Source organism: Nuphar pumila, chromosome 12 (genome assembly GCF_984573655.1).
Source record: "Nuphar pumila chromosome 12, dmNupPumi1.hap1.1, whole genome shotgun sequence".
NCBI classification, from domain to species: Eukaryota; Viridiplantae; Streptophyta; class Magnoliopsida; order Nymphaeales; family Nymphaeaceae; genus Nuphar; species Nuphar pumila.
In genome coordinates this window covers 97,656,807-97,800,985 of record NC_143260.1, presented here as the reverse complement: position 1 = coordinate 97,800,985, position 144,179 = coordinate 97,656,807, and the positions used below count along the sequence as shown (strand labels likewise).

General features: G+C 37.1%; 3 protein-coding genes, 1 long non-coding RNA gene and 2 pseudogenes across 7 annotated transcripts; 4 read left to right on the top strand and 2 right to left on the bottom strand.

Moving 5' to 3' along the window:
* The first annotated feature begins 12,458 nt into the window (after nucleotides 1-12,458).
* LOC149821265 (protein SENSITIVE TO PROTON RHIZOTOXICITY 2 pseudogene) lies at nucleotides 12,459-13,442 on the top strand (annotated as a pseudogene).
* A 34,597-nt stretch (nucleotides 13,443-48,039) lies between these two features.
* LOC149821264 (zinc finger protein ZAT9-like) lies at nucleotides 48,040-50,385 on the top strand. Its single transcript, XM_089981923.1, has 2 exons — nucleotides 48,040-48,102; nucleotides 49,846-50,385. Exons 1-2 carry the CDS (start codon nucleotides 48,040-48,042, stop codon nucleotides 50,383-50,385), a joined length of 603 nt encoding a protein of 200 aa, XP_089838049.1.
* A 10,969-nt stretch (nucleotides 50,386-61,354) lies between these two features.
* Nucleotides 61,355-108,963, top strand: LOC149821261 (uncharacterized). 4 transcript variants are annotated; one of them, XM_089981689.1, is made up of 11 exons: nucleotides 61,355-61,534; nucleotides 63,469-63,553; nucleotides 63,872-64,065; nucleotides 64,898-64,980; nucleotides 106,223-106,268; nucleotides 106,546-106,602; nucleotides 106,740-106,794; nucleotides 106,877-106,977; nucleotides 107,077-107,140; nucleotides 107,293-107,426; nucleotides 108,641-108,963. In XM_089981689.1, the coding sequence occupies exons 1-11, from the start codon at nucleotides 61,457-61,459 to the stop codon at nucleotides 108,812-108,814; spliced, it is 1,071 nt and encodes a 356-aa protein (XP_089837815.1). In that variant the 5' UTR covers nucleotides 61,355-61,456; the 3' UTR covers nucleotides 108,815-108,963. The 4 variants fall into 4 exon arrangements, with proteins under 4 accessions (XP_089837815.1, XP_089837814.1, XP_089837817.1 ...); XM_089981688.1 differs by having other exon boundaries at nucleotides 61,358-61,534; nucleotides 63,872-64,061; nucleotides 64,873-64,980; XM_089981691.1 differs by lacking the exon at nucleotides 106,546-106,602 and having other exon boundaries at nucleotides 61,358-61,534; nucleotides 63,872-64,061; nucleotides 106,740-106,771.
* On the bottom strand, nucleotides 74,756-76,181 carry LOC149821263 (inositol-tetrakisphosphate 1-kinase 1 pseudogene; annotated as a pseudogene).
* On the top strand, nucleotides 96,050-101,722 carry LOC149821262 (uncharacterized). The gene is made up of 2 exons (XR_016426718.1): nucleotides 96,050-96,393; nucleotides 101,026-101,722. It is a non-coding gene; the product is annotated as an uncharacterized LOC149821262 (long non-coding RNA).
* Nucleotides 108,964-115,758: 6,795 nt separating the features above from the next.
* LOC149821260 (THO complex subunit 4B-like) lies at nucleotides 115,759-128,050 on the bottom strand. Its single transcript, XM_089983046.1, has 5 exons — nucleotides 127,728-128,050; nucleotides 127,382-127,540; nucleotides 120,285-120,353; nucleotides 120,024-120,208; nucleotides 115,759-116,159 (listed from the first exon to the last, which is right to left on the bottom strand). Exons 1-5 carry the CDS (start codon nucleotides 127,899-127,901, stop codon nucleotides 115,982-115,984), a joined length of 765 nt encoding a protein of 254 aa, XP_089839172.1. The 5' UTR covers nucleotides 127,902-128,050; the 3' UTR covers nucleotides 115,759-115,981.
* Nucleotides 128,051-144,179: the final 16,129 nt, after the last annotated feature.

Below are 144,179 nucleotides of genomic sequence, written 5' to 3'. Positions count from 1 at the left end.
AACTCGCTGCACTTGATGCCGATAATTTAATAGAGGATGTCATAGGTGCGGAATAGGCTTCACATCAACCATATTAGACTTTCTCCATAATGTATTTCTTTAATGTATCTGCCAAATCTTTTAAAGAAATCTAACCTCTAATAGATTCTATAAGAGTTATCATCCACATAGACCAAAATAGAGAACAAATAAGGATGAGTCAGTTTTTTAAACTTTCAAAGCCATGCTTGATGAGAGAATTACTCAACTCTTACTTCTAGGCTAGACGAGCATTCTTCAAACTATACAATTAAAGCTTGATTCAATTTGCATACATAACTAAGAAACCAAGGATTTGGAAACCCAGGAGGTTGAACCATGTAAACATTTTATTCTAAAGTGCCATTTAAGACGACATTGTTTAACCTGTCTAACATTTCAACCTTGATTTAAGGCAACAAATAAGACAATCCAAATAGTTGCTGGTTTGGCAACTTGATTAAATGTTTAAAAGAAATCAACACCTTCTTCTTCATGAAATCCTTTGGGAACCAACCAAGCCTTACATCGCTCTAGAGTTCTATCTGATTTTTGTTTGATTTTGTACACTCACTTGTTGTCCACAATATCCTGATTAGGTCTAGATAGAATAGGACTCTAGGGGTGATTTTTTAATAGGATTTCTTGCTCTTCATTCATGGATTGTCTCCATTTAGGGCCCAGAAGCTTTACTAAAGTTAGCTAGTTATTAATCTTGGTTTAGCTCATGTATGAAGGTGTTCTTTGAACAACAGGTGGATCAAGACTAGAAACAAGAGATTGATGTGATCAGGAGCCCAGGTTAACAACAAGATTAATTCCAGATTGAACTGATTGAGGAGATGTGTTCAAGTGGTGATATGATTGGGATGAATTAGTCTCACTATAGGACATGTCTGGACTATTAGGATCAGTTCTTAGGTTTGGAGTTGGAGGTATTGAGAGAGCAGGTAAGGAAACATGAAAATTTCATCAAGCAGGTCCCTTAACTGTTTTTCTTCACTAACACGCAATGAGAAAAAAAATTCATCAAAACTAACATCTCTAGAAATCACAAGTTTTTTGAAAATATCATCAAGACATATGTATCCATGATGAGAATTGCTATACCCAAACTTGGAGCCGAAATCCAACTTATGAGATCTATATGGTCTTAAACTAGGAAAGTAGGCACACCCAAAAGTTTTTAAAAAGGCATAGTTTGGTTTCTTGTAAAAGAACCTCCAAGGGACTTCTATGGTTCGAAGCAGATGTAGACAATCAGTAAATAAGGTAAAGTAAATAAGGTAAACAATTGTAGAGTGCATAAGTCCAAAATTTTTGAGGAACACTAGCTTGAACCATCATAGTGAGCTCGATGTCAACAACACTTCTGCTCTCAGGAATGTCATTTTTGCTCTTGAGTATGTTGATATGACATGATGTCCTATTCTACAATGACTCAAGAATGAATCAAGGTCCCTCAACTCTCCTAAAAATTTAATTTAATTTTCAATAACATTTTCAACAAAAGCTTTGAATCTTTGAAAAATACTTGACACTTCTAATTTATTATTCAAGATATAAAACCACGTATACCTGGAGAGCATAGACAAAAATAACATAATATTTGGATCTATCACAACCTGTCACAAGAGACGACCCCCACACATCTGAAAACTATCTCTAGAGGGTTGAGTTTATGATAAGACACTCTAGAGAAGGGCAACCCACACTACAACAAAGCAGTGGATTAGCGACGACCTCATTTCGTCGCTATTCTGTTGCTAATCCGTCGCTAACCGGCTTAGCGACGAAGAGGCGACGGACAACCTACGTCGCGAATTTTTCGACGCTAACTGGCAACAGAATAAATCTGTCGCCAGTTTCGTCGCTAATTGCGACGGAATAACGAATGACGGATTCCATCACAAATCCGCTGGTACTAAACGACAACCTTGGCTTGACGACAGATTTACATCTGTCGCTAAATTATATGTATAGTGACAGATATATCCGTCGCTAATCCTTCACAAACAAGAAAAAAAATTATTTGAAAATTAAATATCGAGAACGCTACAATTTATATTTCCTGTACAATTTATATTTCCTGTAAATAAAAAACAAAGTACACATAAAATTTCATATAAAAGGAATCTAAAACAATTAATAGTTCCACTTTAAAATTAACAAGTTTAATTATTTATAATTCAACAATTACATTTTCGAAACAAAAAAAAAATAGAACTTCTTCAACACATTAATCTAATCATCGCCAAGATTTTGTGCGTCTTCTTGTTCATTGCCTTGATCTGTCCCTTCAGCTCCGCTATGCTGATTATCGCTAGCAACCTACACAAGAAAAGAACAGTCAGTATTGATAAACAAAATATATTGAAATAAATTATACACTATATGTGATTCTATCATGTGCTCATATGTGTTCTAAGGCAATAAAAAAACTCTATATGTGATTCTATCATGCTCATATGTGCTCTAAGGCAGGCAAAAAACTCTATATGTGATTCTATCATGAATGATATATGTTCTAAGGCAGTAAAAAAACTCTATATGTGATTATATCATGCTCATATGTGTTCTAAGGCAGCCAGAAAAAACTCTATATGTGATTCTACCATGCTCATATATGCTCTAAGGCAAACAAAAAACTATATATGTGATTCGATCATGCTCATATGTGTTCTAAGGCAGTCAAAAAATTGAATATGTGATTATAGCATGCACATATTTGTTCTAAGGCAGTCAGAAAAACTCTATATGTGATTCTATCATGCTCATATGTGCTCTAAGGCAGGCAAAGCAAAAAACTTTATATGTGATTCTATCATGAATGATATGTGTTCTAAGGCAGTAAAAAAACTCTATATGTGATTCTAGCATGCTCATATATGTTTTAAGGCAGTCAAAAAACTGAATATGTGATTATAGCATGCTCATATGTGTTCTAAGGCAATTAAAAAACTGAATACGTGATTATAGCATGCTCATATGTGTTCTAAGGCAGTCAAAAAAACTTTATATGTGATTCTATCATGCTCATATGTGCTCTAAGGCAGACAAAAAATTCTATATGTGATTCTACTATGCTCATATGTGCTCTAAGGCAGGCAAAAAGTTATATATGTGATTCGATCATGCTCATATGTGTTCTAAGGCAGTCAAAAAACTGAATATGTGATTATAGCATGCTCATATGTGTTCTAAGGCAGTCAGAAAAACTCTATATGTGATTCTACCATGCTCATATGTGCTCTAAGGCAGTTAAAAATCTGTATATGTGATTCTAGCATGCTCATATGTGTTCTACGATAGTCAAAAAACTGAATATGTGATTATAGCATGCTCATATGTGTTCTAAGGCAATCAAAAAAACTGAATATGTTAAGGCAATCAAAGTTACATGAAATCTAACGACATGAAATATATTGCATGAAACTTTCATACTTGAGAAGGACCTGCAATCGAAGTTCCCCTGTTTAGCAAAAAACTGTTGAACTCAGCTCGAAGAACGTCGACGACGGTTTCATGGAAGTAGTCACGCATTGTGTCCTTAACAATCTGGCATACATCTTCATCCGAAAGAATAGGCTACTGCTTGAAGCTTATGTCGACGGAAGAAGTCTGTGAGCCATAACTAGAAGAAGCAATAACAGGTGAAGTGTTCATATTACTCCCAAACTCGAACACACGACCCTTTTTGTGTTCACCTGTTGCAGTCACCCATGCTGCAGGATCAAATGATGGATGCTGAGTAGCGTCATCGCCATATCTCTCTACCATATGTTGCTCATATGCCTCCTACAAAATAATGTTTAAAGTATGCATTAATAATTAATGATAACATTATGATAACTTGCATATTGCAATGATTATTAATAGAATAAATACATACCGTTGTCGTTCTTGCCTTCTCTGATACGAAGTCTCCCGTGGTCTTCCATTTATGTGTTTCAACAAACACATCCTTGTATGGTATAATGCCTCCTTTTTCTGCTTCCTGCGAAGTTAAATGATAAAAGATTTAGTTAACAAGTTTGCAACAATACTTATAAAATTAATATTATATATTAATGAGTTACCATTTTCTTCAGGTGACTCCCAAATGTCTTAGATCCACCTGTGTGTTGATGGGCTTCGGGCATTTTTGCTCGATTTTCTGTAGCCTTTGCAGAGCGATTTTGAAATGCATCCTCCACCCACTTATCGCACATTCCATCCCAATAATCTCTCCTGATAGTAATAGGGTCATGGCCCTTCCATTGTAGTGGATCATCTATTCCGCCAGATGTTTTTTTTGTTGCAGTCTTCATATTATGCAGCATGTGTGCAAATCGATTGGCAGCCACCTTCTGCCACACCTTCCTTGCATCATTTTCCTCCACCGTAGTTGCGAAGTGATTCGAAGCCTGCAAATATTTTCAGAAAGTTAGTAGACATGACTAAAAAAAATTAAATATGAAACACATTAACTATGAGAAACAACTGTATACCGTGAATGAGGACCACAATCTATCTATCACCTCTTTTGGATACTCTTTCCATTGAGCGACTGGTCCTGGTAGATGTTGAAGAAGTGAATTCCTAATCTCGCGTACTACTTCTTGTGGCTCAAACCTCGTGTTGCACATGAATTGGTATACAGTAAATATCAATATAAAATATTTCTAAGATATGCAATAATTGAAAATGAAATACTTACGGTTGATTATCGATATACACTATTCAAATGAGTCTTCTTGTGCCAGACTGAGAAGACCCTGCATCCTGTGTTGGCTCCTGACTTGTGTGATCAACTGGTGTAGGTGGGTCGTGTACAGGCGAAACATCATCTATAAAAAAATACGTTAGAAATTCTCAGAATGTGCATTTCAACTAATCAAGCATTCAATTAGTTAAATGATATACCTATCACAGGAGCCCGTGAAGATGAAGGTTGGGCCTGGCTACTACTGGATGAACGACCACTGTAACCTCCACGGACCATATTCTAACAAATAACATATGTCATACAATACATTCAAATAATTCGCATCAAGTATTACAATACATTCAAATCATTCGCATCAAGTATTGCAATACATTCAAATAATTTGCAACAAGTATTACACTACATTCAAATCATTCACATCAAGTACAATACAACCCATTCATTCACATCAAGTATTACAATATATTCAAGTCATTCACATCAAGTATTACAATAATTCAAGTCATTCACATCAAGTATTACAATACATTCAAGTCATTCATATCAAGTATTGCAATGCATTCAAATCATTCACATCAGGTACTGTAATGCATTCAAATAATTCACATCAGGTATTGCAATGCATTTAAATCATTCACATTAGGTATTGCAATTCATTCAAATAATTCAAATCATTCACATCAAGTATTGCAATACAACCCATTCATTCGCATCAAGTATTACAATACATTCAAGTCATTCACATCTAGTATTACAATGCATTCAAGTCATTCACATCAAGTATTACAATGCATTAAAGTCATTCACATCAAGTATTGCAATGCATTCAAATCATTCGCATCAAGTATTACAATACATTCAACTAATTCAAATCATTCACATCAAGTATTACAATACATTCAAATAATTCACATCAAGTATTGTAATGCATTCAAATAATTCGTATCAAGTATTACAATACATTCAAATAATTCAAATCATTCACATCAAGTATTGCAATATAACTCATTCATTCACATCAAGTATTATAATACATTCAAATAATTCACATCAAGTATTGCAATGCATTCAAATAGAGGTTTGTATTACAAGATTTTGCTCACTAGCTTGAGAATTCTTCCTCGTCACTTGTTTGACTTTCATATTCTTCTTCTTCATTGTTTACCCATCCACTTGGTATATCATTTGGATCACATTCTTCTATGAATGTTTCATCGGCCAATGGAGATATGACATGCATATCATGCGCAACATCGTGACCATAAGCGAAGTCATAGATATCATCTGATTGATAGTAATCACTGTCTTCAACTAACTTGTTTTCCTGTAACTGATCATACTCAGGATATAGTTTGAACTTCACCTTGCAAACTGCTCACCATTCATTTCTATCTGACTTTTTTATACTCGGATATGAAGTATAATAAACCTGTTGAGCTTGTGAGGCTAATATGAATGGTTCATATGTTCCAAACCTTGATTTATGATTCACCTCCACAATGCCTGAAGCTTTGTCGAGTCTTGTTGCAGTTGGATCAAACCAATGACACTTGAATAAAGTTACCCTATTATTTATGCCTAAGTAAGTCAACTTCATTATTTCCTCTATAACACCGTAGTAACCATGTTCATTTTCACCGTAGCTGCTACCCTTGACACACAAGCCACTATTCATCATTGATTTGTTTATACCGTAATCTTTTGTATGGAATCGATAACCATTTACGATGTACCCGTTGTAGCATTGCACAACTTTGGTTGGACCATTTTCTAAATCACATATTCTGTGATCTTTAACATCACCATGGCGGACCTACGCACAGACATAAACAATGATTGTGATCACGACCAATTAAGTAACTTAGTGTTGTTTACAAGTACAAAATTTATGTTAGCATCCTTACCAGCTGTTTCAACTACTCCACAAACTTAGTTTCACGTTCTTTTTGTACTTCTGCATTAGTGAGATGTGAAACTTCTCTTTGCAACTCTAGATCAAATCGTCTGCAAACCACAAATACTTATATTACCGAACCATGTATGCACGTATAGAACATAAAACGATTTATAATTGTGTTGTGTCTACATATACTTACTTGATGTATGGGTCGATTGCTGAGCAATTAAAAAGAATATAGATGTGTGTTGCATCTTGCTCTCGATCTGTCAAGAGCCTTGATCGGCAACTACCAAATGCATGCCCAAGTGGTTGAAATATCGACAGCTTGTCAGCTACAGTTACTTGTTCTCCATCATCGTTACGGGGCGGGCATGTGTAACGTGTTGGAATGTGAGGTTCAAAGTACATAGATGAGAAATTTGAAATCTCTTCTAAAGTGTACGCCTCACAAATAGAGACTTCTACTCTTGCTTTATTACGGACCTTTTTTTGAGGTCAAACATGCATCTGGCAAAAATATACATTTCAAAATACATTTTAAATTTGAAATATCTGTCATTAAAGAGACAAATATAAAAAAACATATACCTTTCAAATGGGTACATTCATCGATATTGCACAGGGCTACCAACCCTTAGTTCATATGGCAAATGTATGATCAAATGTTCCATAACATCTAAAAATGCTGGCGGAAATATCTTTTCTAGCAGACAAACAGTGGTGATGACAGAGTTCTCGAGATTCTTTACATCAGATACTACGACTTCCGATGCACACAATGTTCTAAAAAATCCACTCAACTCAGACAATACCCCCCATATAGGTTTGTCTAACATATCATGGAATGCTAAGGGTATCAATCGTTGCATAAAGATATGACAATCATGGCTCTTCAACCCATATAACTGTCTATCGTCAATCTTCACAGCCCGAGCAATGTTAGAGACATATCCATCTGAAAATCTCAATTGTCTCAACCATTGACATACATGCTTTATTTGATCAGGTCTAAGCACGTACTTTGCCTTTGGTTTCAGTACTTTGCCATTATCCTCTTTGAGTTCCAATTCTGGTCTTTTATATATTACTTTTAAATCCATACGGGCCTTCGGATTATCCTTCGTTTTCTCTTTAACATTCATTATTGTATTGAACACATTATCAGACACATTTTTCTCCACATGCATCATATCCAAATTATGTCGTATCAATAGGGTCGGCCAATACGGTAATTCCCAAAAAATAGATTTCTTCATCCAATTGTGATCCTTCCCAAATCCACGGAAGGGTGTAGGACTGCGGGCATCTGTTAATACATCTGGAAAGTATCACAATCTTCTAAAAATCTCTATGCCAGACAATCTTGTGGATGGACCTTCCATTTCAGTTGTGTCTGCTTTAAACGCATTCTTTTATCGTCGGAACAGATGGTCGCTGGGTTGAAATCGACGATGGCACTCAAACCAGAAAGGCTTCCTTCCATGCGTCAATCTAAAAGCTTTGGAATCTTCCATGCAGTATGAACATGCCAACCTCCCATGTGTGCTCCAACCAGATAGCATATCATATGCAGGGAAGTCACTGATTGTTCATAGAACAACGACCATGTTGAAATTTTATTTTTTGTGGGCATCATACGTGGTAACACCATCATCCCACAGTACTTTTAGTTCATCAATCAATGGCCTTAAATATACATCAAGATTTTGGCCAGGTGAGGTCGAACCAGGGATCAACAGAGACAAGAAAAGATTTGGACGTTTCATACACAAGCTTGGTGGAAGGTTGTATGAAGTTACAAATACTGGCCAGCATGAGTATGGAGTTGATCTACCCCCAAATGGATTAAATCCATCTGTACATAGACCGAGTCAAACATTTCGCACTTCCATTGCGAAGTTCTGATGTGTACGATCAAAGTGCTTCCAAGCTTCAACGTCAACAGGATGCGTGATCTTGTTTTTATCGTGTCGAACTTTATTTGCATGTCATCTCATGTGTTTAGCTGTCCTTGAAGACATATACAATCGTTGCAATCTAGGAGTGATAGGAAAGTAGCAGATCGACTTGTGTGAAACTTCCTTTGATCTCATGCTACCATTACCTCTTGTCTTTGGCTTGAACCGAGGATGCTCATATGACGGGCATGATATGTTGTTTTCCTGCTTCTTGAAATACAACATGCAGTGATTTGGACAAGCATCAATCTTTTTGTACCTCATACCTAGAGCGTTGACCATAACTTTCGCACGATAGAAATTTTGTGGCAATTTCTCATCTTTGGGCAACATACTCTTCATAATCATGCACAAACAGTCAAAACATGATTGACTTAAATTATACTCGGACTTCAAATTCATTAGTTGAAGAACTGCAGACAAGATAGCGTGACTCTCACAACCATTCCAAAGTGGCTCATCAACATCTCTAAGTAAATCATAAAATCTACTAGCTGCATCGTTTGGTGATTCTTCATCTACAACAGTTCTTACATCACTAGGACTGATAGCAGAACCCAGTTCTGTTCCTGCGGCATCAAATATCAAATTCATATATGGATTATTGTGCATCACATTCACTCGTGCATTAAAATTGTTTCTAACTTCTTCCCCGTGAAACGTCCAATTCTGATAATCACTCACAAAGCCCTTCTTGTATAGGTGATGTCTAACGCCATGAGGTTCTATAAATCGATTATTTTTACAAATCTTGCAGGGACACCTAATCTGACCTGTGGGATCCACTGTACTGACACTTGCCATTGCAAATTCAATAAAACTTTCAACACCATCCATATATTCATGCGATAACTCATTGTCCACTATCCTACGGTACATTCATTCACGGTTTGCAGTCATTTTCTTATGATGTTACAAATAATAACCTAACCAGTTAAAAGAGAACCATCAGAATGGTATGATGAAGAAAATATCAAATTTATCATGCAATATATGATGTCATACAATAACAAGAATTATGATGCATGCATTGATAACTTAATATTTTCATGTACAAACTATTAATGACACGATACAATCATTTGAAACATGCTTTCATTATACAATTTCACATGGAAGCCATAATAAAATTGAAAGTAACTACATGCTAGCATGAATACAATTACATCAATAATTGCAATACATCGTAATCATTCATATCAAACAAATGACAAACATGTACCCGCAGCAAACACACTTCAATATTCCACTAGCTACTACCATGCCTAGCATGGAATTCGTACTCCAAAAATAAGAACACTTTTATATTCATACATTAAAATCATGCTCAACATGATCTCCGAACTCCAACAAAGCAACCCTAGATATCAACAACTAAGTGAGTGTGTGAACAATAAAGTGTTACATCTAATAAATTAAATAACATGTGATACGCTTGCATCACTTACTCACCACGGGTATTTACTCGATTTACATTATTTTTGTCACTTACTTACCACGGGTGGCTGAGCACAAGCGGGTTCTGTTGAGAAATCTGCAAAAAACATTGTTTTAAAATGAAGTCACCACAAAAAAAAAAAACTGAGGCAAATGAAAACATCTTGCATAGGCCTTGAGAAGCCCAGTACCCAATGACCTACCGAAACCGCAGGGGGTAGACCCCCTGTAGGAACACAAGGGGTCGACCTCCTGCCGGAAACCGCAGGGGGTCGACCCCCTGCCGAAACGTAGGGGGTTGACCCCCTGCATTTTGGCAGGGGGGTCGACCCCAAACTGTTCCGGCAGGGGGTCGACTCCATGTTGTTCTGGCAGGGGGTCGACCCCTTGTCGGAACATAGGGGGTTAACCCCCTGCCAGAACAGGCAGGGGGTCGACCCTCTGCCTGTTCTGGCAGGGGGTCGACCCCCTGCCGAAAAATGCGGGGGGGGGGGGGGGGGGGGGGGCGACCCCTTAAGGTATTTTAGAATATCTGTCTCCGGGCGGGAACGGTGGGGCCGGCGGACGATGGGCCGGTGAACGGCGAACAACGGAAGGCTGGCGGGAGCGAGAGCAGCGAAAAAAAAAGAGGGTTGGGATTAGAGTTATTCGACAATTCGCGATGGCTTAGCGATGAATTAATTCTGTCGCTAAGCCGTCGTAAATCAAATGTACGAAAATAGCGACGGAATATATTCCGTCGTCAATTCCGTCGCTAATTAGCGACGGAAAATCTTTCGTCGCAAACGACGTCGCTAAATGTTGCGTCCGTTACAACAAAATATTTCGTCGCTAATTAGCGGCGGATTTTACGACGGGATATATTATGTCGCTATTTTCGTAAATTTCATTGATTATAGCGACGGATGTGTTTTGCTCGTTAATCTGTCGCTAACTAGCGACAGAATTATTCCGTAGCGAAATTCCGGCGCTAATAACCTATTTTCTTGTAGTGCCACTTGACATGCATAACACATATTCAAAGATTTAATAACATCAAAAGGCAACCCAAAATGGTCTATAAGTCTGACTAATTTTAGACTTGCATGACCAAGTTTATTGTGCCAAAACTGAGCAACTTTATTTTTAATACTACCAAAAGAGTCAATTAAATAAAGACCATCTTTGATGCACCCCCGAACTAGGTCCTTTCTAGATCTCGTATCTTTGATCATTCCGTCCTCAAGTTGAAACCCCAAAACTACTTAGTTGTCATTGGAGAATCTTTGCACAGAATGAAGCTTTTTAGTCATGACACATATAAAATATCATTAATCATAAATTAAGTTTTTTAAGAGCTTAAAATAGAATCACCAATATGAAAATTTTTCAAACCTATACCATTTTCAACTCACACCGAGTCATTCCCTTGATTGTCCAAATAAACTAATAAGGAGTTTAGATCAAAAAAAATATGGCAGGGTGTTCTGAAATCTAGACATCCTCTCCTATGACGATAGGGCAGCAAGATATGAGGAGTCGAATCTTGACTCTCACAGAGGATGTCTCTGCATGTTTTAGTGATGTGCCCCATCATCAGCTCAACGCCTTCACAACACCCTTTGGCCATGCGGGCAACCCCCGCCGTGGTCTCTCTCTCTCTCTCTCTCACATACATGTGTGGTGTGTGAAAATCATATCTCATGTCATTTAAACGAGAGAGATGAAGAAAGACACCACTGACCATCAAATTAGGACCGAGTCCTTGAGCATTTCACTGCATGTAAGAATAATAATCTGCGTTACTCCTTCATATGGCCTAACCCTAAGAATGAGGAAAACGGTTCCCATCATTTGATTTATGATGGGTTCCATCATATATTCGATCCTAGCCATCCAATCAATGGCTAAATGGTTCTGATGGATGGCTAGGATTGAATGTATGATGAAGAAACCCATCCTATTTTAAATGATGGGATCCGTTTCCAAGAATGAATCTATATATATGCAACAAAAGCTTACTGATAAGAGGCTTCAACCAATTTCCTGATAAGAGGAGGATAGTCAAAACCCGGTGAGTCCTATTTGGTGAAGGCTCCTTTGGACATGCCCCCCCAGGCCTTCAACATATATAGGCAGTGATGACCAATGCGGTTGATGATATGATGCATAAATGACATGAGAATATTGGTAACACTGTTCATGAATAAATATATCAATAATAATTATATGTGATGTTATCCTAGCACGTAAGATTGTGACACTATGAGACACTCAAAATATTATATTATATATTATGAGACAATGGCAAATTCTTTTAGTACTTAGCGTGCTTGTTTTTGTCGATGATTTTAACTAGGCCGCACGTTATGGGGAAGGTTTATCGAGGGTCCAGTATTTGACTTATATGTACCAGTCTTGGGAATCATTTCCACATATGAGAGAGAGAGAGAGAGCCATGGAGAAGCAAGAGTTCTTCTACAACCTTTCTCTTCTCCATGACAAAATTCAACAAGTGCAGGCATTGTGTCAGCTCTTGCTATCACCTCAAGCACCAATACACCACCAAGGATCAATTTCTTCAAAGGTTGGGAGCATCATGCAAGAGGTTGTCTTTACAGCATCATCCATGATGACCATCTGCCAGAACAATTTTGGCTTGAATCCCACAAAATTTCAGGGTGTTACAAGGCTAGCTGAAGGGTTGCCAGGGGGACTTGGTCATGCTGGAGCCCCTAATAATGGCGGCCCTCTTGAAGGTGATGAGTGTGCCTTGATGGAGGATAGTGTTCATTTAGATGGTCCCTTAAATGAGTTGAGCTTAGATATCTTTAATGATCTTCCTCAAGTAAACCATGGTGATCATACTGACTTGAGATTCCATGGGGAGAAGAATGGATCTCTTGCGAAAACCTCATGTGAAATTATTGAGCTGAGCCCAGCTGACCTGTTGGCTGAGTTCACCCACTACTGCCACATATGTGGCAAGGGCTTCAAAAGGGGTGCAAACCTAAGAATGCATATGAGAGCCCATGGGGATGAATACAAGACCAATGCTGCGTTGGTAAGGCCTATGTCCAACACCAATGGCCTAGACAAGGATCAAGACTCACCCATGCCTATAAAGTACTCTTGCCCACATCAAGGGTGCAGGTGGAACAAGAACCATGCAAAATTCCAACCTCTGAAATCAATGATATGTATGAAGAACCACTACAAGAGAAGTCACTGTCCTAAGCTCTATATGTGCAAGAGGTGCAATAGTAAGAAGTTCTCTGTGCTGGCTGATCTGAGAACTCACGAGAAACACTGTGGGGATCTAAAGTGGCAGTGCTCCTGTGGGACAAGCTTCTCTAGAAAGGATAAGCTTCTAGGGCATGTGGCCTTGTTCAAGGATCACACTCCCTTTGTTAGGTGCTCTACATTGGGAAGGAAAGCTTGACAACAAGGTAGCAATCACCACTTAAGTGCTTAACTTGTACATATTTGCAGATTGGTTATCCTATTGATAAGCTGAATCAATCAATTAAACATGAGGTCAGTCTTTAGGATACTATCAGCATATAGAAGAAAGTTTACATTTTCAAGAGGTATCTTTGTAAAGTATGATTATGAATTTAGGTGTGGCTATGTCAATATTATATGTTGATAACAATGGAAAATAGAAAGTTGATGAATTTTTACATGGTGCATATATGAAACCCCTCATGTTTACTTCCATTTGTGGTGAATACGGAACCGCTATTAGTTAAAGATTTCAGGAGTTTGGGATGATAAATTTCTTCTTAGCAACAAGAATTTAAGCATCACCATCTTTTGCATAAAGTCAAATAAGGGATTGGATGTTTCATTTCTAATAACAGCACAAACATTATTAGGTATTCACATGACCATTAGGGGTGTCAATGGGTTGAGTTTGATCCGGACCTGACCATTAAAGGGTCAGGGTTTGGTGATAAATAAGAAGTTTCAGATAGAATCCGGGTCAGACCCGAAGGGTCTGATTAATATATGGAGCTGGGTATGGTTTGTGCACTTTCATACCAGACGCGGGCCCCACCTGAGTTGTGACTAAGATCCACATTTTTTCAATATAAAAAGGATAACAAATAAAAATTTGCCTGGTATGGTCCGGGTCTGGTTCGTGTAATCCTTATAGGATCCGGGTTTGGTTTCTCTTATGGTGGATCCCATTGGACCTGAATCTGGACCTGGCACCAGCATTTCAAATCAGGTCTGGGTCTGGTTCCACCTGGGTCCGAACCAAACCCGACCAGTTGACACCCGTAATGACCATAGATTATAGAGGAATTAACGAATTGGACCCCTTTTCAGGCATTAAATTTAATATAATATGTCATAAATCATCAATTCTTGAAACGCCATTCGTTGATAATGGAACGATTGGAAGATATTAGTTCTTTTCCATAGGTTTCTTTACTTGAAAAAAAAGAAGAAGAAGAAGAAAGGGCTTGGGAAAAATGAATCCCAGTCCCTCAAGTTTGACAACTGGTTATCTTCTCCATGTTAACTGAATATTGATTCTTTTTACGATTTGGTATACAACTCTTTTTTCTTAAGATTTTTTTTTTTGAAAGAGGTATACAATGCTCTTACTAGACCTCTTTCTGTTTTCCATTTTTTTTTCTTGAACATGACATGAAATTTATGACTTTATGATGCTAATGAGTAATGTTGAACTGCTTCGTCAGATTCCTCAGTCTCAATAGCCGTTTCCTTTGCATACAGTAGGAAACTTAAGCCGATTTGAAGAAAGACAGACTTAGATAGTGGCCTTTTCTATTATTATGCAGATTAATTTGCTCCTACTAGGGATACATTAGTCAAAGTTTTTTAGAATGACATCAAATTACATGACTAAATTTATCAGTCCATAACCTAAACTCAACTGTTTTCATGTGGAAATGAGAAGAATGAAGCTCTAGATAAAGACAAGTCATTGCTTCACTGCATGAGTGCAGACCAACATTTGTTTGGATGGCTATGTCACAATGACACGCCATTTAGAGCAGAGTGCAGTCATTGGTTGAACGAGTCCGACACGCTATGACAAGATGACATGAACAAACATTATCTTAATATTTTTAAAGTTCTCATTTATGTTTAAATAAAAATATATATCTTTATGTACTAAAACATCAAGAAATATTTGTTTTTATTATTAAAATAAAAAGAAATTCATGTCCTCATGTTCTATTTTTCAAAATTTTTATGAATTCACAACTCGGGTCGAACCTGTGTCATTGTGATGTAGGTGGATGGGTTCCTTGGGAACTTCCAAAAGGCTGCTGGATCACAAACCAAAGTTGCTAAAAGTATATGCTACACAAAGCATGCACTCCATATCATAAATTTCACTGTCTTGCACTTGCCAAGCTGAATACTAGGAGCATGAAACTAGTGTGCTCAGAACGAGAAATAACTGAAGTGACTAACATTTGCAGGAACATGAGATTCAATACTCCTCAAAGTACTTGGCCGAGTGAGTAGATGCCAGGCATCTCTCTTAGCCAGGAGGACCTCAACCATGAGTTGGGATCTAAGGAGTGCTTAAGTGACCCGCTATGTGACACTAGCGAATCACATGACAGCATTGCTTGAGATCCATAGCAACATATTTCCAGCTCTACACGTAAGCCTTAGATATTTATGAAAATTTTAGACCGTTGACTTGTAAATCTTATAAAAAACTACGTGTGTGTCGGACCAGTGGATTTGAATACACGCCATCAAAAAAATAAAAGTTGAAATTAAAAACCAATTCCTAACAGCACTGTTCTGCCACATAAAACTATATGAAACTTTTCTCCGGAAAAGTAATACCTGTTTTTTCACACGCAGCACCATGACTAGCTGGAATTCCTGGTTCAATTCTTAGGATGCAACTCCACCGGTTGGAAGATCATGACTTCCCCTCTTAAGCGAATGGGTGATAACCAGAGATTTCTCGTAAGCAAAGGTAAAAGAACTTACCCTTAATGATTTTTCTAGGAGTTTGGAGTTTATAATTTTAGTTTTATCTTTCTCTTGTTAAAAATGGCCGTGCTACATTTAAGAATAATGATATTTCACATAATAACTGCAAGATATCGCACTATTATCTGCCTCTTTGAGCTCCCCAATTTAGACCTAAAGAACCTAAATAAATTGAATCAAGTACTTAATTTAGCTCCAGCACAGTTGATACTTTGAATCGTTTGTTGTCTCCTTAAGGAGGTTTCTGCTTCTGGACAAATGAAGCAGAAACTTACGGGGCCATCAGTGTCTATATTTTGCTCACAGCTACTGAAATAGTTTGGCAATGGTCTGCAAAACCTCAGCATTGCCCATTGAAAGAAAAGGGTACAAACCACATGACCTCTTGACCTGATAATTTGTTGCTTGTTTTCAGGGGTGGCATTTCCACACTTCCATGTATGTCCCATGATTTCTAATTGTAATAGCTTAATTCCCTGTACTTTCTCAGAGAGCAGATTTGTAGCCATGGTTTCATGATTGATCATTATGTCATTAGTCAGCTGCTATCAGAATCTTCAAACAGTTCATTCAATCTGATTGCACTTTGAATTATTTCTCTATTACTAGAAGGTTCAACTTCTGCCTGCCGTAAGAATCTTCCATACGGCCTTCTATGCCCATCTCATGCCCTTTTGAGTTCTACATATCCTATAGCAGACCATATAGAAATCTATGACATCGTTATCTTATGCTCTATCTTGGAGAGCTTTTTTGAAAGGTGGTGTCATTATGGATTCATCCTCAAATCCTATATTTTTCTGTTGCCTTAACATTAAAACCAATCTTAGAAGTTAGACCTTGATTCGAGAAAAACAGTAAAGATGCAGCCATCATATAGCTATTAGATGTAGCTTGTGTGGGAAATGCACTTCGATGCTCTTGTGCATATGTTTCTGCAATATGTTCTTGCCCATGAGCGTTCTGATCATGTGTTAAGGTGACTTGTGAACATCATTATGTTGAAAGGACGTCATAAGTTCTAAACCCATGAGCATGCATCTCGTGCTGTGAGGCCAAAGTTAGGTGTTACTCCTTAGTGGGCAAGGAGGACTCAGGGTTTTGGCTCCAATCAGCTTGCGAGTGAGGTGGTTTTCCCCAGTCGTCCAAAAAAATGTTTGGGGAACAAGTTCACACATTACATCATTTTTAATCAGATGCATGTTCTCTTAGACTATCAAACAGACTTACAAACAAATCTAGATAGTTGCACGAGGATTAACCATTCAAAACAGTGACGTTCCAAATGTGGGAGCCAAAACCTCTGTGCATGAATTCATAAACTAACACTTGGGCAGCAGAAATGCTTTTGAACAAAATGCTGAGAGAAAAAATAGTGTCTACATCTTTTTGTAAATCTTAAACACCAGATTTAAGCTTGTATCAATTGGATACTAAATCAATATATACATATAATCAATTGTTAGTTGGATTTAACCCACGAGGGCTCCAGTCATTTGGTAGGGAAACTCATAAATGTCACCGAGTTGACAGGACATCACGAGTTCAAACTTCAAAACACGGGCGTGTGCATCCTTTATCTTGATGCTGAAGCTGAGTGTACTCCTTAGTGAGCAAAGGGAGACCTGTGTTCTGCACTAATGAACTTGTGAGCGGGGAAAACAAAATTTGTTTGCTAGATTTACCTTCAAACCATAATAGAGCCTTTTCGCATTTTGAAACACCTTTTTATTAGAAAACAACTAAAGAGACACGTAGCAGGCAACAATCTCTAAGGTTCTGTTTGGGAGCTCATACTATGTGAGTGTTGGAGGGGATTCCATGAATCTCCAATGCAGTATTGTTTGGGAGCTTGGATATGGCAAATCCTAAGAGATGGGATGGGATTTTGCAGCCTCAAATCCCTCCCATTTCCCAATCCCAGCTATAAGCTCATGCTGGTTGTAATTGGCAAGACCAATGTTGGAGATCCTTATCTCCCTTTTCAACTCTCTTTCGGGCTCCATTTGGGAACTGGTAGCTGGGATGGGAGTTTATGCATTCGGTAGAAACTTGGTCAAATTAATTTGATGGTGGATGTTTGAAAAATAGTTGGAACGAGAGTTTATGCATTAGAGAAAGGAATCGAGACCCTCGCTTCATTTGCATTTGCATTTGCATCAAATCTTGGATTTGAGAGCTGCCACATTTCCAAATGCATAAACTCCCTCCAACTACCAGTTTCCAAACAGAGCCTTAGTTTTACTCTTTGGCTACAATTTGCTGTTTGGAACTAGCTGTCATGGTAAGGAACTTTGTCACTTTGGCATAGTCATATGTTAAGGAAAATGTCAAAGATTGAAAGATCACATAGATTTAAGCTTTGTTTGGGAGCCTTCCCATGTAAAAGCTTTCATAGGGGGGTGGTATGAAAGGATTTACACATAAAAAGTAGTAGGTGATCGAAAAAACTGGGGCCTACTTGTGCCAGCATGACACTTTCCTACTATAGTGATTCGATGTTTGTTTCATTAGTGGTGGGAATGAATTACAAAAAATGACTATACTGTACGACAAAAATAATGTGTTTCAAAAAATGACCCACAATTTATCAAATCCACCGAGTAGACAATATGGCAAGTTTCCAAATTCTTCTTATCTCCTTTACCCCTCGCAGGTGCGAATTTTTGAGTTTCGCACGTCATGACGCTAAAATAATACACCTATGATACTCCTCAACAAAATCACATGTGTGGTTGCGAAATTTCAAAAAAGATTGTGAAATTTCAAATAATTTGTGAAACTCATGATAAGTTTCGCAATGCACGTTGCAAAAAACCTTTTTAGTGTTGCGAAAATTCGTATCTTATGAAATCCAGAACAATTGTCACACTGGTATTGCGATTTTTTTTTTTTTGCAATTTTTTTTACAAATAGTATAAAAGCAAAGCTAGGGTTTCATAGAAACTAAGTTTTTTGTGTTATCCAACTAGTGAGAAATTATGGTCATTTTTTCATGGCCAAACATCAATGGTGAGAAGATTGGCAGTGTTTCATCTGTGAAAAATCATCAACAATGAGTTTTTTCAATAAGAGCATATTATGATATGAGTGGAATAGAAAATAAAATCTGTAGTTAGCGTTCAATCACGTGTTATGGGTGAGATATCCAACATTCTTGAGACCGCTCTAAAGAACTATGATAGCTGAATAGATGTGTTTTCCCCTTATCAGTACAAAGTCAACGTATCTCACACTTAATATTCGATCATGTGGTTTGAGTGAGATACTCTGTCAAAGATGCGGTGAGAACCAACATTCTTATGAAAGAATGAAATGAATGCAATGTATAAGCGACTTTATTTTATAAAAAAATAAAATGAATGTAAAATGTATGAGCAACTTCATTTTGTAAAAGAATAAAATGAATGCAATGTATGAGCGATTTCATTTTGTAAAAGAGTAGAATGAATGCAAAATATATGAGTGACTTCATTTTGTGAAAGAATGGAATGAATGCAATGTATGAGCAACTTTTTTTTGTGAAAGAATGAAATGAATGCAATGTATGAGCAACTTCATTTTTTGAAATAATAAAATGAATGCAAAATGTATGAGCGACTTCATTTTGTGAAATAATGAAATAAATAAAATGTATGAAAGACTTCATTTTGTGAAATAATGGAATGAATGCAATGTATGAGCGGCTTCATTTTGTTAAAGTGCATGCTTTCTTTCATTACTCTTTTTTTGCATCCTGATGCCCCATTTTTTAAAACTCTGAATTTTGGCCCCTTTCATCTAGTTTTTTTGGTGAATCTTCTGCAAAAAGAATTTTGAGATTTTGGAAGAAAAATAATTTTTGCAATACCGGTGCGATGCGATTAAGAAACTTCGCAATACCAGAGCCAAATTCTTTTTTTATCTTAAAAAAGAAAACTGAAATTCATATGTACCTTATAAAATTTCTTTCTGATTTTTAAAAAACAAACTGAAATTTGCATGTACCTTATGAAATTCATTCCTGATGCAAAAATCACCAGTTATATTACATGTTCATTCTCGATTATATACATATTATACACAATTGATTCTAATAAACAAATCAATCACCTGTTGCATAAACAACACATATCAAATAAAAAACAAAATCAAACAACCCCATTCCCTGTTACATACACAATTCATTTTCCTTTTATATAAATCATTTATTCTACTAAAAAATAAAAATCAAACAACTTCATTTTCTGTTATATATATATACACAATTTATTCTCCTTAAAAATAAAAATCAAATAACTTCAACTTTCATTGCCGCAAGCGCACTGATCATCTTCATTAGCTTTCATCCATAGCACAAGTGCATCCTACAACTTTGACTCTTTATTGCCACAAACTACCTCTAACACAACATTAAACTGAATGCGTACTTGAACAAAAGAAGCACAATAATGAAAAACAATATGTAAACTACAAAAAAGCATGTCATAGACTACTTTTAAAATGCATCGAATACACACACATTATTTCCTAATCTTATTTTTGCCTATTGTGGCCAAGCTGGTGGCATACAATGCACTTATATGGCACCACCTCCTTGTATTCCGTTCTTCATCTCTTCACTTTAGGTTACCCTACTTTCTTAATTGGCGCTGGTGGTAGGAATAAGGGTCAAAGAAGTGACGTGTAGGATATTATCGATCATCAAATGAAATAAATAAGTGCCATATGCAGCTTGATATAATCCAATTGTATAGAACTTGTCGTTATCATCTGATTCTGCACTATGTCTGTCATTGTTTCTAGCATAAAATGACTGATTGGTTGTATAAAGTAAATCAAAACTTGTTGTATTGATGACTCTCTTTGCTTAAAAAACTGCAACATTCCTGTATTCCCAACTTTTAACCAAAAAAAAATAATACCTTCAGTTCAAGCATAATTTAGAAAGAGCTTCAACCTTTACCTAGATTTGTCATCTACATTGGAAGGTTGGGTGTCATACAATATCTTATGATGAAGATCGCTGACACTAGTTTGTCCAAGTGATTTCACATTGTTTGTAATGATCCTCTCATCATTAATTGTTGGGAATAGTGGGATGTTCGCTAGAGAAGTGAGCTCAATAGTTGGTGGCTGAGATAGATGCACATTATCCACAAGATTTTTATCATTTCATTCTTATACATCACTCTGGACTCCCACTTGATGCTTAATTATGCATCCTCCAACTTGTTTAACTTCGCAAACATTGCCAATTCATGTAGCTTTACTAGTAACTAAGTAAATGTTGCCCCTATGTAACATTGTCTAAACATTATCATCATCATCCAAGAGATATATCCATATATTTTCACCTTCTAATTTTGGAGTGCACTTATACTGAATGACCATTAACGCTTCCATATATCTGGTTTTATGAGACATTAATGCTATAAATTCTTTATAGTTGTTGTTTTTAGAAATTATTATAGATCTCCAAAGGAGTTGCACAGTGTTACAGTAATTTACAAATATCATTTCAGCAACTATCATAATTGCCTACACCAACCACACAACATATCACTCAGTTAACAACTTTGAAAACCAACAACCCACAATAAACACAACACCCCACACAACCAACCCCTATTCAATGTTTGTGCACAATCAACCCTAGCCTCAATCAAATAGAGATAAATATTGACAAAAGAATCAAATATTGATAAGCAACATACAAAAATAAGTAACTATATGCCCATTTATATAGGACAAAAACCCCAAAAAACTGAAAATAATTGAGAAAACTAACAGACAATGTTTTACACACAAAAAAAAACAAAAAACAGTCGATGAACCATCGTCGATGAGATGAGAGATTTTTGCAAAGTCATTGTCCGCCGTAATATTCGTCTATCGAAAGATCATCAAAAGGATTAGGGGACCACCAGTTGGAGACCATAATAACTCTAGGTGTTGCAAAAATAAAGCATCCAAAAGAAAAAGGAGGTTGCAAAACAAAACATCATTTATATGGGACAAAATTTTGCAAGAAAAGGTAATTTCACAATATAGGTGTGATTTAACTAAGAGATTTCACAATATCGAACTTTCAAAAATATTTTAGAATTTCTCAATACTTCATGCGATACTCGACAACAATTTCGCAATTATCAGACTCACAAATTTTATGATTTTTGTAGGTGTGCATTGCGAAAGTCATCACGAGTTTCACAAATTATTTAAAATTTTGCAATCTTTTTTGGAATTTCGCAACCACAAATGTGATTTTGTTGATAAGTTTCGTGGGTGTATTATTTTAGCGTCATGAAGTGCAAAAATTAAAATTTTGCACCTGCAAGGGGTATAAGCAACAAGAAAAAATTAGAAACCTACGATATTGATCGTTCGGTGAATTTGGTAAATTATGGGGTATTTTAAAAAATGCATTAGTTTTGTCATGCAATACGATCATTTTCCTAAAGAATTACATCATGCTTGCCAGCTCAACACTTTCTCATGAAAGTTGCATAATACAAACAAGGTCTTACTAGGCAATATAAACCTGTGAAAGTGGAATATGTGATTGTCACCTGCTAGGTCATGCACTTTTAATTTATAAAAAATTATCATGATTTGAATGCTTGGAGAGGTTGGAGAATCACAACTGTGAAAAAAAAAGGGTGTCTTGACTTTGAGAATCCAAAAATGTGATTAGTGGTCACCAACTCAGTTCAGTCATGTAACCAACTTTTACAGGATTCAAAGGAGAAGCATTCTCAAGTGAGAATCACAATTAAAACTTACACTTTCTTATTTTTCACTAAATTTGAGAAAGTATTGTGATTGTGATTAGAAAGTAGGCATTTTTTTTCTACCAAGGGTGAAATGAACACTCAAATTGTTGGTCCCACAGTTTTCATGAGAATGTATACTTTCATAGGTATTCCTACACAAACACCTTTGCAACTCTCACCTTGTGAAACTGCTTTCCCACCTAACCATTGGAGCTTTTTGATGAATGTGATTTTCATATGAAAGCCAGCACACTCTATGAAACAAACATTCCGCGGGTTGGAGCAGGCTTCAGCTGTCATATAGACAGTTGAGGTTCAATTTCCATGGGTGCTACCCCTCTGTGTATGCTGGGTCTTGAGGGTGAGGGTCCTAGCCCTAGTGTTTTATGCTGCCAGGATGGCGACATTGTCTCTAGACCCAAACACGATTTCCCCAAGCAAGATATAAAAAACGGAAAAGGTTTTCTAGCTTTTCGTAAGATTACTTTTGTTAAAACAAAAGCAACTTTTATTACCAAATTTGGCTTACAAACTATGAACTTATGTGCAAGGATAATCCTCTCAACTAGTTGGAACTTGATAGCCATACCAACAAATATGAATATGTTTGGAGGCTTATTAGAAAAAAAGGATGGATTGACAACCCATTTGTTTGTACCGTTGGAGGTGGGCGACGCAAGGCAAGGTGGGTTATGAGGCCCCACCTAGGGTTTTTTTTGCTTAGGCAAGGGTTCCTCATCATAAAAAAGACAACCCATTTGTTTTGTTATCATAGAAGGGAATACTTTTTCTCATGAAAAGACATGACTTTCTAAAATGAGATGTTTGTGTACATTTCTCATGAAGATCCTTTTACATGAGACAAGATGTGATTTTTTCCTACATGTATTATATCTTTTTTTTAAAGGCAAACTAGGGTTAAGGGTCTACCAGATATCATTAGAAAATAAAAACAATTATAGTAAAGGCTATATGTCCCTTCTATTGAAGAACCAGTCAAGGGGGTGGTCCATTTAGGACTTGACAATATGCCCCTTAATAATCTTTTCTAACAATTCTGCTATACATTTAGAATTGTATTTCAAAATTTGTAAATTGAAACTACAAAACATATAAAAAAAAGTTTGGCATATTGAGGGACTTGACTGTGGTGACCCCTCCCTTCCAGTTCATCTCTCATTTTAGCCACAATGTCAAACCTATATGATTCTATAATGACTTGTGCCTTAGGATCAATTAAGCTTAAGACCTTTGGCCGGCCACACCATTCCATAGTTTCCTTACCTTAATTGACTGAGAAATAGCCATCTCTCAAAAAGTGACCCACATGGTTCTTGTAAAGTCGTGGCCATAAGAGGACTGTTGGAAGGCCACCTCAATGGTCACTCTCTTCCAATAGTCGTGTCTCTTAGGGATGAAAGGATTTCTACTAGGGACATGTCCCCATTCCAACCCCTTACAGTTTTATAAGAAGGGTTCTATGGAGCCATAATTAAGTGTGAGAAATGCATGCTAAGGAAATGAGAGCAGATGCATACCTTTTTCTAGGTTTACAGAGAACTACCGCAAGTAACAGGGTTATGATAAAGTCAGACTATCCTTGGCCATTATGATCGTAATTGTGCATGCTTTAGCCCACCAAATCCGCACTTTCGCATAGTCAATTCCTTGCTCTTCGTTATCTTCTATAATTTACAGAAAGAAGTCTTGTTTTCTGAAAAATCTAGAAACAATCTATGTTCTGTTAAAAAATCAAAAAAGTTGTTTTATTTATCAGAAATAATGAAACAATGCTTATATTATTTTTGAATTACAAAATAGTGATGAACTTTTTATAAATTATAGAAAAGTAGTTATTCTTTTCTGTTTAATTTGAAAAGTCTCAGACATGGTTTTAGTTTAATGATTATTACATATTATGGACTCTTAACTTTTTTTAATATTATAGAAAAGTAGTTCTGCTTTGTAGAAAACCCCTTAAGTGTGTTATTTGCTTTAATTTTTCTAAGCATTGCCTAAACTAGAATAGAAACATAAAAAGTTTAAAGTTATTTATTTTGTAGAATAAATTATTATAAATTTCCAGTTGATAAATAATCACTAGTATTTCTCTATTTTTAGGCAAATGGCAAACAAAATAAACTTGGTTTTAGTAAGGCCATCATATTGATCTGGATTAATTTGTTATGGGTATAGATCTGGTTATATATGGATTCATATATATGATTAAACTCAAAACAATTAACGAGATCTATTATAATCCGTATTATGTTATGCAGCATGGGTCAGTTCACTATTTTGACAGGTTTAATTTATGGGTGCTTACACAAGATTATGTGTTGAAAGTTCTTTTATATCATGCTATGATGATGAGATTATTTAAGTATCTTAATGAATTATGGTGCAAGTGAGTTATAAGATACATGATTTGCATGGCATTAAAAGAAAAACTTTCATATGCTCAAGTTTCATATCCTAAAAAGAAGATAAATGAGTTGTATGACTAACTCAATTTGAATGAGGCTCGATCATGCTTATTATGCTTAGATCATAATCATGGCAAGTTTACTTCAACCCCTTCTGATGATCCAATCAGAATGAGCCTTAATGGATTGCTCAATGTTGTATGAACTGGATCAGGTACAATTAAATTGGATTAGATTTGAATAAACCTAGTTGAGCCAATTTGATTTAGTTGGACCAGTTTGATCAAGTTGGACCATATAGAATCCATTCCTTAAATGTTAGATTTTCTTGGCTTAAACCAGATGAACCAAAGTACAGGTCAATTCCCTATTAACCATACATATTGGTTGGTTCAAATCAATTATAATTAATCTTGATTATACTGGTTGGCTCAAGTCAATGATAATTAATCTTGAGTGAATGGGTTAGATCTCATGTGTTTATCCATATAAATTGAAAACTAAATATTTGATTCAAACTCATGCAATATATTTTTAAAAATCCATGTTGGAGATGGATTCAGATAAGCATAATAAAATTATGGAATGTTTGAATTTCCTATATACTTTGGATAGCTTTGGTCTAAATTTTATATTGGATCAAAGGAATATTGTGTTGAATGGGAATCCATATTAACAATATGAAATTCATGATTATTTTATGACATTGCATGTTTTGTTGGACACAGTATTGGTAATTCATGTTTTGTTTTGAGCATATTTATTATGATTTGAACTACAGTCGAATCATAGTTACTCATGTTTAAGTATATAAATGAACTTGATATATAATCAGTTTGGATCCTTATAGAATTGCTTAACTCTATGCTTGTATCAAGCCTATTTTGAATGTCTTGATGATGATATTTCAAGTTGATGCGGATATGTAAAATTCATAATAGCATAATAAGATTCAAAATTATCTTGAGGGTTATATTTTATGATTAATTCATGATTTGTTACAAGAATCATGTAATGGGTCTAAATAGTTGAGTGTTGAATATTTCTATATCCACGAATATAATGGATTTGGACTATAGTCAAAATCTATATAACCCATAGTTTTAATTGAGCTTTCTAGCCTTGCATGAAGTTCAAATTTTAACTTGACGATAACATCTCAAGTAAATTTCATGACCCATGTGAATCTATTGGAATGGGTATACTAATAACATGGGTTTGGATTATAGTCAAATCCTGCATGACTCATAATCAAATGCATAACCAAGTGGATATGATCTATATCTGGATATGGTATTATATTCATTCAACTTAGATGGTAATCATATGAATTTAGACGATAGTCAAATTCTAAATGATATGGTTGTTTGGCTTGATGTGAATATCTCAAATCAGATTTGGATATGAATTGAATCCAATAAACTTATTTTTAGATCTATATATGAATATAAATGTTCATTTGATATGTCAAGATTCATAAAAATGAGTTTATAGCTTTTGACATAATCATTGTGATGAGATAGTAGAAGAATCTCTCATCGAGTTTAGATATAATTCATATCAAATTGACTAAAGGACTTGTGTTTTGTCCTAAGAAATAATACATGTGTTTGACATGTGATGTTTTTGCTTTGATAAAGTGATATGCAAAAAAAAGTGAGAGCACAATTATTTTTTGCTTTTTCATGTGAATAATGTTAATAAATAATCATCATGGATTAAGCTCCTTAAATAGTTTGTGTAAAGTTAGTTGAATATCATAAGGCAAATGCATTGTGTACAGTATGAATTTGATAGAATTCATGATGATTTGGATTTGGATATATATCAATTCAAAATAATTAAAAAGTGATACAGCCTGATAAGAATATATTTTTATGTGGTGAATACAATATTGATTTTCTTTGTTGTTTTTTAATGATGCGCATGGATAGTGGGAGTTTAGTTTACAAGTAAAATGGTAAGTGTATTTATCATGAATCCATGTAAGATATGAATGTTTTTCACTAATATGCATGTAACTGCTATTTGTAAGTGAGAATATTTTATACTTGACTTGATATAGATTATGTGCAATATTGGTTAATTATATCTTGAGGTCATGGAAGAGTCATAAGAGAACTCAGTTGACCAAGTTATATGAGCTCATAAGGATTTCATTATATGAGATAAGACAACATTGTCGATATGTATTATATGAGCAAAAGCATGTTGATAATTCACCATGGTGGTACTCTAGATAAGTGTATATGCTTGATTTCTCTACTAAGATTTTTAATGCATAAGTTTGATACATTATTTGTACTATGGGTTATGATAAAAGGATGATTGAAAATTCTATATATCTGCATGAGATAGGCATGACTTAAATCATGATGATGAAATGCTAACAAAAAGATCTCATGATGTCATGAAAAATCTATAGTGTATGTAAATAAGTCTCAATCCTTAATATACATGTTAACATGAAAACTCATATATCTTGAAGATAGGTATTCTCAAGATATTATGAAAAGTCTCTTTTATGCATATGATGATAAGTTTTTTAATAAATATAAAATTTCACGTGTCCATGAGAAGTACAATGATGATTAGTGTAACAACTAATATCATAATTTCATGGCATGTGAGTTATGTCCCACAATTAGATAATTAACCTTTTGTTTAGTGCATAATATGAAAATGATAGTAGTGAATTATTTGATTTCATGTGATATAGAAGTTGATTGAAAACAAATAGCCTTTTAAGGCATGAGAGTCGGAGAAGACTCAAATATTTATAAAAGCCTTATGAAAAATGAAATAACAATTGAATATGTTCATTCAAGTGACATGGTAGCAGATATGTTAACCAAGGTAGTCACGAGAAAGTTTTTACTAGACATATGAGTCAGATGCAACTCAAGTATGTCTAAGTGGTGAGTGTATAAATTTACATAAACTGTGTAAATAAAATATCGCTCAAATGTGTGTATGCAAAGTTCACGTTAAGAACAAACATGGAAATATAAGATATCCCTTATGGCCAAGTAGGAGATGTAAGGTCGTGGCCATAAGAGGACTGTTGGATCCAATAGTCATGTCTCTTAGGGCTGAAGGGATTTATCCCAAGGACATGTCCCTATTCCTACCCCTTTCAGTTTTATGAGAATGGCTCTATGAAGCCAGAATTGAGTGTGAGAAATGCATGTTAAGGAAATGAGAGCAGATGCATACCGTTTTCTGGGTTTACAGAGAACTACCGCAAGCAAGAGGGTTGTGAGAAAGTTAGACCATCCTTGGCAATTTCGAGCGTAACTACGCATGCTTCAGCCCACCAAATTTGCACTTTCGCATAGTCAATTCCCAACAGTTCTTAATTGTGTATTCGAAATGTCATTGTGTGTAAAATATGCTGCAAAAATTAACTATAGTCAGCCCTTGGTAGGAGGGAACCAGTAGGCAAGACGGTGCCACCTTATAGCAATAGTCTCTTCCGAATTATGAAGGATTTACCAATGTGAACCTTTCTCGTACAAAGTGGTAAGTCCACATTGCTTGACTTATATTGAGAAAGCCCTTACCAGCGTGGACCTTTCTCATACAAAGGGTTGTTTTTGCAACAAAAAGGCCCCATCTATTTTCATTGCTTCACTTTTTTTCTTTTGATATTTACACGAAGAAACCAGGCCCTATATCAGACCTAGCTATGCTGGCTCTGCTTGGCGTACTTACTATCATTGTTCTAACAGTGTAAACTCTTTAGGCTTACCCCTTGCCCTCAAGGAGTTGCCACACTTTTTCATTGTTCACATGCAACTATATAACTATAAAAAAATGAGTGTCCACTAGGACTCCACACACTTGACTAGGTGGGTCGACTTAAAGTGCTCAAGTTGAAGGGTGTTGTGAGTTTAATACCAAAGGTATACATCTCTTGCCGTAATGTCGAAGCAAACAAGAAACTATTCTTGGTAGGCAGGGGGTAATACTTGTGGAGTTTTACATCTTGAACACCGAAACAAGACCACAACCAACGTGGCACCTCTAGGCCTGTATTGCGATGTCCAAACCATGATGGTAGGTTTTTCACGTTAAAAAGAAAAAAAATAGAAAGCTTAAAAAAATATAAAACAAAATAAAAACATATATTTCTTGAGCAACTTGCTGAATGTTTGAGAAAAAGCTAAGCACATGCTACCGTATGCGTGGACGACTTTTTCACACAAAATTCTAGGAAAACTTTTGTCAATTACTGAAACAGAAACTTCTTTCAATGTAGGGCATGTTTGGAAGAGAGAAAGATGTAAGAAAAGTGATGCAAAATGGAAAAATCCATACCAATTTTTTGACCCTTCCAAATGAGAGAGAGAGTTTTTCTAAAAACTACACTTTTTAATAGGAAACATTTCTCCATTGGGGTGGTGGAGGAATGTTTCCTATCAAGAGAAAATTTATTTTTACATTCCCCACCACCCATCTTACTACATCTCACCACCACCACCCTCCTTCTCTCTCTCACATTTTTTCATATTTTTCACTTTATTTTTTTTTCATAACTCTGCCTGTGTATAACTGTTTAGTTATACACTGCCGATCCCAAGCTCGGATAAAGGAGGAGGGTTGTGGTAGGCCTGTGACAGCCAGCATAAAAACTTAGTCATACCCTATGAATATGAACCAATATGAGAATTTCGTTAGGGCGTTCCCTACTGAGCGACGCGTTATACTCTATAGGCCAGGAGGCAGTGATAAATGGGCAAGGGTTGCTAGGTCGTCGCCCGGAAGCGACGCGTCACACCAGCGCCCGGGTGTGGTGTCAAATAGGCAAGGGTTCCCTCACTTTGTTGGACGGGTGGGGGTAAAGAAGTTAGTCCAAGACCATAAAATTAGGTTAGCCACTTGAAACATAGGATCTTTAACTGGTAAGTTGGTAGAGTTAGTAGATGTTATGTGTAGGAGAAAGATTGATATTTTATGTCTACAAGAGACCAAATGGGTAGGTGAGAAAGCAAAAGTGATAGAACCTTGGGGATATAAGATTTGGTATACAGGAATAAATAGGAATAAGAATGGAGTAGGGATTGTTATGAGTCATGAGTTTATAGATAATGTAGTTGAGGTCCGTAGGAAGGGTGATAGGATTTTACTTATTAAATTAGTATTAGGTACAAATATTATTAATATTATTAGTGTTTATGCACCTCAAGTAGGTTTAGATGATTTCATTAAGCGTCAATTTTGGGAAGATTTAAATGGAGTAGTACAAGGGATATCTTATGGAGAAAGGCTTTTCATCGGCGGTGACCTTAATGGGCATGTAGGCATTAGTAGGGATGGATTTGAGAGTATCCATGGAGGCTATGGTATAGGAGAAAGAAACGAAAGTGGAGAAAGGATTTTAGATTTTGGTTTGTCCTATGATATGATCTTAGCAAACACTTGGTTTAGGAAGAAGGAGTCTCACCTAGTAACATTTAAAAGTGGGGTTAATACGAGTCAGATAGATTTTTTCCTACTTAGAAAAAGAGATAGGGGTTGTTGCATCGATTGTAAGGTTATACCGGAAGAAAGTGTAGCTGCACAACATAGAGTCTTAATTTTAGATCTTAGAATTAGACAATACCGCAAAAGGGATAGACATATGATAGATCCTAGAATTAAGTGGTGGGCACTGAAAGAAGCTAAACAAGGAATGTTTGTAGAGAGAGTAGTTAAGGAAGTTGATTGGTGTCTCGAAGAGGATTCAGAATCTATGTGGAATAAGATAGCGAGTGGCATGAGAAAGGTGGCTAAGGAGGTATTGGGTGAGTCTAAAGGCGGTGCACCGCTAGGTAAGGATACATCGTGGTGGAACGAGAATGTCAAATTAGCTATTAAGGTTAAAAGAGAGTGTTATAGAAATCTAAGTAAAAATCGTGATAATGAGAATTTGGAGAAGTATATGATAGTAAAGAAGGAAGCTGAAAAAGTAGTTCGGAACGCGAGGGATAAGGTATATAAGAAGGTTTATGACAAGTTGGATACCAAAGAGGGTGAGAAGGATATTTATAGGCTTGCAAAGATGAGAGATAGGAAATCGAGGGATCTAGGTATGGTTAGATGTATCAAAGATGAAACGCAAAGGGTTTTAGTCAAAGATGAAGAGATTAAGGAGAGATGAAAAGATTATTTTGATAAGCTATTTAATGAAAGTCATGCTTAGGATCTTGGAGACTTTTCAATTCCTTTTCATGAGATGAATCGTGACTTTATGATCAAGATTCAAAAGAAAGAAATTGCAGAGGCTTTGAAGAAAATTAAATCAAGAAGGGCAGTTGGCCCAGATGGTATACCTATCGAGGCTTGGAAATGCTTGGGAGAGAAAGGTTTAGAATGGTTGACAAATCTTTTTAACAAGATTTGGCGGATAAATAAGATGCCTAATGAGTGGAGGAAGAGTACTTTGGTGCCTCTATATAAGAATAAGGGTGATATACAAGATTGCACAAACTATCGTGGTATAAAACTCATGAGTCATACTATGAAACTTTAGGAGAGGGTGATTGAGTCTAGGTTGAGGAAGATTGTCATGATATCGGAGAATCAATTTGGTTTTATGCCTGGAAGATCAACTATGGAAGCTATACATCTTCTTAGACAACTTATTGAGAGAAATAGAGAGAGGAACAAAGATTTGCATATGGTTCTTATTGATTTGGAGAAGGCTTACGATAGAGTACCTAGGGGCGTTCTCTGGTGGACAATGATGGAGAAAGGTGTTTCTCTCAAGTACATTAGTATAATTAAAGATATGTATGAAGGAGTAGTAACCAATGTCCGCACTTGTGGAGGGGTGACAACCAATTTTCCTATAACGGTTGGGTTACATCAAGGATCTGCTTTAAGCCCTTTCCTATTTGCTATAGTGATGGATGAGCTTACGAGATCATTTCAAGAAAATGTGTCGTGGTGTATGTTGTTTGATGATGATATTGTTTTTATTGATGAGTCTAGAGTTGGGGTTAATGCTAAGTTAGAATTATGGAGACAGAGATTGGAAGCAAGAGGTTTTAAGTTGAGTAAGAGTAAGACAGAATACATGGAATGTCGATTTAGTAAGCATCGAAGTAGTGATGGGAGTGTAGTGAAGCTTGGTGAGCACGAAATACCGGTGGATGATTCTTTCAAATATTTGGGATCTATCATTCAAAAGTATGGAGAAATTGATGGAGATGTAAATCATAGGATAATGGTTGGGTAGATGAAATGGAAGAGTGCAACTGGAGTGTTGTGCGATCGTAGAATGCCATTGTGGTTGAAGGGAAAGTTTTATAGGATGACTATTAGGCCCGCTTTACTATATAGTACGGAATGTTGGGCTGCCAAGAGACATCATATTCAAAAAATGAGTGTAGCTGAGATGCGTATGCTGAGATGGATGTGTGGAAATACAATAAAAGATAAGATTCAGAACGAGGAGATACGTAAGAAGGTAGGCGTTGCACCCATTGAAAATAAGATAAGAGAGAATCGTTTACGGTGCTTTGGACATATTCGACGAAGGCCTAATGATGCTCGAGTTAGAAGGATGGAGAAATGAGAAAATATATTAGTTAAAAGAGGTCGGGGTAGGCCTAGGAAGACATGGATGGAGGTGATAAGAAAGGATATGAATGCTTTGAACCTCACCGAGGACATGGCATTGGATAGAAATGAATGGAGGAGAAGGATTCATGTGGAAGACCCATAATGATTTTCTTTGTTGGTTCATATCGCCGACCCCAATTGTTTTGGGATGAAGGCGTAGTTGTTGTTGTTCACTTTATTTTTTCATGCTACACAAACAAGCGAAAAACTTCTTATATAAAAAACTCTCATAGGCAAAACCTTCTTTTCCTATGAGAGTATTTCTCTCTTCTAAACCTGCCCTAAAATGAAAGCACATAATGTAGGCTTGATTTCTACGTTCAAAATTTTTTTTTCAAGGAAAAAATAGATTGATCTCTATGTTCAATTTAGGTCACCCCATTGCTCCTCAATCCATAATCTCTGGAAACAACCAGCCTCTTTTTATGTTTATTCTGCAAAATAGTTTTAGTTTAAAATCATTCAATTTAAAAATGCAGTCTAAACCTAAGAAATGCCTGCGATATTTTGTACATATCACTATTTTGTCGCTATACTCTAAGAGGCTGTTATTATCTCAAAATCACAATTATCAAGTATGGTCCAAGTCTGGTTCGTGTAATCTTTATAAGATTCAGATATAGTTTTTTTTTTAATGGTAGATCAGATTGGACACAAGTTCGGACCCGACCCCAGCACCGGGTCTGGTTTTACTTAAGTACAAACCAAACCCAACCGATTGACACCTTTACATACCACCTATTTACAACGATAAAAAAAATTGTCTCTTTGATATTTTTTGTATTTCCCTTGCCAAGATTTTCCCGCTATGGAGTTTCAGGACATCTGTGCAAGTTACGTAAGATTCTGTATTCAACAGTGTTTAGAATGATGGCTCCAATACACATTAAATACAATAATTATGGGCTGAACGTTTTTTTTTTAATATCTTGGATACGGGAGCCAAAAGACAAAGGCTAGTTCTACGTGTGGGCGGGGCCCTGATTACTGGATCAGACATACCGGATATGGACCCAAATCATGGTAAGCCCCAAAACTAGATATCTCCCTCGATCAAACTGAGAAAAAAAAAGGAAGGCGAGCCTGCTTTGTTTGCTTCTACCCTCTCAATTGGAGACTTAATACGCATAAATGCAATGGGTTCTGGCTCTCCTTGCCTACAAGACCTGATGCAAGATTGGTCGGGTATAACCAACCCAACTCGATACACCCGACCCAACCTGATTTTAGTACACATAAGTTCGAGTCAGAACCAAAATGTGCTCATAACGAGAATGGGTTGGACCGTTTTCTCAAAATATGAAGGGTTTCACCAACTAGAGGTTTGCCAATGTTTGATTTCCTTGTTTTAATAAATAAAAGGGGAAAAAATTAAAAAAATGATGCGTTTTTTTAAAACACCTATAATTTTGAAAATCCGCCCCATGTCCAAAATCACAAATGTCCAACTTTAAAAGGGTCATTTTAATCTTCACATAGCGAACTTTCTGAGGTTCATGCGATATATCAGTCCGCTCGTCGGCTACCACAAACACTCACTTAAATGTAGATTCATATGTTTTTTTTAGACCTCACAAAGCTCCCATAACCAAATTTGCAAACATCCTGTTAAACTAAAATCTTGAAACGTCACAAACATCGTACTAAATTCGCATATATAACATGAAATTCGTATAACCATATGTGTAAACTTTCAATAACTGAACAAACTTCGCAAATATTTCACTAAATTCGTATACATAGTTCAATGTTATGGTTGAAACTTCACAAACTAACTTCGCATACATAGTGTCAAGTTTGCACAACTTCTGTGAACTTTGTGTAACTGAAACCTTTAGAAACTTGTAAGATCCACATGAAAATAACATGTTCATACAACTATATTTTATTTATTCAATAATGAATGTGCTCATACATATATTTGTTTCATTCATTCAAAACGGAACATGCTCTTACAATCATTTATTCAAAAATGAACACAATCATACAATCATTCATTACCATTGAGAACTTCAATACAAACTTTATGAAAATTATTATCAAAGATCTCTTGCTTGGTATTTACAAAAGTGTCGCTACAACCTTTAAGAGAAAATTAACATATTTAGGAGTAAATTCACATATTTGTGAAGAAATTTGTATATTTAAGAAGAAAATTACATATTTAGGAGGAAAATTGCATATTCTCATATTTTTTGCATAACAATCTCTACTTTTAGATCTATACATCTTTGATTCGACATTAAAAATATATATTTTTATAGCCATTGAAAATCTGAGACACAAGCGGTTTTGAATCAGAACTAAAAAACCCTTTAGGTTTTCCGTTTTTGAGTTTCAAAACTGGAACAAAAACATACTCTGCAGTCTATCTTATAGAGGATGTTTCTCCTTAACCACTCATAAGATCAAAATAATCTTGGTGGCATTGAAAAGATAACGCTCTGATCTATTTCTATCCCTTTTATTATGTTTTTGTATTTCTAATGAAAGTAGTCAAAATAATAGCATAGAATAATCAGGATAGGCACGACCGCGCCTGTTTATCTTCTATTTTAAGAACATTTTCGAGACTATATCTCAACATCCATTCTCATTTTTCAACGATTCAAGTGTCATTAAAAATGTATTTTCGTCTAGTTTCTTTGTTCTTTTATGTGTTTTCCTGAAATCTTTCATTTTCTAGGACAAAAATCAATGACAAAATTTATCACAAATCTTAAATGCAATACTTAAGCATATATTTGAGAGAGAAAAATACTTATGCAAAGGTTAATATGGTCATTTTAGTATAAGACATTTACGGTTTTGGACATCAAGCAGATTGTTGAAAATTATAGGATTTTTCTAGAAACACATCATTTTTGTTGTAAAGTATGATCATTTTTCAAAAAAGAAATTGTATAGTCCTTATGGTTGTCAACGGATTGGGTTAGAGTTGACATGAACCACCCATATAACTGATAATTGGGTTTAGGTGTGGGTTTGGGTTTGGGTTTTGCCGATCATGAAAATGAAATCTCAAACCCAGACTTGCATAATTTTAGAAATTTGATTTTATTACTCAAGTCAGGTAGAGTACTCGACAAAAAAACTAGGTGGGGTCAGGCAAAAATCATGACCTAAACTCGGCCCACATTTTGCTTGGGTTGGGTTTGGGACCCGAATATTATTTGGGTCAACACTTTTCATGCCCATAGCTGAGAATTCTGGTTCGCCGATACAAATTGCACTCGTTGACAAACCTAATACACCACAACAAAGTAGTGGATTAGTGACAACTACATTCCGTCGCTATTCCATTGCTAACGGGCTTAGCGACGACAAGGCGACGGTATGCTTACGTCGCGAATTTTTCGACGCTAACTGGCGACAGAATAAATTTGTCGCCAGGTCCGTCGCTAAATTACGACAGAATAACGAGCGATGTATTCCATCGCCAATCCGCCGGTACTAAACGGCGACCTCGGCTTGGCGACGGATTTATGTCCGTCGCTAAGCCGTCGCTAGATTTATATGCATAGCGACGGATGTTTTCGTCGCTAATCCATCGCAAACACGAAAAAAAATAAAAAAATTTATTTGAAAATTAAATAGCGAGAATGGTACAATTTATATTTCCTGTACAATTTATATTTCCTGTAAATAAAAAACAAACCACACAAAAAAATCCATATAAAAGAAATCTACAACAATTAATCGTTTCACCTTAAAATTAACAAGTTTAATTATTTACAATTCAACAATTACAATTAAGAAACAAAAAAAATAGAACTTCTTCAACATAGTTCTTTAATCATCGCCAAGATTTTGTGCGTCTTCTTGTTCATTGTCTTTATCTGTCCCTTCAGCTCCGCTACGCTGATTATCGCTAGCAGCCTACACAAGAAAAGAACAGTCAGTATTGATAAACAAAATATAATGAAATAAATTACACACTATATGTGATTCTATCATGTGCTTAGATGTGTTCTAAGGCAATAAAAAAACTTTATATGTGATTCTATCATGCTCATATGTGCTCTAAGGCAGGCAAAAAACTCTATATGTGATTCTATCATAAATTATATGTGTTTTAAGGCATTAAAAAAAATTTATATGCGATTATATCATGCTCAGATGAGTTCTAAGGCAGCTAGAAAAACTCTATATGTGATTCTACCATGCTCATATGTGCATTAAGGCAGGCAAAAAGCTATATATGTGATTTGATCATGCTCGTATGTGTGCTAAGGCAGTCAAAAAATGGAATATGTGATTATAGCATGCTCATATGTGTTCTAAGGCAGACAAAAAAACTTTATATGTGATTCTATCATGCTCATATGTGCTCTAAGGCAGGCAAAGCAAAAAACTTTATATGTGATTTTATCATGAATGATATATGTTCTAAGGCAGTAAAAAAACTCTATATGTGATTTTGGCATGCTCATATGTGTTTTAAGGTAGTCAAAAAACTGAATATGTGATTATAACATGCTGATATGTGTTCTCAAGCAGTCAAAAAACTGAATATGTGATTATAGCATGCTCATATGTGTTCTAAGGCAGTCAAAAAAACTTTATATGTGATTCTGTCATGCTCATATGTGCTCTAAGGCAGACAAAAAACTTTATATGTGATTATAGCATGCTCATATGTGCTCTAAGGCAGACAAAAAACTCTATATGTGATTCTATCATGCTCATATGTGCTCTAAGACAAGCAAAAAGTTATATATGTGATTCGATTATGTTCATATGTGTTCTAAGGCAGCCAAAAAACTGAATATGTGATTATACCTGAGAGGGACCTGCAATCAAAAATTCCCTGTTCAGCACAAGATTGTTGATCTCATCTCGGAGAAAGAGGGCAACGGTGTCATGGAAGTAGTCATTCATTGTGTCCTTAATGACCAGGCGTACATCATCACCGGAAAGAATAGGTTGTTGCTTGGAGCTTATGTCGGCGAAATAAGTCTGTGAGCCGTAACTGGTGAAGTGTTCAGATTACTCCCAAACCTGAACACGCGGCCTTTTTTGGGTTCACCTGCTGCAATCACCCATGCTGCAGGATCAAACGATGGATGCTGAGTAACGTCATCGCCATATCTCTCTACCATCTGTTGCTCATATGCCTCCTACAAAATAATGTTTAAAGTATGCATTAATAATTAATGATAACATTATGATAACTTGCATATTGCAATGATTATTAATAGAATAAATACATATTGTTGTCGTTCTCGCCTTCTCTGATACGAAGACTCTCATGGTTTTTCGTTTATGTGTTTCAACAAACACATCCTTATATGGTATAATGCCTCCGTTTTCTGCTTCCTGCGAAGTTAAAGGACAAAAGATTTAGTTCACAAGTTTGCAACAATACTTATAAAATTAATATTATATATTAATGAGTTACCATTTTCTTCAGGTGGCTCCCAAATGTCTTAGATCCACCTGTGTGTAGATGGGCTTCGGACATTTTTGCTCGATTTTGTGCAGCCTTCGCAGAGCGATTTCGAAATGCATCTCCCGCCCACTTATCGCACATTTCATCCCAATAATCTCTCCTGATAGTAATAGGGTCATGGCCCTTCCACTGTAGTGGATCATCTATTACGCCAGATGCTTTTTTTGATGCAGTCTGGATATTGTGCAGCATGTCTGCAAATCGATTGACGATCATCTTCTGCCACACCTTCCTTGCATCATTTTCTTCCACCGTAGTTGCGAAGCGATTCGAAGCATATAAATATTTTCAGAAAGTTAGTAGACATTACTTAAAAAAATTAAATATGAAACACATTAACTATGAGGAACAACTGTATACCGTGAATGAGGACCACAATCTGTCTAACACCTCTTTTGGGTACTCTTTCCATTGAGCAACCGGTCCTGGTAGACGTTGAAGAAGTGAATTCCTAATCTCCCGTACTACTTCTTGTGGCTCAAACCTTGTGCTGCACATGAATTGGTACACAGTAAATATCAATATAAAATATTTATAAGATATGCAATAATTGAAAACGAAATATTTATGGTCGATTATCGATATACACTATTCGAATGAGTCTTCTTGTGCCAGACTGAGAAGACTTTGCTTCTTGTGTTGGCTCATGACTTGTGTGATCAACTGGTGTAGGTGGGTCGTGTACAGGCGAAACACCATATGTAAAAAAATACGTTAGAAATTCTAAGAATGCACATTTAAACTAATCAAGCATCCAATCAATTATATGATATACCTATCACAGGAGCCCGTGAAGATGAAGGTTGGGCCTGGCTACTACTGGATGAGCGACCACTGTAACCTCCACGAACCATATTCTAACAAATAACATATGTCATACAATACATTCAAATAATTCACATCAAGTATTACAATACATTCAAGTCATTCGCATCAAGTATTACAATAATTCAAATCATTCGCATTAAGTATTGCAATACATTCAAATGATTCGCAACAAGTATTACAATACATTCAACTTATTCATATCAGGTACTGCAATGCATTCAAGTCATTCACATCAAGCATTGCAATGCATTCAAATCATTTGCATCAAGTATTACAATGCATTCAAATAATTCAAATCATTCACATCAAGTATTGCAATAATTCAAATCATTCGTTGCATAAATTACAATACATTCAAATAATTCAAATCATTCACATCAAGTATTGCAATGCATTCGAATCATTCGTATCAAGTATTACAATACATTCAAATAATTCAAGTCATTCACATCAAGTATTACAATGCATTCAAATAATTCGTATCAAGTATTACAATACATTCAAATAAAATTTTTAATCATTCACATCAAGTATTGCAATACAACTCATTCATTCGCATCAAGTATTACAATACATTCAAATAATTTAAATCATTCGCATCAAGTATTACAATGTATTCGAATCATTCGTATCAAGTATTACAATACATTCAAATAATTCAAATCATTTACATCAAGTATTGCAATACAACTCATTCATTCGCATCAAGTATTACAATACATTCAAATAATTTAAATCATTCACATCAAGTATTACAATGCACAAGCTTGGTGAGGTCGGACCAGGGATCAATAGAGACAAGAAAAGGTTTGGACGTTTCATACACAAGCTTGGTGGAAGGTTGTATGGAGTTACAAATACTGGCCAACATGAGTATGGAGTTGTTCTACCCCCAAATGGATTAAATTCATCTGTACATAGACCGAGTCTAACATTTCGCACTTCCATTGTGAAGTTCTGATAAGTACGATCAAAGTGCTTCCAAGCTTCAGCGTCAACAGGATGCGTGATCTTGTTTTCATCGTGTCAAACTTTATTTGCATGCCATCTCATGTGTTTAGCTGTCCTTGAAGACATATACAATCCCTGCAATTTAGGAGTGATAGGAAAGTAGCAGAGCGACTTGTATGAAACTTCTTTTGATCTCGTGCTACCATTGTAGAACCCAGTTCTTACATCACTAGAACTCATAACAGAACACAGTTATGTTCCTGTGACATCAAATATCAAATCCGTATATGGATTATCGTGCACCACATTCACCCGTGCATCAAAATCGTTTCTAAATTCTTCTCCATGAAACATCCAATTCTGATAATCACTCACAAAACCCTTCTTGTATAAGTGATGTCTAACGTTATGAGGTTCTACAAATCGATTATTCTTACAAATCTTGCAGGGACACCTAATCTGACCTGTGGGATCCACTGTATTGACACTTGTCGTTGCAAATTCAATAAAACTGTCAATACCATCCATATATTCATGCGATAACTCATTGTCTACTATCCTACGGTACATCCATTCACGGTTTGCAGTCATTTTCTTATGATGTTACGAATAATAGCCTAACGAATTAAGAGAGAACAATCAAAATGCTACGATGAAGAAAATATCAAATTTATTATGCAATATATGATATCATAAAATAACAAGAATTTTGATGCATGCATTGATAACTTAATATTTTTATGTGCAAACTATTAATGACATGATACAATCATTTGAATCATGCTTTCATTATACAATTTCACATGGAAGTCATAATCAAATTGAAAGTAACTACATGCAAGCATGGATACAATTACATCAAACATTGCAATAAATTGTAATCATTCATATCAAACAAATGTCAAACATGTACCTGCAGCAAACACACTTCAATATCGCACTAACTACTACCATGCCTAGCATGGACTCCGTACTCCAAAAATAAGAACACTTCGATATTCATACATTAAAATCATACTCAGCATGATCTCCGAACTCCAATAAAGCAACCCTAAATATCAACAACTAAGTGAGTGTGTGAACAATAAAGTGTTACATCTAATAAATTAAATAACATGTGATACGCTTGCATCACTTACTTACCACGGGTATTTACCCGATTTGCATTGTTTTTGTCACTTACTTATCACAGGTGGTTGAGCACGAGATGGTTCCGTTGAAAAATCTGCACAAAAAACGTTGTTTTAAAATAAAGTCACCACAAAAAAAAGAGGTTGTTCCAGCAAGAGGTCGACTCCCCTGCTGTTCCGGCAGGGGGTCGACCCCCTTACAGAACATAGGAGGTTAACTGACCCCCTGCCGGAAAGGCAGGGGGTCGAATCCCTACCGTGGTTGACCCCCTGCCAGAACAGGCAGGGGGTTAACCCCCTGTCGGAAAGGCAGGTGGTCGAATTTCTGCCGGGGTCGACCCCCTGCCAGAAAACGCTGTCGTCGTCGTTTACCTGTCTTCGGGCGGCGGGGCCTGCAGACGGTGACCGGTGGACGGTGGGACCAGCAAACGACAGAAGTGGGACCGACAAACGGCGGGAGTGGGCGAACGACAAACGACGGGAGCAGCGAAAGAAGAAAAGGAATAGTTGTCTGGGATTAGGGTTATTTGAAACTTAGCGACGGATTAATGTTGTCGCTAAGCCAACGTAAATCAAATTTACGAAACGAGCGACAGACTATAGTCCGTCGCTACTTAGCGACGGAACAGATTTTGTTGCAATCGTCGTCGCCAAATGTTGTGGCCGTAACGATAAAACAATATGTCGCAAAAGCCGTCGCTAATTAGTGATGGACTTGGCGATGGACTATATTCCGTCGCTATTTTTGTAAGCTTCATTCATTATAGCGATGGATGTTTTTCGCTCGTTAAGCCGTCGCTAACTAGCGACAGAAATATTCCATCACTAACAACGTATTTTCTTGTAGTGATAGTACCTGTGAAGAGAAGCATAATAATTTGACTAGTTAGATGCAGGAATGGGAAACAAGCCAAGCTACTTAGGCTCATTTAGTTCGGCACATAAAGTGCTCCTTCAAAATTGGCTTGTCAAGCTGAACAAGAACAATAGGTACTTGGCTGGAGTCCTCGTTTGACAGTAAGAAATACATTTTAGATATGTTTTACACATATTTTATATGTATTTTTTTTTGTAATCTTATTTCTCTAAACTCTAAAACATTTTTTTTCTATAAACAAGCCAGCTTATTATGAGCTCGAACTTGGTTTGAAGCAAAGAAATAATTAGATACATATCATTAATGTTTTTGTGATAAATAAATAACTGAATATATAGGTGTGTGTGTCAACCGGTTGGATTAAGGTCAGATCAGAATCGACCTTGATCCGCCCATATAACTAATAAACGGGTTTAAGCACTGATTTGGATATTCATTCGAGTCAAGCACTGAAAAAACCAAATCCAACCAAAACAAAAAACAAATTTTTTTAACGGGTCGGATCATTGTTGGGTTGGGTTGGGTTGGGTTGACTTTAAAATATAGGTTTGAAAACTGTAGAAATAATTTTTCCCCAACATTGCAACTGAAGGTGTCATGGTGTGTTGGTTAATGTGTTTGGTGAGAAGCAAATATTGAGGGTTCAAATCTAGCCCAAAGCGTTTATGTTTTCTTGTAGAAATAGACAACCTTTAAGCATATCCGATGGATTACACGGTTAGGTGGTTCTTCTGCCGGGTTAGGTATCCGATCCGATGCTTTAATTTAAAAGCTCATACCTGAACCCGAACCCGGAAGTGTTAAAAAAATAGACCCAACTCGAATTAAATTTTACTGGGTTTTTATATTTTTCGCAAAACAGGACAAAATAAAGCTGGATCGGGTCAGGTATCCGAGACAAACCCAACTCACTGACAGTGTTTGTAATCCATATTACGTAAAGAGACATTGCTTTTGCTAATTCAACGAAAGTGACATACAGTATGAAAGCACATTTGACATAGAAGCTCCAAAAGTCATTATCAATATCGTTAACGTTGAAGTTTCAGCTATCATGATATAAGACAACCTTTATTGTCATCCAAGCGCTATCAAGTATCAACGCCAAATACTAAATTTAAAAGAAGGCATTTTTTTCATGCAGCGGCCCTGTTGCGTCTGTCAGCCACCCATCTCAACATTTTTCTAAAAATGGATAACACAAGGGGATGACAATGGACTTTGGGAAAGTGGGATCCATTCTAACCCGCCCCGTTTGGGGTGGGGATGGAGGACATAAAGTAGAGAATGAACCGGGGATGGAGGGAAAAATAAAAACCCGTGTACACGGATGAAGGCGAGGATGGACTTACACTTTTCCCTGCCCCGCCCCGCCTCACCTCACCCTGTCCTTGATCTCTGTTAGTAAAATGATTAAAATACCCTTAGTTATTTAATAAAATTATATATAACTCTTATACATATATTTCTATTACTAAATTTCTAACCTTAGAGCCTAAAATGGCCCTTTCAGCTTCTTCAATTCTCCTTCCTCTCCTTCTTCTGGTCGCTATGATTGATCTTTTCCGCCTCCTCTCAAAGCTCGTCATGCCAATCCACATGACAACTCAACCCTATTGGTGGCGCGGCCTCTCTCCTTCTCCTCCTTCTAACGAATTCAATGGTATGAGATGAAGATGGTAAATTTGGTGAGATGCGGGAACGGGGATGGGGTGGGGGCAGGGATGGAGACGGGGATGGTAAATTTGAGATGGGGCAGCGATGGAGACCTTGTCCCCCCCACCCACCCCAGTCCATTGCCATCCCTAATAACATGCTTAAGAAATGCCAAGATGGGTGGCTGTCAATGGTGCTTCCACTGCATATAATGTGAACACAATTTAAAATGAAAGAGGATCGTGGTCAGAGCTGATGGCGTAAGAGGGCCCTTGGATGCCATTCATCTCAAAAATAAATGATACTCATCAAAACACTAAGTAAGTTCATTGTGAGCCATTCATTTTAAACCGTTCTAATGTTGTCCCACCAACAACATTATAACAAGTAATGTGAATTTTTGTAATCGATGCAAAAAAAATTTGTTTTCCCTATTTAGTGATTGATTTATGTTAAAGTACAATGTTTTAAGTTTAACTTTGGTACAATTGACAATTGATGGCTAACTCACAAATAAATTAAGAAATTTGATTATTTAAAAACTAAATTAAATTTTAATTTATTGGTTGAATGAATTAATTTGGTGGCTAATTATCCTGTAAAGCTTAATTAACTGTGAAAGTAATTAAATGATAATTAGTAGCCAAGAGTTGAGTAAAAATAAATTAATCATTTCTATATTCATTTGGGTTGGATTGAACTCAATTGGATTTGAATCTAATTCAGGATCCAATGTGAAGATCGATTAAGTATTTTTGAAATTCAAAAAAAAAAAAATATATATATATATATATATATATATATATATATATATATATATATATAAGATATGGAAAAAAATTCATTGAAAGGCTTTTGGAGTTGGGCATTTCCCTATAGAATTGTGCATCATGGACCAACCCATTTTCGAATGGGTTGGGTCTGACCCAACACACGGGAGGCCCCATGAACTTTCAAATTTTAGGAGAGAAAGGAGTGCGGCCCAGTCGATGGGGACACCCCATCTTCTCTCACACACACACTCTCTCTCTCTTTAAAAGCCCAAGGTGACATTCGAATGGCCCATGCATGCTTTCAAGGTAAGCTGAAAATAGCCACATGAAAACTTTATTTTTCATTGTTACTTTTTTTCATTTATATGAAACATTAAAAAAGGTTTTTGGAAAGGGACAAAAGGGGTTGAGGGTTCACCAAGCTCAACCCTCCATCTCCTTTTATTCTCTCTCAACCGACCATCTCATTTCCTCTGGCCCATCATTATTTTAAGATCACGTTTTTTAAATGGGTCACCCATTCTCATGATTTTCTTGAAATCTCTCCTCTCTTCTCCTCCCTCTATCTCTCTACCAATTTTCTTGTGGAGGTCTTTGAGGGAACCACACCCTTAACGAATCTAGTGTAGAGAAGGGTGCATTTGAACTCTCCTCTACACAGACTTGAAGGGGGGGGGGGGGTCGCACAAGGTAAGATTCAATGTCATTCGCATATGGATTTTTGTTAGATCATTCATAGTTCCAGCATGTGGTTCTTATATCATGATGTGTTGTATTTTCTTTCATTACCAACATATCGTCATCTCATAAATTGTTGTGTTTTATCATTTTTTCTTTTTACATGTGGTTCTTAAATCATGTTGGGTTTGCTTAATTTCATTTCCTTTCAAAACATGTTGTTATCTTACATTATACTTTAAATTTAGTTCTTTCATTTTCAGCATATTGTTCTTAAATCAAGCTTTCTTTTAGTTCCTTTCATTTGCAACATTGTGTTAAGCATGATGTATTCCTTCCTTTGCATTTCGTTCCAGCCCTTTTTTTTTTGGTATCGTAAATCAAGGCTGTGTTTAGTTATTTTCAGCATGTTGTTAATCTTATCTTTGTTGCATTTTTCCTTTTTTTTTTAGCATGGTGATTATCTAGATCATATTGTGTTTTTCCATTGTATTTCTTTTCCAAGCAATGTTGTGTTGTATAGTTCTCACTTCCAGCATTTTCATTCATGTTCGGTTTTTGTTCTTTCATTTCCAATGTTTTTCTTTTCTTTGTAAAATATGGAAACGGTTTACTTCCAACAAGATACATTTTGAAACTGCACCTCACTCCCAGCGTGTGGGCTTTTATGCTGGAAATACATTTAAGCATATAGCAGTCAGCGCTATATGCAGTCTGCAAGTTATCTATAAAAAAAATCTCATTTAGTTTGTGTGCAGCGATTTTTGAAAAAAAAAATTGGTCTGCGATTTTGTTTCAAAAAAAAAACTGTGCAAGCGATAGTGTGCAATGATTCTTCGCAAGCTGCAGTGTTTCAAAAAAAAAATCATATATAGTGTGGTGGTTTTTTGTGAGCTGTGGTGAAAAAAATCATATATAGTGCAATGATTTTTGGGAGCAGTAGTGTTTTCGAAAACAGAAAAAAAAAAAAAAAAAAAATATATATATATATATATATATATATATATATATATATATATATATATATATATATATATATATATATATATATTCGAAAGCCCGTAAAGTTCAAAAAAAAATCTGTCAGGTATGTGTGTGTCTGAACCGTTGTGTGTTCAGCCCAAGGTCTGAGCAGTGCGCTTGTGGGCTCAGCCAAAATTTGCATCGACCAGCATGCCATTTAAAAAAAAAGATATAAATAATATGTATATGTTTTCGAATGGGTGTTTTGTATATATATATATATATATATATATGAGCATGAGTGTGTGCATGTGTGAACAAGGTCTAAACCATGCTACGTGGGTTCAGTTTAAATCTGGACCGACAAGACCCTGAGCATATCATTTCAAAAAATGTATAGATATGTATATTTACATGTATACAGTTTCAAAAATGTGTATATGCCATTTGAATGTATATATACATATGCAGTTCAAAAAAACTAATATTGTTTCGAAGATATGTATATATGCAGTTGGGAGGAGTATATATAGTTTCAAATATATATATATATATATATATATATATATATATATATATATATGCTTCAAAATATATTATGCAATTTTGAACCTAAGTACAGCTTGAACATAGGTACATGTGCATGAGTTTAGCCCAACTGAACCATACATATACACTTTAAAAATATATATAAGTATTATCAATTCAAATATTTATATATATTCATGTACATTTTTTAGAGTGTATCTATCTATATACATGTGTGCACGGGTTCAAAACTTGAACTGCGATATTGTATGTTTGAATCTAATTGACACACAAATGTGTCATGTTTCTAATCAAGTCTGAACTACAATATATATATATATATATATATATATTAGAATATGTGATATATAAATATATATATATATATACGTTTGATTGATTTTCACTAGATGTGGAATCTGTTATGTGCTTTCGATATTTTAAAAATGTGGAACTTCATCTATGTTTTGAGTTTTAAAAAATGTAAAGAATGCATGCGTATGAATGCTTGAACTCAATGTGCAATGATGATGTATGCCATGAATTTGAAGCATGATATGTATGATGTTTTATGTATAAGATGCATGCTTATTGCCTGTGATAGAGCGAACGGTTTAGGAAACCTTCACGGTGTCATTAGGTACAATTGTGTGGATAATATTATTGTACTATTGATAATATGATGCAGGTAAACCAAGCTTGTATGTTTGATAGCTCGGGTATGAGTTCAGGTCTAATAAGAGCTCATGTGGTGCGCAAGGAAGCACCATACTCATGCATAACATTCATACCTTTGACTTGTTACACTTGCCTTCACAGCGAAGTGCTCATATGGGTTAAAGGAGCCAGAGCAACATGATCATGCATACATTTTACATGTTTATTCATCTTATTCTATGCATGATCCAGTATAAAATCGCATTAAAAAAACCCGTCTTTATCGTTGTTTTGGAGAAATTGCTTCGAAACCCAATTTTCAGAAAAAAATCATATTTTTCGATTCGGCCATGTGTTTTTTGGTATTTTTATTAGATAAAATTTTTCTAATTCATAATTTAGTTAGATTAGGACTTACTTTATTACTTTGAATTAGTTTTAGAAAATACCCATTTGAAAAACATGTTTTTAAGAGGGGACTTGTTTGAAAATTGAAAAATATTTTGGTCGCATTTTAAAAACTTTGTTTTTAACCTAATTAAACTTATAAATAGTAGTTTTGAGGGCTGGGAAAACATTTTTCCAGCAGCCCTCTTGCCTCCCTTGCCTCCATCCTCCCTTCTCCCTTCTTCTTCTTCATTCTTGGCTGATTTCTTTTTTCCTTCTATTTTTCCTTCTTCTTCCTCTTCTTATTCTTTATTTCATCGATCCTTTAAACTTCATCTTCATCATATTTTCTTACCTTCTTCATCGAGGAGGCATGTATGCAGCTGGGATCAACCACTTTCTCCTCTCAACCAGTCCATCGGAGGTGATCCGCAAGGTGAGCTTCTTCTTCCCCATCTTTGTAGTTATTTAGAAACATTGCATACATCATGTTTGATTTTTGCATCTTTATTGTATAGATCTCTTTATAGGTTTTTGACATCTAGTTAGTTTTATATAATATTTCATTTTGAGTATAGATTTACTTGTCATTTTTATTATTATTTATGCAGAACAACATATGTTAGTTAATCAAAATATTTTCTTTGCTTGAGTAATCTAGATTAAGTTCTTATAAAAACATGCCTAGCGTGAAGTCGTCCAACAGTCTGAACGGTCCCGTGTGAATCATTGATTCAACGCAAAACCGTTGGACGGTGTGGCTGCTGGAATCAACATCAAGTTCGGTTAGTATAATATGCATGCAGCGCTGTACCTCCAGCTATCGAATGACCTACACAGTCCACCATGTTAAACGACTCACAGTGGTTGAATTGAGTAATGTCAGTTCACGCATAAACGTGACTGACATTAATAGATGGTGTGCTTTGACCTTAGGTATTCAACAAATGCATTAGTTTGATGCATGTATGCTGAACATCTTATTTTATTTCTTTTAGGTTAGTGCAATTAACAATTCTGTAGTCAAGTTAACATAGTTTTTTTCATTTTGTTTTATTAACTAATGTGTTTTTGGCAATTGACGTTAAGTTATTTTATAGGTTAGTGACTCATGTTAACTTTATTTTATAGGTTAGGTTTTGACGTTGTTTGTTTTAATTAGGTTAACGTCTTAACAATACAAGGTAATTCATAGTACATAGGAAATAATTTAGCAGCTAGGTTTGTCATCTATTTAATATGGTTGTGCATTTTAGTAGTAGCTCTTTCTTTTATACATTACTTTATTAGTCATCTATAAGTAGTTTCATGTGTTATTTCATTAGTTGTACCTCATTTGTCCTAATATTTTGTTATTTCATTAGCTTATAGCATGCTGCATTAGTTGGTTAGATCATAGGTTTGTTAGTTCATTAATTGTTTAGTCATACATTCCTTCTTTATTAACATGTTTTTTTTTTATCAGTAATTGATAGTATATGTTGTTGCACTTTATTAGTTATTTTATTTTATTAATGGTTCATTTCATTAGTTGTCTCTTAATTAGTTGTTAGTTCATCGATTAATTCATTTATACATTTTAGTGTCTCAGATTTAATTAGTTCTACATTCAATTTCAAGTAGCATAGTTAGTTTCTGAATTTGTTACACAAGTTGTTAGGTAGTTTCACTAATTTGTCTTTTAGTAGGTTGTTATTAGATCTGTGTTTTTGCTAATTTTTATTTAATTAAGTGTTAGTTTTGTCTAGTTTTTGTTCGTTTGTGCTTTGTTTTGTGTTTGTGATTTCTGTAGGGAGCGATTGGACGTGTTGCGAGCCCCATTTTGTGTCGTCAAAGTGCCCTCTGAGCTCCCCTTAAGCCCTCAAAAGTGCCCTGAGGGAGCCCTTTAGGGTATGTTCGATGCACCGTTCCCACTGTGATTTGGACAAAAATCTCATTGGGAATGGCAATTTCTAACAAACATTGGACGCGACGGATGACGTTCTGTGCATCCGTCACATTCTTATATATGTGGTTTTTTCGTTCCACCCTCCCCCCTGTTACAAAAGTAATAGGGATAAGGGGAACTAAAGTTTCTCGATGGGCGCACCTGTGAGCTCTTGGTTCCTATCATATCTCGAGTTCTCCTTCGCCATCTATGCCTCCTCTTCCATCGCCCCACCACCACCATCCATGATAGCCAGATGAGACTGAAGAGCTCCACCGGCCAAGTAGGAGGAGGAGGAGAGCTCGCTGCCACTTCTTCCTCACCCCCAGCGGCGATGCTTCGTCGGAGGAGCCTGTGAGCTCCATCTCTTACACCACGCCGGAGGAAAACGTCTCCATCTCCCTCATGCTCCTCTTCTGCAATGTCTTCCCCCAGCCAGACTCCTCCATCGTTGCCTCCTCCTCCATGGCACCCAGTCGTCGTAAGAAATTCCAGTGTGGCACCTGTCGAAAGATCTCCCGCTCCTACCACGCCCTCAGTGGCCACCGCGCCGACCATAAGAAGTCCAAGCGGAGCTGCTTTTCGACCGGACTTGACGACCTCCCTGACCTCTCAGGCAACGGAAAAATCGATGAGTGCCTTGTTTGTTTCAGGATCTTCGGGTCTGGACAGTCACTCGACAGCCACAAGAGGGAAGACACCATACTCTATCTGAACTTTATGGTTGTAGTTGACGATTCGACCTCAACAGTCTTCGATGGGGAGTTCATCGATCCGAAGAACCCAAATTAAACTTCCGAAGTGGGATTTTTTGATCATTTCTTGGTTGCCCATACGGAATTTGCATCAAAAAATTGGATTTTTCTTATAGCTCTGTATCACCAGCGACCCCGATCAATTTGTTTGGTTGATCAACGAGGAGGGATCGATCATGATGGTTAACCAATGAGGTTGGAATTCATTTTCCCGAAAGATCCGACAGGAAACTTGCCTGTGGATCGTGTTTTCGACAAGCTCATCAAGATTCCTGCATTACCCATAAGAGTTTTGGTGGACATTCTGTGTGATCTGAGGCAAACAAATTGGAGTAATTCGACCCATTATCCATGACTGTCCAATTTGTTCGCACATCGTCATCAAACAATGGGCATTTGGAACATAACATTTGAGTACGGTCCAAACAAATGTTGGACTTGGAACAATTGTTACGAAATGAACAGAGCCAATGTTATGTTCCATTCTTTTTGTTCATTTTGTGCAACCCTGGACAAGCCATCAAACATACCCTTAGTAAACCATACAAAAGTGTTCAACCTAAGTACCTAAAGGGTACACACAGGGAAGGATAAAGGGAAGCAAATCAATGAAGAAGGGACATGAAGACTCGAAGCACTGAAGCCTTTTCTTTTTTTTAAAATTAGGCTTTTATTTATGATATTTATTCATTTAATTGGGTCTGTAATAAGCTATTTATTTATTTTGTTTAAGCCCTTTGTGTAGGGTTGTACTCCCTTAGTTAGTTAATTATTGAATTAATTCTTTTTATTTTAGCAATAAAGAGTAGTTTAGCTTGTGTGTTTTAATACAAGTATTTTTCATTCTCTGAGTTCGACTCAGACTCCACCACTCATGCGAGCCGATTTTTATATTTTTGGTGTTTGACTTTCACACAGTTTTTACACAAAATATCATTTTAAAAATCATTTTCCAAAACTTACACCACAACACATAATGGGTTTAGGTACATATCATTGCTTCATGATGTGGCAGTTGCTCTAGATGGGTACTTTGGCCCCTGATTTGCCTCATAGAATGAGGTATATAAAATGATAAAGCATTTAATTAAGAAAAAACTTATAACTCATTCACACTGATGATCTACTTTGGAGAGGATAGGTGACACAACCACGAGTGACACCAATACATGTAGATTCACCTACATATCTTATTGAATGCTAATGGGAGCAATGATGCTTATTTTGGTCTCCAGCCACTCAGAGTTAGGGAGGACAAAAATATCTAAGTGTCCTAGGTGATATGGCCCTACTACTACAGTTAGTCCTGTATGCATCTTTACTGAACATTTACTCCAGTACTATAATTCTTTCGACCAAGGGTTGCCTGCTTTGGATATATGAACTGTTAGGCACTTTAGAAAAATGATTTACATGGCATAATAAACACCCATCGTGACCTTATCAGATATAAGGATTATACCCGAGTACCCAGAGATATTAATTAAAAAAAAACAAGACTTGCATTGACACAATGATTGTTAATTATTCTCTAATGCTGATATACATGTTTGCTTTTTATTTTACTTCAATTATATCATGATTATGTTATTTGCTGAAATGTGATATCATTATTGTGGTGAATGTTCTAGCTTGTGAAATCTTTATCTTGCGGTATTATCTTACTGGTTTTCCTAAGTCTGACCCTATTTCATGATGATTAGAGGTGATTCTTGATCTCCAGTATAGTGGTGTGATGTAAGGGCAAGGGCACCATGTTTTTATCCTTCTGTCGATCTTAGAATATTTTTGTCTTTTTTATCTCAGTTAGACTGAGATGATTTTGACTCATATGTATGGACATGTTTATATTTAAATGATTGTTGATACATTATGAGTTAAGTTGGAATGATAATGCTTTTATTTTAATTCATGTTTAGTTGGGTTCTCGTTGAAATCTTTTAGTGTGCAGACCTAGATACAAATCTAAGTATGAATTGGATCTAGTCTAGTTTAGAGTTGTTAGTTTTTATAACCCGCCTTGGGGTTGTCAAATTCAATAATCAAAACTATTTCTTTTGTATATCGACCCTCTCATTCGAGTTGGATATTATTTTAAAAAAAATGAATAATTTTTTTTACTTATTTCAAGTTGAAAATTCTTGGGCATTTATATATCATTCATACAGGTTTTGGATGTTGTTCACCTTGAGATCAATTGCATCTAGAAGTGCTATACGAACTACTGTCTAATTTAAAATAAACACCTACTTCGCCAACAACACAAACCCAATTCCAATCAACTACTAGTCAGCCCACACCTGACTCACTTCTTATCCTTTTTCCCTCCATAAAATAATTATAAAAAGTTGCCTAACCTATGTGTTATTTATAAAAAATGACATAACTTCTTTGTTAATGACATTTAGCTTGTTGCTTTTCTTCACTCATGTTTTTAAGGCACTCTTAGGGCATGCTTGGTTGAGCCTCATGAGATTGAATTCTCATGAAAATGAGAGTTCAAATCTCATTTGATTTGCTTTCTCACAGAAACCTAACAATATTGCTTTTGGGTTGTGAGAAACAAAATCATTTTGATTTGATTTCTCATCAGCCCATGAGATTTTGAATCTCATGGGCTAGCTTGTGAAATCACATAACCATATTTTTAAAAATGAATGACCCAATATCTATATTCCCACCTCCTTCCTCTGTGCAAAATAAAGGATGATGCCCCTGTGTTTGAACCAACAAAAAAGCACCACCAAAAAATGGTAGAGCTCACACACCAGTAGTGGTCACCGGTAGATACATAACAACAACAACAACAACAACTATGCCTTCATCCCAAAACAATTGGGGTCGACGATATGAACCAAAAAAGAAAATCATTCTGGGTCTTCCACATGAATCCTTCTCCTCCAATCATTTCTATCCAATGCCATGTCCTCGGTGAGGTTCAAAGCATTCATATCCTTTCATATCATCTCTATCCAAGTCCTTTTAGGCCTACCCTGACCTCTTTTAACTAATATATTTTCCCATTTCTCCATCCTTCTAACTGGAGCATCATTAAGCCTTCGCCGAATATGTCCAAACCACCATAAACGATTCTCTCTCATCTTATTTTCAATGGATGCAATGCCTACCTTCTTACGTATCTCCTCGTTTCGAATCTTATCTTTTATTGTATTTTCGCACATCCATCTAAGCATACACATCTCAACTACACTCATTTTTTGAATATGATGTCTCTTGGCAGCCCAACATTCCGTACCATATAGTAAAGCAGGCCTAATTGTCATCCTATAAAACTTTCCCTTCAACCGTAATGGCATTCTACGATCGCACAACACTCCAGTTGCACTTTTTCATTTCATCCACCCAACCTTTATCCTATGATTTACATCTCCATCAATTTCTCCATACTTTTGAATGATAGATCCCAAATATTTGAAACAGTCATCCACCGGTATTTTTTGATCACCGGTAGATACAAAACATATTTTTTTAGGTTGGAGCCGCTATGAAAAAAAGATAGAAGAGCTTGCTGAAATCATTGTCGACGAGCTTCACCTCTCTCTCTCTCTCTTGGCTTTTGGGTGGACCTAGGTGAAAAGAAGCTTGCCAGCAGAGAGAGATGGGATCATTAGTGAGCTCCAACTTCGTTTGTGGAGGCTTGCCAGGGCATTCCTTTGGGTTTTTAGGTAGACCTAAGAAAGAAGAAGCTCGCCAGCAAGCTCTATCCCTTTTTGTGTAGTCTTGTTGGGGCATCCCTTTGGGTTTTTAGGTGGACCCAAGCGAGAAGGACCTCACCGATTAGAACCACCGGTGAGCTCCATCCTCTCCGTAGGGGCATGCCAGGGTACCTCTTGCCTAGGTTTTTAGGTGAACCCAAGTGAGGAGGAGCCCATCAACTGGAACCCCCCCCCATGAGTTGCATCCCCTCCTTGTTGGGGCTCGTTGGAGTGCTCACGCCAGCAATGAGGTCCACCCCTTCCCTGCTGAGGCATAAGAAAATGAAACTTATGTCAAGCAACTAAACAAAAAAATTTGTATTCTAATGCAAATGGGACTATGATGCATGGTTGGGTCATGGTGAGGGATTTTAGGGCTTAGGTGGGCTCGTTTAGTTCAAGGTCTAGGTTGAAGTCAAATTCGGAAGATAGGGTAGGTCGAGTTCTAACAGGTTTTAGTAGAAATTTCACTACGCCTAAATGATGCCACAAAATTTTTTGAAAGTATTTTGAGAGAGCTGGCTGGGTCAAGTCAAGGGTTTTTCATGGTTTTCTACAAGCATGGCTGAGTTTGGTTCAAAAAGACTGGGTTTGAAAGATTAATATATCAAAATTGAAAAATGCTAAATTGAAATTTTTTGAGGGGTTAAACTAGATAAGGTTGGGTCAAAATTTTAGACCAGAGGCTCTACGGTTTGGGTTGGGTGATTTTTCTAAGTCTGGCAAAAAACTAGTTCCGTTAGAAATTCTGTTTTGAAAATATTTGGGTTTAGGGGTTTCTAAACTTGGTTTAGGGTTAAGACAATGTCTAAGACGACTTATTGAGGTTTGGCTGAGTAGGTTGGGGTCTGCTACAATCTTGGTTGGCTAAGGTTCCATAGTTTAGGCTTGAGAGGGTTGGGGCAATCAATGTTGATGTAGTAGACTTCACCAATTCAAGTGGGCCTATGCTACACCATGGTCCACTTGGAAGAACATATCCACTAGGGGATCAGCTCACCCAATAGAGAAGGGATAAACCCTTAGAGAGAGATGAGTCTAGGGAGGTAGGGACTCACAATTTAGAGAGACAAAATTTGAGAGAAGAATCAAGTTCTTTCATTCATATAATCTCAATACAAATTAGGCCTTATATATAAGCCTAGGGAGTGAACTTAAAGCCTTCACAAGTTACAACATAGAATAAATAGGAAAAACCTAATTCTAGATATCACCATGAGAGCATAGGCTAACTTTGAGTAAACCTATTTTGATCAACCCTAAAATGAAATCTTCTAGTCCAAAAATGACCCTCTCTTGGACTTCTATTCTCCACTTTTAGCGAGAGTTCAAGGCCCTTCACACAACTTTCATTGCTTATTAAAATAGGTGGGGTGCCAAGGATGTGGGTCCTACTGAGCCACCAATGCCTAATTCTGGAGGGAGCATCCAATAAGTGGGTCTCACTTGACTTTCAATGTTGAGGTGGTGTCCCAAGGCTTGGAGCAACTAGATCTTGGATCCTGAATCCATACTTATCACTCTTAGATCTATATGAGAAGATTGGCCCTTTGGATTTGGATCATACACTTTCATAATTTGGTCTGCATCAAGTACTTGGACCACTAAATGAAGATCAAGATATGAGTCTGCATCATCCCCTCCCCTTAAGAATTGCCTAGTCTCATAGGCAAGTTGTTGAGAGGATGCTTTTCAAGGTTATAGTCGATCTCCAAGGTTGGTTATTTTTGTTGCACTATTTGGCACACTGTCTTTCTGTCCTTAGCACCACGCGACACTCGTGTATCTTTCCAACACATGAGTCATCTGCAAAAGTAAACTTCTAAAGGAGAGAGCTCACTTTGTCGATGGTGGATCCATTGTTGGCTTTCACTGTGATAAAAAAATAGTGAATTGATCCATTTCATACATTAAGAACTACATTCTTACAGTTTTCTCTACAATCCAGATGATCCTTTCATTGTTGATGCTTTCATTGAGATAAAAATTTATGCTTCGATGTGTGCTCGCCTCAATGGAGGAGTGAGGCCATGATTGAACCGTCATCTTATTACCATCCTCATTTCTCCACATCCTTGAGTCACTCCTCACATTTCTCATTACTTTCTTCAAGTTTTTTGGAGCTTTGGACTCATTCACCATCACAAGACTCTTAATGATCTTTCGTGCACCAAATCAGGATAAGCCCTCACCCTTGTTCAATTCACAACAATGTGCGACCAATAGCACCTTGATCATGAATTCCTTCTTCTTGGGCTAGTTGAACTAACCCTTGGTTTCTTGTAGAGTTTTGGGAACCACTTCGAAACCACTTAAAATCAAAGAGTGGTGGAGGAGATCGGAGGCAATCTTGGCATTGTTGAGAAGTAAGAATCTACCCGTATAGAAGACCTCTTCACCCAACACTTGTCAGTGGGGGTGCACTTCTAGACCTTCCTTCTTGGTTATCTTCTGCTCTTGTATTTTTTTTTATATTTTCTCTTACATGCCTTGCTCTTCAAATTATAATTTACAAAAAATATATACAATTTGGCCCTCTCAATTCGCCTGGATAAGGCACTAGTGTCACAAATTCTCATGTTCTTCTTACGTTGGGGTTCAAATTCATATTTCATTATCTTGGTGACCCGTTTGTGCCAATGAAGGGTCGTAACACCTTGCTTCGTAGGGTGCTTAATGCTCTTGTGGTCGGTGTGGACCACAAAGTGCTTTTTAAAAAAATAAAATCTCCGACTTCCAAGTGCCAAATTGATTGTAATCACTTTCTTCACATACATTGACAATGCTTTGGCATGGTTGGCAAGGTTTTCAAAAGCCATTGGGTGACCTTCTAACATTAAATAGGCTCTTCTCCCAATGTTACACATATTGGATTTCACAGTAAACACCTTAGATGATTTGGGCAATATGAGCAAGGAAGCTTTGCATATGGCTTGCTTATATGCCACAAGAGTGAGTTTGAATTCTTCTGACACAACTAAGACGACCCTTCTAACCTTGCTTCCAAGTGGGCAACAATGTTTTTATCGTCCACTTCACATCTTGACACTCCACGATGGGTCCATTAAACTTTCTCATGGCCTTAAAGGGTATGGGCTTAGGCCAAGAGGTCAATGACTCAGTCTTTTAGGATTTTACATCTTTTAATTTTTTGTTCACAATATGGTCATGATAGGACATTATAGATTGCCCTATGTTACGGGGGGTCCATTGAGCCATGAACTTACACTCTTCCAAGGTGATATGATGGTTTTGAAGTCCTTAGGGAGGTGAATATGTTTCTAAACTTGACAAAAACTACATCTCTTTCTCTATTACCCATTTGCTCTTCCGCCTTGAACATGACAAGGGAGGCCTCTTGAATGACTCTAAAGGTTTTGAGGGCCTTAACTGATCCCACTTCATCACCTTCTGCCATTTGAGTCATCTAAGTAAATTTGGGGTTCACCTTGAAGCTGACCCATAAATTTGTTTTCTCCTCCTTGCTTCGTTTTAGGACCTTCGGCCAATTGGGGGGTCGACTAGGCCTCTTTACAAAGATTGATTTTTTTATTCTATCCTCATCTATATCAATCTTGGTGAAATGTTCTTCTAAGGTTTGGGGATCCTGAGCCATGAGCTTATCCAATATTTTTTTTCTAGACTCTTCCCCAAATACATTTATCAATGTGGGTTTGAGTCAATCCTCGCGTATGGTACATGGGTCTTTGCAAAGTGAGGGTTCAAACTCTCTTAGGAGTTCTTTTTCGAATGTGACCTCAAAAGGCATCCCATGACATTGCTTATGTCACTCGTTTTACTATAAGTTTTCACTATTAAGGCATTCTATAGTGTCCCCTAAACTATTTTCGAGAGGATTCATTAGGATCATACATTGTCATTTTATAATACATAACTCATCATGTGAGTTTGTTCTCATGGAAGTGGGTTAAAGAGCCTTCACTGCTTGCTGAAGTGGAACACCACTATGGTGCTCTTGGGGTCATTTACGCATTCTCCAACAGTCCTTTGGGAACCAATGTCGACCTTAGAAATGACTACAAGATCACTCTTGCCAGTTTGGTCAACGTGTTGTGACAATGGGGCTGATTCGCACGTCGAAAAATCAACACACCCTTTAAACACATCACCACCTTGGGAAGTAGGTCAGAGCAGCTGCCACATATCCTAAACTTTCTCTTGCATTACTGCAATACGTTGGTTGGAAGCTCACCGTGAGCACGAACATGCAGTTTCCCACATGAACCACCTTGGAGTTGCTTTCCTTCTTAACATGTTTGTTGATAAAGGCAACACTCATTTTAACAAATTTAGAGGAACGAGGACCGTTGGCTATGATACTAGTTGATGCATGACTGAGTCGAGGTTAGAGATTTTAAGGCTTAGGTGGGTGCGGTTAGGTCAAGGTCTAGGTCAAAGTGAAATTCAGGTGATAGGGTAGGCTGAGTTTTAACAAATTTTAGTAGAAAATTCACTATGCCCAAACGATACCACAAAAAATGCTCAAAATTTAGGAGATGGTTCTAAACACCTTGGACTAGTTTATGTTAAAATTTTAGAGTCAGAGGTTTAGTATTTTGAGAGAACTGACTGGGTCAAGTCATGGGTTTTTCAGGGTTTTCTGTAAGCAAGACTGAGTTTGGTTAAGACAGACCCGGTTTGGAAAATTAATATCTCATAATTGGGAAATGATAAAATCAAGATTTTTTAGAGGGGTTGAACGAGATATCTTAAGGTAGGTTGGGTCAAAATTTTAGACCTATAGGCTCTACAGTTTGTGTTAGGTGATTTTTCTAAGTTTAGCAAAAAATTGGTTTTGTCAGAAATTCTATTTTGGGCATATTTGGGTTTAAGGGTTTCTAAACTTGGTTTGGGGTTAAGACAAGGTCTGAGACGACTTACTGATGTTGGTTTGAATTTGTTAGGGTCTGTTACCATCTTGGTTCAGCTGGAGAAGGTTAAAGTTTAATGGTTTAGGCTTGAGGGGGTCGAGACCGTCGACGTTGATGTAGCAGACTGCACTGGTTCAGGTGGGCCTAGGCTACACCTTGGTCCGCTTAGAAGAACAGATCCACTAGGTGATCAACTCATCAAATAGATAAGGGATGGACCTTTAAATAGAGAGTCAAGTCTAGGGGGTAGGACACACAATTGAGAGAGAGAAAGTGAGAGGCGATTTGAGAGAGAAATCAAGTTCTTTGATTGATATCATCTCAATACAAATGAGACCCTGTATATAGACTTAGGGAGGGCTCTTAAAGCCTTCCCAAGTTGCACCATAAAATAAATACAAAAAACAAAACTCTAGATATCACCTTGAGAGCATATACTAACTTTGGGTAAGCCTATTTGACCAACCCTAAAATAGTCTTCTAGTCCAAAAATAGGACTCTCTTGAGTTCTATTCTTCACTTTTAGAGAGAGTTCAAGGCCTTTCACACAACTTTCATGGCCTATTAAAAGTGGTAGGGGCGCCAAGGAGGTGGGTTCCATTGAGCCACCAATGCCTAATTTTGGACGGGCATCCCACAAGTGGGTCCCACTTGACTTTTAATGATGAGACAATGTCCCATGGCTTGGAGCAATTGGAGCTGGGATCCCGGATTCAAACTTGTCACTTTTAGATGCATACGAAGGGATTGGGCCTTTGAATTTAGATCATGTGCTTCTACAACTTGATCCACTTCAAGTACTTGGACCACTGAACTTGGACCTGGATATGAGTCTAGAAAATGGGTCCGCAACATTTTCCTTTCTTCACATTAAACAAACACGAGATTTGAATTGCATGGGATTCCAAATCAAATGATTTTGAGTCCCATGAGATTTCAATTATCATGATATTTCTTTTCATTTTTTTAAAACAGCAGCCAAACATACTCTTAGTCCAAAACTCATTACTTTAACCTTTGTTTAGTTAAGCCAAATGTCAAAAATTCTCTCTTTATTGTTTTCTTTATAAAATAACATAATTACATAAGCTGAATTATTTTATCAAAATGAGACAAAAATGTCTTTTTTTGTAATGGCCAGTTACCCATTTTGCACCTTGGGCAACTGATTTTAAATCCATTTATGTAAAGCAGACAATTAATTGCAAAATTTAAAATCTTTAGGCGCTATTCTGAACGGCTTATAATTCACTAAGGGCATGTTTCGTTGGATCACATGAGATTCAATTTCTCATTTGAATGAGAAAGTGAATCTCATTTGTATAAGCAACCGAACATAAAAATGGTAAGATGTGAGAAAGTGAATAAGAGAGTCATTTTCTAATTTGCTTGAGATTCAAAATCACATGAGACCCCACGCGATTCTGAATCATATTTTGAAAGGCGCAGCCGAGCTCTAAGTTAGACCGCTTTTCGTAAGAGGGCCACATTCGGTCGTGTCGTCGCAACCTAAAAAAAACTCATTTTTTTAATTATTTGATTGTTTTTCATGAAAGCAACCTTACATATGTGATATACATATTTTACTTAGTGGGGATCTGCTTTTGAATTGTTCAATTAAGATAAGTAGGTAAACTTTTACAAGGCTTCAAAAAAATCAATGGCCTACAATGTGATACTTTCTAGTCATAAAACCATATTTTTTCGTCGAAAAAATATGATCCAAAAATCAGTTTTCAGTATTTTGAATATGCTGAATTCTATGAGGTCTATTTGGATCAAAACAACTTGCACATGAGAGATCCAAACTCGTTGGTACGTAGTAGGTTGGCATTACGAATCCATTGCCCTTTTTTATCACAAAAAGAACAAAAACGTCGTTTTACACTTCATTTGAGTAATTTGTAATTCCATTCAAATAAAGCAAGCGCTTAACTGCCATAGTGAAACGCTGCGCCGCGTTTTGTGAATGGAGGATGAGTAACCAATAAGTTGCGTTTTTTTTTTTAAATTACTCAAATAAGAGCAAAGAGTGAAAGCAGAGCGATGTTGACAATGAAGGTGAAGGCAACAGATCCTTACCTTAGAAATAATGAGGAAAGGTAATTAAACTAGAAGTTACAGTTATCATTGAAATTCTAAACTAAAATTTTAAACGTGGCAACAGTTAACTGGGTGCTTTTTCTTCAGCTGAGAGTCGTTATCAACTAGTCATTTTCCGAGAATAGAGTGGGGGAAGAAAAAGGCAAAAAAGAGCTTTTTTTTTCCTTTTCCTTTTTTAACTACGAATTAATTATTCGGCGGAGAATTATTTCCCATTAGGAGACGCTTTCTCTGAGACGCTTCCGCTGCTCTCTCTCTCTCTCTCTCTATATATATATAATTCATTCTTTCTCTCTCTCTCTCTCTCTCTCTCTCTGCAAACGGGGAAGGGCTCGCTCTCCGGGGGGATCCAAATGCTCCTCTCCCTCTCCGTCCTGCGTCCAAGGGTTTTGCCGCGATGCCTCATCCCTCGCCCTCCGCGCGATCCGACTACCTGAACGCCCTCACCCTGCAAATGCAGAAGAAGCTCCAGAAGGTTAGCCCCTTTCTCCTCTGTTATTCCTCGGGAAATCGGTTTCTCCTAACCGTCCATACGGTGTGGACAGTGGTCATTTTTGATGTTTTAGGCCATGTTTGGCAAATCTAACCCTGACAGATGTGTTTAGCATGAGAAGAAAAAATATGATTTTATGAGCTTTAAAATTTATTTTGAGCCATTGATTTTCGAATTCTTATAAAATCCTGCTTACATGTCATAATCAGATGATTAAAAAGACTGTTTCTACTAAACTAACCATGCGGATCACATCTGTAAGGTCAGATTTTGCAGGAAGTTGTCAAAAAAATGAAAATTTGAGACCGTCCACACTCTCCTACCGTTGGGAGGAACCAACCACTCCTTCCTCTTCGTTTTCCTGTTTTTAGTATTTCTTTTCGCGATCCTGTCCGGAATTCGGGTTTTTTGCCCCCCCCCCCCCCCGATCGAGTGATCTTCGTCTCGGCGTTCGTCGTGAGGGTTCGATCTTTGTTGTTGCTTTGCATTGTTACCTGATTTTGTTGGTTTTTGTTTTAAATTTTTGTGCGGAATGTGTTTTACGTGATGATTTTGATGGATCGTGATATCGTACGTTGAGATTTGGAGGATTTACCGGCGATGTACTCGAATCTGGCTTTTTGTTCTTTTACGCAGTTATTGGTATGAAAATTTGTTTATTCTTTTTGTTTTGTATTAATTGGCGTTGTTGCTAATAGTGTCAGTGTCGGATTTGAGAAAATTTGATGCGTGTAATCGGATGATGGTAGTTAGTTGGTTTTCTCGCGAGAATACAAGTGTATGCGTGTGATTTTGGCCGTCGATTCTTGCGTTGGAACTCCAGGTTCTTTCCGTTCAATGCGTGGATTTACTGTTGCCGTTATACTAGTTTGATGCTTAAGTTGTCTTTTTTCTTTCTTTGGACTGCCTTTGCATTTTAAATAATAATGTTTGAAAAAATTTACAAATTTAATTTAATGAATTTTGATAAAAATCTTCATTTTTTAGCTTTTCATTTTAAAGATTGTCATTTTTATATTGGTTTGCCTATTGCCGAGGCACCCACCGCCTCACCTTTTTGACCATATATGGTTCGCGCGGCAGTCCGACACACGATAAGCAAATTTACCTTTAAGGGTTCAACTGTGTGGAACAAAGAAAGCAATATTTGCCCGGTATGCTTTTTCTTTTCTTCTGTGGTCAAGGACAAAAACAGAGTCCGATACTGCTTTACCATCTGGCTCCCTATTTTATGCAAATTCAAGGCCCAGTGGTGCTTCAAAACGTGTGATGAAATAGAATTCTACAGCTGGTAGAATTATTTTTACCTGGTCATCACTAAAAATAAATTATGCCTTTGTTTAGGCAAGATTCCTTTTTAAGATTTTTTTTTAATAATGCTAAATTTCGATGTGTAGATTCCTTTTTAAGATTTTTTACTGAATTTGGAGGTGGCTATAATTAAGTGTGATTTCATGCTAGCTCCATCTACCAGTTTGTGGCGATTGGTTTCTTCATAATTATAGCTACTCTGACTTGTTGCAACTTGGGTCGCATTATTGGGAGATTGGCACATAGCAATTCTGTTTATGGTTATACCGAGGCTCTCTTCCAGATCTTGGTCATGAGAATAGGCCATTGACACGCTTACTGTTTTAATTCTCTTATTCCTTTCTAACATCATGATGTATTCAGTTAATTAAGTTGTTTTTATTTTAATTAGCCTGTTTTCTTTTGATATTTGGTATTCACGAGGAAAAACTGATCGGTTTTTGGATTCTCTCTGTTGCTTAGTTGAATGTGGAAACTAGAAATTATCTTATTATCACATGCTTTATGCTTCAAACTACTTTTAGAAAGGGGCTGCGGCCAAATGCAGTTGCTTCTTATAAATAATATGTAGTGTAACCGGTTTTGCTGTTTGTTCTTCTTTGCAGGCTGTTGATTCACAATCCCAAAGAATTAACTTGTTGCAAGAGTTATTTGCTGATATAGCCTTAGAAATAGATCCCCGAGCTCAAGGTACATAATCTGTCCTTGTGTGTGTGAGTTGCATGACCTGATCCTTTTTTATTTGACAGTCTGCACCTTGTGTCACTGTCATGAATCAGTAACTCAATTTCTGGAGAGTGGACTCTTTTGGTGGAAACTTGTGACTTTTTCTTTTGCTTGTGTCAGTAACATTATGGTTGTGTACTTCATGTTTGAGTTTTTGCACAATTATGATATCTATTTTCACATGTAGGCCCTTTATTCTTTTGGTAGAAACTTGTTTCCTTTTATTTTGATATGACTTTCATTCTGTAGTTATTCTAATTACTATGATCCAATTGAAAACAGACATACTTCTCGGCAGGGATGACGATCAAATTACTTCAGCAGATAAAAGTGACAGATGCCTGTGCTTCTATGAAGTCCTTGCTGAACATTATGCTAGCAATGTTGAAAATGGGAAGCCTGTCCTGGATTTGATTGTCCTACTGTGGAGCCAGTCATTTTCATCTCATATATTTGTGCTTCTTTTCCACAAGTGGGTATGCACAAATTTGCTTCCAAATGCAGTTTTTCTATTACATCATTTGAAAAAGACACATAATGTGAATTCTGTTCCGTTCACCCTGAAAACTGAAGAAATTTGCTTTGGTTAGTGTAAGTTTTGGTCACCAATCCTATTTGTGATAGGAAAAAGCAATTTTTTTCTTAGAAAGCACATACCTTTTTATACTGTTGTTTCTTAATAGTACTTTCCATTCTTAAAATATATGGGCAGATGAGGGACAAAATAGTTGGAATGAGATATGTGTGCCAGCTTTCTTTTCCCCCTTGTTCAGGAAATCTGTCAAAATATCACAAGTTCTCTCAAATGGTTTAGGTTCCTATCGATGATCTGTCTCTGTTCTAACTTCTGAGAGCTGTTTTGTACTGAAGGTGCTGTGCTTAAGCCTAAGAATTTAGGTTGTAATACTGGGATGCATTTTGTTTTCACTGCATTATCACATTGTCTCCCATTCAGTCGGGATTTATTCTGCAATCACCAAGTGTATCCTATACGTGAAGAGAACTTCACTAGATATCTTACATGGTGCAGCTATGATGTAAATTTTGTTGCTGGGTATCTTATGCAACCTGCATATGTTCAGGTGCCATTTATATTTTGTAGATCTTTGAATATGCAGGAAGTGCATGAAAATTCTTTGCCTAACTGATGATTGTAGAAGGCTGATATGAATACATGTAATTACTGTCTGATTTGAAAACTTCTGTTTATTTATTTATTTTCAAAGTGTCCTTTTTGCCCTCATGTGCTTTGTTCTGTGGCTTGTCTCCTATCTTGACTCCAGCATACATATTCATTGTGATCTGCAGCTATTCGAAATTCCACCTGAAAGCTCTGAGGGACTGTTACGTTATGCATCAGCTCTTGTTCAAGGTGCTAGCAATGTTTTCTGGTATGACTGCTGTTAAAATGTATTGTTTATGTAACACATTTTTTGCATTATATATATATATATGTCTTTGAATATGTATGTAAACTGGAATACCCTTAAGGGCATTTCAGTAATTTTACCGTGCAACAAGTGTCAGTCCACTAGGGACTGACAAGTTTTTATTTCTCTTTATTTTTTACTTTTCATTTCTTTGTATTTAATGCTGGACAACATTGTATTTAATGCTGGACAACATTGGGTGCTGGTCCAACTAGCTGTTGGACCACTGTCCCAACAGCTAGTTGGGCCAGCCCCTTAATACTTGGAGTGACTATTCAAAGGCATTCCTTCCTCTTGTAAAGGTGTGCTTGTTGCCAAGCATTGTGCAATAAACTCTTTATTATTTTTATGTGTTTTTGCTCTCTTTTGAGAGTTTGTGTGATTATCCCTTAGTGGGTCTTGTTCTTGTGAGTGTGCACCTTTGTAGCTATATTGTGGCATTGTATTTGTGAACTTGTTGTTTCATTACATGGTATCAGAGCCATTGGTGCCCTCGGACAAAAGCTTGAAGAGGAGATTCGTGGGATCGGTGGAGCATTGGTTCGTTGGTCCGTTGCTTCGAGAAGCATGCCATCAAACTTCCAATATTTTTTCCTTACTTTCTTCTCATTCTTATCTTCACTCTTTTCTCTACTATAGTCGATAAAGAAATCGTTATGGTTGTTCCCATCAAATTTGATAGAAACTACAATATGTAGGCCACGACGGTAAAGAGAATTCTCATGAGAAAAGACTTATGGTATTTTGTTGATAGATCCGCATTGAAACCACAACCAATTCTCACAAAAGTGGTTGTTGGAGCCGATAGTGGATCAAAGGAAGAAAGCCTTAAAGGGAATGAAAAGGAAAATGCTATTATTGATTACAAAAAAGCCTATAAAGAGTGGGAAGTAGGTCGTGCTAAGGTTCTTTCCCTCTTTATGGGTTGTATGCACGAGGAGCCATGCTCTGACATCCTTGAATTTGAAAGAACTAATGAGGCTTGGGAATATGTTAAACAAACATATATCCAAAAAGATATGGCACACAAATGGGATCTCAAAGACGAAGTTCATAATTGCAAACAAGGTGATAAGACAGTGAGGGAATACTATAGTACCCTCAAGAGGCTTTGGGATCAACTTGCTAAACTTGAGCCTATATGGGAAACACCCAATGATGCTTAAGAATGAAAGAAATACAAGCATGAGAAACAATTGTTCTAATTCTTTAGTGGATTTAGACCAGAATTTGAACAAGTTTGGGTCAATATTATTCATAAAAAAATCCTCTTCCCCTACATGAAGTCTTGGCTCAAGTATGCATGGAGGAGACAAGACTAAAATCTATGTCCGAATCCAAGGAGATAAAGTATTGGCCGTCTCAAGACCGGGTGCCAATACAAATACTTATAGACCACCTCATTTTTCAAAGCCTTACAATGGAAAGCCTAGATATGATGACAACAAAAAAAGAACTATATTGGTTTGTCATAATTGCGGAGAACCATGTCATATTAGGCTATGTTGCTTCAAGTTTAAAGGAAGAGAAAACAAAAAGGTCACATCCATAGGGGTGTCTCACGAAAAATGAAGTGGAACCAATGAAGACTCTAAGTCTATTGGAACTGTGTTTTCTCAAATCATGGAGGCCCTTCACCCACTAATAAAAAATGCTTCTCTTTCCGTTCATCGGTCTCCACATCATCGCCTCTCGGTAAGGTTTCATGGCTTTTAGATTCTGGAGCTTCATTTCATATGACTTCACACTCCTCTTTACTTTCTGAAAGTTGCACTAACTCAACACGAAAAAATGTTTTTAATTCCGATGTATCCTCTCTTGGCATAAAAAGCATTTAAAAATTTGAAAACTCTTCGAAATTCTTTATTTCAAAAGTTAGGCTTGTCCCAAATTTGAATTTAAATCTTTTGTCTGTTTCACAAATTACGAACCATGGGTGTAGTGTCTCCTTCTCATCCAAAAAGTGTTTTGTGCAGGATCTACAGTAAGAGAAGCAGATTAGGGAAGGCTGTAGAGAAGGAGACCTTTATTACATGGATCATCTTCTTCCAAAAAGCAATTTTTGTTATAATGTTCAAAATATAAATTTAGCTTTATGGCATCAAAAATTGGGACATCCTAGTTTGTCAAAATTGTCTCATGTACCTCATTTAAGCAAATTTTTGAATAAAATTTTTTATTGTGAGGATTGTATTATTGGGAAAATGAAGGCTCTTTCCTTTCCAAAAAGAACCTTATTTTCTTCTAAACCTTTTGAATTAGTGCACTCATACGTATGTGGACCCTCTCCTATTTTATCTAAATCTAGTTTTTCTTATTATGTAATATTTGTTGATGACTTTACAAGATACACACGGATATACTTTCTTAGGCAAAAAAATAAAGCTTTTGACAACAACAACAACAACAACAACAACAACAACTACGCCTTCATCCCAAAACAATTGGGGTCGGCGATATGAACCAACAAAGAAAATCATTCTGGGTCTTCCACATGAATCCTTCTCCTCCATTCATTTCTATCCAATGCCATGTCCTCGGTGAGGTTCAAAGCATTCATATCCTTTCCTATCACCTCCATCCATGTCTTCCTAGGCATACCCCGACCTCTTTTAACTAATATATTTTCCCATTTCTCCATCCTTCTAACTGGAGCATCATTAGGCCTTCGTCGAATATGTCCAAACCACCGTAAACGATTCTCTCTCATCTTATTTTCAATGGGTGCAACGCCTACCTTCTTACGTATCTCCTCGTTCCGAATCTTATCTTTTATTGTATTTCCACACATCCATCTCAGCATACGCATCTCAGCTACACTCATTTTTTGAATATGATGTCTCTTGGCAGTCCAACATTCCGTACCATATAGTAAAGCGAGCCTAATAGTCGTCCTATAAAACTTTTCCCTCAACCGCAATGGCATTCTACGATCGCACAACACTCCAGTTGCACTCTTCCATTTCATCCACCCAACCATTATCCTATGATTTACATCTCCATCAATTTCTCCATACTTTTGAATGATGGATCCCAAATATTTGAAAGAATCATCCACCGATATTTCTTGCTCACCAAGCTTCACTACACTCGCATCTCTATTTCGTTGCTTACTAAATCGACATTCCATGTATTCTGTCTTACTCTTACTCAATTTAAAACCTCTTGCTTCCAATGTCTGTCTCCATAATTCTAACTTAGCATTAACCCCAGCTCTAGACTCATCAATCAAAACAATATCATCAGCAAACAACATATACTACGGCATATTTTCTTGAATTGATCTCGTAAGCTCATCCATCACTATAGCAAATAGGAAAGGGCTTAAAGCAGATCCTTGATGTAACCCAACCGTTATAGGAAAATTGGTTGTCACCCCTCCACAAGTGCAGACATTGGTTACTATTCCTTCATACATATCTTTAATTATACTAATGTACTTGAGAGAAACACCTTTCTTCATCATTGTCCACCAGAGAACAACCCTAGGTACTCTATCGTAAGCCTTCTCCAAATCAATAAAAACCATATGCAAATCTTTGTTCCTCTCTCTATTTCTCTCAATAAGTTGTCTAAGAAGATGTATAGCTTCCATAGTAGATCTTCCAGGCATAAAACCAAATTGATTCTCCGAGATCATGACAACCTTCCTCAACCTAGACTCAATCACCCTCTCCCAAAGTTTCATAGTATGACTCATGAGTTTTATACCACGATAGTTTGTGCAATCTTGCATATCACCCTTATTCTTATATAGAGGCACCAAAGTACTCTTCCTCCACTCATTAGGCATCTTATTTGTCCGCCAAATCTTGTTAAAAAGATTTGTCAACCATTCTAAACCTTTCTCTCCCAAGCATTTCCAAGCCTCGATATGTATACCATCTGGGCCAACTGCCCTTCTTGATTTCATTTTCTTTAAAGCTTCTGCAATTTCTTTCTTTTGAATCTTGCGCATGAAGTCACGATTCATCTCATGAAAATGAATGGAAAAGTTTCCAAGATCCTGAGCATGACTTTCATTAAATAGCTTATCGAAATAATCTTTCCATCTCTCCTTAATCTCCTCATCTTTGACTAAAACCCTTTGCGTTTCATCTTTGATACATCTAACCATACCCAGATCCCTCGATTTCCTATCTCTCATTTTTGTAATCCTATAAATATCCTTCTCACCCTCTTTGGTATCCAACTTGTCATAAACCTCCTTATATACCTTATCCCTCGCATTCCGAACTACTTTTTTAGCTTCCTTCTTTGCTGTCATATACTTCTCCAAAATAAAGCTTTTGAGAACTTCAAAAAATATCATAACTTTATAAAAAACAAATTTGAAACCAAAATTTCTATCTTCCGTTTGACTCTCGAGGAAAATTTATGTTAAATGAATTCAAAACTTATTTTCAAATTAATGGAATTGTTCATCAAAGATCATGTACTTATACTCCTCAACAAAACAGATTAGCTGAGCAAAAACATAGGCATATAATTGAAAATACTATAACTCTTTTAATTGCAAAAGATGTTCTAAAATATTTTTGGGCTGAAGCATGTTTGACCTCAGTATATCTCATTAATTGACTTTCGTCATCCAAGATTCAAAACATTTTTCCTTATGAAAAACTTTTTAAAGTTTCTTCTGATTATCTTAGACTAAGACCTTTTGGATGCAAGTGTTTTGTTCTCACTGACAAAAATGATAAACTCTCTCCCAAAGTTGTACCTTGTACTAGCCAATTTCGATATTCTCCTACTACATCTCACATGAGTGTTGTAATGAAAATTGTTAGATATTTACAAACCTCTACCTCTAGAAGTCTTTTGTTATCCTCCTCTTTCCCTCTGAAGTTGAGTGTTTATTCTGACTCACACTGGGGAGGAGATACAAATGATCGACACTCAACTATTGGTTTTTGTGTTTTTGTAGGTGATTCTCTGGTGTCATGGAAGTGCAAAAAGCAGCAGAAAGTATCTTTATCGTCCACTGGAGTCAAGTACCGTGCAATGACCACGACAACATCAGAGATCGTTTGCTTGCGAAAATTACTTGAAGACATGAGCGTTCATCTTTAGACACCTTTTAGACTGTGTTATGATAATAAGAGTGAGATATACATAGCTGACAACCATACATTTCATGAGAGAATTAATCATATTGAAATGAATTGCCACTATGTGCGTGAAGAATTTATGAAACACGTCATCACTTTACCTTATGTTACTTCTAAATATCAACTAGCAACTTCTTCATTAAGGTGCTTTAATTACCTCGATTTTACTTTTTGACAAACTTTCAGTGATCTCACTGTAAGTTTGAGGGGGGGTATTAAAATGTATTGTTTATGTAACACATTTTTGCATTATATATATATGTCTTTTAATATGTATGTAAACTAGAATACCCCTTAGGGGTATTTCAGTAATTTTATTGTGTAACAAGTGTTAGTGACTGATGAGTTTTTATTTCTCATTATTTTTTACTTTTTCATTTCTTTGTATTTAATACTGGACAACATTGGGTGCTGGTCCAACTTAAGCCCCTTAATACCTGGAGTGCCTATTTAAAGGCACTCCTTCCTCTTGTAAAGGTATGCTTGCTGCCAATCATTGTGCAATAAACTCTTTATTATTTTTATGTGTTCTTGCTCTCTTTTAAGAGTTTGTGCGATTAATCCTTAGTGGCTCTTTGTATTTGGCGCATTAGTGGCTCTTGTTATTTTGAGTGTGCTGATAGATTAGGGTTCTTGAGAGACCTGCAAAGAGAAAGAAGACAAGAAGGTTTTGAGGCTGTAATCACACAATTCCCAGAATTAGGAAAATTGTGCCTCTTAGTCTCTTTTATAATTGAAACTGCTAAAATAAAATACATCCCAAAAATACCCTTAATTACATATGATACAAAAGGATTTAATGAGGGGTATTTAAGACAATATACAAAATACTAATATACATCACAATAATGGGTTGATCCAAACCCCAACCCTTAATAGCCTCCCTCAAGTTGAACGTGGTTATTGACCATGGACAACTCGACTCTTAAATACCAAATCTTTGCTTCTTGTGGCCCTTGGTAAACAAATCAACACCCTATTCTTCATTCTGCACATACCTGGTCTCTATCTCGCCATCTTCAATTTTTTGTCTGATAAAGTGTTGGTCAATTTCAATGTGTTTCATTTTTCCATGATGAATATGATTTAATGAGATATTGATAGCCCCTTGATTGTCACATAGTAGTAGGGATTTAGGTGCAATTTTCCCCAAATCATATAACAGGTGTTTGATCCAAGTCAATTCAGCAGTAACAGAAGCCATGTAATGACACTTTGCTTTTGTATTGGATCTCGCTACAGTTTTATGCTTCCGACTACTCCAATAGACAAGATTTCTCTCAATAAAAACACAGTACCTAGACATGAATCACCTTTCATCAGGATCACTAGCCCAATCGACATCGGAATATGCCATAACCATTATTAAATTCTCAGTTGTAGCTCTTTTTTATAAATCCGACCATCTCCCGCAGTTCCCTTTAAATATCTTAGAATTCTCTTCATAGCCTCCATGTGTTGCACCCTAGGCTGGTGCATGAACCGAGACACTTGATTAACAATGAACACAATGTCCTGAGGAGTAAATGTGAGATATTGCCGCTTGCCGACAACACTGCTATATCTGGTCGGATCGTAGTAGAGTTTTCCCTCTTCAACACTCAATCTTTGGTGGATAGTAACCAGAGTGGCAGCTGGCTTACATTCCTTCATCCCTATTTTATTAAGGAGATCAATAATGTATTTATGTTGTATAAGAATAAGGGAATCATTCTTTCGGTCAACCTCGACTCCAAGGTCCATCTTAAATTGTTTATTCAAAAACTCCACCTCTTTAATATGTTTGTCACAACTTCCGGTAATAATTATGTCATCGACATAAACAAGAAGTAAAGCAATAAAATTGTTACCTTTGTAGATAAAGAGAGAGTGATCCAGTGGAGAATGAAGAACACCGTAACCTTGAATTGCAAGGAAAATACTTTCAAACCAAGATCTTTAAGCTTGTTTCAACCCATAAATGACTCTTTTTAACCTGCAAACATGAGTCTTCGGATTATTCTCACTATATCCTGGTGGTCTCTCTATATAGACCTCTTCCGCTCATGCAAAAAGATATTTTTAACATCTTATTGGCTCAATTTCCATCTATGATCAACAGCTAAGGACAGGATAATGCAAATGATACCTATCTTAACCACATGGCTAAAAGTCTCATCATAATCATGTTCGTACTCCCGCGTGAATCCTTTTGCTACCAATTTGGCTTTGTATTTCTTAATGGTGCCATCAGGCAACTACATTCTTATCATGTAGTCTTTTTACTGTCTCTCAAGTCCGACACTCATGTAAAGCTTCAATTTCTTCATTCATGGCCTCTATCCACCTATTTGACTGTTCTACATGCTGAAACGATTTGGGTTCTTGCTGGCTTTCAATCTGATTGAGGAATAATTGGAAATCTATACTGAAGTTTTCATAACTCACCTACCTTTCAATCAGATGTCTCACCTTGCTTGACTTTCTCACCAGCTCAGGTTGATTTCCATAATCTGATTGTGGTTGTTGATAATTTGGCATGGTCTGCGATCCTTATTGCGTCTTGTGTAAATACAACCCTCTTTAAATCTGCCCGAGCCTACTCGCTCACCTTCGAAATCAACTTATGTGTCAACTCCAGGTGTTTCATTCTCTAATCTGTGGTCATGAAGTTGATCAAATTCAGAATTGAGATGTTGTATGCCGTGATTCATTCCGAAAAATAAACCATCATCCAACCCTGGCTGATAAACCTCAACATTAGTGTTGTCCTGAGAAACATGGTTGCTGCACGCATGAGAAGAAAAATTATGTTCATCAAATATATCATTTTTGGAGATTTTGATCTTTCTTGACTTAGGATCGTAACATCTATAGACCTTGTAATCATCGGCATACCCAACAAAATGGTAGATGCGAGCCTTATCTTGAAACTTATTTCTTAGTTGACTGTTCACGTGCACATAGCATACACAACCAAATGCCTTTAGCTCATTGTAGTTTGGATTTTTTCTGAATAATGTGAAATAAGGAGAGCTATTTTGCAAAATCTTTATGGGCAATCGGTTTATGATGTGGACAACTGTGTAAAAAGCTTCGGTCCATAAGTTTATGAAAATCTTACTTGCATGAACCATAGACAATGCACTCTCCACAATATGGCGATGCTTTCTTTCGGCAATACCATTTTGTTGAGGTGTATGCTGGCATGAAATCCTTCGATTAATACCATTATTATGTAAGAAATCAATAAATTCCTTTGATGAATATTCACCACCACCATCACATTGAAAATTTAAAATGTTTAGAGAAAATTGGGTACGAATATAGACATAGAACCTTTGAAACATGCCAAACACTTCATATTTATGTTTCAGGAAAAACATTGCCTAAACATGCCACTGAATGAAACATAATATTTACTTCTAGAGAGAAACAAGTGGGGGTGACCCCCAAACATCAGAATGGACGATTTCAAAGGGTCTGGAAGCTCTTTTATTATACGAATTAAATGGAAGTACATGACTCTTTCAGACTTGACAAGTGGGACACAAAACATCACTAGATTCATGATCCAAGACTGATTTAAGCAATAATTTATTAGAAACTAATCTCTCAACAAAAATACGACCTCAATGACCTAACCTACTATGCCAAATATTTGGCTGACAAGACTTTAAAATACTGAAGACAATCACATGGGACTAAGGCTTCAGATGATTATCCAGCTTGGTTCGAGCACTTAGGGGATCTTCTTCGAAGACGCACACGTTGCCACGTCTTTCACCTTCAGCAAACGTCTTTCTCGTTTGATGGTCTTTTACATACACATAAGATGGGGTACTAAATGCAAGAATTGGTGTTATCAACAAGTTTGAAAACAAAGACTATATTCGTTTTAATATTAGAACACAATACATTAGACAAGTGAATGGGACGAGATTTAGACAAAGATATAATAATATTTCCAGAATATGTGATGGGGTGATGTTTACCATCTTCGGAATAATATTACTTTTACCAAAATAGGGAATTAATTTAGAGAATTTACCTGCATCACCTGTGACATGACTGACAACCCCAGAATCAACGTACCAAAGACCTTGATCATTCTGTTTGAAACTTAAACTAGAAAGTACAACTGAAAGTTCTTTGTTAGGACCACTCTGTCCCTTGTTCTGTCCTTGATCACCATACTAAACTTTGCCTTGAGCTTCATGATTATACCTTGGGTCATCCTTGAACCAACACATTGCCTTTATATGACCCTTTCTTTTGCAGATGTAGCATGTAGGAATATTGTTAGAATTGCCTCTACCTGCGAATGGGGGCCTATTTGGAGTGGGAAGGATTCCTCGTCCTCCCTGATAAAAGCCCCTACCTCTGCCACATCCTCCTCCACGTTCACGATTCTGAAATGTTCTTGTAACTAATACCTCATGAGGTTCTACTTCACTTTTTCCTGTGACAGACATTCCCTTCAGTGACATCTCATAACTAAGGAGCTTGACCTTCAAATCGTCAAAACTTTGAACTGCTCTAGTGTACTGCAAGGTGGTGAACAACACGTGAAACTCAGGGCCCAAACCATCTAAGGCTTGCTGAATTTTATCTTTCTCAGAGACCTCACATCCAACCAATGCCAACTAATCTGTGCTAGACTTGATCTTATTGAAATACTTCAATGTAGACATAGTCGCCTCCTTCAACATCTGAAACTCTCTTTTCAGGTAGATGACCTTAGCCTCTGAAATTTGAGAATAAGTCTACATCAAGGTGCTCCACAATACCACGACACTGCAATCATCTGAAACTCCCACTAATACTTCTCGAGACAAGGTGGAAGTAACGTAGGCTACTAGAGCTTGATCCTTCATCCAATTGACATAATTTGGATTGTGAACAATCCTTGTTGTTATGACAACCCCTTTGTCATCTTTAGGGTATGTTTGATGCACCGTTTCTAGCGTGATTCAGACAAAATCTTGTTGGGAATGGCGATTTCCAACAAACGTTGGATGCGGCGGACGACGTTTCGCGCGTTCGTCGCGGTTCTCCGTCTCCCTGTTACAAAAGTAATAGGGACGAGGGAAACATTTATTTTGTCTTGACGGGTGTGCCTCTTTGAGCCTCATTGCCCTCCACAACCCCCTCGCGATGCAACCCCCTCGCGATCTCCTCCACGAAGCTCAGGGGGGGCATCGCGCTCTCCCGAAGGCCCATCGACTCGTAGTACGCCTCCCCGCTGTGGTTCTCAATCATGTTGGAGACCTGCGAGAACGAGACAAACATTTGGCATCGATTTGCGTTTCACGCACCAGACGTGGTCGCCGGCGACGTACACCTTGAAGATGACCCCGCCGTGGTTCATGAACTCCTGCATCACCACTGGGGGCTTTAGCTTAGCAATCCCCGCCGGGTTGAAGACGAGCGACATCTTGTGCGACTTTGCGCTCCCGTCGGCCACCAGAGGCTTAGTGATCACCGGGTACTCGAGGTCGGCGAGCGTCTTTAGTGTCTCGACATCGTAAATGATGATCTGCTTGGGGATGCCGAAGGTCTCGCTCTCTTGCCGGATCCGGAGCTCGGAGACCGTCTGTAGCATGGAGATCCTATTGTGGAGCCGCTCGATCACCTCCAGCGGGTCGATCACGCAGGCGTCAGGGTTCCTTGCGGCGAATTCGCGCAGCTGGTTCTGCCATTCATCACCGTAGATCTTGTGGATGACGCAGTCGAAGTGCCCCTGCTCCGCCAGTGGCTTATCGGCGTCGATGTCGACTAGATCGATGCCCCGCGCAGTCGATCAGAGACTCATGGATGAAGCTATCCTGCTTCTTCGGTGCGAGGGTGTAGTCGTACCTCCTCTCCGCCTCCCCACCTGCCATCAGAATTCTCCAAATGGATCTCCTTGAAAACCTGGTTTGGGTACATCCAGGAGAGTTGCATCGCTTTCGTGTTCATATACATGAGTCCGCCGGGGATCTGCAGACTGGCGCGTCTGAGCCGGTCGTTCAATGGCGCGGCATCGGCGGATTTCGTTTGGGAGTCGAAGTTGCCGGCGGTGGAGGCCATCTTTTGAAATAGAGTCACGACGAATCCATCCAGCGGCGCCGAAAAGCTATCCCCCTTGCCGGATTCCAACGAATTCAGGGGTTTCATGGTACCAGACATTTGGAACATAGCATCTGAGTATGGTCCAAACAAACGTTGGACTTGGCACAGTTGTTACAGAACGAATAGAACCAATGTTTTGTTCTGTCTTTTTTTTTTTCATTTTGTCCAACCCAGGACAAGCCATCAAACATACCCTTAACATCCTGGAGGTGACCAGCAAGATCTTGGCTCTTAATGAAAGGAACGATTTATCTCTTACAGGTAAGAAAGTTGGAGTTCAATTTTCCAGAGATTAATTGGCTGAGGAAATTGGCAGAGAGATGGATCCTTGGGAGGAGTTTGAATCCATGAGTAATAAATGCTGTTGCACATTAAACAACAAAGTAGCAAAACAAAACCGGTAGAAAACACAGACAGAATTATGGGTAAAATAAGGGAAATGTAGGCTCAAGGGTGGTGATCACGCAACAAAAAATGGAGAAACGCAACCCGAGAAATGGTAACTTCTGACTGCTGACTTTAACAACATGGTGGAGATTTGCCTTTTTTTTTGTTGCAGACCGGGTTAAAAAGAATCCAACAGTAAAGATTGATCAGCAGAGAATGATTTCAGCAGGCCTTGGGTTGTTGAGATACCATAACGTGATATCAAAAGAAAATCATTGCAGACTCAATCAAAGAGAGATATTAATCAACGTGATTCAATAGAGAAAACGAGATTCAGACATACTCAATCAAGCAAAGATTGGTCAACAGCGTGACTCAAAGATATTAGATAAGAAACCAAAAAAAAGGTATTTATGTTATCACCCCCTGCTTTTTTTGAGATTAATGAAAGAAAGCAGGGATAATAGAGATATAAGACGCAGATCTGGAAAGATACCAGTTTTGGGAAGAATGCATATTTGGAAAACTTCAAGAAGAAAAGATGACGAGAAGATAGAAATGAATATTTAGGAGAGAAAGATTTAAAAAAAAAGGCAGATTTGAGAAACCTTGAGAAAAGGAAAAGATAAGAAGAGGGGGATGAGAACCAGGAGAGAAAAGCAGATCTTGATGGTCACGAAGACTGGTATCTTTGATCCGGATCATAGCTCTGATACCATGATAGATTAGGGTTCCTGAGAGACCTGCAAAGAGAAAGAAGACAAGAAGGTTTTGGGGCTGTAATCACACAATTCCCAGTATTGGGAAAATCATGCCTCTTGGTCTCTTTTATAATTGAAACTGCTAAAAATACATCCCAAAAATACCCCTGATTACATGTGATACAAAAGGATTTAATGAGGGGTATTTAAGACAATATACAAAATAACAATATACATCACAATAATGGGTCGATCCAAACCCAAACCGGAGTCAGGTTAATATGTGCACCTTTGTAGCCACATTGTGGCATTGTATTTATGCACTTGTTGTTTCATTACAACTGCTGTCTGCAAATGTTCTTTTAATAGTTCATCAAATGTTTTTCTGATTAAGAGCTGTGATTAAGATTTGTTTCTTAATGAATCTTGTATCAGAGCTTCATTATGGTTGTGACTTTGGGGGCTAAATTAGTGGCCACTTGTTAGTTTCATACCCTATTCTTCCATTGCCCCTAACTATTACCACCAGTATCTGCTAGCTTCATTTTGAGGCACAAGTGTGGATTAAATTGAGTGGTTGTACGCATAATATTGGAGAATGGAGGTGGTCCTGCTGAGCTAATTTGAATGATTTTAGTTGCAAATAACTTACCACAGATCCAAATTAGCATGCAAAGTTTGAGTTGTATTAATCACAACAAACAAATATCAACAGTATATTCAAATTATTCTGATATTTTGATTTCTAGCCTTAGTCCAATAAGATCAGCATATTTATAACTATGAGTGATAGTATCGTTTGTATGCCAAATTTTTGTGATATTATTCCAAGTCATTTTTGTGATATTATTCCAAGTCATTTAAATCTTTTATTTGTTAAAATTTTTATGCATGTTTCATATTCCAAGTTCTTGTTTTGATGGAAATGCCAAAAAAGTTTGAAATATTCTATGAAATTGTTAGTTGAGATAATGCCATGTACCTTTTCAATGTGGTCTCTACCTGTGGGTAGGTATTTTAGGCTTCTTTCTTACTCTGATAATGCATAATATTCGTGTCTATTATTAGAGTGTGAGGTCTAAGGTGCTCACGTCACTGTTCACGACGTTACTGTTCATGTTTCCTAGTTTCCTATTGTATTTTATTATATATTGTATTTCTAAAATATCCTTTATTAGTCTTCTTGTATTTTGTGTTAATAAGGGTGTTTTAGTAATGATGTATTTTAGTGTAAAGTGAATATAAATAGTCACAATGAGGCCCGATTTTCTCATATTGGGAATCGTGAGAGTTTAACCCAAACTTTTCTCGTCTTCTTTCTCTCTGTAGAAACCTCAAAACCTAAATCTTACATGATATCAGAGCCATGATCCGGAGTGGGGCTAAAAAATCTTGGTGACCTTCAAGATTCGATCTTTCTTTCTCTTGGTAACAATTTAGTCTTCTATTTTTTTCTCTCTTCTCTTTTTTTTCCCTTTCTCTCAAATCTGTGTCTCTTCTCTTGGTTCTTGATTCTTAAATCATATCTGCGTATTTCTTGGTTCCTTAATCTCTCTTTATCTTCGTTTTCTCATTATTTTTTCTCCTTCAAATTAGATCAGCCTATTTCTTGACTCTTTCTTTTCTCCCTAAGATTTTGGATTTGAAATCTCTTTTATAAATTTTGGCTCGTTTGTGTTTTGGGTCGCATCTTTCTGGCTGAACCAAATTTATCAAATCTGAAAAATATATCAGATCTGAAAAACAGATTGACGTCACCTAAGGCCATCAATTTTTGTTTTGCGTCGTTCAACAAAAAAATGGGATTCCAAGTTGACCTTGACGCGTGATTTCATTAAGATATTCTATTTGCAGCGACATATCTGATTTACTGTTCACGTTCCTTTTTTGAAAAAAAGAGAGGATGTGACTGTTATTGCTGCCAATTATTGTCGCTAATCTTCTGTATCTTGGTTATTGATTATCTTGTTGTCCTGTTTTGTTCCTTTTGCATTGATTCTTTATTCACCTATCATGGATTCAAGTTCCTCTTCAGGATCCATCTGTGCTGACTTTCTTGGCCAATTAATTTCTGAAAAACTTAATAACTCCAACTACCTTACCTGGAAAAAAACATATTATTCATTTTATTAAGAGTCAGGATCTTGTTAGTCACCTTGATGGATCCGTTGTTGCTCCATCTAAGTTTCTTATGCAGGAAGATAAAGATGACAAAGGGGCTGTAATTGCAATGAGGACCGTTAGAAATCCAAATTTTGTCAACTGGATGAAAAAAGATCAAGCCTTAGTAGCCTACATCACTTCGACCCTACCTCAGGAGGTATTGGTGGGAATTCCAGATGATTGCATTAGGATGACGACATAAAATACATTACAATAGACCTAGAGGCCAAGATAATTTATTTGAAAAGAGAATTTCAGATGTTGAAGAAGGAGGCATCCATGTCTATCATGCAATATTTCAACAAAATCAAGTCCATTACAGATCAACTAGTGTTAATTAGAATTTAAGTGTCAGAGAAGGACAATTTAACAAGCTCTAGTTGGCTTGGGACCTGAATTCCATGTGTTGTCCACTACTTTATAGTATATTGGGACTGTTTGTACTTTTAATTACCTGAAAGCCAAACTCCTCAGTTATGAGATGTCGTTGAAGGAGATGTTAGATACAGATAAGATTGAAGCAAATTTCCATGATGTGTTGTTTACGAGATCCTTTTCAGACCGTGGATGTGGAGGATGTGGTAGAGGCAGATGTTACAATCAAGGTGGTCGAGGAATTCTTCCTACTCCCAACATCCCTCAAGGAGGAAGAGGTGCATTCAACAATAACATTTTGCACATGCTACATTTGCAAGAAAAAAGGACATTCAATAATAAAATAATAACATTCGAGGCATTTCATACAACTATATATGTCATAAACAGATTGCCTATGAAACTTTTGCAGAACAATTCTTCTTATTTTATGCTATCCAAGAAGGACCCAAATTATAATCACTTAAAGGGTATTTGGATGTGTGTGTTATGTTCATGTGGACAGCCAGCTCAGAAACAAATTTCAGGATAAAGCCCATGTTTGTCGTTTTGTTGGATATGATGATGATTACAAAGGTTATAGGTGTTAGGATTCTAAGTCAGGCAAAATTAAAATATCTAGAAACGTTGTGTTTGATGAGTGCAACTATTATGTTTTACAGGACAATAATGATATTGAAGTATATCAGCCTTGGCTGGATAATAGCCTATTTTCAGCCATGAATGATAGGGTACAACAACTGGATCTTTTTCCTGATCAAAGCCAAGATGTCTTAGAAGATCCACCAACCGAATTGGATTGTGACACAAAAATCGATTCAGACAATATAAAAAGCACATCAGGAAGATTCGAAGAGGGATGCGTTTATATATGGCATAATCAAAGCCAACTGTAAGAAATGGTGGGTTCTTTGTCACATGCACAAGACTAAGCACAGGATGAGGGGAGGATACGTAAGAGCTGCAAAATCCTTAATTGGAGGCTGCAATATTGGCATTCCATTAAGTATAAGTTGCTACAATTACTAGGGTACGAAAATACCCATTACACAACAAATGTAATTTACAATATGCCATTAATACTATTAATGAACATGTGCTTAAATCTGAAATTAGATAAACTTGAATTGGGTTTGGATAAGATCCAAACCCAGTTCGTGAATAATGTCTTCTTTTCATCCTCCCTCAAGTTGTACATGGTTTTGAACCATGAACAACTTGCCTTTCAACATCCAGAATATGTCCTTGATAAGCCCTTTGGTAAACAAGTCAGCAACTTGATCAGTAGTCCGAATAAATTCTGGTTTAATTTCCTTCTCTTCGACTTTCTGTCTTACAAAATGTTGATCAATTTCAATATGCTTGGCACGACTGTGGTAGATAGGATTGAATGACATGTTGATGACACTTTGATTGTCACATAAGAGAATACATTTAGATATCGATTCTCCTACTTCCGTCAACAGATGTCTAATCCATGTTACTTCAGCTGTAGCAGCTGCCATTGATCTATATTCCGCTTTGGTACTCGATCTCGCAATAGCCTTTTGTTTCTTACTACTCCAAGAGACAAGATTTAGGCCAACGAAAACACAATATCCTGAGACTGACCTACGTTCATCTGGATCTCTTGCCCAATCTGCATCTGTGTAGACAAGAAGTTCATGCATGTGACGTTCATTCATACTCTTTTTGTACACAAGGCCATCTCCAATAGTTCCCTTTAAATATCAGAGAATGCGTTTAACAACTTCCATATGCCCAATGCGCGGTTCATGCATGAACTGAGATACCTGATTAACTGAATAGACAATATCAGGGCGAGTAAAAGTGAGATATTGAAGCATCCCTACTATCCTGCGATATTATGTAGGATTCTCATACAAATCTCCATCTTGGGAACTGAATTTCTGATGAAGTACACTGGGCGTGCTTAGAGGCTTGCAATCTTTCATACCTGCCTTGCTGAGAACATCAATAGTATACTTATGTTGGGTAAGTGTCATGCCTTCAATAGTTCTGTCAACTTTTACTCCAAGAAAATATCGCAGTTGACCAAGGTCCTTCATCTTGAACCTGTGATTCAAGAGTTCTTTGACCTGCTCAATATGTTCATTAGAGTTACCTGTAATGATTATGTCATCAACATATATCAATAACAAGGTAACTGTGTCTTTACCTTTGAATATGAAAAGAGAATGATCAAGAAGAGACCGACTAAAACCATATTTCTCTATTTCAAGAGAAAAACGGTCAAACCAAGATCGGGAGGCTTGCTTCAAACCATATATAGCTCTCTTTAATCTACACACATATTCTTTGGAGTTCCCTTTTGCGTACCCCATGTGTTGCTCCATGTACACTTCCTCCTTCAGAGTTCCATGGAGGAATGCATTTTTTACGTCCAGCTGACTGATAATTCACTGGTGCTCAATAGCCAATGATAATATGATTCGAATAATGCCCATTTTAACAAACTGACTGAAGGTCTCATCATAGTCTTGTCCTTGCTCCTGCGTGAATCCCTTGGCAACCAGTCTAGCCTTATATCGTTCAATAGTACCATCTGGCTTATATTTTATCTTATACACCCACTTGGACCCAACCACATTTCAATCATGTGGTCTTGGAACAATCTCCCAAGTGCCACATTCATGAAGAGCCTCCATTTCTTCATTCATAGCTTCAATCCATCGCTTATAATTTGCTGCTTGATAAAATGTTGTGGGCTGATCTTCCTTACCTAAAGAGGTTAAGAAGAGTTGGAAATCCATAGTGAAGTTCTTATAACTTACCCATTTGTCAATAGGATGTCGAGGTCGAGTGGATCTTCTGGGAACAGAGGAAGAAGAATTCATCTCCTGATCAGAATTGGAGAGGGTCCCCTTCTCACGTCGAGAGTAAACAATACCTTTATACCTCTCGGGAGGCAAGGATAGATCTGAGAGGATACTTTCCTGAGTCCTTTGTACAACATCAGACATGTTTCCCCCATCTCTTTGATTACAGTCTGAAGGACAAACATCATCAACACTAGAAAAGAGATAAGAGTGTGATAAACTTCAATTTTAGGAAGAGTGTTAACATTGTGGTCAAAATTCAATTCATCAAATACAACATTCCTGGATATTTTGATACACTTGCTCACGGGATCATAGCATCTGTACCCTTTATAATCATCAGCATACCCCACAAATTTGCACTTCAAGGCCTTATTTTGAAACTTGTGTCACATTGAACTGTCAACATGAACATAACATACACACCTGAATACTCGCAAATCATGATAATTTGGATGAACACCATGTAAAGAAAAGTAGGGTGATTTGTTTTCTAGGATATTTATGGGCAATCGGTTTATGATATGAACGGCTGAATGAAAAACCTCTGCCCATAATGTAATTGGAACATTACTATCATGCATTATGCTCATTGCACTCTCGACAATATGGCGATGCTTGCGTTCAGCAATCCCATTCTGTTGAGATGTATGAGGGCAATACATCTGCCTACGTATTCCATTTGTCTGGAGAAAATTAATTAAGTCATTTGAGGAGAATTCACCCCCTCCGTCACATTGGAAACAAAGGATATTATTAGAGAATTGATTTTGAACAAAGAAATGAAAGTTCTGAAATAACTTGAATGTTTCAGATTTACATTTCATAAAGAAAATCCATGTATACCGAGAATAGCTATCAACAAAAATAAGATAATATCTGACGCCAAACATAGAGGAAACTGGAGTCGGACCCTAAACATCAGAACAAATGATTTCAAATGGTCTTGAAGCTCTTTTATTAATAGAATGAAATGGAAGAACATGACTCTTACATTGAAGACAACTTAACATTTTTTATCATTGACATTTAAACTTAGACTTGACTTGAGAATAAGACTGCTTGAAACAAGCTTTTCAATGAAACGACTATTACAATGACCTAGACGACCATGCCAAAGATTCGGCTTATTACACTCAGAAAGACTAAAAACATTCTCAGGAGGGACTGAAGAAGATGATGATGTGAGCTTCAAGGTGAAAGGATTCTCTTGGAACACATACATATTCCCTTGGCGTTTTCCTTTAGCGAACGTTTCCCTCGTGTGAAGGTCCTTGACACGAACAGAAAAAGGAGTAAACTCAACTAGAGCATTGATGTCATCTACAAGCTTAGAGACAAACCATATTTTTCTTGATATTCGAAGCATAAATGACATTTGAAAGAGCAAGAGAAGAAGTAGACATAGGAATGACAAAGTTTCCAATGTGAGAAATATGATGGTGAGACCCATCTCCAGTGACTATACTATTTCTACCAGCATAATGAACAAAAGTTAGGAGCTTAGCAGCATCACCAGTGACATGAGTGGCTGCACCAGAATCGACATACCAAGTGCCCTGATCATTTTGTTTTAAATTCAATTCAGCTAAAGCAGATAGTAACAACTCCTTGACTTCACCATTGTTCTTCAATTTATCTGACCTCTTTTTTGTCTCTGGTTGTTTGCCTCTATTTTGAGGATTAAACCAGCAATTAGCTTTGATATGTCCCCTTTTATTGCATAGAAAACATGTGGGTATAGATCTTTGCCTCTGCCCATTAAGAGGAATATTGGGTGTAGGTAATATTCCATGACTTCCTTGTCCATTTCTTCCTTGTTCCCCTCTTTCTCGAAAATCATACCTACCACATCCTCATCCATAGGCAACTTCTGTGGCAAGGACATCGTGTGCTCCAACTTGAGCATGAGTATCTTCAGAAAATCCCTTCAAGGTCATCTCATATTGTAAAAGCTTGGCACAAAGATCTTCAATTGTAGGTAAATCTGGCAAACACAATAAAAAAACAACCATCATATGATAATCCGATCCCAGCCCGCTAAAAGTTTGCTGCACCATATCTTTGTCACTAACTGCTCATCCCACGATGGCCAACTGATCTGTAATGGTCTTCATTTTGTTCAAGTACTCCATGATGGTCATGGAGTCCTTCCTCAGCATTTGAAACTCTTTCTTCAAAAATAATACTCTGGCCTGAGAATCTTGAGAATATGTCTCAACCAATTGGTGTCATAATTGCATTGCGGAGCAGTCATCTGGAATTGCCACAAGCACCTCCTGTGACAGGGTGAAAGTGATGTAGGCAACCAAAGCTTGATCTCGCTTCATCCAGGATATATATTCTGGATTTCTGACAAAAGTAATGGAAGTGTCACCCTCCCTAGTCTTGCCATCTTGTTATATGAACTCTGGAGGAACAGAAACAGAGCCATCTAGATGTCCAGAAAGATCCTGACTTCTTATAAATGGGATGATTTGTCTTTTCTAGGTAAGAAAATTGGAGTTGTTCAGTTTTTCATATACAAGTTGACTAAGAAAGTTGGAAGAGAGACCAAATTGCGAAGAAGAAAAAGAATCCATAGGTGATTGAAGGCGGAGCAAGACTCATAAATAAAAGAAGTCAGAAACAATACTGGAGTGGAACAAAAGAAGTCAGAACTAAAATTCCGAACTCGTTTTTTTTTAATAGCAGACCCGAGACAGAACTGAAGTTATACAGTAAACTGATCTGAATAAAGATCAGTCAATGAAATGTAAAACAGAATCACGTTACTTTACTGTAACGTATTTTCCTTTAAAAGAAAATGCAAAGAGATGAATATGATTTTTGGAGGTAATGTTATTCTAAAATATAAAGAAAAAGAATATGATATTTTACTCAGATCTGACCTTACCTTTCTGAAGAAGATGAGGAACAACTTATGAAGTCACACAAAGATTTGCTCTTGCGTGACCAAATGAAATCACGTGAAACAGCGTGACCAAATGAAATCACGTGAAACAACGTGAGAAAGAGAGAGATTAAATGCAAATTTAGGTGAGATGCAAATTTTTAGAATAAGATCAATGGTAGCTGACGATTATATGAGGAGAGAGATTATATGGAGACTTTAGAAATAGGGATGCAGATTTCAGAAATACGTTGATTGGAAAGAAATATTCTGCAAAATGCGTTGGCTGAGAGATTCAATAAATTCAAGAAGAATAAGAAAAGGAATACCTTGGAAGAAGACGTTGGATAGAGGATCAATGCTCTGATACCATGTAAGAAATGGTGGGTTCCTTGTCACATGCATAAGACTAAGCACAAGATGAGGGGATGATACGTAAGAGCTGCAGAATCCTCAATTGAAGGCTGCAGTATTGTCATTCCATTAAGTATAAGTTGTTACAATTACTAGGGTACGAAAATACCCTTTACACAACAAATGTAATTTACAATATGCCATTAATACTATTAATGAACATGTGCTTAAATCTGAAATTAGATAAACTTGAATTGGGTTTGGATAAGATCCAAACCCAGTTCGTGAATAATGTCTTCTTTTCACCAACCGGTTCTGTAAGAACAACAACAATCGTCAGATCAAGAGAGGCAACTTTAGTAAATAAGAAGATCAAGCAGGGTATGACATCTGATTGAAAGATGGGTGAGTAATGAAAATTTCAGCATAGATTTTCAGTGCTTCCTTACTCAAATAGGACAACAATAATAACCCAAAACATTTCAGCATGCAGTGCAGTCAAATAGGTGGATATAAGTTATGAATGAAGAAATGCAGGCTTTGCCTGAATGCCAGACATGATAGATAGTGAAAAAATCGCCTGATAAAAATGTAGTTGGTTCGAAATAGGTGTATAACATAAAATATAAACCCGATGGAACTATCGAGAGATATAAAGCTCGCCTAGTTGCAAAAGGATTCACTCAAGACTATGGGCATGATTACGATGAAACCTTCAGTCTCGTTGTTAAAATAGACACTATACGGATCATCCTTTCTCTAGCAGTTGATCATGGGTGGCAACTAAGTCAGTTGGATGTAAAGAATGTGTTCATCTTAAGGAGAATGTTTATATTTTGCAACCGCCAAGGTATAGTGAAAATTATCCAAAAACTCATGTTTGCAGGTTAAAAAGAGATATTTATGGACTGAAGCAAGCTTCAAGGTCTTGGTTTTAGAGTTTTTCGATTGCAATTCAAGGTTATGGTTTTACTCGGTTCCTATTAAATCATTCACTTTTCATTTACAAAGGTAACCGTTTTATCACTGTGTTACTAATTTATGTTGATGACAACTAATTTATGTTGATGATATAATTGTTACTGACAGCTGTAGTGAACATCCTGAAGAAGTGAAGAGATTCTTGCACAAAAATTTTAAGCTGAAAGATCTTGGTCTGTTATGGTATTTTCTTTAGATAGAGGCAGATTAGGAAGTTGATGTTAAAATATATGTAATTCATATATATATATATATATTTATATATATATATATAATACCCGATAGGGGTATTTCTGTCATTTCACAAGTACCCGATAGGGGTACTTGTTTTTCTTTGTTTATTTTTCTCTTTATTTTTTGTAAAATGTATTTTTTATTTTTTTGTTTTTTGCTCACTCAAAAGGGGCCCCACCATGTAGTCGATGGGGCCTCCAACGGTCACATTAGTGACCGTTGGGGGCTCCCAACGACTACATGGGGAGCCCCCTAGGTGGCTCTCCTTTTAAGGCCTCTTGGCCCTCTCCCTCTCCTCCTCTTGTGTATAAATAGGGGTGCTCCCCTCTTGTATTTTTCACTCTTGAGAGCTCTCTCTCTTTCAATAAGAGGCATTTATATTTTTATGTTGTGTTGTCTCTTGTGGGTTTGGGTATTAGCCCCTCTTTGTTTGTTCATTAGTAGATGTTGTAAGTGCTTAGTGCACTCTTTGCTTTTCCGCATATTTCATTACATGGTATCAGAGCCTTGTGTATGCTCTTCATTTTAATATAGCTAGTGGTGTAGCTATATTTGTTTTTTGTTTCTCTCTCCTTGATATTCTCTTGTAAGTGGTTGTTATGGAAGGAGAACAAAAGATTGATCTCTCCTTCAAGCTCAATGGTTCCAACTACATGATGTGGGCCGCCGCCATGGAAAACAACCTCAAAGGAAAAAAACTTTGGGGATACGTTATGGGCACCATTCCGGAACCACAACTCCAACTAACTAAGATGGAAGGCGATCAAGAAAAGGCTCTTGAAGGAGATGCCCGCATAAAGGCCATTGAAGATCACCAATCTAAAATAGAAGATTGGGAGAGTAAGCATGCCAAGATTCTTGCTTGGTTCATGAATAATGTGAAGCTCAAGATTTGCGCCAACATTGCCAAATTTAGGATGGCAAATGAAGCATGGTTCTTCATGAAAGGTATGTTTACACAAAAAGACCTTGCTCGTCAATTCTTCCTTCAAGAAAAAATCCGGACTATCAAGCAAGGAGAAATGAGTGTTAGGGATTACTTTAGCACTCTTGGCCCTCTATGGGATGAGCTATCCTTACTAGAACCAAAATGGGTTTCTAGTATAGATGTGGAATTAAGGAGAGAACAAATGGAAAAAGAACACTTTTTCCAATTTTTACATGGGCTTAGGCCCGAATATGAACAAGTTAGATCCTCCCTCCTACATAGATCAAAGCCTCTTCCCTTGGAAGATGCCATAGCCGAAATATGCCAAGAAGAAACCCGTCTTGGCATGATTAAAGGAGGAAATGATGTCTTGGCCGTATCCAAACCCGGCAACCATATGAAAACCTACAAACCTCCACATTTTGGAAGACAAAATAACTATAATGGCAACTATAGAAAAGCCATTTGCCATCATTGTCAAGAATCGGGTCATATAAGACCTAATTGCCCTAAGTTGAATGAAGCACCAAAAAATAAAGTTGCTTCCGTTGAAGAAGCTACTCAAAAGAAAGAGGAAGCAATCAAAGGAACAGACTCGTTTTCTCTTGCTCAACTATCGGAGGCACTACAAACTCTACTCAAGATTCCATCAACTTCGGGTGCCGCTGTAGCTTCCTCCTCTCCTCCAGGTATGTCGTCTTGGATCCTTGACTCTGGAGCTTCTTTTCATATGACCCCCCTTGAAAATGAGCTTTCCGATTTATGTAATAATTTTAAAAACTCCTATGTTTCAACTGCCGATGGTACATCTTTACAAGTTAAAAGTCTTGGAACCTTAAACTTTTCAAAAGACTTCTTTGTGCCAAACGTGAGAGTTGTACCTCAACTTAATTTAAATCTCCTCTCTGTTGCTCAAATATGCGATCATGGATGTAAAATCTCCTTCTCAACTAAGGATTGCTCTATACAGGATCTCCGGTCCGGGAAGCTGATTGGGCAAGGCCATAGAAGGGGAGATCTCTATTACATGAGCAACTTGAAACTCCCCATTAACTCTTTTTGTAACCATGTCCAAGATAAAAATATTGATATTTGGCATCAAAGACTTGGACATCCAAGTTTCTCAAAAATGTACTCCTTTCCATTTGGAAAGAAATTTTGTAATGAGAAACATTTTGTTTGCAAGAATTGTATTTTTGGCAAAATGAAATCTACTCCTTTTCCAAACCGGACTTTTGTATCCAAAAGACCTTTTGAGTTAGTCCATTCGGACGTTTGGGGTCCTTCCCCCGTCATGTCTAAAGGAGGGTACTCCTATTATGTCACTTTCATCGATGACTATACTAGGTATGTATGGATCTACTTTCTCAATTTAAAATCCGAAGTCTTTGAGTTTTTTAAAAAATTTCATATGATAGTTAAAAATCAATTTTCAAGTAATATCTCTACTCTTAGATCCGATTCGGGTGGAGAATATTTATCAAATGAATTTCAAAACTATTTAGAAGTAAATGGGATTTGTCATCAAAGATCGTGTCCTAGGACTCCTCAACAAAACGGCTTGGCCGAAAGAAAGCATAGACATATCATGGAAACTACTAGGACACTCCTTATTTCCAAAGAAATTCCAAAGAATTTTTGGGCCGAAGCGGCCTTAACCTCAACTTATTTAATAAATAGAATGATATCTTCATCCTTACAAAATACATCTCCATACGAAAAACTATTTGAAAGAACACCTGACTTCAATAAATTAAGAGTTTTTGGATGTAAATGTTTTGTCCTTACTCATAAACGGGACAAATTATCTCCTAAAGCTATTGAATGCGTTTTCTTGGGTTATGGAGAAAATCAAAAGGGTTTTAGATGTTTTGACTTGAAAAATAACAAACTCTATGTATCCAAAGATGTAACCTTTTTGGAAAATGAAAATGGTTTTGAGAAAACTAAAGATATTGACGAAAGTGAATATACTTTTTTATTTGATCTTCTATCTCAAGAAGATGAGACTCCTCAAGAAGAGGAAATCTCTAATGAGTCTTTGAATGACCTAGAGGAAATCCCTCTTGATAATGCTGTAGTTGAGAATAATAGACCAATCCAAACATATGTTAGGCGCGGTCAACAAACTCAGATAAGTGCCTTAGAAAAATACTCTCAAGGATCCGACATTGAAGAAACATCTTTAAGGAGATCCAGTCGGATCTCCAATCCTCCAAATAGGTTTGTTTCCTATGAGTCCCTAACTCCTAGATATAGAGCATGTCTAATTGCATTACATTCATTTCATGAACCTTCACACTATAATGAGGCCAAAAATATTCCCCAATGGGTTGAAGCCATGAACTTAGAGCTTAGTGCCCTTGAAAAAGCAAAAACTTGGGAAATAACTTCGTTACCCACTGGAAAGAAATCAATAGGATGTAGATGGGTCTTCAAAATTAAAACCAAGAGTGATGGTTCATTAGAACGTTATAAAGCACGATTAGTAGCTAAAGGATATGCTCAGGAATATGGTATAGATTATGAAGAAACCTTCGCACCGGTTGCTAGAATGACTAGTGTTAGGACTCTTATTGCTATTGCGTCTGTAAAGAAATGGCCTATCTATCAACTTGATGTTAAGAATGCATTTCTAAATGGCGAATTAAATGAAGAAGTTTACATGGATCCCCCACCAGGAGTATGTATTGGTAAAAATAAAATTCTTAAACTTAACAAGGCATTATATGGTTTAAAACAAGCTCCAAAGGCTTGGCATGATAGATTTAGTAATGTAATGACAAGTTTAAATTTTCATTCATGTTATACTGACACTGCTTTGTTTGTGAAAAGTGCAGGGTCTTCTGTAGTTATTTTACTACTTTATGTTGATGATATGATCATCACAGGAAGTGATGAGCAAGGCATTAATGATATTAAAAAGGTTTTGAAAGAAAATTTTGATATGTCTGACCTTGGTTTCTTAAGATATTTTTTAGGAATTGAAGTGACGTACTCTCCTCGAGGGTACATTCTCTCTCAGATGAAACTTGCTGCTGACATCTGTTCTAAATCGGGTATCTCCGATGACAAGAAGACAGAAACCCCAGAAGTCATCAATGCAAAATTAAGGTTGGAAGATAGAACACCTCTCGAGGATCCAACTCCCTACCGGCAACTTGTTGGGTCTCTAACCTATCTATCCATCACACGGCCAGACATTGCTCATGCCGTCCACTCTGTCAGTCAGTTTCAACATGCACCTACAACCGTGCACATGAGTGCAGTCTTAAGGATTGTCAGATATATAAAAAATACCATAACTAAGGGAGTTTTTCTTTCTTCTGCCTCGTCACTTGATTTAATTGTTTATACCGATGCAGATTGGGGAGGAAATCCCAATGACCGTGTCTCAACTACTGGTTTTTGTGTTTTCTTAGGTGACTCTATGATTTCGTGGAGATGCAAGAAGCAACACAAAGTATCATTGTCCTCGACGGAAGCAGAATATCGTGCTATGGTCACTACAACCATGGAACTTGTGTGGCTAAGAAGCCTCCTCAGTGATATGGGCATTGTCATCTCTACTCCTTCGAAGATGTGTTGTGACAACAAAAGCGCAATCTATATTGCAAGCAATCACACCTTCCATGAGCGTACTAAACATATTGAGATGGACTGCCATTACGTTCGGGATGAATACCTAAGAGGAACTATAGCACTACCTTACGTCACATCAGAGTACCAGTTGGCGGACTTCTTCACTAAGGCTCTTGCGGCTCCTCGGTTTTTGTTTCTCCTTAACAAGCTTTCGGTTATATCCCCGTAAAGCTTGAGGGAGGGTGTTAAAATATATGTAATTCATATATATATATATATTTATATATATATATATATAACACCCGATAGGGGTATTTCTGTCATTTCACAAGTACCCGATAGGGGTACTTGTTTTTCTTTGTTTATTTTTCTCTTTATTTTTTGTAAAATGTATTTTTTATTTTTTTGTTTTTTGCTCACTCAAAAGGGGCCCCACCATGTAGTCGATGGGGCCTCCAACGGTCACATTAGTGACCGTTGGGGGGCTCCCAACGACTACATGGGGAGCCCCCTAGGTGGCTCTCCTTTTAAGGCCTCTTGGCCCTCTCCCTCTCCTCCTCTTGTGTATAAATAGGGGTGCTCCCCTCTTGTATTTTTCACTCTTGAGAGCTCTCTCTCTTTCAATAAGAGGCATTTATATTTTTATGTTGTGTTGTCTCTTGTGGGTTTGGGTATTAGCCCCTCTTTGTTTGTTCATTAGTAGATGTTGTAAGTGCTTAGTGCACTCTTTGCTTTTCCGCATATTTCATTACAGTTGATTCCCTTATTTTAACTCAGCAAAATTACATGATGGATCTCCTAAATGAAACAGCCATGAAAGATTATAAACATGTTGCAACCTCAGTTCCCATTCATCAGGGATTATGCGTAAATGATGAAGAATTATTTCACGGCCTAACACAGTTCAGAAGCATAGTTGGAATGCTGCAATATCTCACTTTCACTCGTGCATATATTGTTTTTGCTGTTAATCAGGTGTCACAATTCATGCATCAGCCTAGAACATCACATATAGAGGGTGTGAAAAGAATTTTGAGATATTTAAAGGACACTTTGGGAGATGGCTTGCTCTACAGAAATAGGGCGCTACATGAAGATATGTTAATGGTTACGACTTACTCATATGTCGATTGGGCTGGAGATCTTGATGAGAGAAGGTCTGTTTCTAGATACTGTATTTTCTTTGGAAGAAATTTGGTCTCATGGAGTAGTAAAAAACAAAAGGCTGTTGCGAGGTCCAGTACAAAGGCTGAATATTGTTCCATGACTGCAATTATAGTTGAGATGACATAGATTAGACACATGTTGTATGATTTGGGAGAAGTCATCCCCAAGCCACTCTTGTTGTATGATAATCAAGGAGCTATCAAGATTTTAGTAAATCTCATTTAACATGAAAAGACAAAACATATCGAAATTGTTCAACATTTTATTCGTCAAAAAGTGGAGGATCAGGAGATTGAGACGAGTTATGTCTGGACTGAAGACCAAGTGGTTGACTTGTTCACTAAAGGCCTCGCAAAGAACATGTTTAAGTTTTGGTATTTAAGAAGCAAGTTGTCCATGGTTGTTAACCATGTACAACTTGAGGGAGGCTATTAGAGTGTGAGGTTTGAGGTGGTCGGATCTAGATCTTGATCCAGATTCATATCACTCATGTCACTTTTCACAACGTTACTGTTCATGTCACTGTTCACGATGTTACTGTTATATATTTTATTATATATTTTGTTCCTAAAATACCCTTTATTAGTCTTGTATTTTGTGTTATTAAGGGTGTTTTAGTAAAGATGTATTTTAGTGTAAAGTGAATATAAATAGTCAAAATGAGGCATGATTTTCCCATATTGGGAATCGTGAGAGTTCAGCCCAAACTTTTCTCGTCTTCTTTTTCTCTGCAAGAACCTCAGAAAACCTAAATCTAGCATCTATTAGTAGTTGTGAATTACAAAATAATAAGATAAGATCTAAAGAAAATTGCGGTCCATCATCAATATTTTAATTATAAAAGAATTCAAAAGGGCAGAAAAACTAGATTATCTCATGTAAATATACCTAAGTTTGCATTACATATTCTAAAACTGAACTGTTAAGATCAATATGCGAATGGCTGTTTTCAAGAATTAAATAGCATTGTCTAAGCCATGCATTTTGGATGACAAGGTGCAATCTTGAAGATGGAGCGTTTGGAATATTTCCTGCTTTGGTTTCTTCAATGTAATTAATCTGAATACCATGTACCTTTCACTGTGGTCTCTACCTTTCACTGGTGAAAATTTGCTTGAACTGCTGCAATAGACACACATACTGACTGGAGTGATCATATCAGTAATTGTTCCTCAAAGTATTTTTGTTGGCAAGGTGCAATTAGTTGATAGCTAAACTGGTTTCTTCTGTAGTTAATGGCAATATGCTTGACCTTGCACAAGACAATGAACCACAGTCTTTATGGCATTTTACCATCATTGACTTGAGAAATGTTTGATTCCACCATATGCATTGGGAGAACAGAAATATCATTAGTTGCTTTAGTAAAGGGAATGCAGTTCTACATTATATACTTCAGTCATCTGATGCTAAACTCATACATTTACCTCCTTTTAAACATTAATGTTATATTTCCTCTTCAAAGTGTAATATCTCTCTTGTTGATGACATGATTCATCTAGTTGACATGCATAATTTTCAAACTGCAGTTTTAACCATTCTCATCACCACCATGTTCATGATGCAAGCTTGATGGGTTACGTGATCAGTAGAACAAGTCAATTCCATTGATAGAGGGGAAGGTAGTACCAACACTTTAATAAAAAAAGAGCACTCCAGAAAAAGTAGTCTTGGTATTGGATCTGCTCTTCTTTTAGCATTAACATAAAAAAGTAATGTGACTTTCTTCTTTCTATTAAAAAAGAGAACCCCCCACCCAAACCTTTCTTAATAGAAATGGTTTGGTACTGATTAGTCTGACCGTGATTGTAACTGTGTATGTGGGTGGGCGATTGGGTAACTAAAAGAGTATCTGCAAGCCAACTAAATATTTACTGATGAGGAATGAAAGACCAAACTGAATAACAGTTATGAGAAGCGGAGACTGTAGTAGGCTAGTAGCAAATTGTGATACATGCTGATGCAACAAGTCAATCTGTGAGATTTTCATGTTAGGCCTTGGTTATGGGACACAGATGTATCATGATTTTGGTGTGCAAATCACCTCTGCATGTATTTATTCTATCAATGCTTTTAGATTAGTATATCCCCAGGTTGAGAAAAGCTACCATTGCTATGTATTGTAGAATGTACCTCCATGAGGTTTGACTCAACCGGCATAAATAATCTTTGCCAAGCTCCAGTTGATATGACAATTGATTAGGCACAATAGACAGAAGCAAACATGAAGAGACCATGAAAAAGAACATTTCAGGAAAGGTTTTGTGATTTTGAGCACCAACTCCTAGAACTAAAGCTTGACTGTATTTGTGTGCTATAGAAGAGAAGATGAACAAAGTAGTTGGATTCTTTGTTATTTTCACTAGTTCTCATGTGGATCCTTTGCGATGGATACATGCAAAATTTTCCAATCCCAGTAATATATACCAACTTGTGGGTAACTAATGTTTATGAAGGTTTCTACAAGCATAATCCTCTGTTCAATTTGTTTCCCGTTTGAAAAATAAGTGTTGTGTGTTGAGTTTTATATACAATATGTGTATTACATTTTGTGTGCTGCCCCTTTTATATATTTGTGTACATTACATTCTTTAAAAGGGTATTTTTGTACTTCTAGTAGGGTAGAGTCAAATGTTTTTTTTCCTATAGTGAGATATGAGGGATGTCCTCCATATATGGTTGTATTCTTTCCTTTCTCTCAATGAAGTTTCTCTTCCCATCTTCTTCTTTGCTATCTCTTACATGGTTGGAACTTAATTGCTTTGATATGGTATCAAAGTCATACCCAACCCTAGGGAGATGTATTTGGTGATTAGCTGGAAGGAAAGAGGAAGAAGAAACTCCATTCTGGTGCGTCGGGTGTGTGTGCCCCAAGAAGTACACCTGTACATTTGTTGCAGTTTTGTTTGATTGAGTTGAGACTTTGGTGGATCTTGATTTTAGATGATTTCTAAATCAAGAATCATTTCGATCAGAGATATACTCGATTTTATATGATTTTTTTTCTGATTTTATGAATAGTGATCAGGTTTGGATTTCCGGCTATTCCAATCAGATCAATAGTTTTTGGTGGCCTTAGTTTGACATAATCTGGTTGTTTTTATGTGAGGAAACTTTTAGAAGTGTTGTTTTGACAAAATTTGGTGTTTTGGCGAAGCTTTGAAGTGATTTTAGTGGTCTATTTAAGGCGGTAGTTGGGTTTTTGCTTATTGAGGGGATAGAACTACTGTAACCTTTGTATTAACATCAGGCTTCATCATTTCTGATATTGGATATCTGTTTTGGATTGTTGGTTGAGGCATTTGAGGTGTGGCCATGTGTGCATCTTGTTTGGTGCATACTTTGTTGACGGTCTTCATATTGGCTGAGCACATATGGGTGTTGGTAGTATCAACATGGTTTGTGTTGTCTTTTGGTTTCATTCCAGAGAGTATGTTGAAGTTGGTGATATCTGTAACGAAACAAGAGTGCACAACTACAATGCCAACGAAGGGCTACACAAGTGCACAAATATATTATGGTTTCTAATGGACCGATGACAATCTCGTAAAAGAGATACACAAAGGCACGAATTCCACAAGAGCACAAAAGCACAAAACCCATAAGAGCACAAGAGAAAATTAGATCTTGTATTAGCACATGAAATGCTTTAGAAAAGCATAAAATACATAGTGAGGTGAGGCTCTAGCCTTTAAGGGAGGCAATCCAACACTCGTTGGACTGTCACCCCAACAGTTCTTTTGAATTTACAATAAAAAAATAGAAAAATAAAGAAAATAAAAAGGATTGTACTAAAATACATATGAAATAACCAAAATACCCTGATTTACTTATATTATATAAAGATGCGTATATCAATTAGGTATAAATATATACACAGTATTTTTAACTCTCCCCCTCAAACATACTGTGAAATCATCGAAAGTTTGCTAAGAAGATACAAGAATTGGTAGATGAAGAGATTTGGTGAAGAAGTCCGCAATCTGAAACTCTGACTGAACATATGGTAAAGTAATCCTCCCCTTCAATTATTCTTCTCAAACATAGTGGCAATCCATCTCAATATGTTTTGTTTGCTCATGAAATGTGTGATTGTTGGTTATATATATGTGGCACTTTTGTTATTTGAAGGTCTGAAACATCAACACCCATATATGAAAGTAATGATCTCATCCACACGACCTCGGTTGTTGTTGTAGCCATCACCCTATACTCAGCTTCGTGGAAGATAAAGACACTTTCTGTTGTTTTTTGCATCTCCAAGAAATGAAAGAATCACCTACAAACACACAAAAACCTGTAGTTGAGTGACGGTTATTGAGATCTCCTCCCCAGTCAGAATCAATATAAGCAATAAGATTTAAAGATGATGAAGATGATAAGAATAGCCATTTAGATGTAGTTTTCTTGTTCTATCGAACTATTCTTAATATGACACTCATGTGAACCGATGTGGGCGCATGTTGAAACTGACTTGCAGTATGTACTGCATGCGCAATGTCTGGCCTGGTAATAGATAGGTACATTAATGATTCGATAGGTTGCCTATAAAAAGTTAGATTATCTAACAAAACTCTGTCTTCAGCTCTCATTTTAGTATTTATCACTTCAGGAGTATCGACATATTTTGTATTTGTGATTCCCAAACGCGCAACAATATCAACTGCAAACTTGATTTGAGACAAAATGTACCCTCTTGGCGAGTATGCTACTTCAATTCCTAAAAAATTTCTCAAAAAACCAAGGTCAGTCATATCAAAAGATTTTTTAAGCATAATTTTATTTTTTTCAATTTTCTTCTGATCATTCCTAGTGATGTTCATATCATCAACATACAAAAGCAAAATTATAAGTGAGGTACCGGTTCCAAGATTCAACACCGTTCTACTAAAACGATCATACCATGCTTTATGAGCTTGTTTAAGCCCATATAAAGCTTTTTGAAGATGAATAACCATTCCATTTTCATTAGTCAGACCAAGGGAGGATCCATGCACACTTCTTCATTTAAATTTTCATTTAAGAAAGCATTCTTAACGTCTAACTAATATATAAGTTATTTTCTAATGGATGTTACTGCAACTAGATCCCTAATTGTGGTCATGCGAGTTACTGGGGCAAATGTTTTCTCATAATCTATTTCATATTCCTGGGAGAATCCTTTTGCAACTAATCTTGCTTTGTTTCTTTCTAGGGACTCGTCACTCTTTGTTTTGACTTTGAATACCTATCTACATCCTATTGTTTTCTTTTCCTTGGCAAGAGGTTGAACTGCCCAAGTATGAGCCTTGTATAATGTATCTAATTCTATTTTCATAGCTTCTACCCATTCTTTTTTGTTTTTAGCTTCTTTGTAGTTAGGTGGTTTATGATATGAATGAGTTGTTAGAAGACAAGCCCTAAAGTTTGCAGAAAAGGATTCATAAGAGACAAACCTATTTGAGAGGCTTATGTATCTGTTCAGATCTTCTAACACTAGATTCTTCAACATTTGTTGATTGATTATACCTTTCAAAAGTATATGGATGCTCCCCATTATCTCGTCTAGAGTATTGTAAGGGATTATGAGTTGGTTTTCTTTTTTCACTTGGTTCTTTAATAGACTCAAAATTATCAATATCAATATTATCAATAATTTTATTATTTAATTTAGGTAACAAATCAAATAAGAAGGCATACTCAGATTCTTCCTTAGGTTTTTCAAAATCAAATCCATTCTCATTTTCAAGAAATGTTACATTTCTAGAGACATAAAGTTTATCGTTTGTTGGTTCATAACATCGATAGCCTTTTTTATTTTTGGCATATCCAAGAAAAACACATTTTATAGCTTTAGGAGAGTTTGTTATATTTTTCAATAAGCACAAAACATTTACATCCAAATACCTTTAGTCTTTTCAAATCGAGAGAGATTTTAAAAAGCTTTTCAATAGGGGATTTGTTTTCCAAAGTTTGATAAGGCATTCTATTTATTAGATATATCGTAGTGAGAGCGGCTTCGGCCCAGAAGTTTTTTGGAATTTCTTTTGAAATGAGTAGGGTCCTAGAAGTTTCAATAATGCGATGTTTTTTTTCGGAAATACCATTTTGTTGGGGGTCCTAGAACAAGATCTTTAGTGTAAGATACCATGAGTTTTTAGATAGAATTGGAATTCGTTTGAAAGAAACTCTCCCCCTGAGTCGGGGCAGAAGACTTTAATGTTTGTTTTAAATTGATTTTTAACTAGATTATGAAAAATTTTAAAACACGAAAAAACTTCAGATTTGAGTTTAAGGAAGTATATCCAAGTATGTCTACTAAAATCATCTATGAATGTAACATAATATGAATAAGTATTTTTTGACATAACGAGAGCGGGACCCCATACATCCGAATGCACTAATTCAAAGATTTAATTAGTCAAGGAAGTTCTAGATCCAAAAGGCATCATTTGCATTTTCCAAATATACAATCTTCACATACAAATTCTTTGTCCTTATAAATTTTTTCAAAAATGAAAAATGAGATAATTTGGATATACTTGGGTGTTTTAATTTTTTATGCCAAAGATCTAAATTAATGTCTTTGACATGATTACAAAGAGAGTTTTTGGGTAAATATAAAAAATTCATATAGTAAAGATTTCCTCTTCTATAGCCTTGCCCAATCAGCTTCCTTGATTAGAGATCCTGCACCCAAAAAGCCTTAGATGAGAAGAATACTTTACACCCATAATAAAAAATTTGAAAAAAGGTTTAAATTTAATTTTGAATAACCCTCACATTTGGAATAAAAATGTTTTTTTAGATATTATTGAGGTTTCCTATACTTTTAACTTTTAAATAAGTACCATCGGCAGTTGATACACATGAAAAATATAAATTAGTGCAATTGGATAATAGACTCATTATGAGTCGTGTGAAAAGAGGCTCTCGAATCCAAAATCCAAGAAGACTTACCTGGAAAAGAAGACGAAGAGATGGCGACGTCGGATGTAGGAGTGACTTTAAGAATTTGTGAGACGACCTCTGCTATTTGGGTAATTGTCAAATCATTGAAGTTGCCTTCTTTTTTTTATTCTTGAGGTTCTTCACTTACGGCAACAACATTCTTGAACTTGGGACTATCTGGTCTTATATAACCCCGTTCCTTACAATAATGACAAATAATTTTACCCTTGTATCCTCTTTTTTTTTCCTCCCCAATTATGTCCTCCATTGAATTTTATTTCAAAGTGAGGTGGTTTATAAGTTTTTACAAAAAATTTGAGTCTTGATACGACAAGAACCTCATCATTAGACTTGTGCATTCCAAGTTTTGTTTCTTCTTGACAAATTTGAGCAAGCACCTCACTTATAGGACTCGAAGTCCTATAAAATAAAGACCTAACTTGCTCAAATTTTGGTCGGAGACCATAAAGAAAAGAGAAAAGGTTTTCTCTTTCAACTTGTAATTTTCTCATTTCAATAGTCGAACATTCTCATTTTGGTTTTAACATAGCTAGTTCATCCCAAATAAAAGATAAAATACTATAAAAGTCTCTTACATTTTTATCTCCTTGTTTGGTATTACGTACCTTGTCTTGAAGATAATATAGCCCAGCCATATCTTTTTTAATGAAGGTGCTCTTTAGGAAAATCCATGCATCACATGCCCTTTTAAATGTGATGATGTTGGTGGCGATTTTGAACTCCATGGTATTCATGAACCATAAGAGAATTTGAGCATTGTTAGCTTCTCAATCCTTAACTTGTTTTGATATTCTTGCAAAGCTTTCTCCTTTTCTTCTTCAGATAGGGCTTTGACTTGATCTCCTTCTCTTCTTGTCAATTTAAGTTGAGGTTCATTAGTGGTTCTACTAACAAAACCCCAAAGCTTTTTACCTTTGTGATTTTTCATAGTGGTTGCCTACATCAAATAGTGGTTTTCGTTGAGCTTGTAGGAGACGACGGAGGCAGAATCTCTTTCTCCCATAATGAAGAAGACTTGTGTTTGAGGACGAAAGGTTGAAGAGCACCACCACAAAGAGAACAATCTCAAGATTGCTTTCATTACTTCAAGAGCCTAGCTTTGATACCATGTAATGAAACAAGAGTGCACAATTACAATGCCAACGAAGGGCTACACTAGTGCACAAATATACTATGGTCTCTAATGGACCGATGGCAATCTCATAAAAGAGATACACAAAAGCACGAATTCCACAAGAGCACAAAGGCACAAAACTCACAAGAGCACAATAGAAAAATAGATCTTGTATTAGCACATGAAATGCTTTAGAAAAGCATAGAATACATAGTGAGATGAGGTTCTATTTATAGAGAGCCTCACATGCCTTTAAGGGAGGCAGTCCAACAGTAGTTGGGCTGTCACCCCAACAGCTCTTTTGAATTTACAATAAAAAAATAAAGAAAATAAAAAAGACCTTACAGTATCTAATGGACTGTACTAAAATACATATTATTAAATAACCAAAATACCCGTGATATACGAATACTGTAATGGACTGTGCTAATAGATCTTGTATTAGCATGTGAAATGCTTTAGAAAAGCATAGAATACATAGTGAGGTGAGGTTCTATTTATAGAGAGCCTCACATGCCTTTAAGGGAGGCAGTCCAACAGTAGTTGGGCTGTCACCCCAACAGCTCTTTTGAATTTACAATAAAAAAATAGAAAAATAAAGAAAATAAAAAAGACCTTACAGTATCTAATGGACTGTACTTAAATACATATTATTAAATAACCAAAATACCCCTGATATACGAATACTGTATAAATATATACGCAGTATTTTAACAATATCTTGTTTATTTCGGAATTGTATATTGTGTATTCGGTCCAGCTGTATTGTGTTCTCTATTGGCTTTTTGATTTGTAGTTGAGGGTTGTGGTTGTGATGGAGAAGGAAAAATTAATTCAACTTGACCCATTAAAGTTGGATAGTTCCCATCTGTTTGTCAGAATGGTAGATTTAGTGATGAGATGATTGCTATGTCATGAACATCTAGAGGTGACATGGGTGGTATGAGATGTCATTATTGCAAAAAAATGTGGCATATACAGCAATCCTACCCTGCATTGAAAAGAGAGGTGGTTCTGCAACTCAATCCATTAGAGAGTCCTAGGGATAGGAATGAGCAATTGAATGATAGTGGAAAGACTCGGTCTGTTGACTTGCCTGTGAGAGGTTCTTCTGAGCATCTTGGTGGGAGTCAATTATGGATTTTGGAGTTGATTCTGTAGATGCAACAACAAATTCTTTAATTGCAGCTTTTAACTCAGTCATTCACTGTTGCTCTGTCTTCTAACCTCTCTTATGTTCCCACTTCCTCTTCTGATTTTGCTTGTGTAGGTATTTCTGGTAGTCCTCTTGGTGGTTGATAGATTTAGGAGCATCATGCCACATTCTGTTGGCCAAATTACCAATTTTAACTGCAATGTTATATTCTCTCTTGTTGATTGTGTTGTGCAGAATCAGCTGTTAGGAAGAATGATTGAAATTGGTCATAGGAGGGAAGATATGTATTATTTAGATTGGTTGGATATGAGCTCTCAAAAGAAGTCTGGAGTTAATCTAGGGGATGCGGTTATGGATGAATCTGTTTTGTGGCACCATAAACTAGGTCATATTTCTAGTTCAGGTTGCCACATTTGGTATCTGGTAGGAGTTTGGGTGAGTCAAAGTTACGTGGCAAGGCATGTGAAAGTTGTAGGCTGGCAAAGGGCCATGCTATGCCATTTGGGACTAGAAACAAGGAAGCTTAGTGTCCAATTGATCTTGTTCATTCAGATGTGTGGGGTCCCTCACCAATCTTCTTCGAAGGAGGTTCGTCGTATTTTGTCACATTTATTGATGATTGCATAAGGTATACTTGGGTATATGTCATAAAAAGATGCTGGCAAAGGGCCATGCTATGCCATTTGGGACTAGAAACAAGGAAGCTTAGTGTCCAATTGATCTTGTTCATTCAGATGTGTGGGGTCCCTCACCAATCTTCTTCGAAGGAGGTTCGTCGTATTTTGTCACATTTATTGATGATTGCATAAGGTATACTTGGGTATATTTCATAAAAAGTAGCAGTGAACTTTTTGAGATCTTTAAGAATTTTGGGCTATGATTCAAACCCAGCCAAGATTAAGCCTTTTAGAAATGATTTTGGTGGTGTTTGAGAGGTTCTTGCAGTAAAGAGGTATAAATCATAAAAAATCTTCTCCTTATACTCTTGAACAAAATGGAGTCACTGAATGGAAGAATAGGCACATTTTTTAGACAACTATTGCTTTTCTCTCTAGTGGATGTGTGCTAAAAATATATTGGGCTGATGCTAAGTGGATGACTATCTATCAGATAAATAATATGCCTTCGAGTGTTTTCAAAGGTATATCTCCTTTTCAGAAATTGTATGGAATTGTTCCGAACTATAAAATGATGAAAGTGCTTGGATGTATCTGTTTTGTGCTTTTACCTGATAAATATAAAGATAAACTGTCTCCCAAAACTGTTAAGTGTTGCTTCTTGAGTTTTTCAAATGGGCAAAAGGGTTATAAGTGCTATTGATCCAATTGAAAGAAAAGTTTGGATATCTAAAAATATTGTCTTCCATGAAGATATACTTTATTTTAGCCAGATTGAGGATAAGGCATGAGCGGAGACTTATATGTCCTTCTTGGTGCCATTTCTTGCAAAAATAGGGAATGGATGGGCATATGAAGGATCAGGGTGAGCAAGAGGGAGTTAATGGGCATATGGAGGTTTGGGGACGAAAGTTTCTTTAAGAGGCCATAGGTTTGGACAAATCTATTCTAGACGACATAAAAATATTGTTGGGATACCTTTTCTTAGATCAGGTGTTGGCTGAGGAAGTAGGAAGCATAAAGGCCAATTCTGATCCAATTCCTTCTTCAATTGATCGTGAGCATCAAAGTCTAGGGTCATTTTTTGAGCCATCCCCATTTCCTTCACCCTCTCCTTAGGTACGTCGAAACTCTAGAGTATCCATTCCTCCCTCACTTTGTGTCTTATGAGTCTTTCTCCGCTATACATTGTGTATTCTTAATCTTGATTCACTCTTATGTTGAACCTAAGTCTTATGCGGAGGTTGCTTGTAAAGAAGAGTGGCAATTTGCAATGACTAAGGAAATGAATGTCCTAGAGAGAATGCATGCATGAGATTTTGTAAAGCCTCCAACAGGCAAGAATGTAGTTGAGAGCAAATGAGTTTATAAGATCAAGACTAAGGCAGATAGGTCTTTCAAAAGATATAAGGCAAGATTAGTGGCAAAGGGCTACAACCAACAATTTGGAATTGATTTTGCAGAAATCTTTGCACCTGTGACTCATTGACTACCGTACGAACCTTGCTTGTAGTAGTTGCAGTGAAACAGTAGAACCTATGGCAATTAGATGAGAAAAATGTCTTCTTAAATAGTGATATGCATAAGGAGGTATATATGTAGTTTTCACAAGGATATTAGGATCCTGAGGGCAGAGTTTGTAGGTTGAAGAGGGCTTTGTATAGGTTCTAACAAGCTCCTCGAGCCTGATTAGAAATATTTAGTGCTGCTATCAAATTTCTTGGTTTCAAGCAAAGTTACCATGACCCAACATTGTTTATGACATCTTCTTATCAAGGGAAGCACATATTACTCATGTATGTTGAAGATATGATCATTCCGGGAGATAATTTAAATTAGGTAGATTATACCAAGAAGTTAGCCAACATTTTTGAGATAAAGGATGTAAAAATTTTGAAATATTTTCTTGGCTTAGAGATTGCATACAAGAGAGGACTTTACTTGTCCCAACATAAGTATGCAACTGATTTGGTTGTGAAGGCAAGATTAGTGGACCTTTAAAAAAGGTTAGTTATCCTATGGAAGCTAATGTCAAGTTGAGAGCTTCAGATGGGGTAGAGCTAGATGATCCAGTGTTGTATAGGCAGTTAGTCGGTAGCTTGATATATTTGACTATATCTAGACCATATATCACTTACTTTGTTCATGTTGTCTGTTAGTTTATGAGCTCCCCCAGGATGGTTGCGGTACTTCGGATTCTTAGATATGTGAGGGACACCATGTACTATGGGATTTTTTTCATCGTCCTCTTCCACAGATGTGAGAGCCTTTTGTGATGTTGATTTTGGAGACTCTACCCGGCATCGTCTTTCTACTATTGGCTTTTGTATTTTTCTTGGAAGCTCCCTAATTTCATAGAAAAGTAAGAAGCAACAAAGAGTTGCTTTATTTACAGTTGAAGTTGAATACAGAGCAATGGCACAGGTTACAACTTATGTTATTTGAATAAGGTGGCCATTGGGAGAGTTGGGAGTTCCTATCGATGATCAGATATGAGTGTTATTCATATTGTAAAGAATCCAAAATTTCATGAAAGAACTAAACATATTGAACTAGATTGTCATTTTACAAGGCCTATGAAGATGGAGTCATTTATCTTGAGCATGTAGGCTCTAAGGATCAGATTGCAGACGTGTTTACCAAGAGTCTTGCTCCGTTGCACTTTAGCACATTCCTTTCCAAACTTGGGATGATTCCTCTTGCATCATCTCAAGTTTGAGGGGGAGTGTTGAGTCTTATGTACAGTGTGTATTGCATTTTGTGTGCTACCCATTTTATGTATTTGTGTATATTACATTCTTTACAAGGGTATTTTTGTACTTCTTCTAGTTGTGTAGAGTCGATTGTTTTTTGACCTGTAGTGGGATATGAGGGATGTCCTTCATATATGGTTGCATTCTTTCTTCTCTCTCAATGAAGTTTCTCTTTCCATCTTCTTTGCTCTCTCTCTCACGGTTGGAACCATGGTTGCCAGTCGAGAAAGCGGCAGCGAGAATCGATACGGGAAGCGAAAGCGGGAAGCGAGGCACTTTCAAATTTTTAGGAAGCGGGAAGCGTGGGACGACTTATATAAGCGAATCAGGAATCGTCTCGGAAGCGAACCGGAAGCGACCTAGGAAGCAAATCGGAAGCGAGAAAAGAGAAAAAAATTTAAAAAAAATTTAAAAAAAATTTAAAAAAAAATGAAAAGAGGGAAGCGTGCTTCCCAAAAAAATTGGATGCTTCCCTGCGCGTTTCGGAAGCGCGATGTTAACAACGCGTTTCGGAAGCACGATGTTAACATCGCGCTTCCGAAACGCGCTTCGGGGAAGCGCGCTTCCTCATTAAGCTAGGCGTTTCCGGTAACTCTGGTTGGAACTCTATTGCTTTGATATTGTGAAGCTACTGGGGGCAAAGCAATTGACTGTATAAATCTAGATCACTAGTCCTTATACTCCCTATTTGTTGTTTTAGCAGTAGTCTCCTGTTAATTCATGCATTCCTGTTTCCTTGTCCCTTTATTTATGATGTAACTGTTTTCTTGAATTATAAGTACATTATGAATTGTGTTTTGCAGGATTGATGTTCAAACAAATACAAGGCGTTTTCTGTCTTTGTTTAAGGTAAGTGTGTGCAATAAAGTGTTGTAATCCCCATAGATGTAGGAAAACTTTATCAATTATGACTTCATTTGAGAACTGGTAGTTGGGGTAGAGATTGGGGATTTGGATTGGAATTTGGTGAAGCCCCTCTGGCAATGATTGTTTGAGACAAAGGTGTTGAGGTGCGTTTGAGTTGTGGTAGTGACAGTGTTTTGTATGTTGATTGCAGCATGAGTCACATATGAAATTTTGGTATTTATTTAGCTACATGCTATTGTACTGATTTTGAATTTTTCAGTACCTGCTTGAGGATGTAGCATTGGTCCCACTACGGTTTGAAAAAATCCCTTTGCAGGTAGGCTTTCAGATGATGGTCCATTCAGCCTCTGATATGTTCATCCCTCAAAACAGATGCATTTTCCTTCAATTTATTCATTGGCATTCTTTTTCTTTTCATTCTTCATCCTTAACATGTTTCTGCAATCTTTTCAGGCACGGCGAGACCTGTTTCTTCTACTTTCAAGGTTTCTCTTCTTTTACAGCTTTGGTGAGCCTGACTTGGTTTCATTAGATGATCAGATCTCCTAAGTCACATTGTAATATTGCATTTTCTTATTTCCCTCATGCAGTTGATAAATTAGGAGCATTCCTAAACCACTTTCCTGTATTTCCAAATGCATTTTTAGTTGGTGGACCAGAGGATCTGTTTGTCATTGAGCTAACTGATCAGGTGGGTCCTTTTACATTTAGAATGGGTAGAGTTTTCTGTGATTCCATATTTGTTAAATTGAATGTTTTATTTTTTTTTGGTTTTATCTCCTGTATACAGGTTCTGAAGTTGAAAGTGGAGCCTGTGTTACTGCACTACCTGTATCATATGAGGGCCCTACAGGGTATTTCACCTTTTCCTTCTAAGAATTAGTTTCCATGTGATAATACATGCTTTGGTGCCTTGGAAGTCATACTTTTCCGACAATATTTTGGAGTGTATGATGAGCATGCAATCAAAATTTTAAACATCAGTGCCATCCAATTTTTTTTGTAGGTTTGGAACTAAGGATGACCACATGTACCAGGATGAAATCATGCCTTTATAGTTTTACATCTCCTGGAGGTCCTATGTATCCAACAAGAGCTGTTCGTCATGCAGCCTGGGAGGCCTTAGATTTACTATTCCCTGTAAGTCTTCTATAACCATGCATTGCTTGACCTTGAGTAACGGAAAATCTTGCAATGTGTGATTGACAAGCTTGGCTAGTTTGAAATAATTCTTTTGTGGGTGGTTTCTTGATTCATTGATGCTTGTTGTCTATCACATTCCCTTGGTAGTCTTTACAGAATTATGATCCCATTACTCTGGGAAATAAAAAGAAAAGGAAATTACTAGTCTCTGAGTGTTTTGTTAGTTGAATTCATTGCGGGAAAACTGATATTTATAGGCTCTGTTTCGAAGCCCCCAAATCCGGGGTGTGTTGCAGTTTCCCCTAGTGCTCTCATGCTCTCTGCTGTTTGTGGGCAGTGGTGTTGCTAAAACATTGGGAATGGAGTTGTCCGGTCCGGCACCACATTTCAATGCCATTTCCACGAGGATGTTTTTGGCAACTCCATCCTCAACACCACATTTTAGCAAAACCATATTTTTTTTCAACACATGGAAATGGTGTTTCCATCACCTCCTACTAGTTGTTTGGTGGACGAGTTTTTGAGTGAGGTAAAAGAACTTCGGATCTCAATGGAAGGCTCCCAAGCAGAGCCTTAGACTCAGTTTTCTTGTTTTGATGATGTTAACCCAAAAGAACAGTAATTTAAGGTATGGACTATGGAGTCTTGGGCACGCACTGAGACATGCTACTCAAATGTCCATTGTATTTGTTTTCCTTTCAAAGCTGACTTCTTTATCTTGATACAACAAATTTGAGTCGATTGTATGTATCCATAGGAAAAAATATCAGCCACTTTTTGAGAATCTCGTGATTTTATGGCAAGACTTCAAATACCGATATAATAAAAAAATGTGATATTTTCAAAATACGACTTATTTTAAAAAATATCATGTTTGTATTGTGATCACATTGTTAATGTGATCTTTATATTTTAGTTCTTATATAATTTTAAAATTTAAAAATACTGATATTTCCCAAGAAAAAAAAAATTGTTAAATTTATCTGAGATTTTCCTTGCTTAGAAAATACCGATAATGAGATTTCTGACTACTATTGTATCCGAGTCACGGAATGTGTTAAATTCCTGAAGCACTTGAATGAAAAGAATCCACCATGTCTTGCCCTTTGCTTACTCTGTGACCATGCACTTCATAGTTGGAAATTGCTCTTGTACATGTATAACTGTCTGTCTGCATTTCATAGTCAGTTTTACCCAGTTGTGTTCTGCAGGTAGGACGCTATCCTCGCCTTCTGATAAGCCTATTTTTCCGGCTGTTGTATCCATGCTACTGGCCTTCATCAATCTGGCATTTTATCGTTTCCTGTCTCGAAGCGATTGTATGTGCAATCCAGGGTTTTATTTTTGCTGCCTTGGAGAAATTTAGAAAACCGAAGACTAAATGATGTCTCCTTGAATGAGGTATCTGAAGTGAACATGAGTGGCATAAAATTTGTAATGTGCATGGTGATCACAATGTGTTGCCAAATCCTTCTGCTATGTACATCTAAGTCACGTTTTTCTGCAATGCAATGCTACGCAAGGTCAGATTTCACAACGCTTTCGTTTTAGTTCCACTAGTTATCTCAACATATAATTGGTCTAAATCGAGTTTAAAAGCCCGGTATTCTGGGGTGCTGGGGAGGCCTTAGCTTTCTGCCTTTTGCAAGCCACACCCGCCATTGGTCTGTCTTGCTTAAAGTATGGACTAAGTACGGATCATATTATCTTTTGATGTTTTATTGCAGGTTTTGCAAATCAAGCCCTTCAAATGCAATATCTATAATCAAAATATTGCATTGAAAAACATTGTCTAAATAATTCAATCCAAATAAAGTTTTACATATACTTCCGATTAATTGAAAAGGCACTTGCAGCTATGACTTTCTGAAATGGTTCATACTGGTTCATATTAAGATTACGGACATGCCCATAGTTACCGGAAACTTCTTGCTACATGGAGAAGCTAGTTTTGGAAGCAATAAACTCTTCGCTACATATAATGAAGAAGCTAGTTTTGGAAGCAATAAACTCTTCGCTACTTGGAATGAAGGGAAGCTTTGAGAAATTTGCTTCCTAAATATTTGAATCTCAATTCCCTTTTGTGATATACTCGCTTTTCATTTCTCAAATCTATTCCCTTTTGCTTTAATGTTTCCCTCTAGCTTTGTCTTCACTTATATTAAAAGTACAATTTTTTATAACAAGCTTGTGTGTCGGTTTTATAATTGTGTTCATGTCATTTCTAATTTGCTTTTGTATGTGCATCACTTCCCACATTGCTAATAAGAGGGGGGGATAAGATTGTTATTAATTTTTTTTTGCCCCCCCAAATAAATGAGTGCATCACATTGGCTGGCATCCGACTGGTAAAACCCTTGAGGTCCTCTTTGCCCACCAGGGAGTCTAGCTTGAATCTTGTTGCAAATGATGCAACCTGTGGGTTTCAAACTTGTGCACATGGTTGGTAGGAGCTGTGGTGGACGTCTCTTTGTGGTGGGACGTTGCAGGTTCAAAAGCCAGTGGTGGGGTCTGCCTAACCCCAGCTTGCCTTTCAAAAACAAAACTTGCGACATCGCATCAACTTAGTCACATTCACAGGTCTCCCTAACCAGATGAGCAGAACCCTTGTGGGCTAAGATTGCTAAAAATTGATACCTTAGAACCCAGTAAAAATGGAACAATCTCCGGTTGGGTGCATTGAATCAAAGCAGCGTACAATGTCTTCGTCTGATTCATACAAATTCTTGGCGCTTTAAGATAAATGTTAGCAACCCATTCACAGCAGCCCTTTGATCTAAAAATTGCAAAAGGTTTGAAAAGACCCACGTAACACATAACGCAAGAACCAAGTCGGTCTCTGACCCATCACAAAGATTAGGGGTGTAAATGAGCTCAGCCGGATTGAATTTTAGGTTGAGATTTGGTTTGCCTAAACATATTGAGCTCAAGCACACTTGCCCTGTTTAGATTGATTTGTTCTTATTCGGTAGCATTGTACTGAGTTTGAGCCTAATTTCAAGTTTAACCGCCTTATTATTATCGACATCAACCTGAAAATATTTGTTATCATATGAATTATCTGTGGCCTTGAGGCACTTTAAGCATCCAAAGGTTCTGCAAAACTCTCTTATATGTATATATATATATATATATATACACGGTGATGATTCATAGTTTTTTTTTTGCGCGCTCCAGAGCTTTAGCCGAGGTCATGACCACAGCCAAAGCTCTGGGCAGAAAGAAAAAAAGCATGCATTACACCCCACATTCGAAGATGCGGGTTTTCCTATATATATATATATATATATATATATATATATATATATATATATATATATATATATATATATATATATATATATATATATATATATATATATATATATATATAGCTGCCTGCCACTTTTTTAGCCTACTGCTAGCTTACCAGGCTTTAAGGGAGTTTTTTTTCCTTAAATCCAACCACACAGATGTGTTCTACATGGTTTATTTTATAGGAATCAGCTTTTGGATAGTCCGATTCCGATACACAGGTAGATTTTTATAAAGTTTAAAAATCAACAGTCTAAGATTACATAAATATTCAAGGCATAAAAGATCATTTTTTTATTCAAAAAACTATGATCCAAGTGTCGTTTACTAGCAAATCAACAATGACGAACATATTTGCAGTGTCAGATTTGTGAACAACCCAAAAACACCATTCGCTCATGGTAGACTGGTGGTAGGCTAAAAAGTGATAGGCAGCATTACTTTTCCTTTATATGTATATGAGAGAGAGACAGGAACCGGAACCCACTCAACAAATCATAGTAGCAAATATTTATAGCTTGATATGAACTGGTAGATGAGTTTTAATAGTTCATAAGTAAATTCATAGAAATGTACGTTCAAACTTGATTCAGTGAAATAATAAAAACATAGTACAGCTTTTTCGAAAGGCCAAAAGGATAGTCATTCCCAGTCTCCCACTCTCGTATAAGATATCTCCCCCTCTCTTTTATCTTAGCATGTATAGACATGGTGATGCACCTGATGGTCATGTCTTTGTTGAATTTAAATTAAAAATTTTGGAAGAGGGCTAAAGATGAGACTAGCAGTTTTTAAAACTCTTTGATAATATTTTGTAATGGCAATTTTATTGCACTGTTATTAATATAAAAATGAGAGTATGTAGTGCAGATGTGAATAAGGTATCAATGAATTGAAACGAGTAATATCTCAATGCTCATGCCTTTTTCAGTGAATTTGCTCTCTAGATGTAATGTACAGGGTGCGTTTAGTAGAGATTAGTTTTTCTTTATATTCAAAGATCAATCCATGCACTAATCCGACTTAAAGAATTAGTACAAAAACAAAGAAAAAGATTGAACGATCGAACCCTAACAAATCGTCCATACCAAACATATCTACAAGGTCAAATTTAGTCCAAACAACTTGCACTTATGAGTTAGAACTCATTGATACCATATGCACATCCACACCAAAGACTTTCCACACAACACACGAAAGAGAGCGAGACACACACACACGCACACACGCACACACACACACACATATATATATATATATATATATATATATATATATATATATATATATATATATATATATATATATATATATATATATATATATATATATATATATATATATATATATAGGAAAAGTGATAACTGCTTACCACCAACCTACCACCAGTGCATAGGTGTTTCTAGGTTGTTTTTCTCAAATCTGACCCTGCAGATGTGTTTGCATGATCAATTTGCTAAAAAATAAGGAAGCAGATCAGGTCATGCTGAAAATGAGCGTTTTTGCTCATGCGGACATCGTGGCCGTCTGTTTGCATTTTGGATGAATGCCACGTGGTTTTGTTGACTTTTGAGCTTTTTAAATGCAAATCGGATGGCCACGATGTCCGCATGAGCAAAAACGCTCATTTTCAGCATGACCTGATCTGCTTCCAAGAAATAACACTTGAATCATGTTTTTTCTGATAAAAAACATGATATGTATATATATATATATAGAGAGAGAGAAAGAGTCATTAAAATGAGAGCATTTCCAACACTTTTTTTTGGCAATCCCATCATGTAGATGTGTTCAGAATGGTAAATTTCCTAGAAATCAACTGTTAGATCGTGCATTTTGGCTGAAAACATGTGATTTATGCTTGAATATTTATGAAGATTATGAGCCGCTGATTTTAAAGCTTTAAAAAATCTTGTTGATGCATTATAATAGGATGATTCAAGAGCTGGTCCTTCTAAAACCAGGCATGTACATCACATCTGTACGGTTATATTTAAGAAAAAAGTGAAAAAATCTATGAAAATTGCAGTTCACAGGGTAGTTATCATATTCTAGTGAAACTCTTTTTTTCTCTCTCCCTCTCTCTCTCCTCTCTTATATATATATATAAAAGAGAGGGAGAGAGAGCAATGTAATGGTGGACGGCAAAATGTTGGACATGCGGTTGCCTGCCACACTTAAAAAAAAAGGAGATTTAGCGCGGTCTTTGACCACCGCTAAATAGGGATGCACAATGAGCCGAGCTAGCTTGGGCTCGGCTCAGGCTCGACCCGTGCGGTTTGAGTGTTCGAAAAATAAATAAGCTGAGCTTGAACAAGGGTTTAGGCTCGGGACAGGTAAACGAGCCGAGCTTGAACAGGTAGTCTAGCTCAGATAGGCTCAATAAACCTAATTTAAGCTTGGTTAACATAGTTAAATAAATAAATTAGATTATATATATATATTATTTTTCTTTACATGAATATAAAAAGAGGTGTTACTCAAGTGTGTAAGTCTTTGAAATCTTTTAAAAAAAACTTTGAAAATTTTTCATGAGCTTGAGCCGAGCTCGACTTGAGCCTATCTGGGAATAGGCTGTTCAAGCTTGGCTCAAGCTCGAGCCGAGCTTGAACATCCACTTCTTCTTGAGCCGAGCCATCCCACGCTCAATGCAAACCCAGCTTGTGTGCATCCTTACCGCTAAATACTAATATTGCGCCCAAAAGAAAGAGTGCCGCTGATTGTGCACACAATCAGTGGCACTCTTGCTTTTGACATAACAGTGTGTTACTCTCGTCCTATATATATATAGGGCCTGAACTTCAAAAAAACACCGAAAGAGAAGAAAAAACCCGAAAGAGCAAAAAAAAACTATATGTTATGCCACTCGTTAGGTGCTCAAACAGAGGTCACTCACGCGGAGCGTCTATCATGCAGCATGATGGACGCTCAATGTTCTTTTTGCACATAAAGACTTTTACTGGTGCTAAAATAATGCACTAAGTCTAAAAGTGTCCTTTTAGACTTTTACTTGCACTATTTTAGTGCTGTAAAAATCTTTTTGTACAAAATATATATTATTGTTTCTTTACATAGACATAAAAAAAGGTGTTACTCCACTGGGTAAGTCTTTGGTCTCTTATAAAAGAGGGCCTCGATTCAAATTCCGCCACTTTGCTTTCAAAAAAGTGATTTTGACAACAGTTTTTAAATTTTTTTATAAACATGTTCTGCTCGAGCTGAGCCGAGCTTTTCTTGAGTCCAACTCGAGCCGATCCGGGCATAGGCTGTTCAAGTTCGACTCAAGCCTGAGCTTGAACGTCCAGTTCTTCTTGAGCTGAGCCAGCCCGCTCCAGTTCTTCTTGAGCTGAGCCAGCCCGCTCGGCTCGAACCAGGCTCGTGTGCATCCCTACCGCTAAATACTAATATAGTACCCAAAAAAACAAGCAAAGTTGATTGTGCACACAATCAACAGCACTCTTGCATTTAACATAACAGTGGACGAAATGTCATCCACTGTTAGTCCCGTCCTATATATATATATATATATATAAGGTCGGAATTGTGAAAAAAACACTAAAAAGAGCAAAAAAATAACTGGAAGAGCAAAAAAACCTATATGTTATGCCACTCTTTAGGTGCTCAAACGAAGGTCACTCACAACGAGCATAGCATCCTTTTTGCGCAAAGACTTACTCGCACTAAAATAGTGCCAGTAAAAGTCTAAAAGTGTTTGCTTAGACTTTTATTAGAGCTATTTTAGCACCAGTAAAAATCTTTTTGTACAAAAAAGATGATGAGCATCCATCATGCCGTGCAAATGAATGCTCAGAGTGAGTGACTTTCGTTTGAGCACCTAACAAGCGAGCAACTACCAATATATATATATATATATATATGATTGGAGGAGAAGGATTCATGTGGAAGACCCAGAATGATTTTTTTTTTTGTTCATATCACCAACCCCAATTGTTTTGGGATGAAGGCCTAGTTGTTGTTGTATATGAGTAATGCTACCATGCTCCCAGAGTACCTACTCCCACGTACTAGAAATCATGGTTGTATCTTATCAATTAAACCTTTGGATGTAATCAACATTGTTTATTTGATAGGAATCATGCTTTTGATCATGTTTTTGGACATAAAATTTAAAGGTCTTAAAAAACTTACATGTATGCTATAAACATATGATCCAAAACTTGTTTTCTACTAAATAATGCTTATAGATCATGTCTATAGGGCCTGATCAACAAAAAAAAGGTTTAAGAAATTAGAAAATCTAAACCTTATATTAGGTGGTGGGAGTAGGTACTCCGGGAGCACCTTATATATATATATAACCACAATAAATTCAACAATATTGCCAATCACATCATTTGTTTACTTGTTATTTAACTTGCTAATCACAAAAAGCACAAATAAATCAAACATCAGCCATATTTGTAGTGAGCAGCATGTATGGTTCTTTTTGCAATATGGAAAGAACCCTACAATGGCCAGAAGTAAAAAGCATGTATGGTTCTTTCGCAGTCTCATTTTTCTTTGGTTAGGCACACTGGAGGATACCCTCCCATGGTTATCTAACTGAGACCCCCCAACTAAGATGGTGCAGTACCACAGAACCAACCATCACAGTGATCTCCTTGAACACTTATTACTAAACTGACAGTTCTAGCTCATGGGGGAAAAAACCAGGATCATGCAGAACTTCCAACGATCAGACTGATCATAAAAACAAAAAAAGAGAGAGCCTACTGCTTTCTTCAAATTTACATCAGCCTCCAAAATGCAAATAAAAACTATGTGATTCTACAGCTACATTATCATAACAGACGTCAGAGAATAAGGAGAAAATGGATGATTGCCTTCAATGTGATCATCCACTGGTTACACAAGAAGATGGTGTTCCTCCGCTCCTCAGCATGCCTTGATCAGTAAGCTGCCATATAAAGGGACAGCGTGCATCTGCCTTTTCCCACCACACTACTTTTGGAATATGTCGAGACTTCAACTTAGTGCTCCATGCTCAAGAAAGCAAAAGAAAATAAAAGAGAAATTGAGCTAACCAGCCTGATCCAGCATTCAAACTGTCCATTACTAGCCTTAATACCGTGTCAAGCAATGGACTGAACTGCAACAACAAATCCAAGCCCCATTGTCCAGTAACAAGGCCATGTAGATGCCCCCTCTAAAAACTGTAGAATGGTGGTAAAAATACATAATATTTAGATGAGTATCTTCAAGCAAGTCTTAGGGCATGAGAGACAGCAAGAGATGTTTTAATTTATCTGCATTGACTCTGAATGGTATTTATCCAGGTCTGCATCAAGGTCTTCAGTAGAAACACGTTCACCACGTCCTTTGCCCCTTCCTCGCCCTCTACCCCATCCACGGGCCCCACCACCACCTCGGGAACGAGCTGCAGCAGCAGCAGCAGCAGCTCCTCTTCCTTGGTTGCTGTTAGATCATGAACAGCAATAATTAGAACACTTGAAAGCCTCTAATTGCACAAGTATAGAAGATTCAAAGGATTCTTAACAACAAAGAGAACGACTAACAAAGCTAAGCACCAATATGTTGGCAAAGTGCTCACAAGAGAACAACGTTGCTTTTGCACAAAGCTGCATGTACATTACCAGGTGGATGAATACAGTTGAGTCAAGTACGTTCTTGAAGTCAGCTCTCATACAAATACACCTTTTTTTTAATTATATTGCTCAAATGCACATACATATCTTTAAACCAAACTTAAAAAACTATATGATCCTACACCAAAACGTGTTTCTTGACATCTTTGAAGCATATCAAAACTAGCACCAGATTACCGACTTCAAATTTTATAGGTGTAAGATGATTTTTAGATAAATAAATATACAAACATGGCATGTATATTTATTAATAAAATTGCTGAGACAATCCCTGTTTAGTTGACAGAGTTTGGCATGTAAATTTTAGCGTCAGGCAATTGCTTGTCAACAGAATCATCTTGATACACAAACCAGCTAATAGATTCTTACCTTTTGACAGCAACAGAATTTAGAAACACATTCAGACAAGATGACAGCTAAATTAGGAGGGAGCACATCATGTGCCACACAATGTCACAAATCGGAAATCTCAAATCTCACAGTAAATTAAATAATTGTATCTATTGGTAAAATGTTGGGACACATTGCTATATATAAGGAAAATCTTATGGTAAATTAGAAAGAAATTTAAGGGAAAACTCACAGTAAATTAAGAAATTGTTTATTGATCAAATCTTGGGGAAAGAGTGCATGAAGAAAAAAGAAAACAATATATACTATAACCAAACAAAAGTATAAAAAATATAAAAAGTGCTTTATTGCATTACTATTAAGATAAAAATGTATGCGACCTCTTAAAATAGGTTATATTTTGAAAACATCATTTTTTGGAATTATTAGCTTTTGAAAATGATAAAGCTCATGCCATTTTCAAAATATTGCTGATATTTGTAATATAGCTGCTACCAGGATGGCACTAAATGATCCTACAACCACAGAGTCTGAGTTGAGTTGTATGATACCAGTATACACAATGCCAGTTAACTATTACATGTATTCTGTTTTCAGTTTATGTTTATCTCACAAACAGTTCTTGCCTCTTGTTTTATGAGAGATATTTAAAACTGGTGAGTCAACTCCTTGACTAGTTTTGACTCAGCCTGGCTTCATTTACTGGGTTAACCCAGTGCATAGACTCGGGATCCAGCAAAACGAAGTAAGACTCGGTTGAGACATAGTGTGACTTCCCGAATTACAAAAGTGAAGCCAAGTCAAACTATTGACTTTGCTAGTCACAGTTTGACCTGGTTTTATTGATTATATGAATATAAATATAAACATAAATAAATATATACTTATATATGCTAATTTTGATAATTTTAAGTGTTTCTTAAATTATGGTATTATTAATTGATATTTGAAGTTTAATGCTTGTTTTTGTTGTTCTTTTGTTTCGAGTATTCATCTTGATAGTCAAAATCTATGTTAAGAAATATACAGGTACACAGCTTGGTTGTAGCATGATATTTAATTTATTTCTTGCATTTACAAGTAATCACATCTGTATTTCTTTTGCTATAATAGTGCACTATTCTTACATAAAATAAAAAAATTAACAAAACCTTGCCAACACAGAGTTGACTCATCCGAGTCATAAGTCAACTTTGGATGGGTTGATTCCCGAGTCACTGGGGTTTTGAACACGTTTAGAAGTTTAACATAAGAAAACATTAAGTGGATGTGTGGAACTTAATCAATCTTAAGTGGAATATGGATTAACTGGTCGCTAAGTCTTTAGTCAAGGAAATGCAATTAGGTTTCAGCAGAATGATGGCTTATGTAGACCAGTGTTGTGGGAGGCGTACGCCTCAATACCTGAAGCGTACGCCTCAGAGGCGAAGCGCACGCTCAAGGTACTGAGGCACTGTAGTGAGGCGTTTCAGGCTTGAAACACACGCTTCACTCATGTGAAGCGCATGCCTCAAGTCGAAACGCGCTTCGCTTCTAAAGCGTACGCATCATGGCACTGTTTCTTCATTTGTGTAGTCCCTACAAACTGCCACTTTCTCGCCAAAATCCGTCGGCGGAAAACCACCCCGATACCCGAAAAACCATCGGACCCAGGATGATCACGGCGGCAGACTTCTACCACGTGATGACAACGGTTGTTCCGCTCTATGTGGCGAAGATCCTGGCCTGCGTTACTACACCCTGATGCAGAGGTCCCAAGTCGCAGCCGACCACCTCACCTTCCCCTTCGTCGTCAAGGCCTGCGCGGCGCTTGCGGATCTCCCGCTCGGTAGATCCCTCCATGGATGGATTCTGAGCTGCGGGCTGGTTCGTGACCCCTTCATCGCGAGCTCCATGATCGGTATGTATTGGAAATCCGGCGGGGTTGGTGATGCGTGCCAATTGTTTGAAGAAATGCCTCAACGAGATGTTGTTGCTTGGAACGCCATGATTGCTGGGTTCCTGAAGAGGGAGGACATGGGGTCTGCTCGGGCTTTATTCAAGTCGATGCCTGCGGAGAGGTCTTTGGCTACCTGGAACACCATGATCACCGGCCTAGCGCAGAATGGGATGTCGACGGATGCGCTCGGGCTTTTCCGGCGGATGCAAGCCGAGGGCTTGACGCCGAATGAAGTCACATTGGTTGGTGTTCTTTTAGCTTGTGCTAAATTGGGTGCGCTGGAGGTCGGGAAATGGGTGCACAAGTACATCGAGAAGAACGACATTAAGCTGAGTGTTTTCTTGAGTAATTCTCTCATAGATATGTAGGTGAAAGGTGGAACTTTGGAATACGCACGCCAAGTGTTTGATGGTGTGTGTGAGAGGACAGTGGTCTTGAAGCTTATTTTATTATTTTGATCATGAAGCTTACGCTCCAACGCCTCGCTCCATAACATGCTCAACGCATGTAGACATAATAGATTCTTCATTCAGTGAAATATAATAGTAAAATATTGGAGATAAGAGGATGATTGAAATTTCTTCATAAAAAATGAGAATGAGTGAAAGACACATCATAAGGCTCATCTTCTTGATGGTTAATTCTTCCAACTTTGTCAATGTTGTCTTCTTAATACATGGTGATCTCCCATATTTATCCCATTCCCCATCACGATAGGTAGGATAGAATACCACCTAACCCAGTATCCACAGTTGTAAAACATACCAATCTCATGCATGGTGGCGGTGTGCAGTGCACCACCTGCTCCATATGACATGCTGATGAACATCAACAGGCTTGGGAAATCCATGGTTAGAAACCCCACAGGAGACATGTCTCAATCATTGTGTTTTGCAAGGTGTACAACAATTAAGGCTTTTCAGCAGATTAACCATTCGCTGAAGTTTTCTTGTTTGCTATGTCTGTTAAACCCCAAATATGTTACACCTCTATCAAAACCAGACATAGCAAACCATAATCACAAAATCTCATGCCCCATGTGGGTCTTTACTTCTCACTCAACTAGTAACCACTAAAGAACACAGAGAAACAAGAAAAGTTCAATGCAGAACATGTTTCCCAAATACTGAAATATGTGAGCAATCCAACAAAATTATAGAACTGATGAAACAATAGCAAATTAAAAAGAGGCAGATCTTAAAAACAATATAATAAACTAATTCATATCTACTGGCATATTCGCACTTCCATTTAAACTCTCTTAAAAAATGTCCAAAAGCATTTATTTCAATATCAAAGGCATTTGTGATTGGAAACAAGAAAATCATATCTAGGCTACAAATGAGGCTAACAAGAGAAGATGCTCTAGACATAAATAATTACCTTTTGGGAATGCCATTAGGGTTTCCAAACAAGCCATTTGTAACCTGAGGTATTGAACCAGAGGTTGACAGATTGGTTGCAACAATCTCAATTTTCATTGGCTTCCCATCAAGCTGCACATTGTTGTACCGCTTCACAGCTGCTACAGCATCTGATCTTCGTGAAAACACAACTTCAGCTGTACCCTGAAAGCATGGATCTTGTATATCATTATCAACAGATACTAAATCTCATAACTCACATAAGATCACAGTCACCTACCTTTGACCTGCCACTCCTATCATAGTGGATGGAGAATCGTTTCAAATCACCCACCTCTGAGAAAAGTTCCTGCCGAATGTATAATAGAGTTACAGATCCTGATGTTCCAGGTTGTGGAGCAGTGAATCACTATAAATATGAAAGTCAGAGCAAGGTTTAACTCAGCAGAAACAAGTGATAGATCTGAACTGCATGCACATGAACAAAATAAAACGCCAAAATAATCGACCAGATGTTGAAGTCAGTTCCGTTTAAAACTCGAGTGGTATAAGCTTAGACACTCCTCACCAAAGTATACTACTGATGACAGTCTTCATGCACCATGAAATGCATAAGAAAATCAATGCTGCATAGGACATCTGGGGTAGAAGACAAGGATGTCATGAATACGATTGACAAAGGAGTCTGCTAATGGTTTAGAAACTTGTTAGTTACCCTGCCTTCTGAAAAATATGGCACCAAAAATGAATAGCTACCATAACATTTCAAATTTTCATGCTTCAAAATGTATATATACTAGGAAAGATAATTTGTTCCCATCAAACCTCAAATGACTAGGCTTTAAACCTATGTCACACGGACTCTTCTAACAGGGCACCACACCAGCGTCGCACCCGCACCCAGGCGGGTGCGACACTTGGACACAGCTTCCTTTGTGTTAGGTGAAGTCCACCACACTGAGGTTTATTTATATCCAAAAGTAGATTCAGTTAACCCTAATCGAGTCCATTTTTATCTATATTATATATACAAATACATAAATGCACACACATACACGTAGTGTTAACTTAAAACTGTTAATATATATACCCTCCCCGCACCCAAGTTTTTTTAAAGTACCACATTGCCGTACCCGCACCCGCACCCACACCTATGTGACATAGCTTTAAACCCTTGTACGTGTTTACCTACAGCGGTGCACAGATGACACAGATGACCCCAAAATATAGGTAAAGTACAAAAACACAGAATGATATTGATGTGACAAAATTATATAAACTTGATAGAAGGAACCAAGGCATCATGGAAGAAACAATCAAACATATCCATCAATCCAATCCCTTGTATTTTTTAATATGTTTTCAACATTTACATCCATCTCATGTCAAATAAGGCTACAAAAGGTTTCAATCCCATCCAAATGGCTATGACATTGGCTTTTATGCTCGTTATGAGCTTGGCTCTATGCCTACTACAACGGTTTTAACTGCTGCGTGTCACTACCAAGTAGTTATTTAGGTAAAAATACGCAACCCACAAGATCAAGTGATGACGAGAGACTACACAATCAGATGATCATAATTATCAAGGTTCAAAATTTAAAACATAAATGCTATGTAAGCACCAGTCAACCTATGAAGGAAGATGTTGGCTATGATATTCTGCAAACACAAAATCAATGAGAATATAAGGATAAGAAGATTAATAGTGAAAGTAAAAAAACTCACCAAAAGAAAAAAACCCAGTCTAGACCCTATGAGGCTGGGATTTGACATTTCATGAAATAATAATGCAGACACAGAATAGAAGTAGAACTTTGTAAAATAATCAAACAACTCATGAAAATCATTTTTGGTAAAGTAAAATTTTTTCCATAAAAAAGGGGAGACCGTCCAAAAGGAAAACTAAGATACATATTAAATTAATTGTCATGTCTGTCAAGGAAAACAGACATAAAACCCTAAGGAAAGAGAACATCCAAGTTAAGTTTTGTAAGAATTGAGGTCAGAAAGTAAATATAATACAAAATTCACACCAACATAGTCACCATGATCTTTCGGTGACAAAAGAGAAATGTGACACACACACACACACACACACACACACACACACAGCATCCTTGTTTTCTCAGATATTTTATGATATGATACGAGTAATGATACTTACAACCTTGATACAGACAACTAGTTGAAAGTCTCATATACTTGACCAGTGGCGGAGCCACATTAGGGTCAGAGTGGGCACGTGTCCACCCTGACCTGAAAATCTCTCTATAGAGGGATTTAGGTTAGGGTTGACGCTGCTCACCCTGACCCAAAATACATATTAAAGATCAGGTCAAGGTAGGCATCACCCTGACCAGACCCAACCCAACCCAACCCTCTCTCTCTCTCTCTCTCTCTCTCTCTCTCTCTCTCTCTCTCCATAACTAAGTCGGGGCCAGCCATCCGTTGTTCGGAAGCTCTCCAGAGCACACCCCTACGTTGTTGGGTCTTCTTATTCTTGTTTCTATTTTTTTAATTATTCCATGAATCATGAATGAATTTAGGTTTTTTTTAATTATTACATTAATCACTTGATAGGGTTTGGATTTTAGGGGTTTTATTTTTTTTAACTAACATAATGTGTCATGTTTGTTGGTGTTTATGTTTTTCATTTAGTTGTTTTTTTAATAACATGAATGTTTAGTTAGGGTTTAGGTTTTTTGTGTTTTTTAGGAGTTAGGGTTTTGATTTGCTTTTTTACTGGCGTAAATGTTTAGTTATAGTTTTAGGTTTTTTGTCTTTTTTTTTTCAAATAGCATTAGATATGACATGAATATTTAATTAGGTATTTATGTGTATTTTTTAATCAACATTAGACAGGATTCCATGAAAGAATGCATGATTTTGGTTAGAATTTTAGTTTTTTTTTCAATTAGTGTAACTACAAATGATATTTGTTAGGATTTAAGGTTTTGATTTGGTTATTTTTACAGTGAATTTGTGCCCACCCTAGTTTAGATTCTTGGCTCCGCCACTGTACTTGACCATATCTAGGCTACAAATTATCTATGCAGTTCATGTAGTTATTAGTGCTCTCAGGATAGTTCACTTAGTCAGTGTACTCAGGATCATCAGATATGTGAGAGACACTATTGTTGCGCACTTGTTGGACACATACGCAGCACATGAAGCGCAAGCCACAAACATGCACGCTTTCACCAGCGATGCACGGAACGTCAGCAAGCCACAAGGTGCAGACCCAACAACACAAAGCGCGCCCCAGCATTGCAGACCGCTCAGGACCACTTTCGCCTAGTCAGCTTGATGAGCTGGAGCATCAGACCAGCTAGACATTCCATGATTGGCTAGGGGTAGACGTCAGGGCTGACTGAGTCCAGGTGGGCACCATGTCAGCCAGTGTTGACTTTCTGATTTCAACTGGGCTTATAAATATAGGTTCAAGTTTTGTAAAAGGTGTCCTTTTGTAAACCTAATTTTCGAATCCAATAAAATGGACTCCAAGTGGAGTTTTGGGCCTCTCATTGAAGGGATTTGGGCTCCAAACAGGGAATTCATTCTTTTAAGGAGATTCACGTACCTCCATCCTTCTCATCTCACGCATCTCTTTTCATTTCTTCCATCTTCTACCTTTTCTTCTTCCTCATTAACGCATTTCTGTAGCAGATCTGAAATTCACGCAAGTGCAGAGATTTCAGACCGTCAGCGACTCGGATTTGACGCTGCAAGAGCTGTGAGACATACTGGCCGGTGCTGAGCATCGATCCAGGTTCATTAGAACCTGATCGACGTCAAGTGATGCAGATTTCAGGTGACGATCGACTGAATCGAGTCTTCGGCAACCTGCCCGAGTTAGCTGAAGCTTCTTCTGCAATTTCTGGCAGTGATTTAGGAGCCTGCACCACTGAACCTCTGTTCAGTTCCATTTGCACGCCGAATGCTCGATCCACAATCTGATTTATTTGGATTGTAGCAGACGGTTCGATTGAGCTCATCCTAGCTCTCAAACATCTTAAAATGTTAAACAGATAAGTGCATTACTTACTATCGCCTAATTGCAGAGAATTACCTATTCTAATTACGACTTTGAATCCGTTTAGAAGAATTCGTTTGAAGCTGAAGTACTGCAAATGTTATTGCATCAATCATGTGTCTGATTTGGGTAAACTACGCATTAGAAGAGTGTGTCAGGTCACAACCTGCATTCATTGCCTCCGATGCCTAGCTGAGCAGCTCTCGCTCGCTGTCATCGTGCACAATTTCCAGAGCTAAGTGCATTTATGACTTTGATTTCTATATTACTGTTAAACTGTGTGTAACTGCAAGTTGTTGCTGTACACATTCTGTTGCAGCCGAGTGTGCGCATAGGAACGGGCAGAACTTGCCTTGTGCACCTGATTCGATGAACGATTGAGCATCTTCTCTCAATGTCGTTAAAATTGGGAAATAGCTAAGTGCAATAACATTGCTTCTACTTTCGTTTCATACATTTGTACACGGTTAAATCCAGTATTCTGTTTGCAGCATGGCAATATACGGATAGAAGTGGCTGAGCTGAATTAGACATTGTGTGCAACTGAACTGAGCCAGCTGTGGTGACAATAGGGCATGTTGAATTGTACTGTTGACACTGGTGTTTGTGCACGCTGACAAGAAGGTCGGCCTGTGCGCTGATGCGATACCGTGGCTGTAACGTTGTTGTGCAACGAACTGCTGGGAACAGCCTACGCGCAACATCTTGTGCGCGGAACCTTGTGGCTTATCAGAGTGGATTGCGGGTGGTACTGCAACACTATGCACTAATGGTATGTTCTCATCATCATCTGACACAATATTAAGAGACTTTTGACATGCTAATTTTGGAGGCTTTACTCGAGATCGGCTCTCTACTACTGGCTTCTGTATTTTTCTTGGAAGCTCCATGATCTTATGGAAAAGCAAGAAACAACAAAAGGTTGCTTTATCTGGAATAGATGCAGAATATAAAGCTACGACTCAAGTCACTCTTAAGATTATTTGGATACGATGGTTATTGAATGTGTTGGGAAACTCCTGTACAAGACTCAATTATATTGTAACCTATGTCACATAGGTATGGGTGCAGGGGTGCGGGAAGGTGTATATATATATATATATATATATATATATATATATATATATATATATATATATATATATATAAAATCTTGGACAGACCTGGATCTGTATACACAAACTTATTCAAACCTGGGTTTACTTTGACTCAGGTCTGAATCAGACTGAGTCAAAGCAAACCCAACAGACCCAGGTTCAATTTAGACCTAGGTCTGCTTTGACACAAGACTGAGTCTGACTTGGGTCAAAATATGTTCAGGTCCGATTCAGATCTGGGTTACTTTGTCCCAAGTCTGAATCAAACTTGAGTCTAAACAGATCCATGTCAATCAAATTTGGATTAGACCCAGACTTATATCAGACCTGAGTCTGACCTGGTGAACACTTGACTGCTTGCTTGTGCCAGGTGTTGTAAAACTATAAAAACATAAAAAAATGAGAAAAGGGGAGAGAAAAAGGAGAAAATGGGAGAATGAGAAGGAAAGACTCATCGTGGATGCAACAGAGAAGGAGGAGGGGTCGAAAAAAGAGAAGCAAAAAGGACTAGGAGAGGAGGAAGAAAGATACGTACCTCTCCCCCTAAAATTTTTGCATCCCTTTTAGTGACTCCACCATTCAGGTACGTACCTCTCTCTCTCTCGTTCTCCCCTTTTCACCATTTTTTTTTATTTTTTTGTAGTTTTATCTCCCTCCCCTAAAACTTTTTTTTAAGAGACCAAAATAGACTCGGCCAAAGTTGACCAAAATGGACTCGGTTAAAGTTGACTGAGTCCATTTTGGACAAAGCCGCACCGGGTGTGGTGGCCTATTAGCCGAGTCCATGTGACAAATTGTGACAATATGATTGCTATTCATATTGCAAAGAATCCAGAGTTTCATAACCAAACCAAACACATTGAAATAGATTGTCATTATACAAGGAGAGCTTATGAATATGGAGTATGGGGTTATTGGGCTGGAACATGTGAGCTCAAAGAATCAAATTGCAAATGTATTTACTAAGAGTCTTGCTCCTTCACATTTCAACTCTTTCCTTTCCAAACTCGGAATGATCATGTTACATCATTCCAAGTTTTAAGGTGAGTGTTGAGACATATGTAAAATAGTGTTTAACTAGTCTTGTGCTACTATTTATGTATTCTCTTGTATATTATTTCATTGTTAGCGGTAATTTAGTCATGTATATTTTATTTTTTGTTCTTACCTCAGCCCTTAAAAAGAAAAGAGACTCATTCTTGAATATGAGAAGGATAGTCAATTTCTTTCCTCTTCTCCTTTGTGCTTCATTTGAGAATATCTAACCCTAATGCAAGTTTAGAGTTTTCTCGCTGACAGACATTGAGCTCATACTTGACAACCAACTATGCATACTCATCAACAATAATAAGTACCAATTTACTACTATCACTTTACTGAATGCCCCATTCTTCGTATTACTCAAACCACCCATTTGATAAGAGTCACAGAAATTACAATGCTTGACCCACCCTTAAGCATAACAACTGCCAAAAAAAGTGATTGAAATGCTTCCAGCTTGAAATCCTACATTATTTTCTACTGCCCCCACCTACTAGTTCCTTGCAATTTCGCCAATATAAAACTAAAAATAAAAAAGAGAGCTCATGACAAGTTACTTTCAAAGTCTAAACCCAAAGATACCAAACATCACAATTGGGCCCGATAGCCGAACTCTAAGGAATTCTCATTCTCTACCAACTAATCTTTAGCTTACTCCAAAAATTTTCCACCGCAAAATAGAATTAAAATTTAAAGAACAATCAAATTCGGGGATCAGGCCAAATGGTTAAACATGTGACCGTCGATGTCAACCATGTGAACTTTGTGTTGCAAACAGCGATGTATTATGCTTTGTGCTAAATAAGTCGATCTAAATATAGACAAATATTTAATTTGTTAATTTATTTGTTCATTGATCATCTTTAGTTAAGAGGCAAATGGGCAGAAACCTAAAACGACTTGCTAAAGATGTATATCGTCATCAAGCCCAATTCTGAAGTTGTTTTTTTATGGCATAATTTTGGGGATTCAAGTGTGAACGAATCCAAGGACGCCTGGTGAGGATGGGAAACTCCATCGTTATACCAATCTAGCCCAGGTCGGTAAATCTGATCTCGTTTCTTATGTTAATTTGGTGATTTGGTAGATGGGCATGAGATTGGAGATTGAGTTTCACCTAGTCCAGAGCAATTAAGCGAAAAAAGGCGAGAAAAGAAGAACAAATAGACCAATTATGAAAAGGAATAAGAAAGAAGAAGAAACCTTAATATCTTCATTCGAAACGCCATAATCCAAGTTCGAGATGTAAAGCTTCGTCCCCGTCTCGATCGACCGTGCTGCCGCCTGGCCGGGATACACCGCCGCCCCCTGATCCATGAACATATCGTGCTGCCACGACGTCTCCGGCGCCGCCTGCATCGCCTGATCCACCAAAAACACGAAGAGAATGACTCAGAACGACCTAACCCCCATTCAAAGGCCCAGAAACAAATGGGAGAGCACAAATCTGCCGTGATCAAGATCAAAGAATTCAATCCCGAACAAAAACTCATCCAAATGAAAACCCTAACCAGATAAAACAACAACAAGAACCTCGAAAAAGGCTCACATTTCCGACGGCGTAAGGGTTCGCCCGATTCGCGGCGCGATTCGGGAATCGGCGGGCGGGGCCGGGGCCGGAGGCGGAGGGGCCGCCGCGGCCCCTTCCCCTTGATCCGCCACCGGCGGGCTTCTTGTTGCTCTTGATGAGGTCGTCCAGGGTCATGTCCAAGGCGTTGGACATCTTCGCTCGGCCTGCAAGAAGCCTAAGATGATGAGATCGGACGGTCGGGAGGGGAGTAGGAGGCGACGAAGAACCCCTTGAGAGAGAGAGAGAGAGAGAGGGGTTGGGGTTAGGGTTTTGGAGGGGCAAGGAAAAGAGGAGGAAGGGAGGGGGACTGAGGAAAGAGATAGGGAGGGCTTTTGTGAGTGCAAGCAGGAGTCTTCAATCATCAGCAATGTCATAGGTTATATCATTGAATCTTAAAGGCCAATCACGTGAAAGAGTCGCGTGGGCTCCACAGTCCACACCACTTTAAATGCGGGGGGCCCCATCAAATTCAACGGATGAGCTTTGGTATGAGATTGCTCATGTTTGCGAACCCCTTACTCTCTTTTTTTCATTTCGGATTGGCGAGACGCCTTACACGGGCCCAGCCCGTAGAAAAAAAGTTTTGGATCTTGTGATTATAGCATATATGTATATTTTTTAAGACCTTTAACAATCAATGGCTCACAATGTATCAAAATTTCATGATTTAAAATATTTTACTTTTATCTTCAAAAAACATGATCTAAAGCATGATTCCTATCAAATAAGCTATGTTGAGTAAATTCATAAGGTTTAATTAAGAAGATACAACCTACAACCCCGATTTTTAGTATGTGAGATATATATGGGGCTACATTAAGTCATATTGCCATTACCTATAAATGTCTGTTTTTTAATTGTTTCTTACGGAACCAACCTTATAGATGTGATCTACATGTTTTACTTAGAAAGATTTGTTTTCAATCTCTTGATTACGACAAGTAGGTAAGATTTTATATGGCTTCAAAAATCGGCGGTTGACAATGTAAGATACTTTTTGGGGTCATAAAATCATGTTTTTTCATCGAGAAAACATGATCCAAAAGCAAGTTCTCACTATTTTGAATATGTTGAATCCATTCAGGAGGCCAGTTTAGATAAAAAAAACTTGCACATAGGAGATTCGAACTCAATCATAGGTAATGGCACCATTACTAAAACATTACCATCTCTCTCTCTCTCTCTCTCTCTCTCTATATATATATATATATATATATATATATATATATATATATATATATATATATATATATATATATATATATATATATATATTTGCGCTTTTTTTGTTTTATTTTTAAATTTTGATCATATAGATGTAATCTAAGTTTAGTGTGGTGAAAACCAAGTATGGTGCATGTTTGGGGGTGGGCCTAGCCCTTTTCTCAATTAGCAATAAAAGGCCCCTCCCTACTTCTGCCAGGAGCGGGTCGAGTCTATATCATCGCGGAGCAACTATAGCATTTGGATCAGATCTATTTAGTTGACAATTCATCCGGTGACTTCACGCTCACGAAAAAAGCCCCAAGAAGCACCAAACATTTTCGATGAGATCCATGGAGCAATTTTTAGATAGCAAACATTAACCCCCGATGCTATTTCATAAAAAGCAAGAAAATATAAGATAGAAGAGAATGAAACACACATGGTGGTAATTATAGCGGTTCCTTCTAAACCTAGAAAATATCCAAATTCACCTGCTACAAAATTGCTAAGCTAAGGCAAAAATACCAGAAGTAGATACATTATTCGTCTGAGATGGACATGACTTCTTCTAACACTAGAAGACCACATGAAGACACTCAATACCTGAGCATGTTGTGAAAGAAGTACACAAGGCGGGCGGGCTTCGATCATGTCTTTGGGGCAGAGTGGAATGTTTCTATCATGAACGCTGGTTTTATGAAAACCAGGTTTGATAAAAACCTAGTTTAAATCAAGTTTAGAAAAAATAAGGTCACCCTTATTTTTTTAATGACCAAAACTCAGTTTATCGAGTTTTCTTTCTCCCCTAACTCCATGACGCCCTCATTTCCACACACCCCTCTTCCCCCATTCTCCTTCCACCTTCTTGCCTTAGATGCAGCCAACCATTTTTGGTTGACAGACAGCTGAAAAATAGCATGGCCTGGTATCGCCCAACGAAAGCAGTACCAATCGACCATTTTAAAATCAATAACTGGTTGAAAATCTCATTCTTTTTTTTTTTGCATTTTTTAAGTTCTTTGGTCATTTTCCTACCACATGCTGGAAAATAGTTGGGTTGGTGCCATTAGGGAAAGGCAACAAGTGGGAGAGAGTTTCAGTTTATAATGGTCCAAGCCCAATATGCATCAATAAAGAGCCAAACAGCCAAAACTAAAGGCCCAAATGACTAGGTAGGGTCATGTGAAGTAAGTAGGCTAAAAACACGATCAACGTGTCCAAGCTATTGAGGTCAAGAAAGTCTACAAAAACAAGGCACATTCAACAATCAACAAAAAAAGGGGGTGTCTAAGAATCGTTTGACCATAAATGCCCTGTTACTAATAATATTCACTTTAGGATAACCCTCTTTAGGACTATAATTCTTTTTGTTACAAAAACCGGTCTCCTCTTCAATCTGGATGTCCTTAAGAAGACCATCTAAAGTGATTTTTTCATTTTTATGTTTTAGGTGATTCTTATATTCTTTTCAGAAATCAGGTAGTTTCTCAATGATGACTTCAACTTGAAAATCATCATCAAGATACATACCTTCTCTCTTGATCTTATAAGTCAATATTTGTATCTCATGAATTTTAGCAAGTATAGGCTTATCTTCAACAATAAAAAAATTGGCATACTAGTCTACAATAAACCTTTTATTTTTAGCATCTTCTTTATTCTACTTGATCTCAAGAACATTCTATAATTCTTTAGCCAACTCCCAAGGAGAATACAAGTCAAAGAGACAATCGATTAAAATGTTCAAGATACGACCTTTACATCAATAGTTATCTGTGTGCCACTTCTCTCATTCTTTATTCTGTTTTTCTCCATCAACAATAGTGGGACAAGATTTTCTAAGGACATTTGATGTGCAACTTAGACAACAAGAAAAAGACCTACGATTGCCACCACTTAAAGTTTGACCCATCAAATCGATCGAGTTTTTCAAAGTCACGACTCAGCAAATTGATGGAGTTTGATGTTGAACCAGAGATCATATTGAAGTTCTAAAAATGTTGGAACAATTGGTGACCAAAACAGGATTTAGAAAAATTGAGATCTCAAGCCTAGAGGCACGTTCTTAAGATCACTATCTTTAAAACTTCAATCGCCCCACTTCAAAAATTTTGAAGATGCAAAAAGGGTTTGTTCACAACTGAGTTCACAAGATACAATTGGGCTTGAACCTCAAGAGAGTCACTGCTTTGCAAAATCAGGTGACCTCTCCCACACTTGAACTTGGTGTGCCAAATCGAGAATAAAAAATAGAAAGCTTGAAAATTAGAAAATTTGATGATCCAAAAGACGAAAAATAAAAAAATGTATAGAATTTAGGAAGGCCAAGACATTTTCGTGATAAATGAAATTAAAGGTCATAAATCCAATGGTTTGAAAATTGAACGAAAATGACCTTGAACGGTCATGCACCTTTGACTAACGATCAAGGACCTCTAAGACCGTCCAAGAGTCACAATGCCCAATAAATGTTGTATAAATGTATTTTTAAAGTCTTTCAAGAGGCCAAACCATTCAAAAAACGAAAACACAAAAGATGGCTTAGTCAAAGCGAACCTCAGCACCTCACATATGCCTCGCGCCACTGCGAGCGTACAAAGTGCATCATCAAAACACCACATTGTATCTCAAGCGCCCTTAAACACACACGCATGTGCACAAATGACACGTCCATTCCTGCGCAAAGCGCAACAATATCCACAAATCACTTTAATACACAAGGTTTACCAAAGTAAAGAATAGATAACAAACACTATATTTAAACCACCATTTTTTTTTCCTTCTTAGACGTGGGACTAAACATTTTCAAAGCACTTTTGGTGAAAAACAATAAATCACCAAAAACTTTATAAAACATGCTATATTTTAAAACTTTTTCCAATATAAACTTCACTTTATCAGGGATATATACATTGTCCAGTAACATCTGGCGCAAAACTATTATGGCAGCACATCATTCATCATACAATTTAGGCTCAATGATTTCTAGCTTGTCCAATGTCAAAATGGTGTCATTCAAGAGAGAGAGAGAGAGAGAGAGAGAGAGAGAGAGAGAGAGAGAGAGATTTGTCAACAACCTAAGTTCATTGAACTTAATTAAATATCACTACAAGAAAAATGCGACGTAGCGACGACACGTTTTTGTCGCAACACACGCGACGATTAGCGACAGATTTGACGATGAAAGGTTTTCGATCGCTACTTAGCGACAACGTCATCGACAGAAATATTCCGTAGCTAACGGCTCCTGTAAATTTATGATGGCTTAGCGACAGAATAATTTCATCGCCAAAACCGTCGCTAATTTTCCCGTAAATCCCTAACTAAAGCCCTTTTCCCTCTTTTCCTGTTTCCTCTCTCCCGCCCTCCCGACGTCGCTCGACCGACGCCTTCCTCCACCTCCCGATGCACTCCCCGGCCCGTCGCCCCTCGTTCTACCCGGTCTGATGCCTTCCTCCGCCGCCCGACGCACTACCCGGCCCGTCGCCCCGTCATCCCTCGTTCTGCCCAGCCCGTCGCCCCGTCGACCCACGCACTCCCCGGCCCACCGCTCATCACTCCCCGGTATGCCGCTTGTCACCCCCCGTTCCGCCGCCCGTCGCACCCGACCCGTCGCACCCCGCCCGCCGCAGGTAAAGTGTTCTTTTTTTTTCCAAGCAGGGGGTCGCCCCCCGCCTGCCCCTTCTATTTTTTTTTCGGCTGGGGACCCCTGTCGTGTTCTATTTTTTTTGGCAGGGGGTCTCCCCCTGCCGCGTTCGTTCTATTTTTTCCAGCAGGGGGTCGCCCCCTACCGCATTTGGTTTTTTTCGGCAGGGGGGCGACCCCCTATCGCGTTATATTTTTTCCGGCAGGGGGTCACCCGCTGCCGCATTTTGTTTTTTCTGGCAGAGGGTTGACCCTCCTGCCTCTGTTTTTTTTCGGCAAGGGGGCAACCCCTGCCATGTTTTGTTTCTCCCGGCAGGGGGTGTGGACCTCCTGCCTCGTTGTTTTATTCGGGCAGGGGTCGACCCCCCTACCTTGTTGTTTTATTCGGGCAGGGGGTTGCCCCCGTGCCTCATTTTTTTTTTCGGCAGGGGGTCGCCCCCTGTCTTGTTTTTTTATTCGAGCAGAGGGTCGCCCCCATGCCTCTTTTTTTTCGGCAGGGGGGCGACCCCTGCCTCGTTTGTTTTTTTCAGTAGGGGTCGCTCTCATGCCTCATTTTTTTATTCGGTAGGGGGACGTCCTCCTGCCGTTTTTTTATTCGGGCAGGGGGTTTCCCCCCAACCCTCTGCTTTTCCAGCAGGAGGGCGACCTTGCCTCGGTTTTTTTTTTCGGCAGGTGGTGACTTCATTTTAACACAGTGTCTCTTGCAGATTTCTCAACGAAACCCGCTTGTGCCCCGCCACCCGTGGTAAGTAAGTGACAAAAATAATGCAAATCGGGTAAATACCCGTGGTGAGTAAGTGATGCAAGCACATCACATGTTATTTAATTTATTAAATGTAACACTTTACTGTTCACACACTCACTTAGTTGTTGATATCTAGAACTGCTTTGTTGGAGTTTGGAGATCATGCTGATCATGGTTTTAATGTATGAGAATAGAAGTGTTCTTATTTTTGGATTACGGATTCCATGCTAGGAATGGTAGTAGTTAGCGAGATATTAAAGTGTGTTTGCTGCAGGTACATGTTTGACATTTGTTTGATATGAATGATTTTGATGTATTGCAATGTTTGATGTGATTGTATTCATGCTTGCATGTAGTTGCTTTCAATTTGATTATGACTTCCATGTGAAATTGTATAATGAAAGCATGCTTCAAATGAATGTATCGTATCATGAATAGTTTGCACATGAAAATATTAAGTTATCAATGCATGCATCATAATTCTTGTGATTGTATGACATCATATATTGCATGATAAATTTGATATTTTCTTCATCATAGCATTTTGATGGTTCTCTTTTAACTAGTTAGGATACTATTTGTAACATCATATGACAAAATGACTGCAAACCGTGAATGGATGTACCGTAGGATAGTTGATAATGAGTTATCACATGAATATATGAATGATGTTGAAAGTTTTATTGAATTTGCAAGGGCAAGTGTCAGTACAGTGGATCCCACAGGTCGGATTAGGTATCCCTGCAAGATTTATAAGAATAATTGATTTGTAGAGCCTCATGGCGTTAGACATCACCTATACAGGAAAGATTTTGTGAGTGATTATCAGAATTGGACGTTTCATGAAGAAGAATTTAGAAACAATTTTGATGCACGGGTGAATGTGGTGCATGATAATCCATATATGGATTTGATATTTGATGTCGCAGAAACAAAAATGGGTTATGCTATGAGTCCTAGTGATGTAAGAACTGCAGTAGATGAAGAATCACCAAACGATGCAGCTAGTAGATTTTATAATTTACTTAGAGATGCTGATGAGTCACTTTGGAACGATTGCGAGAGTCACACTATCTTGTCTGCAGTTCTTCAACTAATGAATTTAAAGTTCGAGTATAATTTGAGTCAATCATGTTTTGACCGTTTGTGCATGATTGTGAAGAGTATGTTGCCCAAAGATGAGAAATTGCCACAAAATTTCTATTGTGCGAAAGTTATGGTCAACGCTTTAGGTATGGGGTATAAAAAGATTAATGCTTGTCCAAATCACTGCATGTTGTATTTCAAGGATCAGAAAAACAACATATCATGCTCGTCATGTGAGCATCCTTGGTTCAAGCCAAAGACAAGAGGCAATGATAGCACAAGATCAAAGGAAGTTTCATACTAGTTGCTCCGCTACTTTCCTATCACTCCTAGATTGCAACGATTGTATATGTCTTCAAGGACAGCTAAACACATGAGATGACATGCAAATAAAGTTCGACACGATGAAGACAAGATCACACATCCTGTTGACGCTGAAGCTTGGAAGCACTTTGATCGTACTCATCCGAACTTCACAATGAAAGTGAGAAATGTTAGACTCGGTCTATGTACAGATGAATTTAATCCATTTGAGGATAGATCAACTCCATACTCATGCTGGTCAGTATTTGTAACTCCATACAACCTTCCACCAAGCTTGTGTATAAAGCGTCCAAATCTTTTCTTGTCTCTATTGATCCCTGGTCCGACCTCACCTGGCTAAAATCTTGATGTATATTTAAGGCCATTGATAGATAAACTAAAAGTATTGTGGGATGACGATGTTACCACGTATGATGCCCCAAAAAAACAAAAATTCAATATGAAGGTCGATGTTCTATGGACAGTCAGTGACTTCTCTGCATATGGTATGTCATCTGGTTGGAGCACGCATGAAAGGTTGGCATGTCCGTACTGCATGGAGGATACCAAAGCTTTTAGATTGACACATGGAAAGAAGCCTTGCTGGTTTGAGTGCCATCGTCGATTTCTACCTAGCGACCATCCGTTCCGATGGCAAAGAAATGTGTTTAGAGCAGGCACAACTGAAATAAGAGGTTCATCCATAAGTTTGTCTGGCATAGAGATTTTAAGAAGATTGCGATACTTTTCAGGTGTATTAACAGATGCCCGCAGCCCGACACCCTTCCTTGGATTTGAGAAGGATCACAATTGGACAAAGAAATTTATTTTTTGGGAACTATCATATTAGCCGACCCTATTGATACGACATAATTTGGATGTGATGCATGTGGAAAAAAATGTGTTTGATAATGTGTTCAATACAGTGATGAATGTTAAAGGGGGAAACGAAGGATAATCCGAAGGCCCGTATGGATTTAAAAGTAATATGTAAAAAACCAGAATTGGAACTCAAAGAGTATAATGACAAAGTACTGAAACCAAAGGCAAAGTACATGCTTGGACCCGTTCAAATAAAGTAGGTATGTCAATGGTTGAGACAATTGAGATATCCAGATGGATATGTCTCTAACATTGCTTGGGCTGTGAAGATTGACGATGGACAGTTATATGGGTTGAAGAGCCATGATTGTCGTATTTTTATGCAACGATTGATACCCCTAGCATTTCATGATATGTTAGACAAACCTATATGGGTGGTATTGTCTGAGTTGAGTGGATTTTTTAGAACATTGTGCGCATCGGAAGTCATAGTATCTGATATAAAGAATCTCGAGAACTCTGTCATCACTACTGTTTGTCTGCTAGAAAAGATTTTTCTGCCAGCATTTTTCGATGTTATAGAACATTTGATCATACATTTGCTATATGAACTAAGGGTTGGTAGTCCTGTGCAATATCAGTGAATGTACCCATTTGAAAGATATATGTTTTCTTATATTTGTCTCTTCAATGATAGATATTTCAAATTTGAAATGTATATTTTTGACAGATGCATGTTTGACCTAAAAAAAAAAGTTCGTAATAAAGCAAGAGTAGAAGGCTCTATTTGTGAGGCGTACACTTTAGAAGAGTATGTACTTTGAACCTCACATTCCAACACATTACACATGCCCGCCTCGTAACGATGATGGAGAACAATTTACTGTAGCTGACAAGCTGTTAATATTTCAACCACTTGAGCTTGAGCATGCATTTAGTAGTTGCCGATCAAGACTTTTGACAGATCGAGAGCAAGACACAGCACATATCTATATTCTTTTTAATTGCTCAGCGATCGACCCATACATCGAGTAAGTATATGTAGACGCAACACAATTATAAATCATTTTATGTTCTATACTTGTATACATGGTTCGATAATATAAGTATTTGTGGTTTGCAGACGATTTGATCTGGAGTTGTGAAGAGAAGTTTCACATCTCCCTGATGCAGAAGTACAAAAAGAACGTGAAACTAAGTTTGTGGAGTGGTTGAAACAGTTGGTAAGGACGCTAACATAAATTGTGTACTTGTAAACAACACTAAGTTACTTAATTGGTCGTGATCACAATCATTGTTTATGTTTGTGTGTAGGTCCGCCATGGTGATGTTAAAGATCAATGAATATGTGATTTAGAAAATGGTTCGACCAAAGTTGTGCAATGTTACAACGGGTACATCGTAAATGGTTATTGATTCCATACAAAAGATTACGGTATAAACAAATCAACAATGAATAGTGGCATGTGTGTCAAGGATAACAGCTACGGTGAAAATGAACATGATTACTACGGTGTTATAGAGGAAATAATGGAGTTGACTTACTTAGACATAAATAATAGGGTAACTTTATTCAAGTGTCATTGGTTTGATCCAACTGCAACAAGACTCAACAAAGCCTCAGGCATTGTGGAGGTGAATCATAAATCAAGGTTTGGAACATATGAACCATTCATATTAGCCTCGCAAGCTCAACCAGTTTATTATACTTCATATCCGAGTACAAAAAAGTCAGATAGAAATGAATGGTGGGCAGTTTGCAAGGTGAAGTCCAAACTATACCCTGAGTATGATCAGTTACAGGAAGACAAGTTAGCTGAAGACAGTGATTACTATCAATCAGATAATATCTATGACTTCTCTTATGGTCACGATGTTGCGCATGATATGCATGTCATATCTCCATTGGTCGATGAAACATTCATAGAAGAATGTGATCCAAATGATATACCAAGTGGATGGGTAAACAATGAAGAAGAAGAAAAAGAAGAAGAAGAAGAAGAAGAATATGAAAGTCAAACAAGTGATGAGGAAGAATTCTCAAGCTAGTGAGCAAAATCTTGCAATACAAACCTCTACTTGAATGTATTGCAATACTCGATGTGAATGATTTGAATTATTTGAATGTATTGTAATACTTGATGCGAATGAATGAGTTGTATTGCAACACTTGATGTGAATGATTTGAATTATTTGAATGAATTGTAATACTTGATACGAATGATTTGAATGTATTGCAATACTTGATGTGAATGATTTGAATTATTTAAATGTATTATAATACTTGATGTGAATGATTTGAATGTATTGCAATACTTGATGTGAATGTATTGCAATGATGTGAATGATTTGCAAGTATTCTAATGATTTGAATTATTTGAATGTATTGTAATACTTGATGCGAATTATTTGAATGTATTGTATGACATTTTTTATTTGTTAGAATATGGTTCGTGGAGCTTACAGTAGTCGTTCATCCAGTAGTAGTCAGGCTCAACCTTCAACTTCATGGGCTCCTGTGATATGTATATCATTTAACTAATTGGATGCTTGATTAGTTGAAATGCGCATTCTGAAAATTTTTAACGTATTTTTTTACAGATGATGTTTCGCCTGTACATGACCCACCTACACCAGTTGATCATACAAGTCAGGAGCCAACACAGGATGCAGAGTCTTCTCAGTCTGGCACAAGAAGACTCATTCAAATAGTGTATATCGATAATCGATCGTAAGTATTTCATTTTCACTTATTGCATATCTTATAAATATTTTATATTGATATTTACTGTGTACCAATTCATATGCAGCGCGAGGTTTGAGACACAAGAAGTAGTACGTGAGATTAGGAATTCACTTCTTTAATATCTACCAGGACCAGTTGCTCAATGAAAAGAGTATCCAAAAGAGGTGATAGACAGATTGTGGTCCTCATTCATGGTATACAGTTGTTTGTCATAGTTAATGTGTTTCATATTTAATTTTTTTTTATAGTCATGTCTAGTAACTTTCTGAAAAAATATATAGGCTTTGAATTGCTTTACGACTACGGTGGATGAACATGATGGAAGGAAGGTGTGGCAGATGGTGACTGACAATCGATTTGCAGACATGCTGCACAATATGAAGACTGCAACAAAAAAAAGCATCTGGCGGAATAGATGATCCACTATAGTGGAAGGGCCATGGCCTTATTAGTGTCAGGAGAGATTATTGGGAGGGAATGTGCGACAAGTGGGTGGGGATGCATTTCGAAATCGTTTTGCGAAGGCTGCACAAAATCAAGTGAAAATGCCCGAAGTCCATCTACACACAAGTGGATCTAAGACTTTTGGGAGCCACCTGAAGAAAATGATAACTCATCAATATATATTATCAATTTTATAAGTATTGTTGCAAACCTGTAGAATCACATATAGAGTTTTTATGACTGCTTTAGAACACATATGAGCATGATATAATCACATATACAGTTTTTTGCCTGCCTTAGAACACATATGAGCATGATAGAATTACATATAAAGTTTTTGCCTACCTTAGAGCACATATAAGCATGATAAAATCACATATACAGTTTTTTTACTACCTTAAAACACATATGAGCATGATATAATCATATATTCAGTTTTTTGACTGCCTTAGAACATGTATGAGCATGACAGAATCACATATACAACTTTTTTATGCCTTAGAGCACATATGAGCATGGTAGAATCACATATAGAGTTTTTCTGACTGCCTTAGAACACATATGAGCATGATGTAATCACATATAGAGTTTTTTTACTGCCTTAGAACACATATGAGCATGATAAAATCACATATAAAGTTTTTTGCCTGCCTTAGAGCACATTTGAGCATGATAGAATCACATATAAAGTTTTTTTTATTGTCTTAGAACACATATGAGCATGCTATAATCACATATTCAGTTTTTTGACTGCCTTAGAACACATATGAGCATGATAGAATCACATATACAGCTTTTTGCCTGCCTTAGAGCATATATGAGCATGGTAGAATCATATATAGAGTTTTTCTGGCTGCCTTAGAATACATATGAGCACGATTGAATCACATATACAACTTTTTTTACTGTCTTAGAACACATATGAGCATGAAAGAATCACATATACAGTTTCTTGCCTGCCTTAGAGCACATATGAGCATGGTAGAATCACATATAGAGTTTTTCTGACTGCCTTAGAACACATATGAGCATGATGTAATCACATATAGAGTTTTTTTACTGCCTTAGAACACATATGATCATGATAAAATCACATATAAAGTTTTTTGCCTGCCTTAGAGCACATATGAGCATGATAGAATCACATATAGAGTTTTTTTGACTGCCTTAGAACACATATGAGCATGATATAATCACATATTCAGTTGTTTGACTGCCTTAGAACACATATGAGCATGATAGAATCACATATAAAGTTTTTTTGACTGCCTTAAAACATATATGAGCATGCTATAATCACATATTCAGTTTTTTGACTGCCTTAGAACACATGTGAGCATGCTATAATCACATATACAACTTTTTGCCTGCCTTAGAGCACATATGAGCATGGTAGAATCACATATAGAGTTTTTCTGACTGCCTTAGAACACATATGAGCATGATATAATCACATATAGAGTTTTTTTACTGCCTTAGAACACATATCATTCATGATAGAATCACATATAGTGTATAATTTATTTCAATATATTTTGTTTATCAATACTGACCTTTTTTTTCTTGTGTAGGTTGCTGGCGATAATTAGCGTAGTGGAGCTGAAGGGACAGATTAAGGCAATGAACAAAAAGATGCACAAAATCTTGGCGGTGATTAGATTAATGTGTTGAATTTGTTCTACTTTCTTTTTTGTTTCGAAAATATAAATGTTGAATTATAAATAATTAAAACTTGCGAATTTTAAAGTGAAACGATTAATTATTTTAGTTTTCTTTTATATGTATTTTTATGTGTACTTTATTTTTTATTCACAAGAAATATAAATTGTACAAGAAATATAAATTGTAGCACGAGAATTTTTTTCTTGATATTTAATTTTCAAATATTTTTTTAAATTTTTTTCCTTGTTTGCGACGGATTAGCGACGGATATATCCGTCGCTATTTATTATTACCGTTAAAGTTAGCGACGACAGTAAATTCGTCGCCAAACCGAAGTCGCCGTTTAGTAACGACGACCTTGCGACGGAAGTTGTCATTCGTTATTCCGTCGTAACTTAGCGACGAAACTGGCGACAGATACAGTATGTCGCTACTTAGCGACGGAACGGGTGACGGATATATGTAGTCGCTTATTAGCGTCGAAAAATTCATGATGAAAGATATCCGTCGTTACTCCGACGCTAAGCCGTCGCTAATCTGGTTAGCGATGAATTAGCGATGGATTTAGGTTGTCGCTAATCCACTGGTTGGTTGTAGTGTATATAATTAATGGCTTCACTCAGTACGAGAAACAAAAAACCTCAACATAGACCGGTTTTTGCTTTGGTCTCTCTCTCTCTCTCTCCAAAATCGAACTATTTCCTACAACCACTGTAATTCAATTGAATTATGTCAGTAATTGCCAACCCTTAACATAACAGTATGGAGGATAAACGAGCCGAATGGAATGAATATGAAGTGTTCTGGCTTGGCTCATTTTGTAGTGACTCGAGCTATCTTCAGCTCATGATGGACTCAAGTTGAACAGCCCAAGTTGGAGCTTACAAAAACAGTATATTGCAACAAAGCTGAAAGTAATACGATTTGAACACCTTTTTTTTTAGAGTGAATAGGATTTGAACTCTAAATATATTGCTTTCTAGTCAACTAATTTAACTATTTATAGACCACATTATACCTAAAATATATCGTAGTACTACTTAATGAGCCTGTATAAGCCAAGCCTAACTGAATAACTATTCTTCGTATTCGGCTTGTGAAGCCTATTTTACGAGTTCAAACAAGCTCTTTACGAGGCAAGCACGAATGGCTTATCTTGTTTTCCATCCCTACATAACAGGTTGAGGGACTCCTAGTCCCAACAGCACTTAGCCTTCCATGCATCTACTGGGCAGACACTCTCACTGGAATCTGGTGTAGGCTGATCCACATTCATAACTCTGAAGCCAGTCATCCATGTGCATTTTGTCTTCAAAATTTACATGAAACACGCATGGATCATTGTCACTTTGCCTGGATCTGAGCAGAAATCAATCAAATAACCCTACTGGACCCGGTAGGCATACTCAGGGTCCGGTCATATCATGTTAAAGTCTGAGCAATTACTAGCCATAACTTGCAGTCAATGCTTGTAGGCCATGCTCATCAATGCATCGCTTGGCCCACCTTAGCCACTTGCTGCAGGTAGGTATGTGGATAGGGCTGGTAAACAAGGACCGAACAGGGGGCTGTTCGGGCTCGTCTCGTATGGCTTGTGCGAGCCCAGCCGAGCTCAGCTTGTATGGTCCCAACCCCGAGCTCGCTCGCCTAAATAAAAAATAAATTTTTTATCAAAGGGTTCATAGTGAGAATAGAACCCCGACTCGTTGGATAAGTATACCCAACTACCTAACTGAGCTAACATATGTTTTGAATACATCTATACTATTGGGTGTTGAACCTGCAAACGCCCCAAGGTGATGTGCACTAGATGCTCCTACCAGACAACCCCACCCCTCGTTGGTACGTGGAGAATGCTTCTAGTGACTCGGAGATAGGGATGTAAACGGTTTCGGTTTCGGTTCGGGTTGGATGTAGCCAATACCAGGTCCTACTAATCGAATATTTAATCAGAGTCAGATTCAGATGGAGAAAAACTCACACTGAATCCTATTTCTAACATGTAATCAAATTTAGACATAGAATGTGGCAATAAATAGGAGTAAGAAGCACATGACAGTAGGACCATTGAGAGGGAAGCCCAACACTTGAGAGGTCTATGGTAACTTAAAAAGACCCATCTTATGTATTGTCTTTATCTCCTCAAACGCTATGTTCCCTGACTTAGACACCAAATTTCATTACCCTTCACCTTCTTTGTTTTCATTTCCCTCCTTCCCTTTTCACTTTATGGGCACAGTGAAAAGTGTTAGGGTTACACCAGTTACATGGAGGAACCACTCCCAGTATTAGGGACCTAACCGCGTTGGCTCTGCTTATCGCATCCTGACAGCGTAAAACTCAGTGAGCTTATCCCTTGGCCCCAAAGAGTTGTCCATGGAATTTGAACCTAGACCACCTGCCTAGCGACCTAATTATGTGTTTGGATTTAAGGAATTCAGTTGTCTCTCAAATCAAATAGACCTAGCACTGATTCTTTACGATGGATTGTTCAAAGTATTCATGTCTGATCGTCAATATTGAAAGGTTCAATGCAATTGTAATAGATTATTATTGAATCAATAGAAGACTAGTTCAATAATTGTTGCTAGCTTTCTTTAGAGTTTAGTAATAGTGAAACAATAGAAAAATAGCAATTCTCATCTTGCAAATCATATACATATATAGAGTGATAGCACAGCTGCACAATCACTAGGAGCGCAATGCCAGCAGCTCAACATCAATTTCCACAAAAATACCTTTACTGGCACACTAGTGTGTACCGCTAAAGGTTCCGGGTGCACCACTAACGGTTTTAGATCTTTACTGGCGTACACGTTTAGTGTGTCAGTAAACTTATTTTTACAGAAATTTACTTTGAACGTCCATTGCATCGTGCTATGGACGTTCAGTATCATCCCACTAGTAGTTGCTCAGCTATCACTTTATATATATATATATATATATATATATATATATATATATATATATATATATATATATATATATATATATATATATATATATATATAATGGTACTCTATGCAAATCAAAAATTGCACTAAATTTCTTTTTGAGACAGAAAAATGGCTAAAGGGTTTAAAACAATTTTGCATAATAAGATTCAAATTCTATAAATATAAACACGCCCTAGAGGGCAATTGCATAACAACACTAAAAGCGGCATTGCATGAAAAATCTTCTTTCTTATATTTGAAGTGGAGAATGTTTGAGGAGCATGGAGCCTTTCTCCTATTTGGATATAAATCCTAAATTTTTAAGAATTCAACTTTGTGGCAAGTTAGCCGAGGATTGCAGGTGGGTGCCTCTTGTAAGACCCACAATTTTTCAGTATCTTTCTGAATAAATTCATGAGACATTTCCAAGTAAAAATAGCATTCAAACTCAAAATGCGAAATGAATTGATTTCTACGAACCAGTTATACTTAAGATAATCATATCTTCTCGAATATATGCTCAAACAGTAAGAGAATCATAACTTCATCCCTGAATAAAATCAAGAGATTTGTATGAGCCAACTTTCTTAATTATGTAAATATGAAGAGAATGGCATACTTAGAATTTTTTGAAAAAAAAAATAATCGAAAACCCATTTTTTTTGCGGGATCCACGAGAATGTTTGTGAGACGCACAGAAGTATTTCTCAGAAAATATCTTGTGGGACCTAGAAAATATTTCATTGAATATTTCATGTGGGCCCTACAGAAAAAGAACCTCCTATCCTTATCCAGAAAGACAAGGGCAAATCAGTAAAAAGGATTACTTGAAAACC

Coding starts and splice junctions, on each gene's coding strand:
- LOC149821264 (XM_089981923.1), top strand. CDS start 48,040: ATGTATGCAGCTGGGATCAACCACTTTCTCCTCTCAACCAGTCCATCG. Junction 48,103..49,845: donor CATCGGAGGTGATCCGCAAG/GTGAGCTTCTTC, acceptor CATCCATGATAG/CCAGATGAGACTGAAGAGCT.
- LOC149821260 (XM_089983046.1), bottom strand. CDS start 127,901: ATGTCCAACGCCTTGGACATGACCCTGGACGACCTCATCAAGAGCAAC. Junction 120,354..127,381: donor TTTCGAATGAAGATATTAAG/GTTTCTTCTTCT, acceptor TACATTCGGCAG/GAACTTTTCTCAGAGGTGGG. Junction 120,209..120,284: donor ATAGGAGTGGCAGGTCAAAG/GTAGGTGACTGT, acceptor CCATGCTTTCAG/GGTACAGCTGAAGTTGTGTT.
- LOC149821261 (XM_089981688.1), top strand. CDS start 61,457: ATGCCTCATCCCTCGCCCTCCGCGCGATCCGACTACCTGAACGCCCTC. Junction 63,554..63,871: donor AATAGATCCCCGAGCTCAAG/GTACATAATCTG, acceptor AATTGAAAACAG/ACATACTTCTCGGCAGGGAT. Junction 106,978..107,076: donor TCATTGAGCTAACTGATCAG/GTGGGTCCTTTT, acceptor TCCTGTATACAG/GTTCTGAAGTTGAAAGTGGA.